This window comes from Chaetodon auriga, chromosome 19 (assembly GCF_051107435.1).
Source record: "Chaetodon auriga isolate fChaAug3 chromosome 19, fChaAug3.hap1, whole genome shotgun sequence".
NCBI classification, from domain to species: domain Eukaryota; kingdom Metazoa; phylum Chordata; class Actinopteri; order Chaetodontiformes; family Chaetodontidae; genus Chaetodon; species Chaetodon auriga.
Window position 1 is genome coordinate 12,944,053 of NC_135092.1, and position 121,839 is coordinate 13,065,891.

Here is a 121,839-nt window from a genome sequence, read left to right on the forward strand (position 1 = left end):
GATGGCAATCACTGTTACGATTGCAGGGTGTACAATGCACACAATGAAATTAATAGCAGGGTATTCATCAGGAATAACCCGTTAAATATGAGAAAGAAAGAAAGGTTTGTTTGTTTTATATGCACAAACAGTAATATATGCATGGAAACTCCTCTCAAGAACGAGCTTGAACCAGATCTGAGGACGTGAAATTGTTCGCTGATTTTGTCTTTGTTATATACTCACATCTTAATCAAATTATCTCCGAAATTAAACTGTTGTTTGTCTGCCAGTAGTTAAAGGGAAGTTGTATCCTACGAAATTTCACAACTATGACGGAGACACACAACTCATTATCGAGAGAATACACACTGAGACTGAAGTGTTGCATTAAATAAACAGATTTTATTTGGTTAATCCGAGGAGGCCTGACAATTCATGACAATATGGGGAGAGGGAGTTCTGTATATGACAGAAACTTTCAGGTGTATACAGGCTTGCCAAGACAGTGATTAATTGTAGAACGCCTAATGTCTTATTAGAGGAAAATGTTGAGTTTATATCCACCTTCAACACAGAGATGTGTGAAAATTATTCCTTTTCAGACAGTAGCTGTCAACTGCAACCAAAGACTATCATTTTGAAGCCTATGACTTGTTTTGGTAAGCAATGATTATGATGCCGCTTCCGCCCTGATCAAATTGTCCTGGAGTTGTGTCCGATCCTTAATGAGTGTGGAGTCGACAACTGGCACAGACGTAACGGGTCATGAAAAGCTTATTTCACTCTGTGTCAACTAGGGAGGCAGATTTTGATTCAGCCCAAATCTGCATACCCAATTTACATTTCAAAAGGAAGCAATCCTTTTAATTTCCATGAAATTGGGTGCCTATTAGAGGGTGACTTAGATACATGGAATGCACGGATCAGTCCAATAGGATTCTGACTCGGAGGACATCACACATGGGAAATAACCGTGCAGATTATTGATGTGTTAACCTCCTCATCAGCTCTTTTTTTCACGTAAAGGAACATTACCTTCCAAATCTTGATAATCGATATCTTATCGGACAAATAAATATTCAAATACCATGATCTTTAATATTGTCTTTTCGTAACATCGCAGCCGGGGCTCTCTGCACTAGACTTGAAAGAAAACTTTCATGTTTTATTAGGTCAGGATTTGTGAAAAATAATCATCTTTTTCTTATCAATCCTTCTCCAATTTGCACATTTTTGTATATCTAATAGTTTTTGCAAATGCCCTCAGTGGCTTGTGTGCAGTTTTAATGGTAACTGAAATGTTTAATGCAGCAATATGATATTGCCTTTTACTTCTGCTGCCCTGGGATCAGAGTCAAAATTATGTAACTTGGTATTCTGCTCAGATGGATCATCCTCTGATCTTTCCTGGCCAAGACAGAAGTATTTCGTGACCTAATTCTCCACTTACACAATTGAGTGCTTACATGGCGGATCTGGGAATGTAGGTCAACATGGCTCTTTATGGGTCAGTCCTGCTGGAGGACTGAAACGTAGGAGAGAATATAAGAAATATAACCCAGTAAATATGCTGTCTGTACCGACTACACATCATTTCTTTCTGAATAACATCACCCAAGTTGTTCAAACTCTATATACTCTGTGGTTCCGCTGAGGACTGAGACATATTCCTTCTGTAATATCTGTGATTCGGAGGCTGATATGAACACATTTGCTCCTGTATCAGCAGACATTCTCAAAGAAATCATTTCTCACATGAAATGACCTCTCATTTGAATTCCTCTGTCTTTCCTCGAGACACTGTCACCACACAGCTGCTCAAAGTGGCAACAAATTTAGGCGTGCCTCAGTATCTTGTCACTCATAAATAGCTCCTTCACCTCTGGCTGTGTTCCATCTGCACTTGTCTCGCCTTAAAAGAGTCTGTGCCCATCTCTGAACTCTTGTCCTTATCCAAGATGTTAGAGAAAGTGTCCAGCTTTTTGATGATTTGTCAACCAAAAGTTTCAGTGAGACATTTTGCCATGCTTAAGTGCTAAAATGTCCCTCACGATCCCTGCTTCATATGAGGCTCCTGTCTGTTTCTGATACAATCAATAAACAGCTTTAAAGAAATTAAATAAGAAATATGATTATTTGCCATCTTGATTGGAGTGAGATGAGAAAAGTGATATTGCTCTGATGCCTGCAGCAAGCTGGCGATTAGCTTAGCTTAGCATAAAAACTGGAAACGGGGAATCAGCTATCTTGACTTTGTCCAAAGTAGGGCTGTATGATATGTCAAATAAATTAAAGTACATTTCGTTTTTGCATGACGTGTAAGATGTCTATAACCACAGAAATGTAATTTTTATTCAAAATGAAACATAATTGCCATTAATAGCCATCTTCAGTGGTGTTAACTGCAGCATGAATGGAAAAATTAGATTATATGTGCACCTGCTGCAGTTCACAGGACTCTTGGGAATCAATGAGTCTCCCAGTTTCGGGGTAGCTCACAGGCCTGGTTGTCTTGAAGTAAATGTAACAGTTGCACACTGATCTGTGCTCTCGGTTTGTTGTTGACAAGACTTTATCTGAGGTCACAAGAAGTAAAGTCCTGGGAATCGGCTGAGCATTGTGTGGATTCTGCTTTGTTCAGTCTGTCCCTGCTGTGTAGCTAGTGCTAGCTAGCATCTCTCTGGAGATACAGGCTGATGCCAAGAAACACAAACAAATTAGTGTGCAGTGTTTTCTGCTCTGGCCGTGCTGAAACTGACAATTAAACTGCATGTCTGCTCTAAATTTCAGTTGAGGCATCCGCTACTGATAGCGCATAGCTGTGTTAGACTGCTTAGTCTAAAATATGCATCACATTTGTGCAGGTGTTTTATTAATTTTTCTCAACCGTCTTGCACATGAAGATTTATGAAAGTTGTTCCAGTAATTTTCTGGTCTTGCAGTTTTTGAGGGGAAAGACATTTTTTAATCATACCCAGGCCAGTTCAAAAGTAACAGAATCCACCTAACAGCAAGTAGAAATCCTACTAATAAACACCTTGACTGTTGGTTTAATCCATATAAATAAATAAAATGTGTAACTGACAGTTTGTGGTTTTACAGGGAGCAATGTCCTGGACTCTTTCTCGGCCAGGTGGTTTCAGTTTTTATTAAACAAACAAGATAGTAAATGTTAACTTCTGAGCTTTAGAGGTTATCTGTTTCCTCTCTCTTACAGAATTTATGCTAAGATAAGCGTCTGCCGGCTGTAGCTGCGGACATCTTTAGTGTACAGACTTGAGAGTGGTATCGATCTTCTCATCTAACTCCCCACAAGAAAGCAAATGAGCATATTTCCAGGATGTCAAGCTGTTTCTTTATGAATCCAGTTGGCATTTTGGACTCTGCCTCTAGTTAACTTGATGAAGTCAGAGGCTAAAACTGAAGAAAAAGGGCCAAGTTTGTTGGAGAACAGAAAGCCAAAGAGGGCGAGATAGAGGGGACAGATGAAGAGAGAGATGACAGCAGAGTTAACAGGATGGAAACATGAATTGGTCTTGCTTGAAGGGCAAGAGAGTACAGAAGATGGTGGGTAGAGATTGAACGCAGCCACAGCTGAAGCAGAACGCGCTCCGCTAAAGCAGAAAGAAGAGGTTAATCAAATGGTACAGTAACACACAATAACGTCTTTGTGCAGAATCCGGTGTTTGAATCTAAACAATGTTTCATTTTCCAATTAAATCTCTTTGACAAAGACGGCGAGTGTTGAAACAAGAGGACAGCTTTAGAAAAGCGAGATAAAAGAAACCCAAAGTACGCAATTACACGGCTAGTTAAAGAAAATTAATGGAAACAGTTAATTTGAGAGGTCATCTCTAACTCTGAAGCCATGACAAAGCGTTTTCTCTCTTGCTCTTAGAGTTTCTCTTCCTCAGACATATTTCAAGAGAAACCATCAAAAACAGGCCTGAGGACAGAGGAGGCACAGGTGTTTCTGCTAACATCAGTCAGAGATTTGGGGGAAAATAAAAGAGGAGCAGGGCTCAGAGATGCAGCAAAATCCACCAAAGATCACAGTTTACGTTTTGGCTCTTTGAAACAAAAACAGGTGGAATGTTGATGCTCTTACAACAAGAAAATTATTACTTTCATCCTGCTCATATAGACATTTCTGTATGTTCATTTTCACAGCCTGGTTTCCTTGATAATGTCTTTTCCAACAGATGGGTAAAATTGTTAAGTCATTGTCCTTCAAAGAGAGTTTTTGCTGTTTTGTCTCTGATGAGATCTGCATCAAGAGGACGTGATTGCTGACTATGATAAGAGGCAAAATTAAATATGGGAAATGTCCTTGTCAGGCCAAACAGCAAAGCAAACCGTGGTGCTAATAGCCAGAGGGATCCTTGCAATGTGAAAGGCAATTTAATGTTTTATGGCTCATTTCTGAGAAGACCATCATTTAAAGGCAATAACTCAAAGATGAAAATTAAACATGAACATTAAAAGTCATTTAATTGAACATATCCTGCAGCTGTCTTTGGTTCTTTTAGTTGTTCAAAACCAAGGAGATTTAATACACACAAACAGAAATGTTTTGAACTTGATGTCAGCACAAGATGATGTTTGATGATGTAAAATATGACTTTCACCACCCACCACTCATTCAGTTATACAGGTGTTTTTAATTATTTTGGCTGATTAAAGATTTGATGAAGACTCCAATGCTCTGAATTCCCCTTTCTTCAGGACTTCACTTTTTGCAGCTAGTACACAAGAGATCAATGCACTTTACTCTTTTGTTCTCACAGGAAATGATGATAAGCAAACCGCAACCTTGGAATGACACAGCCAATAACCGCAATGTGTCTCCAACCATTTAATGACATTTTTAATACATTTTTGTGTCACAGGGTTTCACCACCACCCCTAATTTATTTCAGTATTTTGCAGCTGTGAGAAGTGTTTTTATTCCATTTGTGCACCGTGGGGTCCATCAACAGCACACTAAAACATCAACTGTGTGTGCATTTGTCTTATTCGAGTAGAAATTATTTTCATTTAAGGATAATAATTTTTGTCCGGTGGGAACCACATGCATAAAGCCATCTTCTGTCTTTTAGTTGCAGCGTAGGACACAGCTGTATTTTGTACATGCACCTACTGTGCATGAAAGTAACTGAAACCACCGGTGTGGATGTGCAGAGCCTTTAAAAGTCTCCTGACACTGACACTGACACTGACACATCACATTAGGAAAAGCAAAGGTGTAAATCCTAAAATTAACGCTGGCTTGATTCTTTTTAGTTGCTTCAGTTTCCTGTTATTGTGCCTGCTGGCTCACTGCCCTGACTTAAAGGGACACTTGAATAGAACAGAGACTTCATTAATGTTATTAGTTACACCACTGCTCTTCCTGCACCAACTGGCTCATGTCAGCAGCTCTGTCCCAAATCCACACTACATACTAATTCTGCACACTAAAAAAGCTTGATTTTCAGGGTTGTGCCAATTAAAAGTAATGCATTACTGCGGTAAGTATCTTTCCAGTTGCTCTATAAATGTATACTTTGAATAGCTGCTGCTGGTAGTGTGCTCATAGCTTCCTTTCAGCTTTTGTTGTGGACAAACCAAATGTCTGCAGTGGTGGAGGTGTACTCCAGCCCCTCAAAGGATTTCTTTAGCCAATTTCCATTTTTGCATATCTATTATGTTTGCACATTTTATTTTTTTGGAGGAACATTAGTGTCTCTTTGTTATGCTTAATTAGCAGTGGCATTCTAAAGTTGCAGTTTGATTGACATTTGGCAAGTAACATATTATTTCCTGATGTCTAGCATACTGTAAAGATTAGTATACTGTATGCATCAACCCAGCTCCCCTAACAGTAATCCTTTAATCACGAGTTCAGTCCCTCTTCCAGCAGCTTTGTTCCACCTCGGCACCTTCTGTGTAGACATTAGCACTGTATGTCCTGCACGTCTCCTCAGCCCCCAGAGAGGGGATGTTCAGCATACCCAGAGCCAGCTTCTGGAGCTGCGGTGCAGTCGACCAACACTCCCTGCAGGTGATGAGCAACCCTGTCCTGGTGAGGTGGGACACTTTCTTCTTGTTTGTCTGGGAGCCCACCTGGGACGGGTTTGCCAACAGAGACTCTACAATGAGCTTGAAGGATCCAGACAACACAGTCCACAAAGGTCATGAAAACACACAAGCACATCTCTCCAACACGGTAATGTGTCAAGTCTGTGAAGCGTCTCATACAAAATCAAAATGGATATTCATTGTATTCAAAGTGTAATACAGACACACAAAAGACACCATCAAAAAGGTGTAGCTCAGCTATTTTTCTTTATTTTACTGTGTTTTTGATCATATCAATCTGAAAACAAACTAATGCTGTGTTAACAACCCTGTGTTGTGAATGAACCTTCTGCCTTGAAAGAGTTGATGTGGGTGCCATTAAGACTCTGTAAGCTTTTTAAAATGTCTTAAATTCTTCCTATTTGCTCACATCTTCAAGGCATTTATTTACAGCTCATAATTTCCCAGCAGCTTTTTTCACTTTCACCTGATTGCCACACCCATCTGCTCACCTGCTCCTCACTCCCCTTCATTAGCTCCTCCAGCAACTTCGTGCACACGTGTCCGTTTTCAGAAAACTTTTCGTTTACACTGCCCCGTGCATGTATGCCGTCGATGCTGGCGTTAACGTGGACTGGCTCTTCGTGTTATTGCAAAATTGCTGACCTCCGAGCGCTCATTCGTCTCTCTGCTCCTCCATATAATAGAGCAGCTGTGTTTGCAAATGCAAACATACGAAAAGGGTTTGCACCAACATAACTGCGACTGCTCCTCTGACTGCATCCATAATCACCATAGCCAAATGAAAATGTAAACATAGGTCGCACTTTTGGCGCAGGTGCAAGTTCTGGCGTGTGATGTGACGTCGGCAACCTACAACCGTTTTTCTCCGTTTTCCTCAGTTTACGCGCAGATGTGCAACCGACGTTTTCCAAAATCTCCACTCTGGCCGGAGTTTTTCGAGTGCATCATTTTCAGAGGCGAATGCTCCGTTTGCGTGTAAACGAAGGGAAATGTCTCCGTTTTTCAAAATAGTGTAAATAAGTGTACGCGTAAATGGGGCCTAAATCCTGTGCCTGCCCTTCATACCCAGAACTGTGTTGAGTTGTCTGTTGGGGTTTCTTGTCCAAGTGCTGCAGCCCTGTTTTTTATCCAGCCTGCAGGTCTAACTTAGTTTGGAGGCTTGCCTTCCTTTTAGATTTTTGTCTGCTGTCTTAGTCCCTTTAGACTTGTTTGGCTTGTCTGGCTGCTTGTCTGTTACACTAATGAATAAGGCTCTGACTATCTACTCAGTAAACTCTGCCTCGACTCAGCCTGCTCTGCCTGTGCGTTGAGCTGCAGACACCCCTGGTAACTTCTGTGGGGCTTGGTATCAATTACTTGCGAGGCTGCTCACACACACACACAGGAAATTTTTTTTAAAAAACCTTGAGACTTGAGAGACTTGAGAGATGAGACTCTCCACACATGGCAATGTAAATTAGCATGTTCACTTTTCACCATACTGTTGCAGAGCGTGTGATATGAAAACAAGCAGCAGAGATCAGTCCACTGACATATGTCCAGACTATTTGCTGCACGTGTGTGTGTGTGTTAGCTTGCATTTCTTGAGAAACATAACATTAGCTAAATATGTTTTGGTCCCAGAGATGGAAAAATAAAGAAAGAGGAACATGAAAAAGTTGCAAAACTGCCAATGTCAGAGAAATTACATCATTAGATCATCCTGTTGGTGGGAACGAGCAGCAAGAAGGAAGTTTCCAAAAGTGCTTACATCCCTAGAAATTCAATGACAGCTTTCAGATGTCTTTTTACTGGAGAGAGTAGTAGTGCTGATTTGTATGGCACGCTATCACATCCTATTAAAAAAAAACTGAAGTGCTTTTAGTCCATCTTATGCGGCAGGGAAAGGGCGTTAAAGGTATATTTAGGGTACCTGCTTGAAATCATCCTTCCTGCGATGTTCACACTGACGCTGCCTTGTCTGAAATCTCGGACAGACATGATGATTGATCATCAGGACAAATCTGTCAGTGTATAATGGAGTTATGTGGATAATTGTTTGTTTTGTTTCACAACCAAACTCATCATCCTGGAGAGACATCTTAGTAAGCTCTAACTGAATGACAATCCCGCAGTTATCTGCTTTATATTGGATATTCTGACAGGAGGAAGGCAGTTATCGCGGCTTCCTGGGTTCTAGAAACCCTTCAAATTGGATGAGAGCATCTGCCGCTTCATTAAGAAATCCAGCCGGAGGATGTTCATTCTCTGAAAATGAAGATGCAACAGACTTGAAGTTGCCCTGTGGAGTTTTCATTGTAAACAAAGATGGTTTTGTTTATGTCCAGTGTTTCCCACCAAAATGTATTGTGTGTGTCACAATGCCTTAAGGCCATTTGTAAAAGCCTTTTTCTAAAACCTCTGCATTGTTTACATCAGCCTGTGGTTTTCTTTTTCTCTTTTATTGGTTCACTGCTACATTTTTACAGCACATTAGCTGCACCAGCTGACAATATTACATCGCCGCCATGCTCGTGATGTGCATGTACGTCCTCATACTGGAGATGTGCTGGTACAACAAACATGAAGACAATGTGAGGCTCAAGAATTATTGCTCAACAGCGCAGCCAGGTTCAGTTTCTCAAAATCACAGTCATAAGTATTGCCACATCAGTTCAAGGACAACAATGTGATATCTGGTCTTTTGTGATTGGCTGTCAGCTGACTACATGCAGGATCTGGATGGCATGAGGACAAAGGGGAGGGCAGGAAGGACCACTACTGACCCTGTACAAATTCACCATCTGTTCAAAAAAAAACCCTTCTTTTGAGACACTGCTGACATATCAAGATTAAAATCAGGAGGTGGTACCTGACCCAACCAGCTATTGTGAAAGTCTCCTTAAGATCTGGATTTATCTTGTGGCATTTCTTCTAATCGTGGAAAACAAAGGCTCGGCCACACTATCAAAGACAGAAACTGTGAACCAAAAATTATCTTGCCATTCAACGTTCTTGTTGAATTTTCTGCACGTCTCCTAAAAGCCATCATGACCGCATTGATCAACTGCAGACCAGAAGAGGCTGACATGCTCACAGGATTATCAAATGTACTGCTTTTATATTGCCACCAGTGACTGAACAGCAAAGACTGAAGGATGTGTGGAGAAAACAGCTTTATTACTCCAGGGGCAACCGACCCGCAGAACTGTAAAATTGGTCACAGAAATGGTATTGATCTGGATTTTCGAAGCACTGTTGTGACTAGACTCATAATGCTCCTTTTGTAAAAGCTCATTTTCTGACCCAATCGACCAGCTACATGTGATATTATTATACAAAGTGTGAGACACGCTATTGTCACATCTAGACTGAACGGCAGAGATTTCATTAGCACCGTGTAATTCTGAAAAGAAAAATCAGCTTCAACCTGTACATGATAAAAAAAAAAAATCGTTTTTGGGGAGTTTATTCATCGAAACCTTGAGAAAATCACCCAGCTGAACAGCCTGTCAGTGACGGAGATCCCTCTGCAAAGATTAAAAGTTTCTGTAACTGATCCTGAGTCGTGCAATTGTAAATAAACATGGGACTGTCCATTCTCAGTGCAGGGTGACCTTGTCGGAAACAGGAATGGTCCTTACACAGATCCCCACCTGGGCTGCAGTGTAATGGAATGGGAGATGAGGGGATGAGCTAGTGCAACCAGCTTCAGCAGACAATGACTGATTGTCTGGGGAATGCTACCTAAGATAATGCATTAGCGCAACATAATTGACTTTAGTGCAAGACAAGATCCCCAAGGGCTAACAGTTTAGCCTCAAGGTCACAGTTTTGGGCAGATTTCGACGCAAGTATGAGATGGTGGACAAAGGGGTAAAATACACAAAGAGATCCATTATCCTTGACCTTGCTTATGGCAGCGTACATTCAAAAGCACGACTCTCTACACCTCACAGCAACTATGGACCCCATTTAATGGAATCCAAGACAATTTAAGAGCTTCTCCTGAATATTCTGCTCCAAGCTTTACAGGGCTGCTGAGCGTGTGTGTGTGTGAAATGCAGAACGCATACATACATCTTCCTGCCATACGATTATTCCATCAGGAAATGTGGCGGTGGAAGCCGCTTCTGTCATTTAACAAGGCTCGCTGACCGAGTCTGGCTTCAGTCTCTGGCTGAATGACAGCATATTTAGTGTCATCACCCATCAAGCAGCTGTCAGTCTGCTGTGCCTCTCGCCCTGATTGATGGTCACCCCCCGGTGTATAGTGAACACTGAGCCACCGACCACTGTGTCACTATCTGCGGCTAATGACCCGCTCGAAGGCTTCCATGACTGAACAGAGAGTGAAAGTTAGCTGCATGTCTGCGCCAACCAATGCACATATAACATATGCAAACAAATGGATAAACAACTTGATCTGATTATTGCAAGTCACTGTGGAAGCTGCTGATGGTTTTTATCTACATACGCATAGATTATTTATATTAATCACAACAGGTACCTGCAAAGGGAATGATAATTTACACTTTATAGTTTGTGTAAAACTTTTTAGCAGCAAGGTGTATCCTGGCATTTTATCCTGGGATTAGACTGTGGCACAATAAAGCTAGCAGGAGAATTCATGCATTTATTTATTTATGTTAAGTGAAAGTCATAGAGCTCCGTATGTGTATTCAGACTGTGTGATGAATGTGCACTTAATGCTCATTCTTGGTGAGAGATATTAACCGCTGTTAATGTTTCATTCCTAGATGCAGCGGGATATGAAGATGGACTCCAAATGCAACCACTCAGTCCAATAACTTGTCCTGGTGGTGAAATGTTCATTGATGAAACAATGTGTGCAGTGATTTGCTGTTGTGTGGCACAAAGACATTATGCTTCAGCAGCAGTCCGCAGTAAAAGAAGAGTGAGTTTTCAGTCAAACGTAACGTTTCAGTCGGTTTGTTACACTATAAAAGTGGAAAGAGAAGAAGTGAAAAGTTTTACCAGAAAATGGCGAAGAGAGATCTTTCTTCCATCATGTGTAAAATGAGGTAAAATCTTTAATCCCTAGTGGGTAAGCTCTGTATCTGCTCCAGGGATATAGAGGAGAAACTGACTGGATATTGGAATTAAAAGAAAAGGAAACGGTTTTATTGTGCGTGTACAGCAGCCCGTGATTTTCACTCACATAAAGTGGGAAATAAGTGGGTATTCATTGTTTCCACTCGATGTGGAGACAATATCCAAGCAGTGTGAAATGAGCCGAACAGCTTGATGACCAGTTTTATTTAATAATGAAAAGGTGTTACTGTGTACGTGACTGTGGAAAAGGGTAAAACTCAAATAAAAGAAATATAATGAAAGAGCAGCAGAGAGCTTTTATTTCCTGGGTATTCTCTCCAGATCTTTCCCAAGAGGCCTGTCTTCCACCAGGGCCTTGCTATTGAACATGAAGGTACCCTTAGAGCTGTTTTCCACCTGTCAGGATGTTTTTGTGTCTGCTGGGGGGGGGAGCAGCACCCATGTTTTCCTGATTGTAGGATTAAACGGACGAGGTAAGGATAGCAGGATAGAGATGGCATCAACAATCTGTCCTCCAGACAACATGAGAAAACAGCTGTGGTGATGTTGATGGTCTATTTAACATCATCTGGTGACAAATTTATTTATATCTGCCACCAAACTGAAACAGGGAACCACCACGTACGACAGACAGTTTGTATATTGACTGTTTATATTGTATTAAAGGATCTTATATAGTATTTATTAATTCCACGGTTGCATTGTTAGCATAAGAAACATGAGAATCCAGTTCTGTCAATGTATTAGCACAGTATATGCTTCTTTGCTGCTGAATGGGCAAAAAAAAAAAGGATTTCATACCACCAGAGTGGCTTTTTTATGTGTTGAAAAGAATGAACCAAACACTTTGCCTGAAGTAAAATAAAAATTTCATATTATTAAAGCTGCTGTGATGGATATCCTAATATTAACTATGGATGAAATGACTATGTATAATGTTGTTGGGGTTGCTTGTGCCGACAAACCCTGAGATAAGTCTCACCTGACTTGCAGGTTCCCACAGCCCAGTGGAGAGTTTCAGGAACTTAACTCATTTGTTTTCTTTTTGGTTCACTGTCGCGCTCTAATGGCGTTGTTTCAGGCCACAGTGGGCAGCTGGTTTCTGTGGAAAAGCTCTAAAAACCAACTGTACACTACCTGCCCAGCACCATACGGAAAGCAGACATAGTTTGTGATGTTCATTGTGAACATGGTGGAACATTTAGCAGCTAAATAGCCAGATATTTCACAAGGACTCGGTGGAGACAAAAACAGAGCTAAAAGACAGTGAATATTGACCTTCGTTCTCCAGATGGACAGAAACATGACTCCAAAAGAATGATACTGATGCTCCATGAATGCTGGATGTGTAAATAAGCAACTATTAAAAACTAACAATATACCAGTGTCATGTTTTTTCTACTTGTTTTTATAGGCCGTTTTCATATATAACATTTGATATTTGATACTTCTGCTGTAGATTAATTGCCATTGTTGACAATAATTGTCTCGATTTTCTTTAGTGTAACATTTAGGGGTTGCACCAGGAGTGGCCAATCAGATTTCTATGCCATTCGTCGTCAGTCCCAGGATATGCCCCCCGGCAGTCAAAGATATTCAAAAGGGTGCAGCAGTTACTGTTCTCATTATATTTTAATACATCACTTGAATACTTGATGATGTAAAAATTCAATAAGCACCTTTAGGTGCTCTTCTGGCCCTCATTTGGGCCTCACAGGGTGCGAGAAGAAATGAATTACATCGCTATTGGCCATGAAGATTCATGATGAATATTTCATCAGGATGCCAGGGAATTCTCACGATTGCTGTTAATGACAAAGCGTGCCATCTGCCACAGCAACAGGTAATTTAAGGAATCCATCATAATCTGCTGTCACAGATGTGAACAGAGAATGATACAGTAACACTGCAAACAGGCTGCAGACAATACCCAAATGTCGGGTTGTCTGTTCTAGAAAAACAAGCGATAAGTTTGCCTTCTGAGCTCGGTGTGCTGCGGTCTGGCCTGGCTGAAAGAGGTATTAAAAGCAATGCCTAAAACATTCAAGAAATGTCTGTTTTCATCACATTTTAACTGACAAGGTCGTACAGCATGATGACATCATAACCCTGTTTGAGGAGGGTCATGTATAAAGTGGTGGTACGGTCTGACCAGGCCAAGGACAAAGTGTCAGGGAGGCTGACGGAGCCAGAGCAAGTGCTCGTGGTGAATGTGAATTGTGATCATGCATTTTATTATCAAATATTCATGAATCACTGTGCATTACAGCCCATGTTGTACGCCAATGTCTAATTGCCAATTACACTTGCAGCTCACAGAGCATGATGGTGAAAACGATAGCGAGGCCAACAATGTAACAGAAATGGCTGAAATTCATGTGTCAGGTCATTTCTTAATGCATCTCTGACCCAAAACCGTAAAAATAATAATGAGCATGTTTTGAAGGACAGTTGAAGGACCTCTTTTCTTAATAGATAAGTGTAACAAGGTGACCTCAAGAAGAATTTAATAGAGAGCCGCACGTCCATCCAGAAAAAACACCATCAGTGGAGATTAAGACATGTGTCATCTACGCTGACATCTTAAGAGCCTGTTTTATGGTGGTGAATCATGAAAATCGCACATCCTTTCCTGTCAATACGTGCCTTTTTTATATGTGTATCACCCTGCACCCTATACTCTGAATACTCCTCTGCTAGAGGATACTTACATCATTATAATTTCCTCTTGTTTGTTGTAATGTATTGAGTGTGGAAATATTTCTCTTGAGCAAATATTCAGTGAGGTATTTTGCCCGAGCTTTCATCACATTTTCTGTATAAACAGTGAGAAAATATGTAGTTCATTTAACTGAGAGAGTGTATGTGTTTAAAAGGCAGAGGCAGGCGCTGTACTATAAAAACCATGTATCTCCGAAGATTTGTGAATATATATCAGACCATTTATATCATATACATGCTTTTTTCTACATATGCTAAAATACGCAATTTTCTGGATTCAAGAATAAAGATTCTCTTAATTATTTCATCATCTCCACATATTAATGTTGCCATTGTTGTTTTCCGTCCACTCTGCGTGACATCTGCATGTGCGTCCCACATCCTACAGGACCGACCGATCCCTCCTCTGTTGCTCCTCCTGACTCCCTTGGCTTAATCATATTTGTGATTTTGGGCTATATAAATGAAGCAGACTCGACTAAGCTCTCCACTGACTGGTAGCTCTGTCGCAGAGCTATTGCAGTGATAAGCCAAAGCACTCTCCATGCTAAACCTCAAACAAATTCGGAAAAAAAGTAAGAGACATATAGGTATCTGACACTTTTCTTTGTGGAGCTGTTACAATTCTGATCACATAAAGGCTGTCTGGTGCGGCCTCATAGTCTCTGAAACCAAGGGTTCTTTAGTCAATTACAAAAGCAATCAATAATCCCAAATGAATCTTTGACGGTAAGCTGTTTTGATGTAGGTGCCATTGATGAGATTTTGGAAACTTCTCTCTGCACTGTTAGTTTTATAGATTACATTTGCCATGGAGGGAAAACGCCGTTCCAGTTTGTTTATTTTAAAAATGACCCGTGTTTCCATAAGTTAAATATGAATCTCATTACAAGTAGATAGTTAGACATCTCCTCGGAGACACGCAACTGTCCATGAATAGCAAGTAATTGTGCCCGAAAAGTGCAAACAGTCCAGCAGATATTACTCCAAAGAGATGTCTGACCATGCGATTGTGGATCGTCCACCATGTTTAAGATCTGGGACATCAGACTTAAGTTCATCCGCTGCACAAAGTAAAGCAAATTACAGTTAAAAGACGATTCACGGGAGTACTTCAACGAAGGGTAACAATACAAAAAATGTCCAGTGGCATAAATTCTCGGTGCGGTGCCAAGCTGTAGCAGAGCTGGGATGCAGGTTTCTCTGGATGGTCAGTCAGGCTCAGGATGTCGTTTCTCCCTGGACAACAAAAAAACGACTGATGTCCTCATTGCTGTGTATTTCCAACAGGTTTCTGTGGTCTCTTTCTCCCTTCTCATTACTCGCTCCACAACCACAAATCATGAGCCGTGTTTTGCTCTTTTTTGTCATTTGGTGCCACTGGTCAGCAGGTGCCACCGATTGTTACCATGGAAACATGGCTCTTAGTTAGCCTGGGGGAAGGGTGGCTAACTTTTCAGCCTTGAAATACAGTAAACTGATCTTTATTTTTGTCAAACTGTCTAACTTTAGACTAATAAGTAAGAGCAAATTCTAGACACAGCCTAATATTACAGACCATATATTTACGTAACCAGACAACACACATTCAGGTTTGACTGTAAAATATGGATTTCTATGGATTTCTCCAAATTTTATCCAATCATGGCAGGAAAAAATGAAGATGGATTACATGTCTGCAGCCGTAGAGGTCCTGTGGTGGTTGGTGATCCTCATCCTTCCTGCTGTGCTTGTCTGGGCCCTCTGGACTGACTGCAGGAATCAGTTCTTGAATTTAGAAGAGATTTCCTCCATCCAGCGCTGAATATTTCCATCTTGACTCCCTGGATGTCAGCAGCTGTGGTTTTGATGTCTCTTACCTCCCTGCTTTCAGGTCTGTTGCCTCTGCAGACAAGCCTCAGCCCTCCCTAGAGGCTTAATTTGATGATGATAGGATGGATGGCAGGACTGAGGTGCTCCTGACCAGCGCCAGCCCTCAGGCGGGGATGATCCTCTCCCCATTGAATGACCACGGTGGCTCCCTTTTCACCCTGGGAGGCATGTATTTGCCTTCTACTTACAGCTGCAACTGTACAGCCTTCGATTGCAGTATGCAGCTGACGCTCCCAATTCATAAAATATTGGCAAGTTTGGGTGTGAGGAGTTTGAGAGTGACTGAGCTACTCACAGAGGCTTTCCTGGCTTCCCCAGAGGATAACAAACATCTGCGTTTGGCTGTCGTGCAAATTAAAGGACAGTCTTGTTTTGAATTTCTAGATTTTTTTTTAAGATTATCCTCACATTTGTGTTTATGCTGTTTTAATGAGTTTTTCAGTGATGGTTCAGTGATGTTCAACAAAAGCTTTCTAATATGGTTGCACATGTTGTGTGCTCATTTAAAGATTTGTGGTATTAAATACTCATGAATGCAGTGTGTTTGGATATTTTTGTGTTTGCTGCAAAGCACAAGCTTTAGATTTGACCAGTAAGTCGACATTTTCCAAAATCATTACCATCAACATCTTTTCAGAGCAGCAAATTATTGCCTCTGGTAAAAAATTACCTGATGTCTGTGCTACTATTCGCCATGTGCTTCCACAGTTTTAAAGACTGTGTGAAAATGATTAAAGCCTCCAAAGCTGAGCCATCACATATCCATCGTGTAGTGTAGGATCTGAGAGAGAACAAAGCCTGTTATTCCAGTTTTAAGAAGTTTGTCTGTCTGAGTACAGAGCCAGCGGGAGGCTCAGGTGCAGCAGAGAGAGACAATCCCTTCACGTTTAGAGGGGAATAGATCTGTCAGTCCTAAACCCTTGAAGAACCAACCAGTGGAACCACATGCAGCTCTCTCGGCATACGCCACCATTATCTCGTGTGAACCAGGGTGGAAAGATACTAACGCGGGGCGTCATCATGCAAGATGCAGACATTCTCAATGGGTGATGTTTGTTTGTGTTTTTGGTGGGTTTGCTGTTTTGGATGCATCACACTGAACATTGATCACATTTCAGTGACTCATACAGCTGATTCTGAACAAAAAATGAGGGTGTGTGCTGCTTTGTTTCAGGTTTGAATATACAAATGAGTGTGTTTCCCATAACCCTCTCTGTGGGCTTGCTCATTATCAGGAACAGGGTTTTTTTTTGTCATGTGCAAAGTCAGATTTCTCCTGCAATCTGTTGTCAGTTTTTATGTTTTTTATGTCTCCCATCAGTTCTTGGCCTTCATGAGATTCCAGGAAAAAACGTCTTTACATGGGAAACATGTTAATATTTGATGAAGCTGCTTTAATAAGTGAGTGAGGTGTGAAGAGTGTGAAGTTACTTTGCTTTGAGTTGTCTCTTGTGCAGTCACCTTTTTATATTGTAAATAAGCTGAAGTCATTTTGAGTCATTCTTCTAAATGCCAACTCAGTGTTTTAAAGAAACACTTCAACATTTTGGGAAATCAACTTTAGATTCAGATGAGAAGACAGATACAACTCTCACGTCTGTACGTTAAGTTTGAGTTAAGTATGAAGCTACAGCCAGCAGCTGGTTAGCTTATCTTAGCATAAAGACTGGAAACAGGGGGAAGAAACTAGCCTGGTTCCATCAAAAAGGAATAAAATCTGCCCACCAGCAGCACTAAAGACAACTACTTAACATGTTATATCTTGTTTATTTAATGAGGGTTACATGCTGGACTATTTCTTTCCTGGGAGCAGTGACTTACTGGAGTCTTGACGTTACCTTGAGATCAGGGTCGGTGTCTCAAAAAGGTTGTGTCCAGGGTGGGAGGGGTCGGCCACAGTCTTTCCTGCTCACCTCAGGGTATGAAAGGCAGATTGCAGCCAATCACCTCCTCGGCGGAGCGAATGATTCGCTGCAGTCTGCCCTTGTCCTTGGCAGTGGCAGCAGCGTACCAGATGGTGATGGAGCAAATGAGGATGGACTCAATTGATGGTGGTGTGGAAATACACCATTATTGATTTTGGCAGGTTGAACTTCTTCAGATGCCACAGAAAATACATCCTCAGCTGGGCTTCCATGATGAGGGAGCTGATGGTCCACCTGTGGGCGGGCTCATCCCCACCACAGATGAGTCCACTGTGGGTGGTGTCATTCAGGAACTTCAGGAGTTTGAAGGATTGATGACCGGAGGTGCAACTGTGGGTGTACAGGGAGAAGCACAGAGCAGACAGGGGGGATCCAGTGCTGATGGTCCGGGAGTCAGAGACATGTCTCCCCAGCTTCACGTGATGCCTCTTGTCAGACAGGAAGTCAGTAAGGCTGAAAGATCCTGGTGTAAGTTCCTGAGGAGTCCAGGTGCTCGAGGATGGAGTAGAGAGCTATTCTGACCTCATCATCTACAGACCTGTTGGATGATGGGACGGCACAAGGTGTTCGATTCTCTCCATGAGAAATTAGTGAATATTAGAGGTGCTGGAAGGCATGTTTTATTAACTATGGGCATGCCAGGCTAGCTGTTTCCACCCGCTTTCACCCTGTTCTAAGCTAAGCTAAGCTATGCTTCCATTGTAGCTTCACATTTACTGTACAGACATGAGAGTGGTAACAATCTCCTCGTGTAACACTTGACAAGAAAACAAATAAGTATATTTCCCAAAATGTTGAACTATTCTTTTAATGAATTTGGTTCCAGTTGGCCTTGTCTTTGATGGTGGTTCCCTTTGAAAAATAAGCCTCTCCAAACCACAGCTCAAATGTTAGATTTTACATTTCACTGAATTCATCTTTGGTTATGAACTGTTTATTTAATGCCTGAAATGTGCTTGGCACCAAGTAGCCTGAGGCTTAATTGAATTTTTTCAGGTTGCAGCTGCAATTTCCATTTAGCCCCCTGCTATAACAAATTTCTGACCCGAACACGAGGCGAGCTTGGATCTAAAACGTAAAAGAAATAAGTAGCAGGGCTCAAGAGCCTCACTTGTTGCTGGACTCTTTTTGATTGATTAAGCATGCAAACCTTTCTATTCACCCAAATGTATTTTGACTTGTGTTAACATTTAACACACAGACTGGTACAGAAAATGAAGATAATCACATTACAGGCAGACAGTTTGGGAACGGTCAACAGACTCTGCTGTAACAGGAGCAGCAGGATGGTGGAGGCTTATGTGCGTGCGTGTGTGTGTGTGTGTGTGTGTGTGTGTGTGTGTGTGTGTGTGTGTGTGTGTGTGTGCTGGTTTGTGAGAGTCCAAATGAGGCTGGAGCAGACAGCTGGAGAGAGAGGATCGCTGCCTCATACAGCGTGTCTGTATCAGATGAGAAGGGGGGTCACCCAGGATTCCCTTGAAGCTGCTCTCCAGGAAAAAGAAATGTCCCAAGATTTTGTTCGTACCTGCTGCACCGGATAGGATCAGCTCGTCACTGCTGCAGTTTCTTTTTTCTCGTGTCATCGATTCGTGTGTTTTTCTTTTTTGAGAAGATGCCGAAACGGGGAAGAAAAGTGAGGCAGACTATGTCGGGAACAGACAGTTTGAAAGAACAAGACGCGGTGTAGGAGTCAGTCAGATCAATAGCGGAAGGGTCGATTTAGATTGAATATTTTTCAATTAGTTTATCTCTTTTTTAATCATTTTTAATTGCTGGAATGCAGGAGCTCCGCGTGGAGAGAAGAAGAACAAACTAGCATGTTAATATTTGCATTGCAAGATTTTGATATGAGCTAATTAATACCTGGATGCTCATTTAAGGCTTCATCCAGCGAATGCCTGAAACAGTCCAGACAGGCTGCATCACCGCTCATCGGGCGATGAAGTAAAAGTTTTATATGTCATTTCTATGAAAAGGCATTGGCTGTTTGCTTCACATCTTGCTTACAGTAGGCTGCCACAGGCTATGCACTGAAACCAAAGGCGATTTCCAAGCTGCATTGTTGCTTAAACGCGCAGCCCAGTGGAAGGTGATTCTACTCATAATTCAGCGTTATCAAAAATATATTTTAAAAAAAAAAAAAAAAAAAAACGACGAGGGTTGAAGTTTGCGGAGGGGTTTCCCCTGTTTCATTGGCTTGAGGTTTTTGTTATAAGATATCAAGCAAAGGGTCTGTATCAAGAAAAAAAAAAAAAAAAAAAAACAACTCCGGAGAGCTTGGCTATATGAAGATCGCGACACAGTTGTTGGTTTTCCCTCGCAGAAATGCCAGTGCGTGCTGTGACCACCAGGTTCATGTACAAGGGACTTTGCACTATTCCAGATGTCCTCTCCTACCGGACCCCCGTTATCCTGCCCGAGGATGAGGTGGAAGGTGAGTCTCCGGATGTTATTGTGATGTTAAGAGTTGTGGTTGAGGTGCAGCGTCCACCTGGCAAACTAGTTCAGGACCCCGGAGAGCTCCAGTCGTGGTGCGCTTCTTTCCCTGATCCGCAAACCAGACTGCGCACTAAAACTGTAGGTTTGCTTGTAAAAAGGTTCAGTAGTGTCCATATTCTCCTTTAGGCTTTAAATGTGTCAGAGGTGCATTTTTATCTTGCTTTTTTGCATAATTTTGCTTCTGATTTTTGGAAAAAGACATAAAAATAACTGTCAAACTATCAAATTTCCACACCATCCTCTAGTTACTGCAGTAAGTTGCTAATACCCCCCACGCTCTCCCACCACACACAGCCCACAACACAAGTTCTGCATGTATAGCACATTGTGACAAACTTGTAAGTAAGCAACATCTGTATGCATAATGCCGTATCTCCTGGTTATATCTGCAGCACCTGTGAGACTAATTTCACTTGCTGCGAGTCATTTGTGCTTGAGAGAAAAGAAAAAGGGGCCCGAAATAGAGAAGAGTGATGATGAATGTGATGAATGGCAGATTTCAAACCATAAATATGTAGATTACAACACCATTTCTAGAAAATCTATGCCAGATAAAGTCCATTAATGGGATGGCAGATTGATTCATTTCAAGTCTTAAATTATGTCCTCTCATCTCTTTTGGGTTTGTTTGAGTGATTGCATTTAGTCTTTAATTAATAAAAATGACCATCAATAGCTCTGTGTTGTACTTGGGCCATCCAAAAGATTCATTGGAGTATTATTATGGTTCCTGCTGTAGTAAACGTAGAGCATAGCTGTTAAGAATGGAGGTTTTGTTTTGGCAAATGGTCCTCACAATGAGAAAGCACAGCTGGCAGTGATTTGGAGCCAAGCCAGGCAGACTACAATAAAGAGATAACTCAGATCAGATTTGATATCAGGAAGTCTTTTATGCGAAGGGAATTCCATTTCCCCTTCTTCTGTCTGTAGGTTGCCTATGCCCCACAAGTGGCTGCCTGCCCTTGCTTTGAGCCACTCGTTTGACATTGAAAATCCACTATCTGCAATGACAACATAAATTTAATTAAAAGGTTGGCTGTGGAAAAGCAAGAATCGGAACAACAGTAAAATGACGAGAGTGTTGTGTGTCACAAAGAGGCCGTGCGGACGATGGTGATACGGCTTTTAAGGTAATGGAGGGGTCTTTTCAAACTGTAGTTTACTAATTGAGAGCCATTAAATATTCAGAACGTCGTGATGCAGATCATTCAGCCGTGAATGTATTTACCCAGGGAAGATTCACCGAGCGCATAACGCACTGCTACGTCTACATGGCCTCACACCTCGGCAGTGCCTGGGGTAAACAGTGCTCTACCTTTTTGTCTCTGAAGCAGCTCCACCAGCAGATGAACTGTTATTGAAGGAGGTCACAGAGTTTCAGATTAACCTCAGGTGGACTAAGGGTTTGAATCAGCCACCTCCCACTCCCACCAGCTAGCCTTTACACAGCTGCTCCACCTTAACTCACAGTGTGGGAGCTGCTGTCGTTGGTGTGTGAACAGTGCTGCAGTACAGTGGTTCTGAATGAAAATTGCTCCTTTTTTCACAGAGGTCTGATATTCAGCCTATAAATATTGTTTCATCCACAAGATGTTTAATTACGGTGGGGCAGGAGTTCTCCGAATGCTCAACTCATGTAATTACTCTGCCTAATCATATTTATGATAATAGCTTCCTCCTAGCTAGGTGTGTATATATACACACCCAATGTAATTTGACATGTTTGGGATCATCTGAGAATTACAAACACGTCACTGAACTGCAATATATTAAGCTTCGGGAGATTAATTTACAATTGAAGCTAGAAATGAGCACAGTGATGCTGCTTCTTCATTTTGACTTTATGAAATGTCTAAAAATATGCTATGATGACACAAACCAAGTGCAGAGTACCTTCATTAACATGTTATTCAGCCTGTCCCTCTTGCTATGTGTTTAAATCATAGCTAACAAAAGTTAAAACCCAGATAAATTCGCAGACATTAGACCCAGATGACAATGTCAGATCATATATGGATCTATCATTATCGGGTCACTTTATATTTACTTTAACGTAAATCCTTCTGTATCATCTGCACAATGTCTTCCAGAAACCAATATGACAGCTCTACTATAACACCTGTACAAGTTCTAAACATGTTCACTTTAAAAAGTGACACCAACAAAGACATGTTTTCATTTTTGCAAGCACAGACCACAAAACAATGACTAAAAATGAGCATGGACCTCAGCGTGTTATCTGACTAAATCAATGGAGATTTCTCTTGCTGACAGTGTTGCAGAGACGTGCTGACTGACATTTTCAAGCACCCACTGACAAACACAACACACAAGGACACAAGGACCTCGCATCCTGTGCAAAGAGACAGCGCATGTCACGCCGTGGACAGTGCGTGACACCCACCGTCCTTTTTGAACAGATTAAAGAGTTCAGGTCAGTTACAGCTTCAGGTGAAACTGGGAGAAAGTTACACAGAACAAAATCTGATGCACAGAATAAGTTTTTAGTGCTGAAGGATTTGAAGTAAAGGGTATAAGTGGATATAAAACAGGTGAAAGTTTCTCAAATGGCCACAAGATGCTGAGTCAACACCTAGTTTAGACACGAGAGGCAAAACATGGCTTTTTCATGCTGTGCTCCATTTACACATTTTCAGGCTATTTTACTTTCATAACATGTCTTCTTTTAGACTTTAGGAGTTTACTTTAGTTCAGATTTCTGTTCGGGAAATGTATGCAAATTTAAGCACATTTGATTAGATAATGACTAATTTGCATATTTAAACAGAAAGCTCAAAGAAACTTGTCATACAAGAAATAATTGTCTCAATATAAGTACGCGACTGAGGTGTTCTTCACGTGTTGTCCTCTGCCTTAATTCAAAAATAAAGCTGAAAATTTGTACCTCATTAGCGCCTCAATGGATGACTTAATTTCCTTGGATGTGTCTCTTGGTAGCATTTTTAAAAATGCTCACATCATTTAAAAGTTGAGGAAGACAAATGAATTGTGGGATGGAAAATAATAGGAAGACGCTGTTCATCATTTAGAAATAGATTAATGAAGCAGAATTATGTATTCTCACATTTAATGAGGATTTTCTTACTTCACAACAAATACTTTTGTGAGTAGTTTCATTTGAATTTAATTGGAACAAATAACAAGATTTCATTTTAAATGCATCGACTAATATAATGATTCTGATTAACCAATAAAACGTGGATAATTACTCCGGTGGCACACTCAAGACTCCATGGAGATTATCTGTAAATCTGCCATCTCATAACCTTTGAGTTCTTTAATCTGACACTTCATTTGGATCATAATCATATCTGCAATATTTACTGCATGGGCCGTAACCAAAATAGACGGTGGCCACAGTAAAACTCTAGAAATTCTGGCATTAGCAGCAATACATTAGTAATAACAGTAGTGGGGATGACAGACATTCGCCCTGAATGGACAGATGATTGTTTATAGTGGGTGAGCTTCAGGGAGGCTGATTAAGCACTCACAGCTCTTAATGGATCTGCGGGTTCCTGGGAATGTTTTTCGAGCAGATGGTCGCCTGGGTGGGCAGGGTCAGTGGCAAGGCTTCCTGCCCTTTTCTTCGCCCTTGTGTCATGCACTTGTCACAAAGCCTGATATGTATTCAAACCATTACTACTGTGCCAGCAATTATACCACTGTCTCCTCTAAAACGGTGCATATGCTCAGGTTTATGTTTGAGCTTTTTAAACTCTCATCCAAAACCAGATTAGTTTGAGGTGTGACTGTGGGCATTGGGTTGTTCAGTCATCTACAACTATGCTGTTTAAGCTATTCAGACAAGTGGTATTACAGCAGTCACTATACTATTCATGAGCACATCCATTTAACATTTCTGTTTGTGTTTACCCTGTGTGACAGAGTTACACTCACTGAGCCCTTTTCTGTAAATGTCTGTGTGGACAAACTGTGCTGTGCCAAATGTCTCCCAATTTAATGAGCATTAAGTATTAAAACCAAGGTCCAGAGCCAAGGTCAGGCCATTATGCATGAACGACTGGGACACCTGAATGCATCTATGATACTTTGGCTAACATACATTAAAATGTCTCCGTTACATCCGTTACCGACAACAGTTTCACAAAGTGTTCCTGAGCCCATGCAGTAATATCCTTCATATAATCATGTGTTCACAAAGTGCTGAACCTCGCTCCATCCTTACTTGTGAACGACTAAGTTTTTCCAGGATGCCCCTTTCACTCCCAATCATGATACTATCACCTGTTACCAATGAACCTGTTTACCTGTGGAATGTTCCAAACAGGTGTTTTTAGAGCATTCCACAACTTTCCCAGTCTTCAGCTGCTCCTGTCCCAACTCCATTGAATTTGATGCCAGCAGCACGTTTCAGAGTAAGCATATGTTTATAAAAATTCATGAAGCTGTTGAGGTAAAACACTGAATATATATTTTTTGTAGTGTTTTCAAGTGAGTATATGTCAGAGAGGATTAACAAGTAATCTTAGTCTGTTTTATTTTTCGTCAGGTTCAGGGTCAAAGTATTCTCTAATCTTGTGATTATGTGTGTTGAACAATGTTTTGGCACATATCAAACAGAAATATTGTGTTATATTTGAGCGAGTAGGCTCAGAGTCGTAAATGAATATGATCAGACCTTTAAGACGGCGTACATAAACCTATTCTAATTACACTAAAACACACACCATAACTTAGCGTGAACTGGCAGACACTTTAACTGCACATGCACTGAGCCTGATAAGACTCTCGTTTTATGGCTGAACAGTCATGACTTCCCCAGCAGTTACACTCTTGGAGGTCTCTTCGAGCTTGTATCACTCCTCGGTGCATCACTGACAGAGGATGTGAACAGTATTTATAGATCACAGCCAGCAGGAGAATCCCCCAGACATCATGCATTGTAGTGGAGTGGAGACCGTCTTCCACTTTGTATGCAAAGCCGTCTTCTTTTGTGCTTACAAATGGAGTGTTTTCTGCACCAACAATGTAAACAAGTATAAGTGTGTGTGTTATTGTATCAGAGCTGTCAGGAATCTATAATGGCTATGTATACTGGGCACATACAGAGTAATATTTGCCAAACCAGTTTTACAGTGGTTGGACATTCTGCTCCTCCTCTGTTTGCTATTGAGAAACGATGAATATAAAGCATAAATGTTTGTGTTTCTGCACAACAACATGGTTAAAAAACACCTGACAGGCCACTTAATGCGCCATCATCCTCCCTGTTATTCTAAAAGTGGCTTCTTCCGCACTCAAAGACAAATGTCTGGTCATTACTGCTGTAGCTGTCCAGAAGGATTCACAGTTTCAAACAATATCGTTTAACGATATTACAGGATGTTAATCATGAGACTGTGTCCTTACACTCCCCTTGTCCCATTGTCAACAACAGCCATATTTCATTTACAGCATCACGCTGAATTGGGACACTTAACATGCAAAGCAGCTGTTAAATGATGAAACCTTTATTAAGATATGCAAAACTTAAAGCTACAGCGAATGTAGTAAATGGAAGGGTTAACATACCAAAAGTCTTACAGGTCTGTCTCTAATCTCACACAGCCACGCCTCTGTCTCATTGTAGGAGATCTGGGAAATATTCTCAACAGAAAACATCCATTAACAAGACCTTGTGCTGCCAAAAACAGTATATTAATCACTCTGTTTCTTTGTTTTTAACCCTTACTATGTCAAGAAAACCTTGAGAGATCTGACCATGAAAAGCATTTTTAGAAAGGCCTGACAAAACATCAAATTCATAACAAGTAATATCACTTTAAGTCAATTCTGGAGTGTCTATATTAGCAATAAGTCGCTGGACTCGGTCATGAAAAACAGCAGCACCTGCTTGTGAAGCCAAGCTCTTATTCTTAATAATTCGTCTTTTCCTTCAGGTCACGTAATTTCGACTCAGCCTGCCAAGAGCTGCAGGTAGTGGGAGTATTTCAAGTACTTTTTGACAGCGGGAGTTGTTTCAGCTGCAGGGCTCGTGCAGCACGTCTTCGCCGTCTCTTGTGACTGAGTGTGTTGTGTTTGTTTATGTAAATGTAATAACGTGAAGACGCTTTAAATCTGTAGCAGCAAATAAAGGGGAAGTGTAAATGTGCGGGACCTGCAAGGATGGAGTGATTTATGTTTTTCACAACGTGCATGTGATGCTGTTAGCCTCTCCTCAGCAGCGACAGTATAATGAATCACGTCTTGTCGCATCATGGTTTATCATGTTGTCCAGATTCAATCAAGGTGTTTGTGAATGAGGTATTCAGCACTTTAGTGGTGTGTAGGACAGTGGATCAACTTGTAGAGCAGCCGAGCAAGGTAAGCCACAGGCCTGAGGCTACTGCAATTAGTTAATAAATCACAAATCTAGCATGACACAAATTTAGAAATCACCTCTTAGACTATTATAGATTATAAATTTTTGCTTATCTATTTTGGGGGTTGTAGTCAGGCCGAAATATTAGATGTACTTAGCATCAAGATAATAATGCTCTAAGGCAGAGCTGCACAATTTAGTGACATCTTCACAGCTCTTTGTGTTATTATGTATTTGTAAACTTGCATCATTTTGACAGTATTTTCATGTGTGTGCAGGTCTATTTTTGTTTTGCTGGGAGGGCCTTCCTGGAGCTCTCTTGACTGTACAGCATTTTTTTTTTTTTTTTTACTTTTGTATCCTCTGGTTAATATGAATCACGTTTTCCCCCTTTCATTATCAGAAAAAAGATGCCCTGGGTGTCATCATACCGTTATTGGTGCAACCACCTGGGAGGTGGTTATTTAATGAAAAGGGTCTGATTCATCTCCCAGGGAATATTTTTATCCTCCAACCAATTTTCTGTAACTACCTCAATAAGCAGCCATTTGATAAGAAAACTACGTTCTTGATTTAAGGAACACACAAAGCTGCACAATTAAGTAGAGCATGTCAATTAGGCGACTCTTGATAATATTTTGTTACCTTTGGACGTGAAATCTGAAGTCGCTGTTGAAATCTACCTAATTTTACGGAGTCTCTGATCTGTCAAATGATGGACTCAAGGAAACGTAACAACTGACCTGGATTACAAACAGCTGGAGTAACTGAATCGAGTAACTTTGCAGACTGAAGACTGTCTGGTGTTATTCTCTTCAGTTCCTGTGGTGTGAGAGAGCTCTTCATCTACCTCCTGCTGTATTAACTCTATTACCATTTCCTGTGCAATGTCACGATCATTCACCAAAGGTTAAGAGGGATTTTTGCGGTGGACTGGACAGTCACTGTAGGGTTCTCCCAGCGGTGGTACAAGGTGGATGCTTTTCCTCAATCATTCCCTGTTTAAAAGGCAATATCTGAACACCTAATGGCTGTAGGGATGGTGGGTTCTCTCAATAGAGCCATGAACCAGTGATACTGAATAGAAAAGGAAAACCGATTTGGCTGTAAAGACTATCACTTGCAAAACCTTCAAAACAGCTGGTCAGCTTGCTGTGGTATCAGCAACAAAGATGGATGGCTAATATTAGCTGCATTGTTCTTTACATGTTATTTTCTCATGTTTTCTTCACACAGTACTCTAACACACACCATTTCTGTCACATTTCAGTTCATTCACGGTTAAAGATTTCACAGCTAATTCAAAGTAAGCATTTTTGATTTGCATCGATCACCCCGTTGTGGTATCTTTTAATTACAACTTGGCCACTTGAATCAAACATAAAGTAGAATAAAATCTTTTAAAAGTTTTTTTTTTTTTAATGGATATTACTTGTGTCATGAATGTCTGGTTAGCTTAAATACCACTGGCATGTTTAGGATATCCAGATGATGCACAACAGCATCGTCTTTCTCCAAATGCCATGTTGGTCTCCCACGCTCTTCTTCTTCTGGCCCAAAGCCATTATTTGGGATTTCCCCAATTATTTAGGTGAAAGAGCTTCAATGGCCTTTCTGCCTCTGCCAGTGGCACTGACACTCTGCCAACATGCAGCAGTGGGCTTCTTGGCATCAGCCTTCATCATGGACCATTTTCATGGGTGTTTTTTTTTTAGCTGCACAAACAAACAGCATGAATCACTCTGCTGTTTGGTCAGAAAGGTCAGTAGGATCTGTAGGTCCTCATGTTCTGTTTTAGCTCACTTGGAAGGTCAGCAGACTTTTAAGTCCTCGGTTTAGATCTCAGGGTTGGCAAAAGTGGTGGTCTTTGATGTTTGGGACAAATTGTTTCTTTATACAGGCTCCTAAAAGTACATCTTGAAAGCTTCCAAGGGCAGGTCATTTCTTGGGATCGGGCCAAGAAGTAAACTGTGAGCTGAGAAGGATGAGAAGCACCTCTTTCACTCAGACGATGATTGAGAGATGGAGGTGATGATCTAACAGCAGGTCAAATAACCTTAAACAAATAAGTTGAATAGATAAATATCAACAAGCCTGTTTGCGCACCAGGAAACAATCAACATCATGATTCTGTCTGCAGCTGTTGGACTAACCTGCCATGAAATTGTCGGTCAATATTTCATTTTGTTCTTGCATGGCAAAATGTAATGAATAAGCCATATCATTTCTGTTTCAGTTAACTAAAAGGCGACTTAAAGTAAAATAATTCTGTTCCCCTTCTTACCTCAAGTGGCCCAACCCTCCGACATTTGTAAAATAGGATGCACTGGAGGGAATCAAAGATTTTCAAAGATATTCAGCAAAGTAAAAAGCAGCAAAAACAAATATTTCTTCTGCAGTCCCCAGATCCATTTTCAAGATAAGGCAGCAGCTGTGGCCACGATGTAACGAATGCACATTATCAGAAATAAGAAGAGATTATTCAAGGATTTAGAAAAAAGGTAGCTACACTCACCACACCTGCACAAGTGTTTGGACCATCCATAAACCAGCGTTCAACAGACAACGCGGCCTTCAGATCTGTATCTGACAGGACACTGTAGCTGCACCCAGATTAACTTTGCCGCGGGAATTGTTTGTGTTAATAAATGCAAACTGATCACTTGGTTGATGACGGTTACATCATGTGGCTAACGTTGAATAGGCGTGTCGTGTATGCCAGCTAAAGGGATTTTGCACATTTGTTCGTAGTTGGGACTTCAATCCATTAATGGCCAGTTCTTTTTAATTGTTAACAGTTGCACAATATGATCGTTCTTGTTTGTCATTTTGAGTTTGTTTCCAATTAGCTCACCCTGGCATGCTGTATTTGTCATTGCAGACACGCCCGTGACCACGTTCTTACCCTTGACTTGACTCTGAGCGCTGATGACGTGTTGTGTTTGACTCAGTGTTACCGTCAATGCCATTAACTCAAAGACTACAGACACCCTCATATCTTTTCAATGACTCAGCACAAAAAATATATTGTGACACATTGGTCATATGTCAGAATATTATAGTCATCTTCATATTTTACAGCATCTTTACAGTCATTGACTTGAGCAATAACTTAGCTCACACCACTTTTAAAGATTGGATTAATGGTGTTAAAGTGAGTTGGGATTTCAGTACATGCTCTGAGATCGTCATCCTGTCGGCAGAGTGAACACAAAAAGACCTTGCTTTCTTGTTGTTGCAGGGGTAATATGCTGATATTTTTTTTGCTGTAATTACCTACAGTACAGGGACTTTTATGGCCTGACCCTGACTTTGGATAGCCGAGCTTTTGCACCCTGAGAGCTGTGCAAGGTTACTTCGATTCTCTGATCAAGCACCCGCTGTAGAGCAAAAGCTGAATGCTGTCCAAAAGATCACTTTTACCACTTCACTTTTTAATGATGGTGGCAGTTTGGTACTGTTATGTGTTCACTCTGCCCTGTGTGTGCCCTGCATCGATGTGAAAATGCATTTGCCTCATACTGTTTGCAGGCATGTGCAATATGCATTGTCATTGTCCTCAAAACAATTTATAGTGATGTGTTTAAAATGGTTTACTCATACTCACTGCGTCACACACAAGCTGATCGGATTCTACTGAGACTGTATCAGAGATGTATTTCCAAGGCTGTACTTGTACTGTATTGCACCATATGGAGTTCAGATTGTCTGACTACTTTCTACATCCTGATATAAATTAATTCAAATTAGGGCACATTCATCATGAAAATGTCTATGTTGCTTCTCTAAAATCTCAGAAAATTAATATTCAATCTCAGCTTTTAGAATCGTGTCCTATATCACAATTAAATCTCATTTTTCATTTATGTAAATAAGATAAACCAAATGGAAAACTGTGATGGAGAAAAGTGGAAAATAGGGCCATGTTTTTGTGTGTGGTGTGTCAAAACAGTGTCTTGAAACAAAAAAGGCATTTAACACATCATCTATGTGTTTTTCAAAAGCAGGCGACAGATTAAATGTGAGATTGTAAAGAATTCTGCCTCCTCAGAGAAGTCAACACAGAGCTGTGTCTCTTGTGTTTACATCTTTACATTTTTTAAATATTCACTCCTCATGGTGTGAAACAATCAGTAGTCCAGCCACTGCTCAGCTGGCTCAGTGAATTCATTATTTGTCACTGGCACCAGGGGTCGTGACATTGAATCTAGGGTGGCGCTGAAGGAAGATAACAAAACTCAAGCAGCACTGCTGGCTGTAATTTAGACAAATATGTTGTGTCTGATATGTCAAGGTTTTGTACAGACAGTGTCACTTGTTCAGAAGGACCTCATTGAATGTGCCAAAGACCCGTCTGTTGCAGCAGTTTCTTCTGTTTTCCCACAAGGCTGTAGAGTGCCACTGTGGGCTATATGACTTGTAAACTGCAGTCTCTCAGTCATTCATGTACACAAGATGGATGGTTAGTGCTTGTCCTCTCATGGGTTTGCATGCAAATTACAGATGGTGCTAACCCAATCATATACTTGCATGCAAATGAGTTTTCTCTGAGGTAGAAGCACTGAGTATAATTGCATGATTTCAGTCCAAATGAAGTTAAGATAAAGTTCTATGGCTGAGCCTAAAGAGGATCAAGTGCAGGTGGAACTGGGCAGTTTTGTAACTGTCAGTTATATTAATGTTCACTTGCAGCACTTGCAGCCAGGCTATCATCGCTCATGTATATGCTCATATCCTACAGGTTAAATTTTTTTTGATTGCATTTCTTGTTTTATCAAATGGCACGTGAGTACTGGCAAGCACTGAGGAGTCTTGTATATTTGAGGATCTACATCAAAAAGAGCCGCAGAGGTTCTGTGCCTTTGATGTGCAACTGCTCTTTTTACCACTTCAAACAGAATAGTGTGATGCAGGGTGAGGACAGGAGCCAAATGGCAATGTTTATGGATTATTTACCAAAAGTTGTAGTTAATTATAAACATATGAACCAGCTCACTGCCTTCTGTCACAGCCAATTGTGCTTTGGCCATAGTAACAGGTGTCGGCCCTGAAGGTGTCTGTTAGTATGCATGTATAGCAAACAAGGAATTTGTGCAATATAGTCTCAGTGGAAACAAACAAAACAAAAAACATTTCAGAAAAGACCATGTAACATGAGACCAGAGCAATACTATTTGATTATTTATGAACTCGCCTACCTTTGCGTTGAATAAAAACCTGAAACAGAATAGAATAAATCCTAATTCAAATCTATCTATTCATTCCATTTATCCATTTTAATGCGCCTCAGGAAAATACTACTTCACCGGCACTGAGCTGCACTGTGCATGTACATATATATACATTATAAATATTCAACTACAGTCTCTATGACACTATTTACACCTCGTATTAAGATGCAGTCTGTATGTGGACAGATACGGAAAAACACATGTCGATACATTGGGGGTTACATCAGAATGTAATCAGATCTGCCTGACCACATCTGGATGTAGTCTGGCATGCATTGTGTTTGGATCTTAGATAGGTGTAAATACAATCCATCCAATGTGCTGTCATCTGTAGACTACACAGCATACAGATATTTCTTTTTAGTTAGTTACTTTAGCTAAAAACAAAATGCCAGTTTAATGTGAGGCAGAAAGAGACAGGCCTCTAATTACTGATTATACGTTTATTCTGTGCCATGAACGATGCATTATTCAACAGAACTGCATGAAAAATGAAAGCAATATGGGAGGGAAACGAATTACATACATTAATGTAATGCATTTGCCAAATTTACATGAGGGGACAAATAATGAAGAATTTGCCATGGATAGTGTTTCACAAAGTTTATGAAGTTTTTCCTTGACTCAGCAACTCAACAACAGAACAGCATGATTTTTTTAAGGCAGTCTGGGGCTGATTTGCCGCCACCTCACATTACTCAGGCGCAGGTTTTGTTCTGGAGGGCGGTGATCAGATCTCAGTGAGGATAACAAGACCGCATTAGATATACCAGTTGTAAACACAAAGGCAAAATCAGATTGTGTACCATCCAGATAACATGTCTGGATACAGATCACATTTTCATACCAGGTGGAAATGGGGTGAATGTCTCTCTCTGTGGTGATGGGAACACTCGACTGCAGCCTCTTTGTCTCTCTCCGTGGTGCTGAAACATTCAACAACAGCCTTTCCACCTCTGGCAATGCTTAGGAAGATTCGCCTCCAGTCTGTCTATCTCTATCCACGGCACTGAAGTGGTTTCTGTCAGTCTGCATGGTGCTGAAACATTCGACTACAGCCTCTTTATCTCTGTCTATGGTGCTGAAGAATTCAACTACAGCCTCTCTGCTTCTATCTACAATTTGGGGGCATTCAATTACCATCTCTACAGTTCTATGCATGCAACTGAAATGGTTTCTGTCACTCTCCATGGTGCTGAAATATTCAATTACGCCCTCCCTGCCTCTGTCCATGGTGCTGAAGCATTCAACTGCAGTGTCTCTGTCTGTGTCTCCATCCATGATTTGGAAGCATTTAACTACTGTCTCTCTATTTCTAGCCATGGTGCTGAAATGGTCTCTGTCACTGTCCATGGCTGAAGCATTGAAATGCAGTGTCTCTCTGTGTCCGTCCATTGTGCTGAAGTGATCAAACCCTGTCCTGGCTCTTGATGATGATTGGTGCTCGCAGCCCCAGGCCCAGTTGTTCCTACAAAAGACCTAAATCTCTAAAAATCCAACTCAAACAGGAGTAAACTGTGCATTTGTTTGGGACTGTTTTCAGCAAAAAGCACAGAGTATGTGGGATTTACTCACAATAATCCACCATTTTCATTATAATAAAGGAACACGGCTAATTGATTTGTTTTTCATAGTTTCTGGACAACAATGGAGCTCTATGGTACAGGGAAATAAGCTACAATATATCAGGATTTGGCTACACAGATAACACTTGTTGGTAGGATCATTGTTGGTTTGGGTCTTTTCATGGGAATAATTGTCAGTAAGAAAATATCACCAGACTTACACTTGAGTGCAGTATTTGTCTGCAGTATTTGTAACAAGAAAAAAGTTTCAAACTGCTCCCACTTCTGCAGTTTTCACTCTTCAGACTCTAAACATTCAGGTATGCCTCTCTTTTCTCCAAACATAAATGACCAAGAAAGGAGGATTATACTTTTTAAGCTACAACCATGGTATTCTCTCACACATATACACCATTTCAAATGGCTTTAAACTGCACGCACTTTTTTCATATCAGCATTCAGCTGAGCGAGTCTGCTGTTGCTCGTCATGTAAGATAAATCTATATGACCATGCCTCTTGTGCTAAGCCTCCTTCCTCTCCACTCTTTTCCAACAGAGATTCGTGAGGCGTTCAAAGTGTTTGACCGAGATGGGAATGGCTTCATCTCAAAGCAGGAGTTGGGGATGGCCATGCGCTCACTGGGCTACATGCCCAATGAGGTGGAGCTGGAGGTTATCATCCAAAGACTTGATATAGATGGTACGTTTCTCTCTCTCTCTCTCTCTCTCTCTCTCTCTCTCTCTCTCTCTCTCTCTCTGGGTTATCAAGTTCAAAAGGGCAGGAGCTCTGCTGCATTAATCTAACTCCTGAGTGATGCAGTGACATGTTTGTATTTCTGTCCATTTCGTCAGGTGATGGTCAAGTCGGCTTTGAGGAATTTGTCACATTGCTTGGTCCTAAACTCTCTTCTGCTGGAATGCCTGATAAGTTCCACGGAGCAGACTTTGATTCGGTGTTTTGGAAGGTACGTGTTGTCATCAGTATCATCAATCAAGTCTATACCTTTTCTTTTACCAGTATTCATTAATCCATTCTCCTTCTTCATTTGAGTAAGTTTTCCCTCCGGCTATTCTGATGTTATATGATAAAGAGCCATCTGTTTCAATTAAAATTACAATGCAAAACTTACTGATGTATAATCAAGCCATTTAAACTGCTAATTCTCAATCGGGTGTCCTTTCTAGACTGCTGTGCTCCAAGTCGGGTACCACTTATTCCTAACATTACAGTATCTTACAGTGTCTTACATTCCTGCATTTATATGTCTTACACACAACACAGCAGAGTGACATCATACAATTATTACATAAAGCTTCCACACTTTTTCTTCCTCAAAATAGAATAAGCCTCAAAAATTACGCTACATACATATGAAAACAATGCACATTCAAAAATACTCATCAAACACGCACTTTGAAATACGGTCCAGCCCTCACTGGGCAGATAGCCAATCATAATTTAGAATAATTCAGGGATAGCCAGTGACACCACAGGCCACCCCCTGGACACACCCTGCTAATTCTAGCATTATTATGATATTATATATCATATTCACATGTGCCTCTCTGACTTTTGCCTGAAGTTTTTTCAAATGACCCTCACATACGACACCACTACAGTGCATCACATGCAGTGTCTTCATTCCTTGCCTTTACTGTAGTTGCATAGCCCAGTGAATATTCTCATAGCTGCTAGCGATCACAGGCAGGGGCTTCCCTGCACTACCAATGTTTATTGCTGGCCTGCAGGTCATTGAGACAGAAGTTCTTCCTCTTCTAATTAGACCTTTCTTGCTGTTTCCTGTCTTCCCAGTGTGACATGCAGAAACTGACTGTGGATGAGCTGAAGAGACTGCTTTACGATACTTTCCGTGACCACCTCACCATGAAAGACATTGAGAACATCATCATGACTGAGGAGAGCCACCTGAACAGTCCAGAGTCCCACGTGGACATTGACAGTATGTCTATTACAGATGCTATTTTACGCATAGGCATTTTTAAAGCTCTGTTAAGACACTCATGTGTGCTAATAGTTTTTCTTCTCTCAATCTTTCCACAGCAAGCCCAACACAACAGGAAAAACACACATGTGTGCGTAAAAGCCTGATTTGTGCCTTCGCCATTGCATTTATCATCAGCGTTATGCTCATTGCAGCAAATCAAATGCTCCGCAGGGGAATGAAATAAATGCTTGTTTCCAGCTGGTCACAAAGAGAAGGATGGACAATGAAAAGGCAAGCATTAACCAAAACACTTGACTGTTTTTGGTTTTGTTCAGTGTTTTCAATACCCACGATGATGCTATCACAGCTTCTCTCTATAAAAGATGAAATGATGTCATGCAATGGTTTTGTGTGGCCACCAATCACAGCATACCATGGTAAAAAAAAGACAGGATGGAAGAAAGACATTTCAAGGGCTGATTAGAATCCTAAAAACAGTAGTACCACATTGTTTCCAATTTCTGATGTTTTCTAAGAAATTAGGTAAGAAAGATGTCAGTAGAAGACTTCAGTTTTTCAGTGTACAGGATGTGCTGTAGTAATAGCGACTGTGCTGTGTCCACTATATTAAAACAATTGATATTGTTGAGGAGAACTCTGCCATTTGGAATAATGATCGTACTGATGATGATAATTAAGCAATACAAAAGTGCTGATGGGCTACATATTAACAAGTTTTACTCACTAAAGCATACGGATACATGACTGGATACTGCATACTGTGTCTCCTTTAAGTCTCTGTTTATGTTAGTGACAAGATTTCCAGTCCAGAAGTCCGGCTCACATCCAGTTTAACATACTTTGCTAAACTGGCATCATGTGTGATCTAAGTCTTAACAAGCTACAAGCTGTGCAAATCTTTTCAACTGAATATTTGAAGTATTTTGGCAACTTTACAGCCATGCTAGCGTGGCTCTGGGGATGGTAATGACGGTCTGTTGGTCCAGTAGGATTCCCTGACTTTTCCTGTAATGCCCCCAGCAGATCACATGTTTAATTTATCCTGTGACATATCTCAACATCTACTCAATGGATTGGCCCAAAATTTGGTTACACACATTTGTGGTTCCCAAAGGATGAAGATGGCCGTTCACCCAGAGCCTGGTTCTGCCTGAGGTTTCCGCCTGTTAGAAGGAAGTTTTTCCTCGCCACCGTCGCCAAGTGCTTGCTCATGAGGGAATTGTTGTGTCTCTGTAGATAAAAAGTTTGGTACCAGCTCTATGTGGAAAGTGTCTGGAGACAACTTCTTAATTGTGAATTGAGTGAGAATTGAGTGAAATGGGCAGACTGTTGGCAGATGAAATTTGGTACATACATTCATGTTACCCTCAGAAATTTTCTAATAACTTTGGTGATCTCTTAAATTTTCATCTAATGCCGTGAGGTCAACTTTTTATTATAACACTTTGGCTTATAACCAAATTCCTGTAAAACGAATGACGTTCAAATCAACCTCAGCTGCACTTTGTGTTTAGTGCTACTTTGCAAATGTTAGCATGCTCATACAACATCAGCATGTTGGTATTTTCACTGTGAGCAAGCTGCCATGCTAGCGTTAGCCTTTAGCTCAAAGCACTGTTTTGTCAAAGTGCAGCCGCACAGAGCCACTAGCATGGCTGTAGACTCTTGGTCTTGTTAAAATGTTGTGAAGCTGCACACAGCTTTACAACTGCATGCAGTTGGTGTCATGAAATCAAGTCTGTCAGGGGCTTTGTTACCTTCATTAAATGCTACAAACATCAACCATTTCATAGTTTGTAAAGCGTTGTTTCCAACAAGACCCAGCTCATCTTAAAACTGAAGTAAAGGCACATGATATTTAAAAAAAAAAAGAGAAAAGACAATTTCCCAATTTTTTCCACCGTAACAGTGAGAAGTACAAAGAACCCAAAAAATTGGAATAAACTGAATAAGCACAGGAACACACTGGATAGCACTGCCAAAAAGGAAGGATGGAACTGAGAGGGATTAAAATAACATGTGGACACAGGCTGTGACCCTCAGCCACATACGGCGGACTGTCAGCTGATCCGCAGAGAAATCCCACAGTCCATTTCTAAAGATGTCACGGTTTTCTAAAAATTAATGGGTTTGTTTTAAAGCTCAGAGTGAGCCTTCTTGGCTGAGCAGCTTGGGATTGATTTGTAAATCAAACAGCTGTTTTCCCAGCTGAAAGCGTGAATTAAGCTGGAGTGAACAGTAAAGTCCAAATAAAAGGCAGGACACAGAAGGAAATCACAAAATCCCTCCAAGAAATACCAGAGTGGATGCATGGGTGTTTATACAAAAAGCCCAAACTTTAGGACAAATACTGATCTCCTGCCCACCACACAACTGGTTAACTACGTGTTTCATTCTCTCGGCGTGATAAATACACGACGTTGCTGCATATTTCAAATCTGTTTATCTCCAACCGGCACCAAAATGAGTCATAATGAGTCACGGTGAAAGACGACTGAGTCGCTGTGTGACCTGAGCAAGCAGCTGCGAACGAACTCAACCACGACAAGTTTAAGTTTCGACAAAACTAGGTGTTAACTATTCACACGACACACTTGCATGTACATTCAACTAGAAATAAATGTGTGTTCTATGTGTGTGAGATCCAATTTTGAATTCTGATGTATGTATTCAAATAATTATGCAATTTGTAAAGTGATCATTGCAAAAAAAAAAAAAATCTCAGTATTTGACATTTTCCTGTAAATGTCGAATTTTTGTGGATGTGCACACAGTATCAAAACACTAAATACTTTGCAGTATGCTGTGAACAATAATTTAACATATCATGAAAAATGTTGTTTTCTGGCTTTTACATGGACCACCAAAACAACATATTGTTTAAAGTATAACATGGTTATATTTTCTTACTTGAAAGTGATACATTAAATCTATGTGATTTTATTATGAATGTAAGCATAATGTTTTGTATAAAAGAAACAATCCAAAAAATATACCAAAAAAAAATCAGGTTTCTGATGTATAATTTCCAGGCTGCCTGGACATATTCAGATACAAGTTCTTGTGTGTATTAAGGCCATGCACTTACATTAACTTTTCTGATTTGTTAAGATTCATTTTTCAGAATGTTTTCTTTAACAGATATTTGTCAAATTTGACAAGTTTTACAAAATGCTATATATTTTTTCTTGCTCTTTTTATCTTAGAGTTTATCAAAGCTATATCACAAGAGGGAAAGTGTGAACCAGTGAGAATCATTCTGGCAATAAAACTGATATTTTATCTCATATATAGTAGCCGTTTATGTATGAACTACTTATATGACATCGCATTACCTCTCCATGTGAACATATCATGTAAGGTTTGGGTTTTGTGTGAATGTAAAGTATAGTTATTGTGTCGAATCTTGTCTTAAGACATATAAGCAAATATTGTGTCCTATTCTGTATGTTACAGTGTTTTAATGAGCAGATTTATGTACACTTTGTCTTAATCGTTGTTCTACATTTGATTTGGACTGTAGATGTCTTTCTTCTGTTCTGTGCCTTTGTCATTTGGAGTAAGAACTGCACTCTCATGCCTTGACTTAAAGTAGCTTTAGACGGACGTTTTAGAGAGATGGGAAATCCATTTCACAAAATCATCACCTCTGACAGAAATCAATCTGATGCTAAATGTATTTTTGAATTGAAATGACTCCTCAGTAATCCGAGTACCAATAAGTATTCATGTACTATCTTTCTGTCTCCTCTGTTCTTGATAAAAGTTTCTCTAACTTTCCAGTTAATATTTGTAGAACCATCCTACTGTGTGACATTACTAGTAATTTTAATGTCTAGATTGAGAATATCCAGCGCTGTTTTATTTCTGTAACCGTTACCGCACATGTAGAGGTTACTGCATCAGTTATACACTAATGTTAGTGGTGTCTAGATGCATGTAGGCCAATAAAAGCAAAGGCATTAAAGATGAACCTGTTGTTTATCATTTTCTGTTTACACTGCTTACATTTACTGTGTACATTCACACCAAAAAATGTTGCTGAAGAGCAGATCTGAATGGGGATGCTTTTCAGGGAAATGGAGTGAAATCCTGAATGCATCCCTCGTTCAGCTATTTGAGATCAGAAGGGGAGAACAGTCAGGATCCGTTGGTGTGATGGCCCTGACGGTGCAGCATCCGGCATGTATTAGTAACAGAGCAGAGCACACAGCCTGCCAAGAAGGAAAGACCTTTTCCTCATAGTTATATAATGGTGGTAGTTGTGGCATGCACACAAGCAGCAGCTCAGTCGGTACAGAGCACAGCAGCAGTGGACATGAAGTGGTTAAGATGTAAGAGGATTATTTCTGTTATGAGGAGGTTTAGTGTCATTTTCTTTAATGTTTAAATGAATGATGAGAGAAGACAATATGATAATAGTACATGTATTGAAAAATAATCAATAGGTAATAATCAGGGAAGAAAGAAAATAACTAAGAATGGAGATTTTGAAATGTCAGTTCTTGCCATTCTGGGATCCTGGTTTGGCTTCAGAGCTTTCCATTCCACAGTTCAACCATGGGGACGTGGCTTCCCCGTTGTCACTGAGATTTAATAGATATAAATTACTGCTACTGAGGGGGGGTGGGTACGAAGGGGGATGACAGAGTGATTGCATTTGCGAAGCTGATTTTAGTTTCTTGTTTAATCACTCTTTCTCCTCACTGTCTTTGTTGGCCAGCGCTGGGAAGGCAGGACGTGCACGTGTCCCCATGAGCGATGCAAACAAAACTGCCTGATATCAGACAGAGCTGTCAACTCGTCACACTCCGCTGCCATCTCCACTCTGACATTGTCCACGATGGGGGAGGGGGTTTCATTTTTTTCTATCCAATCACAAGGTATCTGCCTTGCCTGGGTCCAGACCTTTGAATCTGCCAACTTCACCAAGTTGACAATTCTATAGCGACAGCAGCATCTATGTTGTCTATAGCGGTCATCACTGTCATGACTCCTCCTTTCTGTGGAGTGGGCTGATTCAAAGGTTTGGAACCAGAAAAACCAAGACTCATTAACGCTCATAAAAAACATTTCCATTGCACCACAAGTGGACAGCAGAATAAGAGACAAAATGATACGAAACAGAAAAAAATTTAATGAGGATTCTGCTGTACACACTGCATTAGGTACACAACAGATGTAGAAACAGTTCAAAGTACACACATCTCAGTATAACCCCAGTTGAGAGGGATAATTTAATTGAGGATTATAAAAGGCAAAGACAATTATGAACACATTAGTCACAAATCCAGGGGATGTGCATGAGGCTCGTTGATACAAATGCATTAAACTTTCCAACTATGAAACTTTAATTATGAATTTTATTCAGATCATTAGTTTGCCATCTTTGCCATTTAGGAAGTAAAATGGTGTTTTCTAGCAGCTGGGTTAGAAATAAAATAAAGTCCGATCAGTGTTTCTCTTAGTGGCGCATCACAGGATTAAACTAAAACAAAAAATCATTTCCATCTGCTCATTTTTATAGCCATTTTAAAATGACAAATGGCAACAAACAGATTTTTAGTATTAACTGAAAACCTCATTTCAAACTGACAAACTGAAGGCGACACCATCTCTTAATAACACAGGTATTCTGTATCATCCCTCCTATCAGTGTCACATATCCTCTTAACGGTGACTTGAAGCACAAAGTGAATTTCTTTCAACCCCATTCTGTGTTCACTTTGACTTTCCATCCACCTGGGGGTGGCGGTAATAGAGAGGGTGGAAGGTCGGGAATGGAGAGGAGCTGTTCAGGCACGTCACTTTCTGCTCGGCCCTCTTCGCCGTCTTCCTCAGTTTTTAGATCTCTGCAGAGATAAATAATTGAGCAGTTGAACTTCAAATCAACCGGAATAACCATTAGCCATGCAAACCATGTATGACTAAGTGTCATACACAAAAATGAACGTGCATACTCTTTGGTGCTGAGGGCAGTCTTCTTCATTTCCCTTCTAGAGAGCCAGTCTTCTACACTTCGCTCAGGCATGAGTCTGTCTACAGAGTCCTCTCTGAGCTGCCTTTCATCTGAAAGAAAGGAAATCTCACTCCTATCAACATACAGCAACTCAGCACTCATCTCATTACATATATTGTACAGTTTACTTGTATGCTATTCCATGACAATCCAGTTTTTGAACGTTTACCTTACCTTCCACCTGTCTTTTTAAACGAAACAGGTCCTCTTCTGACATGTGAGAAAACCTGCAGTTAGGGCCAAAATCACAAATTCCTAAAAAACAACAACAACAACAAAAAGCAGAAAAAAGACGATTATAAAAAGGCATTTAATATGAAATCCTGGTTACTGTTATTGGATAAATGTAGGGTTGAACAGTTTCGTTACCTTTTTGGAGAAACTTCCTGCAGGGTTTTTTTGTTTGCTCGTCACACAGAATCGCTGAAGAGTCTGTAAAAAGGGATTAGAGAGTGCGTCCATGGTTGTTTATATAATCTTCCATCGTAAAGTGAACAGGTGGGCAGCCAAGATGGAATAAAGAACTGTAGGCATGCGTAACTGTCCAATCAGAATCTCATAAATCTACTGTATGACTTGTAAACTGTAATGCAGTCATCATAAACACCTTATGTCATAAAATATAGCACATAGTTTGATTTTTACTCCGAAAACATCTCAGAGGTCTAAGGACCAGCTGCAAATCTCACCTCTAAAATGGTCGAACCAGGCCTTTTTAGCTCTGTGATGCTGAACACCATTCAGATGCTTCTTCCTGTTGTGCATGTTGTCCTGAAAGGACCGATCACAGTAGTCACAGTAGTACCGCTTTCCCATGGTGCAGGTTATGTGCTCAAACCAGCAAGATGTCACCTCTGAAATCTCTGAAACAGCAGAAAATGAATACATTTAATGTAACTGCTCTGTCAACACATGGTGAGTGAATAGCTGTGCTAATTGAAATGGTTTCTGTATGATGCAACATCAACTGAGTGAGTGTCACCATGTCATGCATCATTACGCACAAGCAGATTCATTAACAAACCAAGACAAAGTCTATGCTATTAAGAAGACAGGAGTGTAGCCAAAGCAGACTTTATATGTACAATCATCAATAAATTTGCAGATTATTTCTGTCTTACCAGCAGTCAAAAATCCAAATCCATTTAATTGACTATGATTTAAAAACACAGAATGTCAGAGTAAGCTCATATGTTAAAAAAAAAAAAAAAAAAGCTGCACCCAAACTGTTTTTTTTCTAAATTGTTTGTGATTTCTGTCGTTTCACAAATTCATTATTCAAATAACTTTTTAGCACCAGCAAACAAACAAACAGTACACACAGTATAAAGTACATAACAGACCTGATGTATGCCTAGTCGTGGTGCTAGTGTTGATCTGTTTTGACATTTGAGACTTAGGCATCAACAAAAGTTTGTCTACATTTACATTAAGTAATCATGGTTTCATTTGCTTGTTTACTTATGCATTCATGTATAAGTCACACGCGTAAATACAAATTTGGACTTAGACTAAAAATGACTTGCATGAGAAACAAACTGGAACCAGCCTATATCAACAATATATCAGCAATATCATGAGGAAGGGCGACCGGTATTAGTAGCGTTCTTTTACTGCCATCTACTGGTGGACTAATGGAGGTGCCAAATTTAACAAAAATATATATATATATATTTTGAATATGCCTTGCTAAGACTTCCTGGAGGTACAGCGCTGTTGAGAAATGTACAGAGCATGTAAACCAGTAGTTTTATGCTAGCAGCAAACATTAACATCTCTAGCTAAATATATTGTCCATGGCAAATTTAGATAGTTAACCTAACGTTAGCTAGCTAGCTGACTAGCTCACGTTTGTTGTCACACCGTTTGCGTTTACCCTGTGTACAAAAAAAGCTCATACCATTGGCGAAAAAGTGCTGTCCTCCACCGTGATGTGTGCTTTGAAAAAACACGGACAGTTTGAAGTTAACCGGTTTGAAAAAGGCGACACAAAACAATAATATACTGCAAACACTGCTTCCTGTGGTACAAGTACGGTGTCTGTGCAGGGTCTTTAAGCTTTCGACCCGTCCCTCGAGGGGAAGCAGTTTTCCTCACATCCGTTCCTGCGCACTATTCCACAGACATGGCGCTGGCGAAGTCGGTCTACAACCTGCTCTTCAGGAGAACGTCAACTTTCGCTATAACCATCATGGTTGGAGCGGTCTTCTTTGAACGATTATTCGACCAAGGTGGCGATGCCATTTTTGAGCAGATGAATCGCGGGGTAAGAATGTCCTTCGGTGTTTGTAATGCTTGTTTTATACTGACCTTGTAAACAGAGGGCGAAGCGGAGCTAACGTTAGCTAAGCTAGCTCGCCCGCTAAGCCGAGCAATAGCGTCCTATTCGATCTCTGTTTGCTGTTACAGCCTGTCTGTTCATCATGAAACTAACTTTGCCCAATCTGTTAATCACTGCAGAAACTGTGGAAACACATTCAACACAACTATGAGAACAAAGACGAGGAATAGGATGCGGACCTGCGGTTATCTAAGGCCGAAGTGCAACTGTTGTCACACTTCCTTCATCCATCCTCCCTGGTCTCCATACCTGAAACAAGCATCAGTCAACATGGACAATGTGCTCAATGTCACGCCAGGCTGGCAGCGACTCCCAGAGGACCTGTAGGAACGGACCACCTTGAAGATGGAGCAATGGTTCCTTGTCCCCCCCTACCTGTTGTTAATTGTTATGCCTTCATTGTCCTAGCAGATTGTAAATGGTTAAATTAAACATGTGTTAATGTGTTACAGATGTTGCAGTGTTTTGATTTATCATATAGTTAACGCGGCGTGCATGTATCAGTATTGTCAATGCATATGTTAGATTCTACTCTCACATTTTTACTTCCTTTTAATGGACTTTTCATATAGAGACATACACCCCAACGACATTATGTCAAAGTGTGTCAAAAGCTTCACGTACAAGCCAAAATTGGTCTTCATGTTTGCAAAGTTTTTCAAAACATGGATGCATATTTGTGTCCTGTTCATTAGCAAGCAGTTGTTTTAATAGGGTTTGATGTATATCTTTTATGTCATTTCAAAGACAAATTTTATTAACACATAAGAGAAAAGCTCAGAAGGAACCCAAGAGTCAAAGTGGGAAGAGAGAAGTCTGTATTTCAATTACACTACCTGTGAATGTTGTTTCAGTGGAACTGCGCTTTATTTGGTAACTCAAACTGGAAAGACAGACAAGATGGTGGTGAGGAACATGGTACAAACAGTAAAAGCTCTGGGCTGATTTTGAGACCAAAATACCGCACAACCATGTAAGGAGCACAGACAACTGCTCATTGTCTGCTCACCACAACAAAAACATGAGTAAGTCCATATTTAACGTGTAAAAAAAAATACAATAATAATAACTTATGTTTACATGGTATATTCTAAAGACTTGACAAAGAGCATCATATTTACAAAATATGCAGAGCAGCTGGGCTGTCAGATTTCATAATTATACCAGTTATCAGTTTTGCTGTAGTGTTTTATCATTTATGTGCTAGCCTTCACAAAAATGATGAGGTCATTCACACAGATGTGTTCATACGGTCTCTGCAATTGGCTGCCTTTTCCCTGCCGCCTACATTAGAAATTCAACATCATAGATTCAATTTTGTGCCAAAAAGTAAGTGACGAAAACAGAATTAAATGATTAAACTCAGCATTTCTGTTGACGTAAGAAAACATTTGCTTTTCATACCATGTGAAACCATTATTATTGTCAATGATGAAGGCATGTTATGTAAACAATTATAACAAGGTCAGTCCAGGCCATGAGTTGCATGCAGCTGCACCTGAGCCTCTGGCCTGTAGGGGACACACTGACATTGCATAAAGAGCACCAGGTCTCATGACAACTATGTTTTGCAAGACCCCCTGAAACATACATTTAACTTTGCCATGTAATCTATCACAGAGGTGAGTATCAACTGCAGAATAGGCACAGCAACATAGAGGAGTGTGGCTATATTTTAGATGTAAGTGTTTTAATCAAAGTTAAATGATAAAAACTGCATCTTTTAACCAACCCCATAGTCTAGTAAGCCACAAGCTTACGCCCATGTCTGATAAGTACTGTATCTCAGGTGTGAGCATCTTTTCACAGACTGTCCTGAATTTGGGATGAATATTCTTCTTCATGTTGTACCCCAGGATGGAAGACTCTCCAACTGGCTGCCAGGGCAGGAACCGCGTGTCCTGAATTTTTTGTGCTTCGACTGCGCCTCCATCCTGGATACAGATGGCCTTCATCTCAGCATTTCTTCTCCTCAGCTCTTTCACCTCCTCTTTCATTCTTTCTCTCCCGAATGCCTCTACTCTGGCCCAGAAAGTAGCATTAAAGTGCTGATAGAGTCTCCAGTCTGCCCCGTTCCATTGTCGAGCTTTGGCTCTCAACTCAGGAGTCAGCTGAGATACAGACGAGCGCTTGCGAGCATTGAGTTTAAAATAGAGGATGTCCTCCATGGTCCAACACAATGTGTCCTTAAGCAGGATAAGAGACTCCTCAAAATATTCTGCTATGAGAACCAGATCAAGTTGCTTCGCTAAGTTATGAATGTCCCTCATTACGCGAGGATCATCAGCCTCCAGGTTGTTATCAAAACCAAAGTCAAAAAAGAGCAGATTCTTAAGATAGAATGAGTTGAAAGACTCTGGGCTGTAGAAGGACTGAGGATCGTCGAGAAACTCTGCCAGTTTGTCCTCTCCACTGATCCTCCATGTGAGAGGAACTGCTCTGTGGTAATAACGGAAGGACGACTCAAAGAGATCCACCGGCTCACGGAGGATGGTGATGTACACAGCATCTGGAGGCAGGAGCTTGGCTACTTCTTGACGGTCAAAGCGCATGTGGTTGCAAACAATGTTGAAACACTCTCCGGGCCTGTAGTCCTTCACCTGGGAGCACAGGAAAGGCGAAGGGTAGAAGAAGTCATTGCGGCCATCAGGGAAGGCGAATTTAAGCTTGTGCTTTTCACCAAATCTGAAGAGGATGTTGAGGACGGTGCTGCTAGCAGTTTTATGGGTCTTCATGAACATGATGTCCACTGTCGGGGAGCACTGATCTGACTGGGAGGTTGTGCTTTGAGCAGGGGTGGTTCCATTTTGCTTCATTAATTTTGCCACACTGAGAGGACACGTGTCCTCTTGGGAGCCCCTACGAATAAAACACATCGATAAGCAAACAGATCAACTGACTTAGCTCGATAAAATAATGCTTTCCTTGTAAAGTTGTACCTAATCTTCTCTTGAGTTGGGTTCGTCAAGCAGTACAGCACCACCATGACGTTGGTCAGTAGCACCCAGAGAATCAGGCCTCTTATTACAAGTGTGCACTTACTTCCTTTGATGCCAAACATCATTAAAACCCAAACAGGAACCTGAAAATGAAATTAGAGAGCACATGTACAGAGACAAACATTACAAGGAATTTATTGGCTAACTAATTACCCCCCAGTAGACAATATGAGGGGGGGGATGTCATCCTCCTTGTTAGCAACATGACTAAAATGAACAAGCCATGAACACCCTCAGACAAAGCCACCTCAGTGCTAAATATTTTAGGGGACACATGACTAAGGAGGATTAGTAGTTAGGATTAGGGCCACCCCCATGTTAAGAATACAAATCACCTACTGATTACACCCTTACTTCACATCATCCCTCAATTCACTAGAGTAATTATTATGTATTTATAAAGAGCTTGGACCCATTTTAATTAAATGAACTCCAGTATTTATTGCTGCTGAGAAGAAGAGATTATATGGCAAAATGCAGAATAAGAAAAGGGGAGATAGAGAAGAATGACAAAGACAAACAAGGCAACTGCTGCATCATTCTCTCTGTCAAATAAAACACGAAGCCCCCATGTGTACACTATAAACATGTTTATGGTGCTAAAATTGCCTTTACAATAACGACAGAAATGGGAGGAGAAAAGAGCCACAAACACAAAAACACAGTTTCGGTATAAGCACATTGTAACAGCACAGGGAAATGGTTAAAATATTGAAACAGGTTTCTACTATTGACACTGGACAGATGCTTACTCTTGATAGAAGAATTATTTCAGATAAATTCTAGGAAGTGGTGACATGTTGAAAGGTGTGTCTCTTTGCATACCAGCTTTACTTCTTATCTCTGATACTGATAGTCTTCTTTGTAGCCCATTGCTACATTTGAAGAGAATAGCTTTCACATGTGTGTCTCATAGAGTAGCTGAATTAGTGATGAAAGAATTTGACTAAACCCTAAACACGTGTGCAAGATGTCTTAGTTTGAAATTATTCTGCAGATCCATTATCCTAAAAAAAAGAAATCAAAACTTGTTTAAATGGTCAAATCAGCAAGATTAGAGCGTAAAGAAGGATACAACACGTGGAAGTATGTGCGGGAGAAATGCCAGAGCTGTATTTACCTGCAGATGACAGCGTGAGAAGTGCCGGGCTGAAGATTTTCTACTAGGTGAAAGAAAACCCTCCACTGTTTTTGATGGTGTCTACACTCCCTGAAGTCAGATCTCATTGGCTGTGAGGGCTGAAAGAAGTCAGATGTAAATTCTCCTCCCACGGGGGCTGACTCTCTCCAGACCTGCTCGACTCTGAGATCCACTTCTTGATCTCTCTGCTTGACTCGGCCACACCTCACATCCCATTCCTTTTGCCTTACAAAAAATGACCTCAAATCTCTGACCTGACTCTGTGCGTACACCTTAGTCCGCTTGCTTGGCCTCTTAAGAACACCTCAACAGTAAGTTCAATCCGAACAGTTACGTAGCGTGACAGCCTTGAAAAAATCAAGCCTGAATACTTCTGAAAGTTTACTGTAGCATGTAGTGATTAGACTGCTTTATGTATTCAGATTTGAGAGTGTGTTAAATTGACCCCAGTGCATTCAAAGCTGTTGTAAGATATGCTCAAACATTTAGGCTAAAAGCAAACACTGGTCCACCCATAGAGCCGTTTTTGTGACTGTTGCATTGTTCTATCACTGAGCGAGATGGCTGGACGGTTGCATACATGTCTGAGATAGACAGACAAAACAATGAGATAGCAAAAGTCAAGGAGTGGCTTAAAACATAGTTGTACGAATCTAGCTGTATAGGCAGACAGACAGACAGACAGACAGACAGATAGCAGGATCTGCTTGGTCTCAACCCAACTGTGTCTTGTGTTGTGGGGCTGACTGATTGTTGAACTGCCTCAGCTGCTGTTGACTTTGGCTGCCAGTCATCTCTGATTCAGTAGGTCACATCGATTTAGCCTCCAAGCTTCTGCGTGGCACACATGATGATGTCACTGCAAAACAGCCAATCAGCAAGGACAATCAGATCTGTGACACTACAAGATAAGGTCAGGGTTGGTTCTGTCTACTCTGCAGTGCTTGTGTAAGGCAAAAATATTTTAGTCATGATGTGTAACCCTTCAGGTTTTAAACTCCGATATGCTCACCTGCAACAAGAGTAAACACAATTCTGGTTTCTTTTTATGTTAACTGTATTTTATTGTGTCAATTTATGATCAAATATATTATACAACTGTACAAAATGTGATATATACTGATACAGCAACGCTGAGGAAACTAAACACAAAAGAATGAAAACCATCAATGGAAACACACTCAAACAAAATCAAACTCTAACTCAAATACTCAAAATGTGCCAGTGTTGCTGTAGGTCAACAGACGTCATAATACATGAGTTCCAGGTGAGACACTGAAACCAAAAGCTTACAACAGAAGTTTGCATATTCATGTTATTGTGCTGAAACTACGACATTGAGACTGGTATAAAAATTAACTTGAATGAGTGAATTTCTCTAAAAAACAACAAAAGTAATCTCTCTCAACCATCACCTAGGTCGCCGTGTGTGTGCAGCGTGTGTATGTTCAGAGACCCTGCCCTCTGGCCACATTTCCTTATTTTGCTGTGTTCAGAACCTCTCTGGGTGTCAGCCTTGAGCAGTGGGTGTGTAGCCCCCAGCCAATAACGGCCCACAGGGTGAGAGGGCGGCACTGAGCCGTGATCTGGAAACCGTGGTCAGGGACAGCTTCCAATGTTGAGTTTAAATACCACAACTGACAAATTCCACTCATTCTGCCAATAAATGACTTTAGATTTTATGACTCTATGTCAGATCCATGGCTAGAAAATAATACAGTATTCATTTCTGGTCCTAAAAAGCATTTCAATTTAAATAGGGCACCGCTGAAACCAGAGAAACTGGCATGACCACTCTTTAAAATCTTCTCTGCAAGAACAAATTGAACTCACAGGCAGTTTCTCCTCCCCTGTAGCTTATGCAACGGAGCAGGTGTCAAAAAGAAAAAATCACAGCAGTAACCATGGCATGTTTTTGGAAGATTCTGTTACATGGGACACATGGCGGTTCCATGTTTTCTGCTGTGAACATCTGTTCCCAGAATACACTCTGAGTCACTCTTCAGCCTCGTACTGCTCAGCAGACAGTAAGAGGAGTTTGTTTTGTCAGAGGCAAAATGAAGGTTAGCAAGAGCAAAAAGTCACTTCCAAATTAACAGTTCGTTGTCTTAAAAATACCCACAGGACATAAACCAGGACACTTTACATTTAGAAACTGTGCCTTGGGGACAGCATTGTGCGACGGTCGTCATAGATCAAAAAGACGATCATCTGTCATTTGTGACGCTGCATTTACTGTTTATGCTTTGATGGATAACATATTATAACTTAAAGCCAAGAATAGAATCTAGATCTTTACAAATCGCAGTCATTTTATGTAATCAAAATCATGAACGACTGATTAACTACTTTGCTTATTATGCAGCATTGTGCTATTCATACAATAGATTAATACAATGACAAATATCTTCTGCAATAATCATGCGAACATACAGTAATTTACAATCCCCTTAAAGGAGTGTCCAGTGACGGAAACCAAACTAGTAGCTTCCAGTTAATCTTGTGAAAGCAATCATAAGGCACTTTGAGTGACAGCTTCAAAACACTGGACAAAACATGCAAAGAATGCCTTTCACCATTAAAAAAAATGCAAGACAGCATTTATATAGGCCACCTTTAGTAACATACATACTCAGTATACTTTTCTTCACCTCCGCTGAATAATTCCATCCTGTACATCAGGAAGGATTGATATCTAGAGGCACTGACATTTGCAAAAGTCTGTTATTTGCTGAGTTGATTGTGAGGATTGACCATGGTCAGTTTTAGAGTTAAACAAACTCATTGTGATTTGTGAGACAAATATCAATCACCACTTGTCAATCATCCTCGATCTGCTAAAATAAACCTCTGCCACAGACCATATCACAGTTAAACTGCAAAACTCTCCTCCACAGTGTGCAGCTAACAAGCCAAGGAAGGACATTAGTGCTCCCCTAGTCTCCAAGGCGCAGCTAGTAGGTAGTGGTACAGTAGAGACGTGGAATGCTTAGACTGCAGTTAGTATGTTGTGGTCCTGCGACTTAGTAGACCGGCTTGTAGAAAATCTGACCACCCAGCACCCTCCGTTTCAGCTCCATCCACAACAGGTGGCGCTCCCTCTGGGATCCCTTCATGAAGCCACGGTTCTCTTGAGCACGGCGGGACAGATAAGGAATGACCTCGTTGACGGGGCCATACGGGACATACTTATAGACTGGGAAACCTGCTTGACCTGTTTCCAAAGCAAAGCAAGGAGACAAGTTTTAAACCAATGTCCACTACCTCCACCATGTGAGCATGCCATGTCAGCACATTGTGTGTTATGTTCAACGGCTGAATTCAAATATGGACGTAGCACAGAAATAGCCATTAAAAAAGTAATATAAGAGTAAAATATATTAATTAAACCTGGCAATAGCTTATAAAGTTAACAAGGTAGACTCAGAGTTTATAATGGTACAGTAGATTAAAACGTTGTGTTTTTTCTAAAGAACTAAATTTAATGTGAATCAATATTGGAATAAGATTACATTGTTATGTGGTATGGCAAGGTCAAACCAGCCTTAATGTCTCACAGGGCTGCTACAGCATTAACCACCACTATTCATCTGCAATAAAACATATCACTTGAAAAGCTAATCTGCAGATTATTGCACCATTGTTTAAACAAAACATGATTAAAAATTGAAGCCCTTCATTTTGGCCCTTCAGGTTGAAGATAATGTGAGGTTTCTTTTAGACAGAGAACTCACAAATCTATCACGTACAGTCATGTACTGACTGTTCACAGACAGACATAACAGAAAAAAACAGACCAGATCAGAAACATCAAGGACGGACGTTAAAGTCTCACGAACTGTATCCGGGGGGAAAAACGGGTTAGCAAACTGGTTTCACCTCAAAGAAAAACGACCGTTTGTGAGGTCAGTGGCTGTATGAGTGACCAAAAGCTGACGTGTGTAGGGACCATGTTTCAGTGGAACCTCTACAGCCACATGACCGCGTGACGTAAGCCTCCGTGACTCTCTAAGTTACTGTTTACTTTTAGTATCTGAGCAGAGTGTTAACAGACCTAGTGGGAAGCTGATCTGGTCACACATTCCCAGCAGCTGTCCAAAGTAAACCTTATTCTCAGTGGGTGAAAGGCCCATCTCATTCATCCTGAAAAAAACAGAAAGAAAACACACATCACAGAGCTGTTACATAATAAGAGCGGGAGCATGGTATTCCACCATTGATGTGGCAAGGTCATTCTGCAAATCCTAGAAATGCTTAGGGAAGTTGACAAAGAATCTGTTTCACTTAGCGTTATGTGGAAGGCATTCGTTAAACCATTAGGACTGATCCTTTATGAATGAGAAGCATGTGGCTTTTGTGTATGTTCAAACTCAGTACGTGCCAAACGCTCCGCAGGCATACATACTTTTGAAGGGTAAATTTCACCGTGTCCTCGTTGTGAGTTGCAACCATGATATTTGCTTTCCTGCTGTGTTCGATCTCCTCCAGCACGTACTCCAAGCACCTGCACAAACAACAAGACATATGGTAAGGATTGAGACATTTTCTAGCTGAGCCACGAAGGGCTTTGACGGTAATTCAGCACTTACTTGTGATACATCCTGTTCGTGGCCTCATAGTCTGGGTTTATTGGGTCTTCGTAGCCAATCTCTTTGGCCCTGTCTCTCTCTTGGTACATGTAAGCTCCACGAACCAGCTTGGCACCAAAGTACCAGCCCTCTCGTCGTGACAGCTCAATATCCACAGTTACATTGTCATAAGCTTCCTAAAGTATTAAAAAATACGAAAAAGACGATATGACTACATTCATGAGATTTAAATGGAAAACATTACTGAAGGAGATATTGTAGATTCTGCGGCCTCACCTTCAGGTAACACTGGTAAGTGTTGAAAATGATCGGCTTCTCCCTGTTGAATTTCCTCTGCATTTCCAGGGTCAGTCGACTAATAGCCGGTTGGAAGTACGTCTGCTCGGCGTCCACCATTAGCCTTACCCCATTCTCAAGGGCATGCTGGAGCGCACAGAGGAAGAGGATTTACAGTTTATATGGCTCAGCAAACAGGAAACACAAGTCAATTTTGATTTCTTTGAATTTCTTGAGCCAGGTCTTCTTTGCATTTCTGCATTGGCTCTTATGATAATTCACTGACTGTGCATGTGTTTGTGTTGGTAGCCCTACCTTGGCCAGAACGTCCACCCTCTGTAACATTCTCTTCATCTGCCTCTCCTCCTCAGCTGTGAACTTGTTCAACAAAGGTTCCAGCTGGCCTGTCTGCCAAACCAAAACACACGAAACACTGAATTGTTTGGCATTTCCTTCCTTTTGCAGGATAAACTGTATCAGTGTGTGACAGGCAGGGCGGGGCAGGGGTTGGGTGGGAGTGGGTGAAGCTGCAGTAGTGCCTCTGCCATTTTGTCCCTTTTTAAACTAATAGAGTTTGTCAACTGCCCTCAATAGCACTGCAGACATCAGCTTGTGCTCTGACTCAACTCTTATCAGCAGTGCAGAGATGTACAAAGCACTAGACAATGTACAAATAACAGTATGTTTTACCTCATCTGAGCAAATGTTTATTTGTGGGGATTAGATATAATATTGTGCCAGAGAGTTACTATCTTGTGGAAAGAACATCAGTTTCTTATACCAATACGACTTGTTGCCACAATGTGGTGCAGAAGTTCTGATGGGGAAACAAAAACTGTTGTCCTTCCCACATCATAGTTACATCACTACTGATTTATGAAACCATTAACTGCATTTATCTGTAAGATTTAGAGGTCTGAAATGTTCTGTTCTGGAGTATAATGCACCCCTTATCCCCCGTTAAAATTGGAAAATAATGACCTAAAAAATGGTTTCTGCTGTCAAATGCTGTATCGCTTTCGGAGACATGCCTCTTTGAGGATCATATTAATGCTTTCTGCGTTTATTGGAAGACACACGATTTAAGCCAGGGAGCACTTCCATGGCTAACATTTAACTGAACTACCATACACGGTCTGTTCATGCCAGCACTAAACACTTCCATGACAATGACTCACCTCAAGGTTTGGCACCATAAGCAGGTTGGAGATTGTTGTCGTATCGTTAATTAAACTGTTCCAGTCCAGCAGATCTATTGTTCTGGAAATATGATGTCAGAAATTGTATATTAACGTATGTGAAATTCGAGTAAAAAATACTTTAATTTCATTTAGTGTTGTGAGCTACAAGGACTGAACCACAGGTCTTTTGACACTTGTCAGAGCCTCTAGTGTATTGATGTATGCAGCATAAAAGTATTAAATGGGAAGACTGTGTTGGTGAGCGACTCTCTTACCCTGACAAACCCAGCTTCTCACCAGTTAACCAGTTCTCAATGTCCTTCTTGGCTCCAACACCCAGCATAGCCAAACTTTCCTACAAAGGAATATTTCAATGACTTCAAATAAATAGTGCAGCTGATTATTGTTTTAACAAGTGTTGAAGTCATGAAAGCTTGAACACAAGTACAAAACATTTGGGGACACCAGTCAGTGTGAGCATGCATGGACCTGCATTAGACATGCTGAAGGCAAGACACACCTTGAGCTGTTCCAGCTCCAGTTTTTGTTCCAAAACCATCATTTCAGATTTCCCCTGCTGGGCTGCGAGGAACTTGAAGAACTGCCTCCATTTCACCAGGACTTCTGAAAACTGGAGCTGCTCAAACACAGAACAATTCATCACTAATCAAATACTCATATTTGAATCATACAGTGACTGAGTTAGCTGGAAGCTAATACAGAAGATATGAACTTACAAGGAACTGTGGGCGTCCCAGAGCAGTCATTTTGATGGCAGAAAATCCATCTGCAGAGGCTCCACCTGCAATTGATAACATTTTATGTCACTCGATGGTGTAATTTAACTCTATCATTCATATTGTGAATGTACAAACATACTGTGTTTCTCAATCCCTTCCTCAGAAATATTACTACTTACCAGAGGCTTTAATGCAGTTTATGAATGTCTCCATTTGGTTGTCACATTTGGACTCATCTGCATAGAAGTAGGTACGAGCACTGATAACCCCCCCACGCCTGTCCCCGAACTGCCGATGGGCCTTGTACTTCTTCTCTCGGTGGTCAGCGTCTGCAGTGAAACAAAGGCAACCTAACATTAGCTGCTTGACGTGGAAAATAGTTTTCATCGCAAACGTTTGTTTTTTCATGTATTTATTCCACAACAAATGTCTCACAAGCAAAAAAGTTTCACGGTAACTTTGGCAGTTTACTAATTATTCCTTTAGTTTGAAATGAACAGCCAACTGATCATCCAATCTGAATTTTTTGTCTCAATGAAACTAATGACACTAAGAAAAAGTATTAAGGAGTTCCTGTTTCTTACTGATAAATTAACATTCATTCTCATATCAGATTTTAAAATAAAACCTGACAAAGCACTAGTAGATGATTGATATATTTGACTTTCAAACACCAACCCCGTAACATGAACCAAGCTTCTTCTCACTCTCCCCACTAAATCCAGATATAACCAGTACTCTCCAGGCTAGACTACATGACTGCACGACTGTACATACCGGCTGTGACATTTGTGTGGCATTCAGGCCAAGCTGAAACAGCTGAATATCAAAGCAAAGCAGCAGTCTTGCAGTTTGCTGACCTTGCCTGCAAAGCTTATACGTGCACTGTTTACATTTGCATACTTTCCTATAGAGTTTAATCTTATCTTAGCCAACGGTGCATGCAGTAGCTAATAATACAACACATTTAGGAATTGTTACACTACATTACATACAATAAATCAAAGGTTATTTTCAACTGATATACAAACCTGGACTTTCTTTCTCTGCTTCAGAGACACATGAACTGAAAAAGAAAGAGGAAGTGGCATCAGAATAGAACAACAAAAAACTGCTAAAACAGTTGTTTTATTTATCAGGGTCTCTATATTTCCTTTCAGTTTTATTACGTCTTAAGTCACATTGTTTCACAGCAGTTAATCAAGCAGACACTATAAGAAGGTCTTTTGCTTTTTCTGCTACAAGTAGACAAAAAAAAAGTTTGTATGTTGAGGAAAGGCAAATGTTTTTGTTTCTCAAGTCATTTTAACCAGTCTTTTAGAGCAGTTATGAGGATGACCTGCTCTTCAAGGCATGTCATGACAAGCAAGATGCATCAAGAAACAAACACTCTGTTGTTTTCCTCATGGAGTCACGAGACTCTTGATAAAGATAACTGGCTCCTGATCAAAACATATGGATAAGAAATGTGGGAAATATGGATTTAGATCAGCAGGTGGGTGTTAGTGCTGAGTGAGATAATCCTCAGTTAAAGAACAAGCCTATTTCCTCCTCAGAACATTGCATAACTCCTCCCTGTGTGTGTGTGTGTGCTTGCGTGACCCATGATGGGATCCAGGACATTACTCTAAAAGGCTGGTAGCCTTTTCAAGAGGGCACATCCCCCAGCTGAATAGCAAGCTCAACCAATCAGAGGAGAGAGGTTTGTCCTAACCGCCCAATTCAGGACAGGCACTGTTGTGCTACTAGAGAAGAAATGAAAACATATGAGGTTTCAATTACAGTCTATTTATGTGGAGGAAACACACTGTGGATAACGTGACTCATGGATTTGATAACAGAAGACAGACCTGAAGTGTTCAAAATGAACTGGTATCAAACTACAGCTCATTTAAATGTTTTAGAGATTGTGTTCTGCATGTAAATAAAGGGGGCGAAAGATAATTTTCAGAGGCACATATTATGAAGACATGGGTGAGAGAAATCAGTCTTAACTTGGACTTATCATAACAATAGTGCTGTAAATCTATTATTATTGAAAATCTACCCATTGCAATTGCAATTTTCTTTTACTCCTGTAATTGCTCTCTTCAAACAGCCTCTTCAGGTTTCTTCCAGTTTCCCAGGTTTGTTAAGCTCAGGGCCTGATTAGCTGTGGAACATGAATCCTGCTATGCAAACTTGACTCGACAGGACCTCAGTTCGGTATGTTATGTAACTCATACATAGCTGCTCATCCAGAGCACACGGCATATATTAAGGTCAAAACACTGATTAACTGTGTCTGGCTTAAAGCTTCAGTTTAACATCCCATACTATGTGAATCACAGCCTCTAATGAGAAAGCAACATGCATTCAGTGTCAGACGTAAACAGCACAGTACTTACTCCATTTCCTTCTTCTCAGCCTCCTCTTGTGTCAAGTCCTCTTCAACACTATAGTCCAAAACTGCCCCGACACCGAAGGCTTGATTCTTCTGTATTAAAGGTTTGATGGAGTTGTGGTCTTCCCCTGCCACAAACTGACCGTAGAAGGTCATCTTCATCAGCTTCTCAAACATCCTCTGACCAAACAGCTTCTTACTCAGCTCCATCAGCTGAAAACAAAACAATGACAGGAAGATATTGACAAGAGTTTAATGTTTTTTTAAAACCATTATCAGAGCCTCCACCCTTCAGTGTGTCAGACGGTATGAATGATAATTACACAGTTATACACACACACACTTGAAAAACTCACCTCTTTGTTCTTCTCGACGAGGAGGTCAATGGTACAAAGCTTGAAGACCAGCAGGCTCCTCAGCAGCTCAATGTTACCCTTACTTCTGTAGGCTTCCTGTGTGTTGTCGAAGTCAATGTGGATTTTGTTTAAATGCGTATTTGGGACATTCTTGGTCTGGCTGATGAGTTCAACCGGCACAGTTTCCACCACGGTGCAGTCATCCAACTGTTGCTCTTTGTCTTCTTGGCTCTTGGTGGATGCCACTGTTGACCGACATCTTCCAGGGGAAACGCGTATTTTGTTGACATTGCCCGACTTTGCCCTCACAAGGGCCGCGACGAACTTGTACGACATGTCTTGTTCTTCTATCTGAACTCAAACCACGACTTCCCAGCAGCCTCACTTCAGTCTGCGGTCGCTAAGGTGCTTTCTTTTAAAGACATCTCGCGCCGGGGGGCGGTGCCTCACGTGTTACATCACGCTGCCTGGCATCTCGTGCCTGCACACATTAGTGCGCGTCCTCGTGCTTGACCACAAAGCCTTGCAAACCACAATGAAATTTAATTAATTTTCTGCCTTTACGGCTCATTGTCCTCCAGTGTTCACAAAAAAAAAAAAAGTTTAACTCTGAGTTTAACTTCTTAACGCACAGATTTTCCCATAAATTGACGGATTGGCTGGTTGTAATAATCGTCTTATTCCACATAGCCCAGGCGTAAACAACCAAGCAAGGAAGTAAAATTTCATTTAAATGCCACATTTTCATCTACATAGACTTGATATTTCACCTATTTGAAGATATATATCAAATCCTACATTTAATCCTCGGACACGCTAATGTAGAAAGTAGCCCATATGATGTTTATAGATAGATGATGAGTTTCATATAGCTGACAGTTCCATATTTTTTTTGTTTGTTTTTATCACGAGGCGCTAATTGAAGTGACACTTCCCTGCCTTTACACAGTTACACATTTATATTGACAGCATTAGAAATCTTGTTTTCATGCAAATGTTTTTGCATCGGATTAGTTTATTGCATTGCTAGGCTTGTTACATCAATATAGCAATGGGATAATTACAATATGATATTACTGTAAGTTTTTAGCAATTGCTATCATATTATAATTTGTGTGTTTTCTTAATGAGTGGATTCCCATCAGAGCATGTTTGCTAGTCACAGATGGCAACAGCTTAAAAGAACTGTTATATAATTGGTTGTGTAACAACCCATTCTGAGACCTCATCCGTGAAACTTCCAAAGAGGACCAACCAGGACTGGATGGGGCCGACACAGAGGTGAAGGGAATGATGAGAGAATCTTTGGGGTGCAAGAGAAAAAAAGTATTGAGCATCATGTGACTTAAGTGGACAAGCATCTGGTTATTACATGGAGTCATGAATGCCAAGCTACATTGATTGATGGAGACACTGCCACTCCAGATACACTGCAGAGTCGAAGGGGACATCAGTGTTCCGCTTTTTACCAAACTGAGTTGCTGTGGGTGCTGTGGTGGGTGATAAGTTTGCCCCCTCTGTTATTTCAGCAGCTCCTCTAGTGGCTCAGAGAAAGGAGGGAGGTATAACATGCTGAACAGTCTCCGGTGTCCAGGCTAGTCCACAACAGTCAGAAAGAATTAAGATCATGTTGGATGTGGCCAGGAGATTCCTGAATGTGGTGGATATACGGTATCTGGGTAAGATGTTGAGGCTACACCGACAGAAGGATTTACACCAATACACACAATTGAGTCTGGGGTATAGAGTGGGCAATGTCATGAATGGGATCACTGTGGGTGGACACTGAAGCTGCCACCATCAAGTGGGAGGCGGTAAAGGAACACATACGGTTGTCAACTGCCAGAAAACTCCGTGGAGGCAATAATACAGCCAGGAGCATGTTTCTTTTCTTTCCGACAGGAGGCAGCAGTGCAGTAGCCCTCAATAGTGTCTACCGGAAATGCGGACGAGAAGAAGCTACAGAGGCGCTTGCTAACGTTGCTAACTAACACGGAAGCAACACAGCGTGCAATCTGGTAGCATTAAGTCTACAAAAGAAGGCGCCCTTACTTGTCTTGAAAGGTAATTACTCGTGCTTTTTTGATAATTTTAGTTTTATTTTTTGCATGCATCTAATGAGCACTGCACAATTATTTTCTTTGTCGTCGACTTGAGTAAAATATTGTTGCATTTTAGCCGTAACAGACGCACGGTAGCCCGACTAGCTGACCTTCCGTTATCAACAAAGAAATTGATCCATTATTGTAATTGCAGGAGTATATAGCATGTCTTAAGATGGCGTTCACATTCAAGCCACAAATGTCAAGTTGAAACGTCCGTCGGTTAAGCAGTTTTACGTAGCATGGTCGCTTACAAAAACTGTGACATTAGTTGCAGAAACCGCTTGAAAGGCAAGACAGCCATTGTATATACCGATGCTAACGGTGTTAGCGAGGCAGCTGCGGGCTAACTTAGCCGTAGCCTCAACACTTTTGAAAACCGTATGTGTAAACCAGGCGCTGTCAGGATATTAGCTAACGTTAACTGAAATCAATTATCAACCTGTCAACATCGATGTATAGCTGGGAGGCAGCGAACTGGTTTGGTCGGTTCAAAAAATCTTGTAGCAACTGCACGCGAGTTTCAAGGCCCGGTAACGTATTGAAATCCATATTGTTAATTTAACATGATGTTAGGACTGTCCCTGTGAATGCAAGTGAAATTCTATTGCGTTTTCAGCACGAATAACGTTGTTACTAATCCCTAGTACCAATCTAACCTACTAATCCCGTTATTTTTTCTATAATACGAGTGTTCAGGAAAATGACAGCACCTGTAACCTGTAATCCAATTCGGTCAATGCTGTAAATGCACCATTTGTGCAGTCTAACATGTTTATTTGCTGGGCACGTTATCAGAGATGTAATGTTTAAAATCTATGGTATTGCATGAGGCCATAGCTTGGTGCTGCATTGTGCGTTTAATGGGGTGTGCAAGATAAAAAAAAATGTAGGTCCTTCATTTTATAACACAAGTGGGTTTGTACTTAATTTGCCTTACCCGAATAACCGTAAATTACATGTTTAAGTAATTACACACAGGTAGCAAATTAGAGGAAAAACACAACACTACAAAAGGCAGAACAAGTCAAAGACTGTTTAATGAGGATCATGAATCCTTTGCTAAGGCCTTCACAGCCCCCAGATCTCAACCATACTGCACACCAATGGGAGATTTTGGAGGGGTATCTGTACATGTCAATGTCTTCACACACACTGAAGAATGCAATGTGTATTTAAGAAGGTGAAAGTGTATTACTCGGGGTGCTCGTAATTTCATGCAATATAATTCTCCTTGTATTAACGTTGTTGGACATTCATTACCCTGTGTTTTAAAGCTTTCAGGCTTGGATCCAAGGTCCTGTACCATTTTTTTGAACCCATCATTTACTACTATCACGGCTGCATCCCTGGTTTAGAGTTTTATTTTTGTCTAAATTAAGGAATTGGAGGCGGATGGACTAAGTTTTGGATTGGGACTAGGATTAGGATAAGGACCCCTTCCACAGCTATTTCTGAAAGCAAGAAGTGATCTTAAAGTCTGCAGGTGCCCCCATTCTGTGTCAGCAGTGCCACTCACTCAACTGCCATGTCGGACGGCCGGATCTATGTGGGGAATCTTCCCATGGATGTCCAGGAGAGAGACATTGAGGATCTCTTCTACAAATATGGAAAAATCCGTGATATTGAATTGAAGAACAATAGAGGCACTATCCCCTTTGCCTTCATCCGATTTGAAGACCCACGGTGAGTTTTAGGGATGCTCTCTGGCAAGTCGAATCACTTTCCCCTTGTTGGATACCGTAAGTTTTGTGGTATAATATCATCTCCAGTGACTGACAGCAGGGAATGGATGGAGGCGGCATGTCCAGGTCTATGTCCGCTAGTGAAACAGGCGTACTTTGGTAAGGGGTTCTTTGCTCTCTTCTCTTAGGGATGCAGATGATGCTGTCTATGGAAGGAATGGATATGGATATGGAGACTCCAAGCTGCGTGTTGAGTATCCTCGATCCACTGGCACTAAATTTGGTGCTATGGGAGGTGGTGGTGGTGGTGGTGGAGGAGGAGGAGGATCTAGGGGAAGGTTTGGACCCCCAACTCGAAGATCTGAATTCCGGGTCATAGTGACTGGTAGGTGGACATCATGAGTCATAGCCAGTTAACATTTTTCTCTCTTTCACACCATCCTGGAGGTCAAGGGGATTGGTAGGATGGTGGACGTAAGAGTCGTAGGCAGATATGTTTCTCTCTCTCTCTCATGGCGGATTGGAGGACAAGGGGACTTAGTAAGTGGACATCATGAGTCATAGGCAGATTTGTTCCCCTCTCTCGGTCATGGCGGACTGGAGGACCAGGGGACTAGTAGATGGACGTCATGAGTCGTAGCAGAAGTGTTTCTCTCTCTCTCTCTCTCATGGCGGACCGAAGGACAAGGGGACTAGTAGATGGACATTATGAGTCGTAGGCAGATGTTTCTCTCTCTCTCATGGCGGACTGGAGGACACAGAGACTAGTAGCTGGACGTCATGAGTCGTAGGCAGATATGTTTCTCTCTCTCATGGCGGACTGGAGGTCAAGGGGACTAAGTGGATGAGGTCAAGTCAGCTCCTTAAGTCATGAAAAACAAATCAGAGTAAACTGAAACCGGTCATGTTGGCTGCATAATCCCAAACACCGACTATAGTGACTGGTAGGTGTAATTTTGTCATTGTATCATTAATTATTTGTTGTGTGCTACATTTATCTCATGTATATACAAGCATGTGTACTCAAGCTGTTAGAATTGGACTGCTTATATAAAACCAACCCCTTAAAGTTTAAGGTTTGTACACTTGCCTGGCTTGACCAGTCATACTAGAGCAGATTGCCGCAAGTAAAACACTGGTCTGAAAATTTTGCGGTTCTCTGAAACATGAAACATTCACCCAGTAATTTAATATTAATTGTCTTATCTGCACCTGCATCTGCATCTTCTTTTGTCTGTAAAGGTTAAATTTTAATTAGCTCAGACTTACGTCAAAAGATGAAACTTGTCCCTGCAGTGATTTTAGGTTTTAGGTGTCAGGTAGTGTAAAACAAATATGTTATGGCCCCATCAAATTAATCTTTTTCCTGTTCCAGGGTTACCACCATCTGGGAGCTGGCAGGATCTGAAGGATCATATGCGTGAGGCAGGAGACGTTTGTTTTGCAGATGTGCAGCGTGATGGCGAGGGCGTGGTGGAGTTTCTTCGTAGAGAGGACATGGAGTATGCATTGCGCAGACTGGATCGGACGGAGTTCCGTTCACATCAGGTGAGTTCCCGTGCTGATGAGGTTTAATTGTCCTTATAATCGACGGTTATAGAAATAAATGGCTTCTTTTTTCCTTTTGTGTAGGGCGAGACTGCTTACATCCGCGTCTATGAGGAGAGGGGCACTCCCAACTGGGGCCGGTCACGTTCCCGCTCCAGATCCAGGGGTCGCTATTCACCTCCCTACCATAACAGAGGATCTCCCCCTCCACGCTACCAGTCACCTCCACGCCATGCTATGTCGCGCCATAGTCCACCCCCCAGGAGGCACCCTCCACAGCACCATAGCCCACCGCCACGTCATTACCGGTAGAAAGGTCCATCATTTATAGAGGAATTGAGGAGAAGATTTTGTAATTCAACTTTTTATTTTATTTCGATTTTTTTTTTTTTAACCCCAGGCCTCCTTGTAGGATCCATCACTGTCATTTCTTGTTACAATACATTCCATGGTCATGATCACCGAAACACACCCTGCTCCTTCCCACAACCTGAAAGGTTTTCTTCTTGAAGTACTCACCCGTGTTATCTGAAAGTGGAATTGTTGTTTTGTTTTTTCAAGGTAAAAGCATCTAATCATCGAATGACATATTGGAGGTTTCTTTTATAAAGAAATCCTGGGTTGTGATGTGAAACCTTGACAGGAACCAGGACGCATTTAATGTTGTATAGTCAAAAACAAATGACACAGTTCTGCAGTTATCAGGCTTAAAGGTCATACTGCTGTTTAAATTCTTGATTAAAGTTTCCTTTTTGTGTCATATTTCTGTGGCTTTAAGTACATTAATTGTTATGCCAATCTTAAGAACCTGTGAAGCAAACCAGTATCCTCCTCTGATTCAAAATGTGTAAAATCAGTGAACCTTTTAGGGTAAGTGACTCATGCTGACTGTGAGCCTCACCTGTCAGATCATTTTTTTAATGTGTGAACCTCTGACAGAGGTGGCCTGTGGGTGAACTATCATTTGTATGCATCTCGAATGTTTTTTTTTTTGTTTGTTTTACCAATAAAATGCAAACTTTTACTGTGACTGTTTCATTCATTGCCATAAAGTATGTTTTATGAGGCCATTACTATATTCAGTGAAGTGAATGTCCCAAAACGAGCAGATATTGTTAATGTTATCGTTTACACCTGAGTGACTACAGCTGCATGTCAAAACACTCTCTGTGGTAAAAGCTTATTTGCATTTTAAGATGAGCAAACTTGAAGACAGATGCATTACTTGAGCAAAAAGCTGTTAAATATCCCACATGAATAATTTGTGAACATGCAGTTTATCCTGAAATGAAGCCTATTCAAGCTTGGTCTACAGTAAGATACTGTGAAGTGTGGTTGGAATGGAATCCACTTGTGTGAGTAAAGATATGAAGCATTGCTGGCTACTGACCGGCACAGTGGACGGTGAAACATCAGTGATTCAAGCTCTCAGTTCAAATGAAAGAGTAGGTTCACATTCTTTCATATTGGTCTTTAAACATCACTCTGACATGTCCACATCTCCCACTGTGTTCTGCAAATCAATGAGCTGTGATGGAGGAATAAAGAGGGAATCTTGTACTGAAAAGACTACAACATTTTGGAAAATACCCCGTAGCTTCTGCTGAACTTTGCATTGAGGACTGAATTTTGTCCTCTGTCTCTTACATTGAAATCACATTTGGAAGCAATCTCTTCAAAAGCATAGAGAGAGGAAACAAATAAAGACCAGAAACCTTTATAATGTAATTCAGTGTGTTTGCCTTACTTACTTGTGTGGATGTAACGTCCCTATATGGTTACAAAGATCACTTATATTAGATTGTTTAAAGGTACATGTGAAGCTGCATATTTAATAACATTTCTGAAGGTAGTCTGGAAAAACACAAAAGGCACATGGATGCAAAATATAATATTTTTAATACGCAATAAATTAATACCAGGTGACAATTTGAGAAGACACAGAAAAAAATAAAAATATATTTATTTCCAATGGCATATTTTTACCTTTCTGTTCATTATAATCAGATAAAGCCCATATACAGACATTGTATTGCATTTAATAAATATGTACTAGCTTAGTTATACAATAAGTCAGTTTCTTTTTAACACATTGTTTACAGTAAATCTTTTGACAACAAACACAGCAATACACAAACACCAATACTCAGGCATGTTTTAGAAGATCATAGGGAGACACATCAGCAGTGATATCAAAACACTGAAATTTAAGCCACGGTGGACCAAACATGGGTGTGTTTTGGCTCTTCTGCAACTGTGAGCGGCACCACTAAATCATATTTTCTGACATACGTATGCTAATATCTAGCCATGTACATTGGTTTGTATTAATGCACTCAGATTTTAGGGTATCAACCTGAAGTTCCTGTGACTTACACTGGAATTAGTTCCACCAAGAAATGACACCAGGACAAAGTTTCTAGACAGACGTATTGTCCTTAAATGTTCGTTTTCAGCTGAATGGGTGAAATTCCATTCACCACCACTGCACTGGATTAGCAGCAGATGATTCATGGCTGCATGTCAATGACTGGCTACCATTGAACCAACCCTTAAATGTACTAAGTTGGTTTTCTGGACTGAAAAGCTGATGACGGCTTCAAAAAGGTCAACTTCATAAGTAGCGGAAATCATGGCAGTCCGAGCAGAACTGTAATACAGTACAATGAACAGACACTCTTGAGCTAAGAGGTGTGCAGTATAAATCTGGTGACCATTACAGTCTGGTCAAAAAGATGGACTTGGAGCACAAGTTAGCTGCTTTTTCAAATGAATAAATGAAACAGGAACCAGCACAGGAGACTAAGCACAATGGAGGAAAGCTGTCGAATGAGAAATGAGACAAACCAAAGTGAATCTGTGAATGTGATACTGGCCTAAGTGCCAAATGAGAGGTTAAGTCATTAGCAAGCGGCACTCCTTTTCAACAGGTATGAACATGGGGATCTTGAGGTAATAATGGAGAGAAATGCACAGATTCCTCAGGAAATATCAATTATGGTAAGACTTATTTGGGTATACAGAGTGACCAAGATGGGAGATGCAAGACAGAGGAAAAAAAATACGAAACTGATTTGAAGGTGAAGGCGAAAGAGGGAAGTGCAGAATGCAAAGGAGGCATGTTGCCTTCACTGCACACCCCTTTGGGGTCAAGTGAACCATCACAGCAGCTCACGCGATGCTGAAAGGAAGCAGAATCTGTTATCCATGTACTGTCTGGATGTTGTGAGAACCGGCAGCTGAATTCTTCAGCCTGAGCAGCATTGTGTTACTTAAGGTAAGATGAATGCACTGCATTAACCATTTAAACAGGTTGATTCCAGAGAAGCATTCATCTGCACAGATATAGAAGCTAAGAGAGGGGCCAAATGGGTGAAATGACGCATGGTGAATCACACCATAATGGATGCATCAAAGAGGTCAGAGATAGAAGGAGCACACAGTATGAGGACTTGGTTGGGTACCAGAGGAAAGGGGGATACTGTATACTGTATGCAAACTACGTGCAATCATGCACAGAGTTCACAGGTTTGGTCTGGGTATCCTGCAAGTTTGTGTGCATCCGAGGCAAACACAGGAAGAGGACCATCAAACCTCAGAGAAGCCCGCAAGTAGTCCTCAAAATGGCTATTGAGAAGCGAAGCACACATGCTACTTGGACACAACCTGCTCCTCTAATGTTTACAAAACCAAATCATCTTATAATGCCAGATATTATTACTCAAAATATATTAAAGTGCATCACAAGATGTTTCATCATGGTAGCTACAGTTTCATCAAAATCATACTAATACTGAAAATATATCCAAGGGTACCACAACATGTATGGCAGGTAGAACTGAAGAAAATGAACCTCGTAGAATATTTAACAATACAGTGAAGAATTTGGTTGCTGTATCCCTGAAAAAATAGCTAAATTTAAGGCAAAATAAATAACATCCTGAAGCAGTTTCAACAAGGGTACATTCACTAGGTGAACAATTACACTTCAAAAATAAATTTACTGGCAATAGTTGCATCTCCTGACTATAGAGAGGAGCAACTGGAAAGACGTTGTTACACAACAATCTTACTTCATTAACACTGACTCCTTTCCTCTTGAACACATGACTATTACGCGGTCGTGTCGGCATCTTGAAACAATTTAGCACAAAGAAACGTGGGAGCAGCAGAGCAGTGGCGTCCTGCATCACTTGTTCTCTATGAGTGTCTGCACTTTGTGGACCAAGTCTCGAGCCATCATCAGGACCTGCGGGACGTTGTGTCGCTCTGCCATTTCTGAGAAGAGAACGTGAAAATCATTGTGACTTACAAGTAAATCATTAATTAATACTGATCGTATTGTTTTTCTGTCAACATCTAAATCTTAAAAATTTCCTGTTGAAGCAATTTTTGTAGCGATTTTGATTATTATTCAGTTCAGGTCAACACTGTTTCCACCATATCACAGCATTTGTGTTTCTCTTATTTCATCTCACCATTAAAGAACTTGATGATGTCTGTGAAGTCCATGTTATTTTCTAGGATGATGTCTCTATACATCTCCACAAGCGCCAGAGCAATGAAGAGCACAAAGTGCTCAGAGGAGGTGTACTTGGCTGCCCAGATTGTTTCCCACAGGGAGAACACGTCATCATACACCATCTCTGTGCACCAAAACAGAAAGAAATCAGATCACATTCAGTATCATGTTATGCAAAATTTAAAAGTTTAATTTGGCAGTTCAAGCAAATGTCACGATGCCTGCGTTCCCACATCACCTCTTTTGAAGTCAAGCAGAAACCAACGATAACAGAAGTAGAAGTGAGTGTAGTCTCCATTCTGTTGCATCAGTTCAAACAGCTCAGAGTCCAGGATCTGTTCGAAAAAGACAAAACGTCATCATTACACAATAGCCTTTGTGTACCTGCATGCATACATGTGTTTGTGCACATATAGGCACATACCTGTATAAGAGAACGCATGTTGGCAAAGTGAGAGTCCATGGCACCTCCATGGGGAAAATTCTGGTTCATCCTCTTCATCAGTTCTGTGAAGCAGCTAAATGCCATAACCTCTGGGGAGCACAGACAAACATGTAAGAAATTAACCATTTAGATATTTATGTGCATTCAGACACAAAGTAGATGCTCTTAAGTTTCACTGACCATCATCCAAAATAACCAGTAGTGGAGCCAACAGATCACACATGCCCTGGACGTAACCTGTATCCAGATGCTGCCACACGTAACTATAAAGACAAGCAGATATGTCAGATGTAATATTTTGGGTTGAGACAAACATAGATATTCAACATGGTGACACACTCGCCTGCACATGATGTTACGCAGCTTGTCCAGGTTCTCAGGGGTGAAGTACCAATAGGCTCTATCACAACGTCTGACATCTTTGTCAATGCGATGTAGGTTGATCAAGTACATGTCCAGTGTTTCTTGCTGCAAAAATAATAGTGAATTCTGTGAGAGCACGCTCATGATTAAAAGAAGGAGAATGTCTGCATGTCACGTGCCACGCTTACAGAATAGGTTTGCTCTTCTGAGGATTCATCATGCTTGGCGTCTCCTCCCACCTCTGCAGACTCTGGTTCAGCGAGCACATTTTCCATCTCTGGCTCCTCTTCAGAAAGGCCCAGGTCAGTGCCTTCAGGACTGGTGTTACAGGCTGTGTCCAGATGGTGATCTAGGACAAGGTCCGCTGATGCCATTTTCTCTCTCTGTGCAAAGGAGATGGGGGGTGCGGCGAGACCTGCCAAAGGCCTGGCCTTGATATCCTCAGAGGTCACACATGTTATCCCTGCAGGAATGTCCTCCATTTCCAGGGCAGAAGGAGAGTCATCGGAGTCTGCCGTGTCCGGAGACTGCCGAGAGTGGGACGATAATGAAAGGCTCCCCCTTGACGCTGACTGAAGAGCGTTCAGTACTTGTCTGACAGGTGAATTTGAACCAGGCTTCTCAAATGGAATTTCTGCCACTTTTCTGGTTTCAACCAAATCGCAAACTGTTGCTCCAACATCCTTTCGTTCTGCCTCTGCGGTGCAGGCCTTTGACATTTGAGAGGGTGTTTTTTCAGAAGCTGTTTCGGGCTTTTCAGAAATCTCTGGCTTTATTTCACTTGGTGGATTAGCATCTTTTTCTGCTGTAGGCGAACACAATGGCTCAAATTCCGGATCAGATTTGCTCTTGTGTGTTTGAAAAGTCAAGGTCTGCCCGAGTGGAGGTGCCTGGAAATATTCGTTACGAATCTCTGTTTCTAGCTTGAGAACATTCGTTTTCTCTGGAGCAGATCTTAAATTTGTATTTGTGTTGACTGCTTTTAAATCTTCAGATTGCTCATTTGTTGTTATATTCTTTCCTTCTGCTTCGGGTTTTTCTTCAGTTTCAGACATCTCTTGTGACATACTGACTCCACAGTCCTTAACCAGCTCACTTTCTGAAACTGTCTCCATATTTGCCTCTGAAACCTTGTCCTTGGCTACTGGGTCTATTACATCCTCCCCTCCTGGCTGTGATCCAGTTGTTTGTTTCTCCTTTAAGACTTTGGATGTTTCTGCTGACTGCTGAGAGCCTGGAGAACCAACGGCCAACTCTGTCACAAGAGGGCTGTTTTCTGACCCTGGATGCTGATTTGACAGATCTGGGGATGAGGGGGTGCAGGAGGGAAGTTGTGAATTGTCTGCAGTGGCACCTGTGATGTCTTTCAGTGGACTGTCGTGCTGCACTTCTCCTTCATCAGCCCTGGGCTCAGTCTCAATCTGATCCACTGCCTCGACAGAGCCAAATACCTGGTAGCCAAAGGAAAGCAGTGAGCAGGTAATAAATGTTATATCCCGTAGCAATGAAATGGGCAAATGTTGAAGGATTGCGCCAGTGTTTTTGCATGTGTTAGCCCATTACCTACAAATCAGATATACATGTATATAAATGTTCCAAGGTATACTGTGATTTCCAACCTTCCATGAAGCCTTTGGTTCCCATTTATTTCATGAGTGCATGAAAATCTATTTGATTTCAAACATCCATAACATATAATATGTAATCCATCACAATGAACATTCTGAAATTCCAACAAGTTTTGCATTCCCGCCTCCTTTTATTGAAGGATGAATGTAACTGGTGACTTTTCATCTAGCACCATCATCTGGTCACAAAAAAAGTTGTTTGTCCAACACTTTGATTTATGGCTGAATACCTGCAGAACTGATGCCAGCACAGCCTAAGCACAGGCTGACAGGGCCACATGGCTGTAGACTCCATGTTTGCATAAAATGTAACTTTTCTGCATAACTTTCTGACACCACAGCTCATCAATGAAATGCATGTTTCTTGTCAGTGACCTGTCGGAGTTTGGTATGGCCTTGAAGGCGCCACCATTTTGTTTTTGGCTATATTATACAAAGAATAATAACAATAATAACAATTTTATGGTAGGCCTTGGAAAATTTTAGTAAACTATATATATGTTGTAATAAGAGGGCTAAAACATGAAAGCAACACTGTTGCAACATTGTTGTGAGAAACTACCTGTGCGCTACTGCTGGAATCACTCTGTGAGGGGGCATTCTGTTGATCTGAGCTGCTACTTAGGGACGACTGCAGTGGGGAAAAGAATCACACAGGAGACAAAAAGCAAACTGTCAGCCAACTTGCTTAGAAATTCCATCATAATACAAAAAAAAAACCAGTCCTCTTTCATGTTTTCTCTGTTGCGGTAATGATTACATAATGCTGCACATTTCATGGTAAAAGGTCAAACTTGCATCTGTACTGATGGTGGAGTCCCGCTGCACTGGTCCTCTTTCCACGCTGGCTCCAGACGAACATCTGGCAAGAGCCTCAGCATGTTTCTCTCGCTCCCTCTGACGGACAATGGCCTCACAGCCCTGCCACTCCTTCATAGTCTGCTCATACATGATCCGCATCTGCTCATCAATCTGAAACAAAAACCTTGTGTAAACAAAGGATTGTCACATAGCCCATGGTGTATATCTGCACCTTACAATGTCACAATAAGTCTGATAGTACACAGAAATACCTCTACTCTGCATTTCTCAGTCATGGTGAACTGGTAGTGTCCCAACAGGAAGGGCCAGACCTCTTTGCGTAGAGAAGGAGCCACTCCACCAAAATACACAAGTCTGTGTATTTCCTTTTCCTCATAGGCCTGAACAACATTAAGTCTGGTCATACACAACTTAAAATAACAATACTACTACTTCTACAGCAGCCTCACATGATTTCTTGTGGGACACAGAAGGAACTTCTAAAGAACCATTCAGTACAGTAATAAATAAAGCTAAAATCTGTGACAATCTTACAGAGCTGTCCTTGAGGAACCTGGCCCAGACCTCCACAGAGAGGCCCCCTCGGGCACCACAGGGCACATCAGGGTCAACTATAGTGGTGTTGACCAGAGCAGAAAGGTGGGTACGAACAGTGGACAGGTGGCGGCAGTATGCAAGCCCTGGAGAAGAAAGACAAAAGTTTTCAAAGTGAGCAGGACCACTGAAATCATTCAGCAAATGAACAGTTGTTTGTACTCACATCCATAGAAAGCACGGGAGATTATCTGGTACTTCATGGTATCACAGAGGAGCTTTAAGGGAGCCCTGAGAGAAGAGGAAAATGGCTAAATTAGTCAACTGGATTAATTTGAATTTAGATTTGAGTATGTCCCTAGGAAATACTTACCTTTCCTGATTACAGCCATTAGGCAGAGAGCCATCAGAAGAGCCGTTCTGTGAGCAGGAGGAGCACGAGGACTTTCTGGGTGTTGGTTGCCACATGTTCACACCCTGATCCATCAGCTCCAGGGCTACTGCACAGCATAATATCCCTTATCACTACCATTGCTACCATCATCATTGTGAGAAAGTGAAATCAAATGAAATTTCAATAGATTTGAGCATGTGCAAGTGCATGTCTGCAAATAATAAGAAAACACTGACAAAAAACACAACAAACAAACCAAGTGAGAGGATGGAGATGGAGACGTGGCAGGCAAACTACTGCATGCCCATGCAAAGTCTCCTTATTGTCGATGGGACTATAATGTGAAATGGACACACGGGGCACTAAATAGGCAGGGAAGATATGAAATGAAGCAGGTTAACATTAGAGAGAAATTAATTAGAAAAATGTACACTGAGTATATGCCTATGGGGAAAACAGATTTATCTAAAGTGAAATTGTCTAAACTGTAAATCAGTATTAAGGGAATAATGTAATCATAGATGGAATCTGTGATGCTTTATTAGATTAGCTCAGGGAGGCAGAACCGGAAGATTAAAGACACTTACTGAACTCCATCTGATTGCCAGGAAAGAGGATTCGAAACACATAATCGGTTGCTTCATCATCTTCTTTATCTGATACAGAATCACATGAGCCGTGTGGACTCCTCTTTCGCAGTTTGGGGAAAACCTTTCCCTGTGAATGAAAGGCAACGTACTCATTTACGCTAACATTGAATAGTATATGAATGAGGTGAATTGTTACAACAGGTCATAGTTGTCGGCAAATGTAGCACAATTGCCTCAATTAGTGGAAAAATGTGAGGCTACAGAGGTATTTGCACTGACCTTTCCTCTCTGATTCCAGAGTGGTGGGTCCAGCTGTCCATGAGGTAGCAGGCCGGTCTCCAGGCAGGTGAGAAACTGGAGGAGGTGGCCTCCTTTGGGGAAATGTAGAGGAGGTCTCTGGATCCCATCTTGGCTTACCAAAACTACTGTCCCACCGCTGTTGACTGGAGAAATGGTCACAATAAATAACAAGATAAATAAACTCTTAAAGCTCCTACTTTGGGTACAATTATGATCACTGTACCTTGCTGATGACAGTGGAGATACACAATCTCCTCCAAACGAATAGTCATGGCATAATCCCAATACACACTGCAAAAAAGATGAGAGAATAGGAGCCATTCAGTCATCTGTGTAAAACCAGTAATTTAGTCTTATCAGATTGGGTTCTGTCGGTCTAACCTTTTCTCAGAATCCAGCTCCCCCACATTTCCGTTCATCAGCTGATTGGGTGTCCATTTCAGGGTCATGAGGTCTGCGGTTTGATGTAGAGAAAGGTAGCCTGGGATGGCCTCCACATCATCTCTCTGCACACACAAGGAGAGCTTTCAAAGTCCGATTGCAATACTAGAAGCTGAGTATAACTCAAATAACAGATGTGCCAAATTCCCCGAAGAGCAAATGAGCATCTCTTAATATTCCCTCTGTACAGCAGGTGCTTGTATTGTTGTTTTACTGATACTGAAAACACGTACCGGCTGGACCAGGACATTGTTCTTTCCAAACAGAAGTGTGGCTCTGGAGTTTTGGTGGAGTGATTCAACATAGTCCTTCACCCACATGAGAGGGCGATCATCCATGCTGCCACTGGACTGTCTCTTCTGGATCTGAAACGGGTTAAGAAAACAGTATTACCCATCTGATTTCACATACAGTAGTTTGTAGCTTATTAGCTGGTTAAAATCGAGTATTTGGCTGTCTAACCAGGGCAGGCCGTCTGGAGGGTGAATCCTGCCGACAATGACCGCTGTGGATGCGATGCCGCTGTACGAGCTCGTCAGCAGATGGATCCGTCCAGAAATGGTCTGCAGTCTTAACTTTGGTGTACTCCAAAGCACAAGGGCCAACTGCAATAAAACAAGGTTAAACAGGAAATTCTGAATAATTGATTGTATGAAGTGAAGGTTAAAGGAGAATTAAGGGTTTGACTATTTTTAAATACCCAACAGAGAGGCAAGAATTGGGCCATCCACAGGATCCATCAGCATGGCTTCTTTCTCATAGAAGGCACTGCAAGAAATAAAACGTAGAAGATTTGCCAAAGCTGTTGACTAGATCTTTATAATGACCATATAACATGAGATGTTGACAGTGAGTGCAATAGCACAACATTTGGAAGAATAAAATGTTTTGCATCAAATTCTTACGGTAAAACAATGGCATTGAATGGAGGAGATGCTCCTCTATAGGTAGCTTATAATTACAGTGAATAATGTATAACAATACCTGCTGTTCTCCACCAAGTACAGGACAATCTTGTCCAGGAGCTTCTCCATCAGCGCCGTCCGGATCCACAGGTGTTTCAGTGCCTGAGGAGGGAGGTTGGCCAACTTGGATTGCCGACTGCGCTCATTACTCAGTGAGGAATTGTTCTGTTTGCTGAAAAGAAACCCAACAGATGAGATGTCTGTATTGGTCGTTAAGATGCAACAGACATATAGGACAGCACGAGGCACTGGGATGATGCGCGGGTCCAGACCTTTGAATCTGCCACCTCTGCTGAGTTGACAGTTCGTCTGATATAAGGCAAATTAGGATGCATCATAGCACCTTCAAGTAGAGTACAAAGGGAAAAGATTTATAAGACTAGGAAACAGGCAGACGTTGACTTTTCACCTGTTTTCGATAAGCTGCTCCAGCTCCTGGACCTTGTGGCAGAGTTCCTCAGCAGGCGAAAAGCTTTTTGCCGCCTTCATAAAGAGCGCTGCAACCTTGTTACTGCACAGCAGGCCTGCAATACGACGCTTCAGCCCATGCAGGACGCAGGCCTCCACTACAGCTACACACACACAGAAACACACAGAGTATTAGTCGAACATAGAATAGAATTTGATTTAGACTTTTTTTTTTGTAAAATTTTAATTCATGTTTTTGTTTCCATCTGGTGGAATCTTTGCATTTGCCCTTGAGTTTTGTTTTTATCTCATATGTCGCACATACACATCTTTGTCAAAGCCTCAAGCCTTAATACCGTTTAGAGAGGAACAGGTGAAAGGCAGGCACAGGTGGCACAAGTAGAAATAGACCGTTGCTAGGATATGAGGGATGTGAATCACACACGCCTCACTAATGGTTAGTATCAACACCTTTGAAGGGTGATAGTCTACTTTAATACATATCCATCCATTTACTTTATTAAATATAAATAGACATGACTAATCGCGTGATGAAAATAAATCGTTAGGGTTTACATGACTCGAACAGACTGTAAAGGACCGTTTTGAACTGTGAGGATGAACCCGTAGGAGGTGACGGCTTGACACAAGCCGACGCCAACCAACATTCTGCACTGTGCATGTTAATGTGGTTGTAACCAATACTGTGACTTTTAGACACAACGGGCTGAACTAATTTAGGAAAACACATTTTTCTGCGATACGCTGAAGAAAATGACGACACAAAATTACTCTATCTCTCTTATTTACTTCATCTGGTGTCTCTCTCTTTATGGCCGCTCTTGTGCAGCCTGTGAAACCCATTCTTAAGCTAATGTTAAACATTAAGGCTGATGGAAAAGGCCTTGAGCATGTCCCCTGAATTTTGGAACACTCTGCCCAAGAAAGATGGTTAAGTGTACAACGCAATAACAATAATCAAAGAAAAAAAAAATTACCACAGAAGGAAATGATGTGGCTGCTGTCTGCGTGCACAAATTTCCTCGTTACTGCCTCCTCCATAATTTGTTTCACCTAGGAGATAAAGATACACGGTGAGACAAGACACATACAGTCTTACATAAGGTGACAGGGAGTCAAAACAAGTAGCACTAGAGGAAGCAACAGGGGAATATCATATAAGAGGTAATGATGAGCTGCAAAGGAGCAGCGTGGTCCCACAACACATGCATGAGGATAACAAACACACCAAATTATTTACTGCATAAACTCATCTGTTTGGCTCACTAGTTGATTTCTGCCTCAAGTCTCAAATGTTTTGGGGTTTTTTTTTTTTTTTTTTTTTTAGATATTCTTGAGGAATTAAGTTCTCACCACCTATGATGGATCCTTGGGGAATGTCACAGTTGAGATGCAGAGGCCAGATTTTTATTCTTGGAGACTTTAAGAGATGCTCCAGACATTTAATATTGCCCTTCCATAAAGATGGAGAACTTGAAACAGATTTTTAAAAAAATGGTCCAAAATAGAGCTGTAGAGCCCTAAATATCCTGACTTTTAGGCCCTTATTGGTCAAACCTCAAAAACAGTACATTTGCCATGATGCAACTCGGCCATGTCCCAGTGTAAGATTCTCCCTGTCAGGTAAATACAAACATCTTAATGCCATGTTTATAAGGCAGGCTTTCTTTTCTAAATTTGAAGTCTCAAGACTTAACAAAGCTCCTCCTGAGACACAGAAGACATAATACAACAAACTAGGAAACTGATCTTGATGTGTAGAATTTGTGGATTGTCCCTTTAAGTTAATGTAGGACGAACAGATTGACTTGGCCTCTGTTTCACTTTATAAAATGTCATTGTTTTTAGCTTGTTGCTTCTCCTGTCATCATCATCATCATCATCATCACCATGAAAGAATACAGTTTTCAAGGCTGACATTTTACTGAAATGGGCACTGCTTGTTGGATCAGTGTATTTACTTACTTTTAAACCCTGATATTTTGAAAAAAGTCATGTTCAACAAAATGTGTTGATGAGCAATGCAACACTTACCTGCAAAATCAACTGAATTTAATGTGAAGTTCTGTACTGTATGTCCACAGACTGAGAGAATATATTACAGTGATACTTTTCTGCCATTTTTATGCACCTATTCGAATTGTATTGTACAAAAGCATGTCCAGAACCACAAAACCGCTGTTGTGATGTCTGTAGATTACAAAATTGTGTGCATCCCTGTTCTTCATATGAATACACAACCTGCAAAGTCTGCTTTGTAGTAAACAAACATCTATATCAACTTGAACTAAAAATGAAAATGCAACAAAAAATGAAACAAAAAAAAAAAAATTATTTCACTCATATGCTGTCTTTTCTTTTAGAAGAGATATATATGAGAGCTAAGCCCCTCCTTGCTGCAGGATGGAGGATCTAGCACCAGAGTCATGGATGTTTGAGAGGCAATGAGTCACAGGTGAGGGGGAGCACGGACACTAAGCCTGGAAGTACCCGGCTTTCTCAACAATGAATAAAACATCCTGTTTTCACTCCCTGGCGAGAGTCCCTGAGCAGTTTGGAAGCTTTCTGCGGTGTGCTCCCTTTAATTTCCATGTAGATTCATATTCAAATGGCTCACAATTCAGCAACAAATCACCCAGCTTGAATTGCACTTTTTTGCATTTAATGATTGCAAGACGGCATGAGCACATGATGATCATGAAACAGATGCCAAGGTCACACCTTTAAGTTCTGGACCATAAGATGGTGTGTTACAGGAATGTCAGTTTAACAGAGAGAGAGAGAGAGAGAGAGAGAGAGAGAGAGAGAGAGAGAGAGACTACTCTAAGATATGGAGAAAACAGGTTTTGCATAGAAAAACAAATGAATCTGTACGCGATTTCTTCTTCTTCTTCTTCAATGTGTAGCCCCCCTCATATTAAACCATCATCATCATCTGTATCATTATCGTCATCATCATCATCATCACCACCACCGTCATCATCATCATCATCATCTTTACGCCAGTGTAACAGCAGTATACAATTTTACTGGCAGCCGCCTTATTGCATCCACCCTTATAATGTAAAATAAAGGCTCAGATTCATGATAAACAGGCCTGTGGCGTAGTCGTGGCTCATACCCGATGGACGATGTCCACACACACACACACACACACACACACACACACACACACACACGTTGTCTAAGCGGGCAGCGCCAGTAAACAAACTGTGATGAGCGACTAAGAAATAAAATGCAACGAACCTCTTTCTTCACATTGCGCAGCAGTTTCTGGCGCGTCTCGGCCTCTGTCACGGGAAAAAACATGATCAATGCGCCGATCAGACTGCTGTATCGGAAAGACACGATGATGGGCTCACGACAGGAAAATAATAATAGCGGCGGCTGTACCTCCCATCGCTCCGGGTGCGGGTGTAGCGGCTGACACGCACAGCTTTTTGGAGAAGGTGTTGAAAGCAACGTAGACAGCGCTGGAGAAAAGGCAAAGAGGCTCCGAGGTGCGCGATGTGTCCCTGACGACTAAATTAAACCTATCTGTTACCTCTCAGGGAACCAACACCCCTTTAAAGTCACAGCAGCCTATACATTAAGCCTGCATCTACACACACGTTGTCCACTCCTTACAACGCACACACAGGAGAAAAAGAATTGAACGTGTCTGAAAAAGTTTCTCGGTCACAGCATCTGTAAAATCTGCAGAACCTGATTCTTTTCCCACCACATGATGATTAAAGTTAATGAGCCCCAGGACAAATCAACACGTCATTCAGTTAATTATCTCAACTGCAGACAGTGAAGAGAGTAACAGGAACACTTCAGTATAATACATTCATATGTAAATCACCATTAACATCAAACATTTAACTGTTAAACCATATCTGTCTTTTTACATATATTATTACTGTTTAGTGAGTTGCAGTTGTGTAGTACGCAGTGACAGTGGTGGACGCAGACTATGTGAGGGCCAGGGGCCAAAAAATTAAAGGGCACCAGCCTATGACTACATGGGAACCAAACCCCAGCCTCCAGTGTGAAAGTCCTGTCCTTGACCCACCCATCCACCCTGGCCAGTTCTCAATGAGTATTCATGACACTGATACTAGCCGCAGCCTGAAATTAAAAGAGAAGACAGCCTTGTTCATAGATTACAGACATCAGCCAAGATCATTTCCTCATTCAACTCATATAAACACCACCATGAATGAACACAGAGACCGCAGCACACACAATCTCAATTCCCCATCAACAAGGAAATGATAAGCCTGGCTTGAGTAAAAGGTTTTCAGATTGTAGTTGGGCTGGATGCACTTAGCCTCTTTCACCGCAGAGTGGTCCAGTCTACCTTGATTGGATCTTGTGATTTGAGATACCATGGCAGTATATGAGGCAGTGCAATTCCATGTTATATGTTTGGATCATCTTGAAGCAAGATTTGACATGAATGGGCAGTGAGCTTTAGGATAAGCAGGATGTATTTTGTACCTGCAGAGGTATACGCTAAAAGTGAGGTAGGTAAACCAGAGAAGAGGAGAAGAGGATTTTAAATAGATAGTATTAAATACAATGAGTAGAAATAAAGTTGGTACATGGGCATGAATTAGATGCCTTTTTGGTGAAGTGGCACATTAATTGGAGAGCAGTTGTTTAAGTATTCAAATCCTAAATGATCGGTATTAATCAGCAAAGCATTTCAGAGTTAAATTCTTATTACATGACTATTACTAATACTAATGTGCAAGCAGCATTTTGAAGTCATAGCTGGTCATTGGGGACTAATTTTCACACAGCTATTTAATATATTATTGGGTGCTTTCATATTTGATAACGTCTCATACTTTATAAGATCATCATAGAGTGTAAAATCTACAAAGTGACCATCATCACTAGCAGTCAGATAACTGCAGTGGAGTAAAATTACAATGACTCCCTTATAAATCTGGCACTGTAGAATTTTAAAGTTGCATAATGTACAAATACTCAAAGATAGTAGGACTACCTTACTGTTGCACTTGAGATATGCTGGTAAAAGTTTATTTTGTGAAACACCAAACAGCAGATTTTCATGTTTATAAGCTAAAATTGTATTGAACTTGTGGGCTATAGACCACAGGTTGACCAACATACTATCAACATATAATACACATTGCACACACATCACATACGCCCTTCTTAGTGGTTAGCTGGTCGATATATTGTCGCATAGGGTAAGCAGCTAGTTCCCTTGATGAGGAAGGAAGGAAGGAAGGAAGCGGACAAGGAGGCACCGAGGAGGCAGTGTGAGTGTTGGAATGGGACACGGCTTTGTTCAACAGGGAGGGCAGACGAGCACAGTTGCTCTGCCTGCTAGAATCGCTAAATCCTATCTGCTAGGGCGGACTGTGCTGCCTTATCTTTGTCGAGCTGAGCTGGAGCGTATTTTACACTTATTTGTCCTTTTCTGGACTCGACGGTTTTCTGTTGAGGGATGTCAAAGCGCGTACGAAGCAGAGAGGTCTGCGCTGATTGCAGTGCTCTGGGTAATGATGTCAAACAAGCTAGCTTTAGCTGCCTAGCTAGCCAGCTAGCCCTTACTACAGTATACGTCCAGTTAGCTAACCCGGTTAACCTTTCCAACCGCTGGTAACTAGCTGTAAATTAGGTAGATAGCCACCGTAAATTGTAATGATTGTAAATTTTCTTCCTGTTGGAATATTCGTTAAAATATGCCGTGTGTGTGTTACCACATTAACTTGTCTGATACTGGAACTCTTGGTTTGAATTGCCCTCGGTTGTTGTTTAGAGTCAAACGTTAACGTTTGGTTAACTCAATCAGAGGAATTAGCTTCTTTCGTTAGCCAGACAACAAGTTGCTAATGTTGCTGCACAACAGACCCACGCCTGACTGCATTAGTGATTGTGATTTTGGATGTGTCGAAACATTAGGAAGCAACTATCCTGTAGGTATATATTTTATTTGTCGCTAGCAGTTAGCGAATAACACGCCTGTTTAGAATCGTTCATTTATCATAAAAGCTTCAGTTAAAGGTTTTGTGTAAGTTAACCTTATTGATCACCTGACGTTGGACTGTTAGGTTAACTCACATTTGCATCTTATTCTAGAGCCACGCTGGGCCTCTGTCAACAGGGGTGTGTTGATCTGCGATGAGTGCTGCAGCATCCATCGAGGTCTGGGGCGACACAGCTCCCAAGTCAGACATCTGACTCATTCTTCATGGCCATCCTCCCAGTTGCAGGTGAGGAGACAGGGACGTATATCCCATAATACACCAAACATCCAGATGCAAATGGGTAGAATCTATGTATCAGAAGTGTGATAGATGATACAGTGGTAATCAATTGACTAGACTAGAGCAACCTTTCATATAATGGAAATGGGTGGTGGTGTGGTTTCATGTTTTAGATGGTCCAGACGCTGTACGGCAATGGAGCTAACTCCATATGGGAGCATAGCCTTCTGGACCCTTCCTCTTCAGTGAGTGGAAAGCGCAAAGCCAACCCCCAGGACAGAGTTCAGTAAGTGCTTTTAAGGATTTTCATGTGTCACTGCTGATTTTGGTATGCTTGTTTGCACTTTGATATAAAGCTCTATTGGCTAAATTGATTTTCATAGTTAAGGTCAGTGAACATGCACAATTGGCCCTCTGTACCACGAGCATGACTCAGGGCCCGTCAGCCTCAAGTAACTTTAAGAAATGACGTGATTTGATTGTGCAGATAGGAAAATTTGCAACAAAATGAATGTTCAGTTAAATGCAAGTTGCAACATCCAAATTTTTTTAGCTATCCGGGTTTGATTTGACAAATGTGTCGATTAACTGAGTGATTGTATGCGCCGTAACCCAACAACAAAAAAACAAAATGAGAGATGTGATGCAGTCGCCCACATCCACTGCCAGGTGTAAACACAGTGTCCGTCTGGTGTCTGGCTGGTGGAGTAAAGATAAACAGCCAGCCACATATAAACACAGCCATGTTGAGTCCGACCCTCACAGTCAGAGCAAACACATTCAATCACCAGACAACGGAGAGAAACAGTTGGAGAGCATGCATGGCACCGAACACGAGGCATCTATCCTTGATCCCAAATAAAAGTTTCAAGATGAATGCTCTCTTATTGTGTATTTCCACCGCAGGGGACGAAGAAACTTTTGATGAACTCTGCAACTAAACCTGCGTTTCAAATCGGAGGAGACAGGACTAAATTGAGTCCCTCTTGGATAGCTCTAGGTGTCGAAAAAGGTCCCTTTGTGGGGATTGTATTTCTGATGGTTCAGGAACTATTTGCAGCAACGGTCAGACATGGACAATGCAGCTGTGTCAACTTCCTTTATTAACAAAACAAGGAAGTATTCGAGCATTGACATCAGGACAAAGGGTGGCATTTTCTTGTTGTTTATTAACGTAAAAAAACAAAGTTAGGCTTTGTTTTTGGCTTCTCCATTAACGTATACTGTGCTGTACTCTATCAGAGATCAACAGAGTTAAAGCTGGTCATATGACAGAGAGGAAGGACAGATATAGTCAGAGTGTGGGTGTGAATGTCTTCCACATTTTGTAACACTTCTAGCAAGAGAGGGGAGTTTCTGGCAAAAGCTTTTTTTTCCTGTGTTGTGGTATAGTGTATTATTTTATTGAGGAATGTGAAAATTTTGTGTCTGATTTCAATATTAGACATCAAAAGATCCCCAGTTGAGCTCTGAATGCTGTGTGTCTTAAACAAACATATATAGTTGATTATGGCACGTGGGAGATGCTTGAAAATAGCAATGGTGGTTCAGATTTTCATGGTTTTAAATGTGAGCATCTTTCATTGTTTCCAGTCCAAACAAGACAGAGTTCATCAAGGCCAAATATCAGATGCTGGCGTACGTCCATCGGATGCCTTGTCGTGAGGATGACAGCGTAACAGCAAAAGACCTCAGCAAGGTGAGAAAGGCTCTGTTTTTGGGTCTTGTGTGGTTTTTGAACTTCTCTGCATTCTTCCTTTTCCAGCATTTTCATGCATAGGAATAACCCAACCTTGTCCCATGCAATAAGCTTCTTGTAGTGAAGCCGATGGCAATGTGGTGAGATAAAGTCAGACATGTGTCCTCTGAATACCACAATTTACACTGGCTTGGTTTGCCATTTTTGGTTTTTAACTTTGATTAGCTGACCACTTCCTTCTAAGTTGAGAAATGTTTGGCCTGTTTCTACATCGATATTTATTGTTCAGTGGAACTTTGTGCAATGCCTATTGTGCATCCCTTATGTGCAGTAATCTCAATTTCTAGCAGAATAATGCATTATGTCCATCAGTTCTGGGCAAGTCTGTCTTCACAATCAGATTAAAACAAACTGCTTGTTGGTCTCCTTTCAGCAACTCCATTCCAGTGTACGGACTGGCAATCTGGAGACCTGCCTAAGACTCTTATCTTTAGGAGCACAGGCCAACTTCTTCCATCCAGTAAGTGTAGTGGAATTAGCAAAAAATAAATAGAACATTTGTGGAGTTTACATTAAGATAATTCTAATAAACGGTGTTGTTTTTTGGGACAACAGGAGAAAGGAAACACCCCACTACACATAGCAGCAAAAGCGGGACAAATGTTACAAGCAGAACTGTTGGCAGTTTATGGAGCTGATCCCGGGGCTCTGGACTCCAGTGGAAAGACCCCCATTGATTATGCAAGGTAAAACAGGGCCTATGCTTGAATTGATCCTTTTATTTGTTTCACTTAAGTCTGTACCAACATGGTTACTAACACATTGTGATTTTAGAGATGCAACAATATGGAAAATATCATTTCGAAGCGTTGAAGTCTCAACGCAAGTTCATAGGCCACCGCTGTCACACATGATCTCTGGTGAGCGCTGTGGTTTAATCACACCGTGTGGGCTGTATAGAACACATAGCAGACTGCCAACAGTTTTTACTATTGTTGTGGTTCACGTAGCCTGCAGTGTGTCTGCAAGTGTTGCCTTAACAGGCACAGCCCAGCTCACTGGTGCCTGTGCTACAGGAAATGATACACATCCTTTGGAGATTTAAGCGTGTACACAGAAAAAAACTGTCAAAAATGTGTACCATTTATATGTTGGGGTGTTAATGAGGAAATGTTGCAGGTTATGACTGAAAACGAAAGTGGCAGAAACGGGTAGAAATGGGAAGATAAAGCAACTTAGAAACTGGAAAAAAAAAGTCTCCTGCTCAAATGGCTAAGATATTTAGCATGCCTCACACCACAATGAACAGTAGACACAGGCCCATTGCATTTATCAGTCTGACCAGCACAATAAGAGTATGACTAAGTGAGGTAGGAGAGTAAGGAAAAACTCAGTGTGCTAGCTGACTCAGCTCGACTAGTTTAGCAAACGTGGGAATGAAGACCTAGAAATAAAAAATAGAAACTATCTGCATTGAAGAGACATGTGAGCTAAAGAATCGCTGCCTTGTTTAACTTAGAGAAATCCATCTATTTCATGGTGTTTATGGCGTAACCGAGGCTCAGTGGTGTGTAAGCATGACTGGCCAGCTAACACCCACAGAGCTTCAACTAAACCAAACCAGCTTTGCACTCTTAATAAGAAATGTATTGTTTTTGTGAACTTTTGCCAGAGGTTTGATTTAAAGGTATTCTACCTGAGGCAGTCTTTAGCTTTAGTCCTGGGCCATCTTTCTGAAACATGACCTTTTATTCCTAATCTGTGCAGACAAGCTGGACATCAGGAGCTGGCAGAGAGGCTAGTGGAGATACAGTATGAACTCACTGACCGGTTAACATTTTACCTTTGTGGTAGACGACCAGGTAAGTCGGCACATCAAGCGTAGCTGCTGCATGGCATTTTAGAGCTCATGTTCTTTCTTTTTCTCTGTGGTCGTTGCTCTCTCTCATGTCCTCGTTGTGTTGTAGATCACAGAAACGGACAACACTTCATCATCCCACAGATGGCAGACAGGTAAAAGTTATGCTTTAAGTCGTAGGAGGGATTTTGTTTTCTATCTGTTAGTAACAAAAGTTGAGCTCTTGTCATGCACAGAAATAAAGCGGCATTATCAGTTCTCCAGGCTGCTAGCCAATGCTGCATTTTTACTTTTGCTCTTTGTTCACAAAATAATTCCAATCTTATTCTTCCTATGCCGCATTCTTTTGATGGATAAGAAATAAGTAAGTCTTTTTGTTTTGCCTTCGTGTGTGCCTCTCTGTTTGTTCATGATTTTTTCAGCAGAAAAATAATCAATTTGAATTTTTCGTTCAAAGCAGCTTGGATTTGTCAGAGTTTGCAAAAGCTGCAAAGAAGAAGCTGCAGTCGGTGAGACATTTCTACATGTTGTTTGAGGTCCAAAGTTCCTTCTCTTATTAAGCCACTGTTCAATTGTTATAAAGTGAATCAGTAATTCTGTGTCATTTTGTTGCAGCTAAGTAACCACCAGTTTGAAGAACTTGCCATGGATGTCTATGATGAAGTTGACAGACGAGAAACAGATGCAGGTGAAACTCTAAGATTAGTAAATACATGATAAATATAATGCTGTTCATGTCTGCATTTTCATTTCTATCCTCTGTTATATAAATGTTATTCTGTGTTTCTTCCAGTGTGGTTGGCCACTCAGAACCACAGCACACTTGTCACAGACACCACAGTTGTGCCTTTTCTGCCCGTCAATCCAGAGTACTCATCTACCAGAAACCAGGCAAGTGACTGCACCACTGTTGACCCCTGTGTACTCTTCAATTTGTTGTGTGACTACTGGATTTAACAGTGCTGCCGTACTTTTTCGTGTTTTGATGCATCTGTTTTCTCAGGGTCGTCAAAAATTGGCAAGGTTTAGCGCTCATGAATTTGCCACCCTGGTCATCGATATTCTAACTGATGCGAAACGACGGCAGTGGGGTAATTCCTGCGAAAGTCCCAAAGGTGCAGTATGTCTTTCAGTTTTTGTTTCTAACGGACCTTGAATTTCCTTGTGAATGTACTTTTTGCACTTAAACGTGGACCATGTGGCTCAGCTACATAGGCCACAGTTAGAATATGGACCACATGTACTGATGTTAGAGCAGAAATGTAGCCAAACACAGATTGGAGATTTTACCATGAAAACTGTAAAGCTATAAATTACAGCAAACCACATCACAGCTTGTTTTCTTCTTTGTGCATACTAAAGGAAGATTGTTAGGACTAATGAGGAAGAGCAAGTCCTGACTTTTTGGATTCAGTAAAAGCAAAATAAAATGTGTGCCTAAGCTATTTGATTTATGCCGCTGCCTGTAGCCAGCAGGCCCTGTTTGATCTCTAATGCTTTGATCTGGTGGTCTGCCTGCAGACAATGTGGAGCTCATCCTTCAGGGAATAGACAGTTGCCATAACAGTGAGAGCCAGGACAACGACCAGCCGGATTATGACAGTGTGGCATCAGATGAGGATCCAGTGCAAGAGGCCACCTGTGGGGACAGCTGCAATGATAGACGGACCAAGGTACATTTTTTTTAAATATTTAAATACATCTTGCTTTACTTTTTAAACCAATGAAATGAATCCTGCTCTACGTAACGTGTTCTGCCACAGAGCTCGGAGTCTTCTGACCTGTCCGACGGACCAATCACAGTGCAGGAGTTTATGGAGGTGAAGAGCGCTCTCACTGCATCAGAAGCCAAAATACAACAGCTTCTTAAAGTCAACTGTCACCTTAGTGAAGAGCTGCGGCTGATGCAGGGCAAGGTTAGTAAATTCACATAAAACTGATGAGCAAAGTGGGAATAGCACTGCAGATTGATTTCCATCTCTTTAATTAGATGGTAGATACACATTAATATTTCAAGATCCATAGTTAGAGGTCACTTTATTCTGGATGACTGGTATTTACATCCTCTCTGATACTCGCCATGTTTGTATCTTTTCTTTCCTCTTGGCTCCAGAACACAGTTTGTGCTAAAATATTAAAATTGTGTGTGCAAGACTTGATCCCTCTCCATGTTACCAGAGACATTTAGAAATGTGGTTTCACCCAGGGACATTAGTAATTTATGTTCAGGTCATGCCAGTTTGAGTGTGTCAGACACTCAGCCTCTTCCCTCCTTGAAATTATACTGTGTGTGAATTATACAGTGCTGAAGACCAGATTTTGACATATAAATGGATGAAAATACCGCAGAAGGCCATTACCCAATACTTCTTGTAATTTCATTTTTCAAATTCTTCCCTACGAGTGCTGCAGCAGAGAAAATGGCTGCTGTGTTTCTGGATGGGGTAAAATTCCTGTGGTAATAATTAACAAATCACCAGACTTCCTCTGTTATGCAGCTCAGCGAAACGGCTAAACTGGATCAGATGTTCCAGCGCTTCGCGGTTAAAACAGAGCGAGGATTCACGGAGTCCTGAGTCAGATGCCAAAAGAACAAAGTACTAATCAGCAAATGGTAACCACTGAGGACATTATGATCCTTCATCGCATATCTACAGAACCATAAAACCGCCACATCCAGTCACAAACCACTTAAATGCTGCAATGGGAAGAGTTTGAGTGTGTGTGAGTCACCACAGTAATCAACGCTGTGCTCACCATTACAAAAATGTCATTAAATTAGATCAGCGACGCCTCCAGAAGGCATGTAGCAAGCAACCAATCTTTATTTTTATCGATCCACGCATATCACGACATTCAGTTCCTTATTTCTTATTAGCACTAACAAGTCCCACTTAGCCCCAGTGGTATTTAGACATGCAAGATTTTTCAGTTTCACTTGGGGTTTTTTTTTTCTGATACTGTGGTGACACCTGAAAAAACTCAACAGCAGTGCCCGATTTCATTATTCTAATAAGTTTCTTTGATCAAATCTGTTTCTACCTTTTCAACACTCGATAAACTCATCTCAATCCGTCTCAAATGTGTGTCGACTGTATAACTGTCCGTTTCGTTCGGGACACATGAAGTGATGGAAATGGAGTCATAGTCCCTCACAGGCAGCTCCAGGATCATTCCTCTGGCGATCTGATGAATTTAGTTGAAGTTTGCCTGTCCTCAGTTGCTAATAATGTTGCCAAATGCATCATCTTATGGACAGACCCAATTTGCAAGCTTAGAAAACGTGCGTCTAAAAAAGACAAGAAGGTTTGTCACCCACGCTTCCATTTTGGGAGATGGCAGCATTTCATTTGGTTTTTGCTCATATGCCTCAAAGTACTCCACAGCCCACTTTCTGTTTCTCTTCAGTTGGCCGAGAGACAGTGTTAACACAATGTGCTGCCTCCTCCTGCTGGTTTATTTACTTCTTAACCATACTGATGTTTTTTTCCGAACAAAAGTGGCCATTCCAGTCCCTTATCGTCCTCACCCTTCTTCCACCCACCAAAGCCTCAATTGCTGACGCGGTGGAACTCCGAGACAATAACAAGCTGACGATCCTTAAAATCTCTGCTTTAAATATTCATGTTTTGTATATTGTCACAGCCAGACACATTAACTGAAGAGAAGGAGCCCGTTGTGAACAGCACTGCTTTTGTGTCAGCCTGTTAACCCCTCTATGCCCTCGATGGCACTACCCTCTACCTTATGTCCCAAAAGTTTGTTGACTCTATGATTATTTACACCGTAGTACGGAGTCTGATTGTGAGACAAAAAGCTGAAAGTCACATTTCCCATCACTCTCTTCAGTTTCTAAGTGTAATGTAAATAAGGGCAACCTGTGACGTGGCAGTTTCTCAAGGGGTCGTACTTCAGGAGTTGGTGTCAACAAGCAGTGTCAGTGTTTCATTTGTCAAAGCAGCAAAGCTTTTGTTGTCAGAAAAACTTTGAAGAGAAACCAAAAACAAAAGAGTGGGTGACAGTGAAATGGGTGTAGAGGAATGGCTTTCCTCCTGCAGGCTGAGCTGCGTTCTCTATTATTGATGTTTGGCCGGGCCTTTGTAAGGAGATCGTCCCCCGGCTGCAGTTGAACTGAAAGATGTTTTGTTCTCCTCAGCTGAACTCCCTGCAGACTGAAAACACAACACTGCGATGGCAGACCCCCAGCGGACAACAACAGCTCCAGGGTCCCTTCGCTCGACACCCACCCCGCGGAGGCCGCGCCATGTCCATGTATGAGACGGGCTCTAGTCCGAGGCCGTACCCCCACCGAGCGGAAACGGCCCGGCACGAGGATGGAGTCATTTTACAACCCTTCCCAACCAATGTAAGCACGGAGGCACGACTGTTCCTGCTGTATTGTCCTCACAAGACAATATACTGATGCCTGGCTTGGGGCTGGTGTTGGTTTTTCATTCGTTCATTCAATCATTTCATTCGTTGCATCTCCATATGAGTATGCTCAACTTGGTTTGACCCCTTTCTAGATTGGGAGGGGTCCTTTGGGAACGGCTGCTTCCTCCCTCCCTACCTTCCCCTCTCCCCTGTCCTGGTCGTGGGATGAGAGATCTCGAAGGGTTAAGTACTGAAGTTCCCCTCGGTTCAGAGGCAGCCCCCGGGGGACGGTGAAAACCCTTCCCCCTGCTTGACCCCACAGTCTTCTCTCTCCTGACCTGTGTCTTTTAAACTGCTTTTTTTATTTTTTTTTTACTAGTATGGCCTGCCTTCCTGCCTGCATGCACCACCGTGCCTCTGCTTCAGTTCAGTGATCTGAACAACTCCAGCTTTTTGTCTCAGAGAACCTTTAACCAGAGCTGCTTTGGCTCAAGTCCGCATCAGAGGTGATGCTAAAATGTTTTACCAGAGAAAGCTGTTCTAATGATCAGACAGCAGAGTCCAATACCCGGGAAAGGTAGATGAAATGGCTCATCACAATGTGCTTATTAGTTCTAGCGGCTGATAAGTGCACCCACAGTTTACCTTCGCATCTACTAATCGCACCTGGTTGTACATTTCCTGTCTTTTTCTCTTCATCTGCTTTAAAATCACGTCTGATGTTGTGACCTTGATTTCAGAAATGCATGATTCTGATTTGTATGTGCCCATCGTTGCTCTGGTGATATGTTTGTGCTCATCATGCACAGTATGTACTGTGTTTGATTGTAATTCAGTGATGTCTCTATAGGGCTGTAGCCTGGAAGGACAGAGCATCATGCTGGAGAACGATTACGACACTACGCCCAACCACTCTGAGCTGGAGGAGACTGGGTAAGAAGAAGTTAAATAAATGGGAAGTTTTTTCTTCTTGTTTCTGGTCCTGCCGATGATAACATCATCATAGCAGCTTACAGGGTTCAAAGTCACATGAAGGGAGAGGAGGAAGCTAGACTCATATTGGGTCTGACAGATGTTCAGAAAGAGGCCCTGATTGGAACAGCAGGGCTGCACAGGACTAAATTAACATATAAGGACTTTCAGATGGCGTAAGCTGCCAGTTGCAAAAGAAATCAACTTATGAGCAAGAGCCAGTAGCCTTGCACATGTCCTCTACATTTTAGAATTTGTAGCTTCTTTGCAGGAACAACCATATTTGATAGATGTAAGCTGCAGCTTGACTGGTTGGTGGAGGCATACAACCGCGAGGCTGTAATTCTAGTTTCATCAAGATCTGGTTTAAATAGAACCAAACAGCCACTGAATTGAGATTCTCAGCCTTTAACTGCTGCAATGTTGTAAACACAAAGTACAAACCAGGCTGCATTTGTTTTACCACAGGGACTCGTATTTCACTTAATTCCGTCAATGTACTGTAAACCAGGGGAAAAATCCATATTTAAAATGGAACCTCACTTGTTATGGACGAACAACACCTGTAATTTTCTCCTCTTTTTTTTTTTTTTTTTTAAAAGCTCTGTTTAATAGTTGAGATACAGTACATAAGCATGTATCTTCATGAGTTGCAATGCACACAGCTGTAAGTCATTTTCTTTTCATTTGTAGCAGCCCTGTTCCAGCCTCAGATGCAGTGGAGCCGGGGGAGGAGGGGGAGGAAGATGCCACCCTGCCATGCACTGAGGATGTCATCTGTAAGACAGAGCAGATCACTAAGAACATACAGGAGCTTCTGAGAGCTGCCCAAGAGACCAAACACGAAAGGTAGTTCATGATTCATAGATAATTAACTCATATTAGAAATAGTCTAGTCAAATTTTGTCATTATTTGATGTGCTGTAAGCCACAGCTTGAACTCTGTATACTGCAGCCATGGCTGTATCTCTGTCATCCTTTTGAAGAGGGTAAATGAGGTTTCATCCTCTGTCTGAGCTACTTCTAGGTCAGTGGTTTTCAGTAGCTATCCTCAGGGCCCAGGACCCTGCTGGTTTTCATTCAGTCTCAGCCAGCTAGCCAGTGACTGATTTACACCTGAGTTGCAAGGCGATTGCAGTAATTTAGTTAACCAGCAGCACTCGGGGGCCAGCATTGAGAGCCCCTGATTCTGACTGGCCTCTGTCCTTAGATGCTGTGCTGGGTGTCTGCTGGGGGTAGGCCTTCAGCCTTTAAGTGCAGCTGACAGGAAACACACATGTTCCCCTGTGAAAAGCCAAATCCACAGAGCTAGTTTAGCCACTGAGGTTTCTTGTGTGAACTAGATTTTAATTTCCTGTTTTGGAAAATCATGACTTTATTTTCTGTTTAATTTTGTGAGAAATATTGTAGCTGACTTGGCTTGGTATGTTTGTTGGCTTGCTTGGTGCACAAATGTTGTAGTATTAATATGAAACTATAGATAGCACTTCTTTCCAAGGTATCACTGGTGTAATGCAGGCTTTCACAGCGTGATTTTTGGCTTCCTCTGTTAGGATCTTGGTCTTTTCAGCCAAAAAAACCCCCTTGTCTCTGTTTGAGTGTAAGTCATGATGTATTTCTGGTTTCATCGGGTGTCACTGAAATTAACGCTGTTTATTTTGAAGCTTGAACAACCGCGCTGTCTGCTAGCCAGTGCTGTGTTTGCTCATCTTTGGCAGTTTTGTGACACATTTCACCCTGGCTGGTTATCTCTGGGTTCTTCTGGAAAGTTGCCCCACTGCTATGCATATGTTTAGCTACATAATCAAATACAGTAGACAGACAGTGGCTCCGGCTTGTTAATGCTCTATTTAGACATGCTGAAGTTGTGAAAACAGCAGTAATATTTGTAGACACTTTGTCTATGATTGAAAAGCCGTGCTATTGAGGAAAGCATCATAATTTAACATGTCAGAAATGTAATGTGATCTTTTTTTAGTTTAATGATAAAGAATGTGTGAGACAGTCGTTTGACCACCCAGTGAGCCTGTTGTCTCCCTCTCCCGCAGCTTCCTGCCTTGTTCAGAAAAGATCTGCAATGCTGTGACAGAGATGGCCGCCCTGTTTCCCAAGGTAAGACGACACCCTCCAACAGCTTGGTGTCCCTCCCCCAAGCAATTAAGGGATTTGTTGTTTGTTTGAGCAGCCAAAGGGAAACTAAAGAGACGGGTTAATACTGAGTAGGCTGTGTTTATTGCATTACTTGGCTTCATGTTTACCATTTATTGGATTACTTTGTTTTACGTTTACTCACACACACACAGCCTACTGACCACAATGAGGGTTTATTTATGGACGCTGCCATGTCAGTCCCTTATCAAGTCTCCATCATCTCCCCCCCTTTCCCTCACAGAGGCCGTCCTCAGAGACAGTGCGAGGGTCTCTGTGTCTGCTCACTTCGAGTGCTAGCCGGCTCCATGGAGAGTGCCAGAAGGCGGCAGAGCACAACCCCTGCCCGTCGGACATCCAGCTGGTCACGCAGCAGGTCATCCAGTGCGCCTATGACATTGCCAAAGCTGCCAAGCAACTTGTCACTGTGACAACCAAAGAAAACAACAACTAACTAAAACCCAAAGACATTCCTGAAACACTCAAAATACAGTTCATCAATGATGTTGCTAATTCCGTCAGTGTTAACACCCCCCCCACCCCCCATTTTAATTAGTGTAAGCGCTCACACACATTCCTTGACGTGGGAAAATCTTGAACAAAAAAAGATGCACCATGCAAAATTATGGATAAATCAAAACATTTATTTATTTAGTTGTTTTATTATGGTAGTAACGGAGGAGACATAGGACAGATCTGTTACCATTCTTTACCTCAGAAAGAGAACAGTTCAATCCAGTTTCCAAAAGTGCAATGTTGTGTGTGTGTATATATATATATAAAGCAATTAGAACAACAAGCAGTTGAGCCTTCTACATCGTACTTTCCTCCATAGAGGTTATCAGCTGTGGTCCTTGATTTCAGGTGTCAGGCATGGCTGCCCTGCCACAGACCAGAAGTCTGCACCGACACCTGACATCAAGGACCAGAGCAGATGAACTCTCATCTCCACCAGTGACATCAGTATATTTTCCTTAAATGTTTTTAAGATGCAGCAACAGTATTTTAATCTTGAGTCATTGTGATGCCACTTGCTTAGAGTTCAAATGTTTGTTTAGCAAGCAAACTGTGATTCATAAAAAGAAATAGCTTCAGTGCATCGAGCACCGTGTAAGGCCAGCAGTACCAAGAGTGTGCGAACGTTCATTCCATCCAGCAGCTCCAGCTGCTCATTTCACTGTTCAGTCGCTCCGCTCTGGTTGAAGATGTGTTTATAAGTAAAGTATCAGTAGTTTTTGGAGTTATAATGTTACAGCCATACTTCTGATTGTGTGTTTGTGTGTGTGAGTGTGTGTGTCTGTGTGTGTGAGAGAGAGAGAGATGGCCTCGATGGCCCGTGTGAAATCCATTTTGAATCAATTTTAATAGCATTATGCAAATATATAAGATGTATGTATCCATGTATTTCTTTATCAAAATAATCCAAATGCTATTCTATTTATAAACTGTATGTCATACCTCTAAGAAAATATCAATGTTTATTTTCATAAGCTTTGGTTTAACATGATGCTCCTCACAGACTAACTTTTTGTTCTGAGGTTTGGGACGTCTCAGCTGGCAGGAAGTTAGAGGCAACTTGTGATCTCTGTTTATTTGTTGTGGTGCTGTAACTCCAGTGTGTTAGATGCTGCCTGTGGTCATATGCGTACAGCTACGGTTTACAATCACTGATTAAGTAAATGTACCCTCAAAGTTTAGAGCACCTGTTGGGTCTAATGTCTCACTTATTGTTGTAAGCCAGATCCGTTTAACCAGGGTTGGAAAGAGAACTAGAATAGGTTGCACAAGTGGAGTGCAGATAATTCAATATTACTCAAGTCGAGGTAATATTGCCTGTGTTTGAATGTAGCCTGTGAAAAGCAGAAAGTATCTCTCTTGAAGACAGCTACAAATTACTTGGTTACATCTGCTCAGCATTAACAAAGCCAATGCAACTGTAACCATTTCAATACGAATATGCAACCTGTCCCCTGAGCAGATAATGTCTAAAATAGTGAACATCTTTTCTTTGTATGAGAGCTTTCTCAGAAGGCTGCCTACTGTATAAGATAAGTATTAAAATGTCCTTAAATCGTCTTCAGTGCATATTGTTGCACCATTAATGTCCTGTTAATTTCAAAAGGCTTAAAAGTTTCTCACTCGCTTTTTTCGTGACTTTTCATCTACGTCTCATGGTCTAGCAGTTTGCATTTGTCGCTGATGATTTGATCTTTTTACCTATTTTTCTCCAAATCGTTTCTTAGAATTTGATTTTATCTTCTTGACAACCAATGAGACTCTCTTATGATTAGCCACTAATTACTTTCATTTTCCTTTTAGCTGATGCAAACTTGTTGTAAACTAACTTCTGCAATCAACAACAGCGACTGTAGCTCAGCAGTAAATGCCAAAATGTAGTGTAACAGCAGCTCAAGTAAAGAACGGTCACCATGTCCACTGTACTGCATTATTAAAGTTTGCTAGCATTAGCCACTATAAGCTAACTGGTCATACCAGACCAAGTTAGGCTGTTTTGGCAAAACCCCTGAATGTCATGAATTCAGCAGCAGTGCAGTGTTAAAATTTTTATTTGTAAGAGGAAGAATGTGTTATTTATTTTTTCAAAACCTACATGGTGGCTCTTTAAATCTTTACATTGAACCAAATATCCTGATTGGGCCATGACAGCATTACATATCCAAACCTAATTAAGTAACCTAAAATGCAACCTTTAAAAAAATCTTAGAAATGTAAGTAAGTACAGATTTTAAGATTGTGGATCCTTCTGAAAAGTGCATGAACGGGTTCCATGAACAAAAGTGTGTGTACTCAGTTACTTTCCACCCCTGGTCTCAACCCTGACATTGAACTCCCTGTAACTTCTAGCCTCCCACTGCCTCTGTGGTTGAAAACAATCCCTGCCTTAGCTATAATAAAGTATAATTCATACCTCGACCAGCTCACTGTCGTGTTCCTGTGCATGTATTGCGGACACACGGCGGTTTTCAACACGCCCATGCATAATTTCCCACCTGTTGGAGAAGGACGAAAGTGATAGGGGCTGGTGGCGCTTCCCCACCCAGCTGACAAGAAAAGAGTTCCGGGTTCTTTTCAGCCCAGAGCTGCTCGCTGCCGCCGCCGCTGCTGACGCCGCCGCCGCTTCGACACGGCGGGACCATGTCTCTTTTACTGGAGAACCAATTCAGAGAGCTGCCTCCCGACAAGTCGGTGGACACAAAGTTGTTCCTGGAGGCTGTCTCGCATCTGCCTTCGTTTTTCGGTGAGTACTCCTCCACCTGAGCTCGATGAAAGTGGATGAGGCGCTGTTGGCGCGGAGCTGGCGCTGTCACGGTTCAGACTTGGCTGACTTGTTTCTCACTTGTTTCTCATGACATGTTCCTTGACACTTGTCTGATAGCAGGACGTGGCGGTTTCACACGAAGCAGAAGTGAGGCTGCTGGGTCACGGTGTGGATGTGAACCAGCTGCGGCCATGAAACCTATAGAGAAACTCTTTGTTTACTCATTGAACAGAGCACACATTGACCCCATTGTGCCTTTACGGTGCATTCACTGACCCCCCTCCCTCATGTATGCAGTATGTAAAGGCTGATTTGTATTCATCCCTTCTGGGCCAGGACGTGTGATGAAGTCGTTCATATTTTATTGCTGTGCTCTCAAATGTCTGTTTCTCTTTCAGACTGCTTGGGATCAACCGTATTTTCAGTCATTAAATCAGACATTAATGGCAATATAACGGTAAGATACCAATCTGTCATCTTTTATGCTTCTACTTAGTGCACTGGTGCTTTTTAAACCCACTTTTAGGGGTTTAAATGTGAGCTGAGTGGTGCAGTTCCCTCATGTAAACCCAAATGTGCATGTTTTTTTTTTTTTTCCCAGAAAATTAAAGGAGTATATCTTAAGGACCCTGCCAAGTATGTCACCCTGCAGGACATTGTGGTGGCAGAGCGAGAAGCCCATGCTGCCGAGTGGCCTAAAGTTGGAGCAACATTGGCTCTGATGTGGCTGAAAAGGTGAGCGCTCCCTGAATGTTATGTCATACTGGACGTTGAACTTTGAGCTACTGAACTGCAGTAGGCAGTCTTTTTTTTTTTTTTTTTTTTTTTTAAATTTTTCATACTGGATCTCTCCTGCAGGGGTCTCCGTTTCATACAGATCCTGCTGCAGAGTTTGGCAGATGGAGACAGGGATGAGAACAACCCCAACCTCATTCGGGTTAATATCATCAAAGCCTACGAACAAGCGCTCAAGAAATACCATGGCTGGATTGTTCAAAAGATTTTCCATGTGAGGACAATTAGTCCTCTCCTGTTATTCTTAGTAACGCATTTTGATATAATTGTGGACAAAGTCTTGTATATTAGCCCATTTGAAGCTGTAGTTTGTGTTGCATATATAATTTGCTTTTGTATTACATTTTACGTGTTAATCTTGTGCCTTTTTATCCTGTATTTACTCTATATTTTACATTTTTGTCCATTTGCAGGCAGCGTTACTGGCAGCTCCCTACAGATCAAACTTCCTCAAGGCTCTGTCAAAAGGAGAGGAAGTGAAAGAGGAGGACTGTCTGGCGAATGTGCGTCAGTTCCTGGTTAATTACACTACCACTGTGGACGCCATCTACGAGATGTACACAAATCTGAACGCAGAGCTGGACTACACTGTTTGACATCCCAGTACGCGGCCAGACTGAAGTGTCCCACGGCATTATGCTCAGGTGTCAGCAAGGTCCAGTTTTCCAAGGTGTTTTTAATGAGAGTTTGTATTTCCCTTATTTCGGTGTGATATTTATTGCTTTCATTATGCTTTGCTAAATATTAACATATGTGGTCTTAAAATTATGCTCCAAATTTTAACAAGCATCATAGGGGAAGATCGTGTTTTTGTTGTCATACTTTGGAGTAATTGCAGGATTGTTGCGGCAACAGTGCAGCTGTCACTCTTAAGCAGAATCAGGCCATTGTGTGGGTGGCTGCAATCGTTATAGCATTAACAGGTGGCTTTCACCTCTTCCATCAGGAGAAGAATACATGACTGTAAACACTGTTATTACAGGAAACCATTTATGCTAATGCCTCACATTCAGGCGTTCTCTGCCTCCTGATCCCTGGACTTACCTCCACTGTTAGTCTGGGACCAGTGGCCCCACTAGTAATTTTAACAACAGATATATATTAATAGCTTTTAGTGCCTTGGTGTTGCTCAATGAATACATAAGATCAGAATTAACATATTTGTAATTCTATTTCACCTACAAAAGTTAGCCAGAAGTTTTCTGAGGGCTTTACCTGTGTGCAGTGGGTGGGATTTCTGTGTTGAATAAGAGGGTGTGGTTGATTGTCCTGTTTGCTTTTTGCTGTCTTATTTGTTACTATTAATTTCTCAACTGACCAAACGTCTCTTACACAAACATTATAATGTCAAACATTAGCTTTTATTTCAGGAGACAGCACATCATGTGCAGGTTGGTTAATAACTTATTAATTGAATCCACATTTAATGTGTCTATGCTTTTAGATATGCTGTTTCTGGACCATCAACTCTGATCAAATTTGTTTTTAATCCCAAGATTTTCATGTATAACCTCAAAAAAGTGTCACCACAGATGAATGACAAACCAATAAAAACTTGCAAAATTACAGTTCATAGATTGCACTCTAGGTGGCGATATTTGCTTATTTTTGTCTCTTTAATCACGTTTGTAATGCAGCTGCTGCATATGTTCAGTGATAAAAAAATGTAGATACAGTTCATCTTTGCTAGCTGAAAACTTAAATGATTCTAAAAAAAAAAAACCTGTTTATAATTTTACAAGAGCAGATTTGTGCGACTCCAAAAGCTGCTTCGGTGGCCCTCGGTTTGATTTGCTCTCAGCAGAAATATTTGAAGTTAATTGCAGAAAATAATGTTCATACAGTTGATTTTGAACATAATTTTCAGCATTAAATCAGAGGAAAATCCCCTCTTCTTCATGTCTCCTAATCCCCCAGATCAACCGCCTCTTTCTGTGCCCAGTATTACTTATCTGAAGTGTGTCCCAGAGGTTGGAGTAGCTCTGGTTCCTCTCCCAGAGGAGCCGAGCCTGAGCTAATCGTCTCTGAGCGAGAGCAAGGGGACCGTGTCTGTAATCCTGTAGGTTTATCAGCAGAGCGGCCTGGCCTGTCCTTACTGATAGATAGGATGGAAAAGCTCCAAGCAAAGCCAGGACACAATAGGCTAAAAGACAGGAAATCATTTACAACAAAGCCTCAATGACAAAGCCACTGACCTTTAGCTCTGCAATATTCAATTGATTACCTCATTCCAGATAAAAAAAAAATCTTTCAGTTTTATTCCCAACAGTGCATCCAATGCCATTATTCACGCCATCTAGGTTATTTGTTTTGTAATAGACTACTTAAAATGGATGTGCGTATTATGTCTGTGGTGACCTAAACCACATTACTGCTATAGCATCCAATTTAGGAGGACAAATGACGCAAAATAAGAGGCACAGGCAGGCACACCATCTAGGATTAGCAATTCAATAGCCGGGTAACGGCAAGCCCATTTCTACATAATGTGAACAGTAATATTTTTGTGGATCCGTCTTCCAGAGAGCATGTATTTTTCATACAGAAATGTAATATAAGAGAGGCGGAAGGCCTGTTCATTTTTATTTACATATGTATTTTGAAGTATTTAATGGCTTCTGCCTCAAGCGCCGGCCATCCGTCTAGACTCACATAATTCACTATGATAACAAAATTAGCACTTTCAGCTTGCATCATTTATAGAGGAAGCAGTCCAATATATTTAAGATGAGGATTGACTTACATATCACAAACCTCCGGTGGAAAGATAGATTTTAATAAAATGAGATCTATAGAATTGCCCGGTGGTTCAGCCTTAAATCTCTTTGCAATAAAACCAGACAAATGTCTCATCCTTCCACAACTAGTTTATCATTCATGAATATAATAAAACTGTCCTCTCAGCTTGGCTGCACGTCTGGCAGATAATAAGTAATGATACATAATAACACAAACTATTTGCTGGGTTTAGAAAATTTCATTTACTTGACAATCCTTATTAAGAAGAGGCAAAAAACAGGGTGAGGGATTCGGGTCATACATTGCAAAATGTAGTTATTTCAACGACATACTTCATGGAGAGTGCTCACATGTTCATATATAATAATTGCACTTTATAATTATAGAGACAGTTTGCCATATAACTCAACAGGCTGACAAATAAATAGTATTACAGAACCAGTGCAGACACACAAAGAACTACTCAGTCATACATCTCACACCATCAGAGATAATATAGCCCTACAAAGAAGATACTGTAAATGATTCAGGTGGCACTCCATTATACCCAGTTGTTGTGTCACAACCTTCCTGACGAAAAACCAAACATTGTTTCATTTAAGAAAAATGTCCACACAACCTCTTAAAATTTAAAAATGCTAACAAAAATACAACCAAAGGGCACATCTTACTTGGCCTGAATTGCCACAGTGTTGATTTGGATATGCAACAGTCCTAATACATTGTGCTGAGCATGACTACATTAAATCAATTAAAATGTCAAATAACTTGAATGTCTGCATAACAAAAAATATATTCACATTTGTATGCAAATGATCACAATGTTTCCCCCTTTCAGTGGCCAGGAAATTTGCATCGTATGGCAGAAGCTGGGACGCCGCGCATGTCACTGAAAAGTGGCCAAAACAAAGTCCACAACAAAGCAGCAGACAAATAGAAGTTCAGTTAATAATTAAGGAATGTTCTCTCTGAAATAAGGAGCCATTTATGTAAAAATATACAATATATTCACAAAAACCATTTCCCAGATTCAAGTCAATGTTTTTTTTAAGGGTACCAATGATTATTTCAGTTCAGTGAGTCGATTTCTGCAAAGGCCGACGGAGGAATTACCTGCAAAACATACAGTTCATGTTCAAATGGTAATGGGAAATTCTGATTAGGTGCTCAGCATCAGTATTAAACGAGGAACAGCAGGCATATTCGATGGCCATTTAAGATATAAAAATAAAACGTGAAATGTCCATAAGATAAGCCTGTATCTTAAGTCATGATTATCATTTTCCTTTTCAGGCTTATACCACAAAGCCTTCCACAAATACAGTACATGCACAAACTAAAAAGGCATGTCTCATCCTCACAGACGTCTAAACTGTCACACTTCCATTGTCTATAAAAGGTTTGTCACTGCTGCGTCCCGTCGTGTGGCAGCGCCGCGTCTTATCTGTAGACGGGGAGTTGGATGTGGGTGTGCTGGTGGTGCTCCAGCAGCTGAGGCATCCCCACGGCTTCGTACCCACGGCCCAGCATGCGCTCTTTGATGCAGGGAGGGTGAATCTCACTGATGAGGCACTCCAGAGACTGCAAGCTGCTGCTAAGTACTGCAGCGTGGCACAGGCTAGAACTAGGCAGCCCACAACAGAGGTTTTGGTCTGTGCTGTAGGCCTGGGTATGAGGAGGGAGAGGAGGGTGGAGCTGTGGGTGCTGGTGGTGTTGGTGGCGGTTTGGGTGGAGATGGGGATGGGAGAGCCCCAGGTCTCTAGGCCTGGCTGCGCATGTACCCGTTGCCAGCACCTGAGAAGTGTAACAGTCGCTATTAGGGGTTGCCACAACACCGTCCCAGAGTGGGGCAAAGTACTGTCCGACGGAGAACTCCCCCTGCATGGCAGCGCGGCTCACAGAGGAGCTGCTTACTCGCTCCTGCCCTGCGCCAACGCTGGCAGGATGCGGTCTATACGACAGCTGCGAGGAGCACCTCAAAGGGAGGCAGGTTTCAGGAGGCTGGCCAGCCTCTGCTGCTCTGTGCCCCTGAGCGCCGTTACTCACGCTGTACATCCTCACTGCTCCCTGCTGATAGGGCTGCTGAATTTCATGTTTATGCTGCCACACTGCGTAGTCTCCTTTGTCCAAGTACCCAGCTTTGGCTATGTCTGCACTCTGTGTAGGTATCACTGCTCCTGTGAATGCCAGACTGCTCTGGGGCGGCACTCCCAGGACGAAGTCTGAGTCTGAATGTGCCACCGCAGCCACGGCCTGCAGAGAGGGGCTGGCTCGAGCCTCTCCCCCCAGCTGCAGGGCCTGGCTGTGGGGAACTCTGCTCATCTGCCTCATCAGGCTTTGAACCTCTGCCAGCTCAGACTGGGGGGCCCGGGTTTGATCTCCAGAGGCCATCCCTGTGCTAGAACAAAGTGTCTCAATGGGAACATCAGGGGGCTTACATGAACTTATATGATAGGCCTTATGCCCATGTCTGACTGTGTAGCCATTGTTAAGAGGATTATTATACGGTGCCACAGAAGTCTGGGTGTTTGCATGTTTAGTCCTCCTGCCCTCAGAGTTTTTCACCACACCTTTGACCACCACAGAGGCTTTGACGATGGCCAACAAACCCTGGTAGCCTCCTGAATACGGGTGCGAATAGGGGCTATAGCGCTGGCCTGTGGTGTCTAAGCCGTTCACTGTTTTGTTAAGCTGTTTATGTTGTGGCACCCGGACGTCAGACGGAAAGATTTTGATGGACAGTGGGCTGTTGGCGGTCTTCTGGGCAAAAGCATCCAACTCTGCGGGAGAAGGGTACCGAGAAATCATGGAGGCTGACTTGCCTGAGAAGGAAGCAAACAGAAAAAGGAGATTAGTCTAGAAGCAGCCCAGAGAAACCTCGTAAGTTGTCTTTTCCGTTGTCTTTTTCTCCGTCCCATCTCAAGCCTGTTTTAGGGAATAATGGCAGACATCAACATGTTGTCTAAACTGATTTCAAGCAGGGAAACACCTCCAGCACTGTTTGATCAGTGCTTAATAAAATGAATTCAGACTTAGCTCAACCCAATATTAGCTTACCCTGGGAAATCAAATGGCAGGAAGTGGCACCAGCAGAGGAGAGAGAACCTAATTTTACTGAAATGGCTCCAATGAGATTCATTTGATGACATTTAGCAGCTAAACCACAGCAGGAGCAGCCAAGTGGAAGCTGATTGTGGTAACTGTAGGATTTCAAAAAGGCACTTTAAAGACTAAAATCTTTCAGAGCTTTCTTTAAAAAGAAAAAAAATCATTGATTAGAACGCACCTTAGCATAAGCACAGTTAATAATTTCTGATGAACACTTTGGCAATTTGCCAAAAAGCTAACGTTCTTCCCAGCTCACCCTCACCTCATTTTTGTTTGTTTCCTCAATAACCCTGTAATCGTTGGAGCGTCACCAGTTTGCCTATGAAATTGTGTTCCACTTTATGCTTTTATGAACCTGAACTGATTCTACTGTAAAAGCTCGGAGCCTAAACTGTCAAAGGAAAAGTTGATGCAGATGGAAAAAGAGAAATCACCAAGCGCCGGCGATTGAAATGTGTGCGGGGAAAGCTGACGGGACAAACTAAGATTGGATTTAAACACTATTATTCAGGCAATTTCATGCCTGCTTAACTCCCAGCGACTAAAGGAAAGGTGGGAAAGGCGCCCCATTTAAAAACAATAAATCACCTGGTAGAAATTACCACCACCTTTCAGAGTGGCACTTTTATGGAATTCCTGACATAAAAAGAGGCACTGAAATTAACCCAGATCAGGCTTTAAGTCGGTGGAAATCGTAGCAGGGAAAAGAACAAGGCTGTAATCTGCAATAAAAAGGACGAAAAATAAAAACACAACACTTCATTTCATTTTCAATAACAAAACCAATTCCAGCTATGCAGGGGAGAGCTCACTTGTTGTTCCCATTTGAAATTGATTTGGGAGTTCATTTCATTTCAGGCCTACAGTGAGCCTCCCGACTGTGAAAATGATTCAATCTACAAGATCCATCTCATGAAAGAAATAAATTGGGTGTTTAAAATGGAGGAAAGAGGTAAGGTGGAGTGTTCAATCCATCCAGCAATCTCCCAGTGGAGCAGAAGGAACAGCACACCATGGTGCCAGGAGCATGAATGAATTCTACAGAGAAATACAACAAAGCAAAACACTGCTTATTATGTATCACAGTGTAGCGCTGCTATAGAAAAGCATGACATCTGGGATGTTGGAGAGGTATTTAAACTGTATACAACATCAAGATGTGAGCTCTCGTCTCTGGTTTCCCACAATCCTACTTGTGGAAAAAGAGGTAGCAGGAAAAAAAAACCACAGCTACATGAACAATTGCTGGCCTTTGGGCTAAAAGCTGAATATTCATGACCATAAATGATGAGACCAAGTGGTTCATATCCACCTGAAAGGAGCTTAGATGATGAGAAGCAATGACATGTTTAAAAATATAATAAATCCTCATGTAAACACACACCGGCATTGACACAAAACTTGTCTATTTTCTGCCTTGGACAATGTTGCCCAATTACCAAATATAGATAATTTAGCGAAACAAGCTTTTTTTTTTAATCGTTCGGTAAAATGTCAGTGTCAAACCCCGCGTGCTGCAACTGGCTTGCTGTTCCACAAACACTTCAAACACTTTGAATGCTAACACGTCTTCACAGGGTGTCTGATATTGTTAGTCCAGAGATTACAGCCCTGTCAGAGCCATGGAGACACAACACAGCTGCACTTCCCACTGCGGCTGCCTTAATGTGGCACTATGGAAACCTCATTAGCAAACAGGCCTTCCCCACTCTGCATTCACAAATTTATCATCTGAAGACCACTACTGTGTGACATATGCATTGAAAATGGGGATAATTGTAGCTGATCCTAAACTGCTGGATAACGTGGAGTTAAAGCTGAGATCAGAAACACCATGACCACCATTAAAACTGCTCTAAATTCCAACCAGAGGCAGCTGTTTCAATCTTGAGGACTTTAATGCCAATCAGTGGTGTTAAATGGTGGTAAAGTGAGCCCAGCACATCACATTTCCCAGTCAGCAGTGGCTTTCTCAGAGCACGCGGTAGCAGTAATAAAAGTATATCTTGAGGTCATTCTTCTCAATATTCGCTCATTTCACTGGATCTTCCTGCAAAACACACCCAAACCAAACAGTACCTAAATGTGTGGTCCATTAATTACAATCTGGCACTATGAGAGCTGAAGTTTCCCTCTGAAGGTGCCAAGAAGGCAAGAGCACACTGCGTAGAGGCTGCTGTCTCACCCAAACTCTCAACATGTGGTCCCATGCAGACTGGTGAAAGTGATAATTGACGATGTGCATGAAGTATTACTGCTACGGTACTCTGCAGGTGACCGCAGAGGTCATTTGCACCCTCCAAAATCGGGACAAGCTTGAATTGCAAAGCTTTCGCTGTGCATTTTGAAGCATGTGCATCAATCGCTTCCAGCTCATTTTGGCCTTTATCCCGAAAACAAGCAAACAAACAAGTAAAAATGTGCAAATGAAGCCAGCGCCTTTCCTTATCCTTCTTACTTGTTATTCGGCTCCAATAATTACATTCAGCTATTTGGCTCTTTTAAATCCCCAGCATTTGAACTGCGGCACAAAAATGTATGAGCCGGTAAATTAGTAAATATTTTCACCTAACAGATGAAAATGTCTGAGCTACAAAACAGCTGTGCGCTTTTATCTTGAGAAATGTGTGATTCCTTTAATCAGCCTATGTTGCCTTTAGGAGATGAGATTATCCAGTGGGTTTGCATTAACACAGGGTTAATTTTTAGCACATAATCAGCTCATAGGCCAGAAGAAAAAAAAAAAAAAAAAGGAGGAGAAGGGAACTGTTCACAGCTCATAGAAGTTAACGTATTTCTGTCTATTACAAATCCAAATAAAGGACATTAATAAGTCATCTTTTGTGAATGAGCACAGTCAGCTCCGCGTGTCTTTGTGCCGTGGCTTCCTGCCTCTCTTCACTGAGAGGCTCCACAGTCAGTCACATAACAAAATTCAGCGGTGTAAAATAAAGATGAGAAATGAAAACAAATATGAGGCTGTTCACATGACAACGGGGAACAGCGAGCTGCGTGTTGTCAGGTAAGGAATGGCGGAGGGATAATTAGCGGTCTGACCTTAAGCACTTAATCACCCTGAACCTGCAGACTGCACGCTGGTTCACTCTGCAGCCCTGACAGAGAGCACAGGCGCAGAGGCAGGCGAAAAGCAGCACAGAAAATAACATCAGCCACTTTTCGTAAGCAACCTTGGCTGAGAGCATCATGCAGTGCTTACAAATTTAAATTCTCTGACCCTTAACATTCCCCCCACCCCACTTCCATTTAGACAGGCGTGATTGAAGTAGGTTATGTAGGACTGAAAAGCTTGTTTGTGTTTTTCTTTTCCTCAAAAATCGGCATAATGACACTGATGTGCGATGCATCTACAGGCCTAGATTGATAGATTTAATGGTCCCACTAGCCAGGCTCGAATGTTTTCTCGGTTGGAAGGGGCTCCCAACATTAAACATGCTGCTCAACTGTTGTGGCACCACGCTGAGTGAAACTGGCACACTTTCACAGGAAACACCTAATCCTGATTTCCTCTTTCCATGCAGGGGACATGCATGGAAGGAAACAGTCGGGGGCGGGGGTCCAATTATAAAGTCTCAATCACCACCAGGCCTAATTTATTATGTGTGTGTTTGTGATTTAAAGATTTTATAAATATTAGCATAAAAATATTCTGGAGGGGTATTTATCATACTGTGGTGTATATATGGTCTTTCATAACCCTGGTTCCACCCCCATACAATCCCACTCAGAGCTTTCTGCCACTTTTAACTGGCTAATCTTTTTCCCGTGGTCACACTTGAAGCCATTTCCCCCCAGATTAGAGCAGAGACCTCATTGTTTTGGAGCGGTTTGAGTTAATCACTAATTTATGGGCAAAACAAGCCCCAGAGGCAGGGCTGAAAACGGCAGTTGGAAAAGCTCATTGCGTTTCCGAAACCACGGCTTCCAACCGTCACATACCCAGAGGGCCAACATAAGGAAATGATTACAATGACCACTGCATATGATTCCCACGAGATAAAACGAAACGTTCATAAATTATTCCTTGTTGATATCCATACATGTAGGCAGAGCTGCCAGGCAAAAATCCCACAGGCCTTTGATGTTATGCTGAAGAGTTATACACTTTTGTGAGATAGCATGTTTACGAGCCTCAAACCCTCAGCAGGAACATGCCACTGACAACTGGCAGTTAATAACAGAACAGTGCTTCTCAGCGAGCATAAATACTTGTTTACCACACCAATAATCCTGATATGTAAAGTACTCCGGTACTACCTTAATAGCCGGGGACTGAGCTCAGCACATTCAAAATGCATTTAAAACCTATGTCTCTGTTACCATGACAACCCCCTCTACGCACCCAGTTGGCCCAATAAGCCCAGTCATTAGAACCATGTAATTAATTGGCCCTGACTTTATTCATCTCTCAGAGTCGAGCCTCTGCAATTGACTGCTGAGACAGAGCAATAACAACAAGCTGCCAAGTTCTGCCTCTGAATTCAGGCCACGCATTGAAAATAAAATCACGTTTATTTATTTGCCGTCACTTATATCACTATATGCAAATTGTATTCAGCAGTGATGGATTATTTTGGTCAATTTCCAACTTTCAATCACGTTCCAAACGTTGGGTCAATTCAGTTTAAAGCTGAAGTAATCCATTTTGGCCACTGGGGGGCACATAAAAAAGGGGATGGGGGCAGATAAAATGTAAGGTGTGAAGTGAACCACAACTCCCAAGAAGCTAAATTTCTGTTGTGTGTGCTTTTCATGTGCAATATTCACTTTTCCTTTAGCTCTGGTCTGATCTATATATCAACTCCTCAAACAAATATCTGGGTCTTTAATGTTTAAATGTCTGACATTTATCGCCAGCTCGTAATGCTTCCTAATTTTATGTGTCTGCTGTCTGGTGCTGGGCAGGTAGCATGTATTGGTTTATGGGGCTGTTTGCTGAAAATGGCTGCCTGCTGTTTGACACAGAGATGACGTGATGGTTGCATGAACCGTTGTAGATGTGCCATAAGACCAAAACATTATGCTGAAAGAAGCTAAAAAGCTCAGAGGTGCATGCTAATCCACCGGGTTTGTCACTGAGCACCACCTTTCACATTAGAGTCATTGACTCAGTGTAAACCAAAAATATAGACTAATACGGGTTCAATAAGTTCCACAACCATGGTGCAGTATAGCAGCTTTTCCAACGTCAAGGTAATTATAGAAAGAGGCATTAATATTTATCTCCTATGGGGTTAAAAGAAGGCTGCCAGTTAATGCCTCCATTTGGTTTATTCAACCTAGCAACCAAGAGGACCATTAGATAAAGATGGGTGAAGTGGAAAAAGTAGAAACGGGACGCGCTGACACCAGAACATATGCTCTTAAATCTCACTCACACTAACCTCTCGAGTCACGGCCTTCTTCTGCAAACACACAAAAATAAAAATACAGACACTCATTCACCCCATTTTCACAAGCCTCCCTCTTTCCATGTCAGTAATTTCTATGTGAAGGGTGCTCACAGAACAGAGTAACCTCAGGATAGAACACTTAGTTGTGTGTGCTTGAAGAGGCTCCGGCAAATACTCCTTTGCGCCAGTGTCACTCCTCATTTGTTTCTGTGCCGCTTGGCCCAGCTTGGGCAAAGTTTCCCCTCTCAAAGCTGACCCGAGCACAGGCCGGCAGCGTGGGAAAAAGCATTTCCAGCCCCTGCTTTCAAGCGCAGATAGCAGAGAAGAGAACAGCTCTCATTCACTCCCGTCACATAATTCCTAACACTCAGAAATCTTTCACATGGGTTTGTGTGGCTGAGAGCTTTCATGTCCTGTGCCTTCCATTTATTGATAGCTAAAAATGGAAATGGCTTTCAAAAGCGCGGCAGCGACTAAAGGCGGTCCCTATTTAACTCAATCCAACAACGACTCATTTAATGAAGGAGCCTGGGCCACACAGACTGAGCTCCCATCAGCAGTCTATTCCCTGTGCTTGTGCTTGAAATGTCAGGCTAGAGCTGGAGGGTGCTGCACTACGCACAGTCGCAGTACATAAAACTGAAGGGGGAGGAAAAGGCCCTGCAGGTAAACAGGATGAGAAACGCACCCCTGGTTCTGCCTGAGGCAAACTAGGCCCTTCTGTTCCAGCGTTTAGCAGACAAGTGCACCATTGATTCCCAATTAATATTTAATGGCAAAAAAGACAAAGAGGGAGAAAGATGGGAGACGGGAGCTTAAGAGGGAGATTTTTTTTTCCAGCATTTCAAATATGCGCACAGTTAGTTACACACTATTTAGCTACGAGTAAAGGGAGAAATAATAATGCAAAACAGTATCCACTCTTTTTATCAATTAACTACACAGCCTGTCTCACTTATTCTGGCTGATTAGACCTCATCTCAGGATTGTGAGGGTATTTATACACTGCACTTGCTGACATCTCCCTCTCTTAAGTCTGTTTGCACCTGTTAGATCAAAAAAACCTTTATGGTTCTTTTAAGTATGTGGAGTTTAGTGACCTCAGAAAACTCCAAGCCTGGTTCTGCCCAACTTCAACCTGAGAAGAGGTCTAATTATCCAGATTAAGTGAAAACACCTGTGTGTGTGTATGCAGGTGTTAGGTTAACCTGTCACTGAATTCTAGTGCCATTAAATCTGAGAATAATGTCAGGCCCTGTCTGCTCTTTATTTCTATATTTACTATGTAATGCATACTCTTTGGAAGATTAGACTTTGTATAGCAGGACATTTCACAATCACTGAACAAAGGTAATCCTTTATGAGAGTGCACAGGCTCATACAAATGAACTGGAAACACAATCAGTGTTTTCCTCTGCAGACAAAGGTGCACATATGTCTGATAAGCTAACGCTAATTGTGGTGATTCTGTCCCAGAATTCTGTCCCTCTTGCTTTCTATGAGAACGCGGTCTTAACTGTGCTATTTCATTCCATATAAAACCATCCCTTTTAGCTTCTGCATTGCGGCAGCAAACACATTAAATATATGACAACACAGGCTTAAAACATTAACCAAACAACACAACGCAACACCTATTCCATAAAGAAAACTAAAACATCTTTAAAGGACCAAATAATTTTAGATGTTTTATGGTTTAATTGCTAAGTACTGACTGCAACACACATCCAGCGGAACCATTAAACTGTAAGTAGTTATAGATCTTCAATATAGCTTCAAACCAGACCCAGCAAAGAAATATAAGGCATCAGCAAATTTTTAAAGCAATCGTGAAAAGGAAACCACAGCAGAATAACTTCATTTGTGGTACTATGATCTCATTATGTGAATCTAGCTGTCCAGGAAGAAAAAGACTGCGCAATTGGGACTGCTGCACAAATAATATGGATGTCGAGTAACCTATATAAAGGAAAGCGGCATCAGACCAGGAGCTAAATCTGCAAACACGCCGCATTCAATCAATTAGCTGAAAGAAATCTAATCAGGAATGTCAGTCCAGGTTAGTCCCAAAGACACCCACTCAACCTTTCAATGAATGCAGTATAATCAGTCAAGATGAAGGTCAAACAACACTGACATGGAGCACTTTCTGCAAAAAATGTGAACATCATTAGTAACCCTGTATGAGAGAGTTGATTAACTCTGTAATTTCAGAGTCCACTTTGACCTGCACACGTTTGCACAGCAGAAGCACGCTGATTAGAAGCCCAATTAACAGGCCTCATCATCATCATGAAGCCCATTATTTTAATTCGGCAGAAATCTCAGCTCACCGCTAAAACCATGCATGATCTTTATGTGCACTTTGAGGCGACAAGGTCAAGTTGATTAAAAAATAATTCAGAAACATGACCGAGAGCCCACTCGTCACCAGCATTTTCTGTTTCAAACTATCTGTATCGTACTTCTTGCCTGTCCTCTCTGGCAAAATGGCTCCACCTGCGTGACATAAACTCACCTTTGTGGGTGCACGGCTGCAGGGGTGGTACTGACAGCAGTAATGGCGGTGGTGGAACATCGAGGCTTTTGGGTGTGCAGGCCAGACGCTGCGACGAGAGATTCTGCCGTCTCTGGATACAGGCCAGCATGATAGTTCACTGGGGCTGCACACAGCCTGAGTAAACCTGCTACAAATAAGAAGAAAAAAACTGGTTTGTACTCTATAGCCAACATCAAGAACTACAGCAAAACTACAGTTTACAGCCATGCCAGCAGCTCTGTGAGGCTCAACTTGAGTGGTGCTTTGAGCTAAATGCTAACTTTAGCTTGCTAACATGCCCACAGTGGCATGAGATTAACTGATCCCCCACCAGTTTTGCTCTCATGTGTGTTGATTTTTCAAGTTTTTGTGACTGCACAGGCCACACAATTTCGAGGACCACTTGAAAGAAAGTATATGCCAAGTTTAAGTTTGGGGGAAAAACCTGAAATTGTACGCACTACATTCAAACTCTTGGATCAAACATCAGTTTTGATGGTGGAAGAAAAGTGCAAGCTTGCTGGTAGAGAATACTAAAACCCCACAGGAGGCTCTCCTCTTTCAAAAACATATTTCCCACATCACTTCAGTAGCTCACATATCTAAAACTCTGCAACCACATGGGTTCTTTTACCATATTACAATTCAGGAGCCCGTCTCGCTGAAATTGCGCATTGAAAAAAGTAATATCACTAAATGACGGCTCCATCTTCCCCTTCTTCCTGGTCGTTATGATGGCTCTTTCCCGTTATCAACCTTGTTCTGTCGGTTGCAGTCGCACAGATCATTTACAAGGCCTCCTGTAGCCTCAGGCTGCGTGTTTCAATTTGTAACCATCCCTGTGACCTGCGTTTATTCTTCTATAAATTTACGGCCGTATTGATCAGCAGAGAAAGCCAAATGCAACTCACTCACTAAAACAGGCTGTGCTGTTTGCAGAGTTAAGTATTGTCAGAGGAAATGAGAGGCTGCGCCTGAAAAAGAAAGCGCCTCTCCACAGCTGTGCTGATTGAAGCAATCACTGTGAAGATAAAGACAGGCACTGAGGGCATATTTCAGTGATAATCGCATCTGACATTCTCTTGATTATCTGAAAGAGTCACCAAATCTGAATGCTAGCACTGCAAAACTCAAAAACCCCGGGGCAGCCATGAAACACTTCGCTTTACTGTATGTGAGTCAGGTACTTTGTAGGCAGACAACTGCAAAACAACAAAACAAAAACATCTCTAAGTCAGTGATATTTATGTATCACTGACTTATAGATTATCAATAGTTAATCAATGCAAATGGAAAGAGAAGCAGTGCTTTCATTACAATGCAGTAGTTCCCTACAAGCCTGCAGCATACAGCCGTCAGAGTGCCTCTCTTTCTTTTTCAGGTTTTACGGTTCTTTTGGATTTTTGCTTTCATTTCTCCCTCAGGGTCCAGAGGGCAACTAAAGCGAGTCAACCACAGAACAGAGTGTTCAGTGACGAGCTGCAGAAACATGATTACCTTCGCCTCCAAAAGAAGAGACAGAGTGGCTTTCATTTTACTCAGGTGCCAACAAAAAAAGAAAAAGATTCCCTCACTCTCTCCTTTCTCGTGCACCCGCTCCCCTCCTCCGCTCAACATCTGTCCCTCGGTGACAAGCCCACTTCAATCCGCTCAGTGCAACCTGTCTCATCTGAGCACACACATATGAAGAGCTAAAAGCCTCAGCATGGTCAGATTCCATTTGGAAAATAATGGCAATTTCACAACAACCCTTCCCATTACCACACATTTGTCAAGAGGGAGGTGCTGAAAACGCAAAGGAACACATGGGGGGAAAAGGTATCTCCAGGGAAATCCCGTCACTAGCAGAAAATGAGACATGAATTGGAATACCTTCCATTACTCCCATAATTTGCAGCTGAAATAAAATATATCAAGGAAGGCACTATAATTCAAAGAGAGGCCAGCAGCGGTTTAAAGAAAAAAAAAAAGTTTGCTGAAAGCAGAAAAGGGAGCCAGAAATGGTGCATTAAGTGCAAGTAATGATGGTTTCTTTCATCCTGCTATCTAAATTTTAAATTTAAAGAGATTTTATGAAAACTTGCGCTTAAAATTGCCTCCTCACTCTTGAGTGGAATTGCTGGAAAAAGGGGGATGAGAGATATGAGATCAAAGGGATCCCAGAAAGCACGATACTATCTGGGCTAAGTTCTCCAGCAATATCAATTCTCCAGCCCTTCACAGAATGTTTTGCTCGACAAAAAAGTTTTATGTCTGGCACTTTCTTACAATGTCATATCAAGACTCTCCCTATCTATAGTGTAGTGAGTGGCTGAAATAATACAGAAAGGGTTATTATCAGCGATCTTAAAAATGGCCGACGCAGCATAGTTCACAAATAAGGTCAAGGATCTTTTTCCATTAACATAACGGTCAGTGTTGCTCCCTTCCAAGCCAGTTTTCATTACTTTATGACAGAGGTTAGAAACCAGATGTCTTGCTTCTCACATGTCCTCCTCAGCCTACACTTTGGCACTTCCCGTGTTTTACAGTGTTCAAGGACTTTTCAAACATGCATAATAAGAAAAAGAGCAAAAAGTTTAAGCTGCAAAGGACGTCTAATCCTCACTGCTCTCAGGCGACATCCATGCAGCTGATAAGCAGCATGATGTGGACCACCGAGGGCCTGCCAGGGAGATAAAGACCTTGTGCTTTGCCGTCCATCAAATTGCCCCCCCACCCCACCCCCCACCCTCTGATAAGAATGTCTTGGCAAATAAATCTATTTTTCAAGCCTCTTCCCTCATCATTGACAGGGTGCACAATGCTTCATTTTCTATAGAGTCATTTGTCCTGAGATCAGGACAAGGAACCTTGTGAGAAGATAAGGTCAGTAGATGAGCCGTGAGGGAAGTGATGGAGAGACATCTTCTAATGGCTGCTTCACTTTGACGGGTAAATCCAGGCTGTGTGGATCACATTTCTTCAGATAATAAAGCGGATCATGCATGATTACCCAGAAATAACCCTCCTATGTTTAAACCAAAATCTGAAATGTGCCATGGATTACTTTTAACCTGTTTGGCTGTGATGCATTGGAAGCAGAAGAATATCCATTAAAGCAGGAAAAAGCCTTAAATTATACAGGGGCTCCGGCAAGAGCATCTGTCTGACCTTCTGGAGTCTTTTATGACTTCGTGCAGCATCAAGGGTAAGAGCAAAGACAGAAGCAAATTGCAAAAAAAGCCTCCTGCTTGACAAACATGAAACACACAGAAGAAAAAAGGTACACAGTGGCTAGACACACACACACACACACACACACACACACACACACACACACACACACACACACAGCCCTCCCTACCCAAGCCATTCTCTCCCGTTAGCAGTTCTCCGAATCCTCAGTTAATAATTAGATGACAATGAAAAAGGTTTAAGACGAGCACCCTTTTCACTCTCTGGGTGGATTAGCATGTGAGTGCTATTCTAATGTTTTTCCTTCCACTCAGAAAATGCAGACAAGCAGAAGGGAAAGAGCACAACAGCAAAAAAAAAAAAAAAAAAAAAAAAAGGGGGGGGGGTTAATTTCTAAAGAAATAAATGATTAACAAAGAGAAACTGGTCATTAGAGAGAAGAGAAAGCAGAGTCTCTCTCTGAATGAACGTGACGTGGCCCTTGGATAACCATTCACTCATTGGGTAATTAATTGTATATTAGCTATGGCTTTCATGCCGTCTTCAAGGTAGGCACTGCAGGAACCTGTCTAAGTAATGGAGACCAGACAAGCAGTCTGACATACAGACCGAATTAGACAGCAGTGTTGCTGCAGCTGCTGGATTCATCTCCACACACGCGCGCACACACACACACGCACACACACACCCCCAACCCCCTCATACATTTTTAATAGAATCTATTACTTCTGGATTAGCCGATAAGAGCTGGCCTGGTTAAATTCTATAATAGTTTGCATAATTGGTATCAGAGCAGCACATAAGAGAGACCCAGATTTCTCTCTTCGCTTTCTCTGTAGGAAAAGAAAAAGAGGATACAAAGGTTCACATACAGGATAACCAAACAACCCGGAGCCACTCTGCTCTACGCTGCAAGAACACTCGAGGCCTGCGGCTGATAACAATGAGCCTCATTTCCATTGAGATTAGCTCCTGTAAAAGGTATTACAACAGTGTTAAAAAGCGTTTCCTATACAATTCATGCGCAAGCACAAAATTTATGCAAATACAATCGCTGGGCAATATTCAGACAGATGTCCGGAGCATTCGGCTGGGTGTAAATCATAAAGCCTTAATGGCTAGGTGTCTGGGAGAAACATCAACATTTCAGTTTCTCTCGGGCAAAATTTCATGTCGCCATCACAAGACGGGTGTGTTAGCATAAAGCGAAGGGCAAAGGTTTGAGAATGCTAAAAAAAAACGCAGGTCATCAACTGTCTAACAACAAACATTCACTGACAATCCTTCACAGACTCTCAACTACATATTTTCTTCACAACTGCAAAGCCACATATGATTGGGCAAAGACTAACGTATACACACTACATGTGTGTTTATATATGTAACGTCCCATGCGGTCTTTCACTGTAAACCATGCTATTGTTCTGATATTTCACTATATTTAAATGGCATTTCCCGCCTGCATGTTCAACCTACATATCTATAACCAAAAGCATTATATACATAAGCTGCTAGAATTTGTCCATAGCAATTAATCCGATTGCTGGTGCCTTTCTTTTTTTAAATATATATGAAGTCTACATCAATCGGCATTTCGTTGCCCACTACTTATTTTAGCCCCTATGTTGCATCTAACTAGAATTATTTGGAAATCACACATAAAGCTTGTGACTCTTCATTCATATATTCTCAGAAAATCTTTTCAGTGGAATTTCACACGTTAACACGGCAGCGACAAATGGCCTGAAATGAAAGACGGTCAAACTCGTTGGGATCAGAGCTTGCGCCACTGATTCCAGCCACAGCTACAGCCAGTGTGACGTGTTTGTCTGTGAGGTTTGCAGTTTTGACAAACATCTAATCATTTACTTTGGAGTTAAAATAGGCCACTTCTGCGAGTCTGTCTTTCAGAGCAGCACTGGATGGACGATTGTTGAATTTCTGGCATTTTTGTGTGCACATTTTTCTCTGCCCAGCTTTCATTTGTGCAAAATGTCCCAGAATACCAAGAGGAAAGGGCTGGTACAGATACACATTGTATAGTTCAGCTCCGCAGATGCAAGAGGTTTTCCTCTAGAGTTTGAACATAGATTGTTTTTTTCAGAAAAATTGCATTTCTGACTTTTTATGTCTACAGATGCTGAGAACAAATTTAGCCACTAATCCAAAGCTGCACAATTAAGTCTTATCTTGGCGAACAGCTTTGGTAGAGAGTAGAAAGCCTTGGACTGACCCAAATCTGCCCTTGCCCACAGATGGTGCCAAGGTAAAAGAAACACACTGCATGGGGTAAAGTCTGGCCAATGCCAAGGTAGCATTAGAGGGTAAACAGAGCCTTATCTTATCCTTATCCCAGTATGCACACTGAGACACGCTGTCAAAGAGCTATGGGTATGCTGTCCAGCCTTTACAAAAGCTTGACTTCAAAGATAACAGATGGTGAAAGAGGGAGCAGAGAGGTTCTGTGGAAAGAGAAGTTCTTTTTCAAAACAATAAAACTATGGTTTAAACTCAATGTAGACATCTGCCTGTCGTCTGTCAGCTCGGGCATGGATGGAACCAGTTTTACATCTCCCATTCTCCTCAACTGTTGTTAATACGACGGAAGAAGACAAAAATTTGAGAAAAAAAATGACTGTTACACAAACACTCCTCCCACCCCCCCCCCCCCCCCACCCCCCCCACCCCCCCAAGCCCTGTCATCTGGCTGTTTACTTTACTGTTCGACTGTTAAGGGTCACTGATTCCGTCATGTCATTAAAATCTTGAAACAAACATGAAACTCATTAGAAACTGCAGAGAAAATGCTGCCCGTATGGCTCTAATGTGGGAGATAACCTAATGATACGCTCTCTACCATGCATCACAGAAACATCAAGATGTTCTCAGGGAAAAAAAAAAAGAAAGTCTTTGATCTCTGGACCAACTGAAAATGTCATCATCTCACAGCATTTCTATTTAGGGCAAACGATGATGCATCAATTGCAATTTGGCAGTTTTAATCATTAATTGAAGTAATGACTAGGCCCGATCATGTAGACAAAATAAAGACTACGGGAGCTCCAAAAATCCCTGGCAGTCCTGTCCCCCCTCCCCAGTGACCTCGGAGGCCCAGTCCTTAACCTTCCACCCCTAACCCCCGTCTCACTACCCCCTTCATCCTATTAGAATGAAAAGACCAATTAGACAGATTTCAAAAGATAGCAGGCTGCCTGTAATTACACATGACATCCCTTTGCAGATAAAAAGGTGATTACAAAGGGTGCCCAAGAGAAACCGCTAAGCAACCACGCCACTGACATTCTTATAAGACAGGCAGAGACGCATATACATTTTCCAAGTCGTTTTGCATCATCTTAACATTCAGTCTCCTCACCATAAAACCCACTGTACCCTCGACGAGCCCTGCATGTGAAGCTGTGGATGACACGGCAGAAAAAGACATGACCTTAATCAGTCCTTGTACTGGCCCGGGTAATAGCCATCCAAGAAAAGGTCATTCTCGTGGTGAGCCGTTTCCTCCATTCAGTAATTCGGTAGGCATGGAGATTGAGCGAGCCTGGGGAAACTTCACAATAAATCAGAGCTCAGCTTCGCTCCTGAGAAAGCAAAGGGAAGCAGGCAGCCAAATGACAAATCCCCTCTCTTCATGGAGTTGGAATTACTGCTGGGGTGTGATGTGAGATCAGAGGGAAACCCCCATGGGATACCTGCACATTGACTGCTCATAATACGACGCAATTTACAAGGCTCTCAAACAAGTTTGGGCCCAGGCAAAGCACGATTCAAATAAACAGCCGAGATATGGATATGTCATTAAGACCGGTTCCATTTAACAGACTGTAATTGAAGAACACAGCAGTGTCTAGTTTATGTGACATGAAAACCATGCATGAAACACTCACTGGCTGAGCAAAAGTATTCAAACTGAGGATTTTAGTGTGACTGAAGGCAACTGATGTACTTTAATGAAAGGGGTTTGAGGTGCTAAAATTTGTCCAATGACGCTGTGGTAAATCAAAGACCGCAATGTCATGATTTTCATTTTTATAGCAAATCATAAGAAAGGGAGCTTGTTCCTGATAGCCACGTGCCTCAGAATTAGGGTAAAGGCTTGACATGTTTTTCTCTTTTGGTCAGAAAACAGCCCGGAAAAAAAAGGAAGACAATAAAACACCAAATTGCAGGCTTTCCCCCCTCTCTCTGCCTCTGGTGGGAAGCTGTAACATCCCATGTCTCTGGGTAATAAAGGATCTGGCACAAGCAGGAAAAGCATGCGGGGTAGAATTTCACACCTGGCCAATAATCTATAGGCCCCTCTGCTGCGGCTAACCTTCAACCTCGGCTGCCACCGGTGCAGTGAGGTGCGATGATCCCACCTCCGGCTTCTAGACAATAGAAATGGAAACCTTCATAGGCGGCCCGGAATGACCGATAATACACTTCAAAGCACTTCGCGTCTCCACTGAGATGCTGACATACAAAGCGCCTTTCACTGCGCGCAGAGCCATCACTCAAACAAAGATGCCATCTGAGGATGAGAGAGATGAGAACAGTTTTGAGAGGGGGAGGCAAAAAAAAAAAAAAAGACATTTAGAAACTACAAATGTTTGTTATGCAAATGTTTCACGTCTTTAAGTCGTACTAAAATAACCGTCTATTACCTATATTTACCTGTTAAAGACATTTTTATAGAATAATCTATTAATAAATGAATTATTCTACACACTGAATATAAATCACAAACCTCAGTTGGACTCGGCCCACATAAATACACATTAACCAATAGCAGGACAGTGATATATAGTAAGGGCGAGACGCTCCTATCCATTAGTGCGCACTGGGCATCTTTCACCACTTTAGCGCTGTCGACCCAAAATCAATGCAGGGATCCTTACATCATGCACTGAAGCATCTTCACAACCCTAAATATTTTTCTTACTCTCTTACTGCCATGTAGTTACACAGCTTAGAAATAAGCCCCCACGACGGTGCAACTGCAGAGCAAACTCAACATTTCACGCACGGAGAAACATCTTCCACGAGCCCGCACTGTGTTCCCTAAAGACTCAGATGGGAATAAAGAACATCATGAATGTCTTACAGAGTTTTGTCTTATCATAAGGCTTGTTTATCTTTGGTTCGCCACGGCTGATTGGTTGTTCTCTTGCTCGGAAGGCGTATTTCCTCTGCAAAAGCGATTTCGCCACTGATTTCCCGATGCGCACTGGAAACCTCCGGACATATATCCATGGATGAAGCCGGCTCCATTAACTGTACTTCCTCGACATATTCAACACCCGTATTTAAGATAATTTCACCGATTGTGTTTTCCGTGCAGCCGCTTGGATCTCATCTCGGCAGCCTACTAAGCAGTGTGTGCCACAGAGGGTGATGTCGGAATGGAAATGAGTCCCTTGCACTGTTGAAACCGGCTCTGGGCCAATCAATCAAGCCTATATTTGAATATTCCCACGGCTCGGCCAATCACATGAAGGAGAAGGCGGCCGCTGCCGTGATGCCAAACCTGTCAAAGTAAGCACGTTGCTGTTTCGCGGAAAAATTTAAAGGAGAAGAAGGTCTGATTTATTTGCTCCTCACAAATGCACGTTTTTGGCCCATCTTGCCTCCTGCACGACTGATCGATTAAGAAAGCTACACATCCGCTCCGTGCAGGACATGCGTTTCCAGCTCTCAGCCAATCAGCGGTGCTTAAATTAACTAAATTGGATCAAGTGTGCAGGGGCAGGAAGATGCTTCACTTTGGGCTGGAGGGGTAGAAGATGTGAGGTGGATTTGAAGCCGTGATGGAGGAAGTATTCAGATCAATTGGTTAAAAGCAGTAATACCACATTGTAAAAAAAATAAAGACATACTCATTTTAAAGTAAATGTTCTTCAAAATTCATACTTCAAGTAAAAGCACTGCTTATAGATAATGTGTTACATTATCATAAACATTATTGTTATTTTTTATGTAGGTATTATTTTAATGTTGTTGTTCAAGGGTGAAAGTAGACTAAAAAGTATTATAATAACCTAATAATAGAAGTGTAGTGAAGTAGGCTATGAAGTAGCACAAAATGGAAAAACTCAAGTAGTACAAGAAGTACCTCAAATTTGAACTTAAATACAGCACTTGAGTAAGTGCACTTAATTACACTGCACCACTCTTGGGACACACAATAATAGCTACACCTCAAAATACAACACAAGCCAGAACCACAAACTGTTGCCTCATAAATTACTAAAGGAATCATGGGTAATACTGACGCCCCTGTCTTCTCTACAGAAGCTCGTTGAGCCTAAAAACTCCCCCAAATCAACCACCTGTGGCAAGAACAGGTTCCTCTCATGGGGCCACGGCATCACAGGCAAAACCTAAACCTTTTCCATGCAAATGATCATTTCATGACTAACGTGGCCTGACAGCAAACAGAGAACAAATTTTACTATGAATCCTGTCTTTCAGCTTAGATGTATCCCGGGATAAGAGCTTGATGATGTCTGTCTGCCATTTTCATAGCAGCATTAATGTTATTAGCAACACGTGCGCTTCTCCTGTGACAAGTCAAAATGTCGACTGTGACGAAGGCCCCAGTCCCACCACATCTGTCTGATGAGCCAGCACGGCTGCACTCACCTCTGCAGGAACATATAGACACACTTAAAGCTGGTTAGCTTACTGCTTAGCATAAATTGGAAATGAGGGAGAAACCGGCTGCTGACTGTAGTCTTATGGTTAGCGGACAGACACAAGGGCGCTGCCACTCTTCTCATCTAATGCTCGACAAGAAAGCAAAGTGTATAATAAACACAATAAAAACTGGGTTGGGATAATTTTTCGACTGTCTTAACAAAAGGCCATTGGATCAAGCTGTTTCCTGTCTTTACGCTAAAGTAAGCTTGCCTCCTGGTGGCTGTAGCTTTATATTTCGTGTCCTACATGAGACTGGTATTGATCGTCTCATCTAACTCTCAATATGAAAGCAAACAAGAGTACTTCCAAACATGTCTTTGTGCTTATAGCTGACTACAGTCAACCTGAAATGTATTATCTGTGACTTAACATCCGTAATACCAAACTAAATAGAAACACAGCAGCACACATTTTTCAGCATTTTTCATCCTTTAATGTTGAATTAGACTTTGATCACCCATTTGTCAATATCTAACCCACAATGCTGCACCCAGCCCTTCATACACTAATATATCTCCCCAACAAACATGACGATGGAAACCAGCAGACATACTCTGACCCACTGTTGCTGTGAGAAAGAATATTGAATTGTTTCTTTACAGCTTCCCGGGTGTTATTTTTCAGTATGAAAGAGGCCCGCAGATGGCAAATGAGGTTACCATGCCAACTAATGTTCCTATATTGAACACTGAAGATGTAGAGGGGTTATAGTCCTCTAGTTAATTGCTCGCTGTTATAATGACTAGACAGTTTAAAAGGAAGTAAAAGGAGTCCACTATTAGCATGTGCTCGAGGAGTGTTATGCAAACATTGTACCAATCCTCTGCGGTCAAACACATGATAAAATCTCTAAAATCTACATGTAGTAATTGTTCAGCTTGCAAGAGGATCATGCCGCAAATCCTTACCCAACCACCGCCTTCTGTGCAGGCATGCCATGTTGGGAGAGCAGGCCCCATTCAAACAAATGGTAATTGAGGAGTAGTTACAGAGTAGACCTCCATTCTCCTAGTGTTGGATGATTTAGGGACATCCTTCAGTCTTAACCTGCTTGTGTGTTATGATCCGTGATTAAGAAGTGGAGATTTGTGTGGAAACACTGTTTGTTTCCATTAACAAATTTTCAGATAATTTAATTATTTTTTGTTCTGTCAGTGAAAGGGGGGCAAATTTAAATCAAAACAGCATTAATTTCAGACATGAAATGAAAGCTAGTGTTCAGAGTACTTTTACATTTACTGACTTAACAAATGCAAACACTTTGGACGCTGGTTCATAAGCTTTTGCATTGCGTGTTCTTGCCATGTGTTCCTAATTCATGCCACATTTGGCTGTGTAAAGACCTTTTACAATGAAATGTTATTCATTTACATAAACAGATGCAGAGGGACTAAAATATCTCAACAATAGGCTAATACTTTGTAAGAGGAACATGTATATATGCACAATTGCAAACATTTCAAAACATGCGCAAAGACATACACGTAAATACAAACACACAGCTACTGGGGTATAAAAAACTTATTGAGGAATGGTCCAAGGAATGCAATTGAATCCCCAGGGCCAGCTAGATTTTTCCAAACAATAAGCCCGTAAGCATGACAATAACATTATGGTAGTCCGCCTCTATTGAAACAACAAAGTGGGATGGAAGAGCTCATGTTATGAATGCACAAAGTCTGTATAGGGTTGCAATTGTTTGTTTCTTGATCTCCTCCCATCCTGATTATCATTCTGTTTTGGCCATGTCATCGTGTCCTGATATGATGTCAAGCTCTCCCTCTTAAGACAGTTCTCATCAGTCCAGAATGAACCTGGCAGTGACAGTAATAAAGAGCTCCATCTGCGCCTGGCAGGCAGAGGCAAATGAACCAATTAAGGCCTGGTGAAGTCTCCTCTTTCACCTATTGGCAATGGCTGCCGTCATCTCCATCATGATGAAAAGGAGAGAGTGCAAGGGTAATTAAATACCAGCAGGGGCCGGGGGGCAAACCTAATAACTCTCTGTAACAAGCCAATAAGGGACCCTATTGCCTAAGAGTTCACACAACTGAAAGCATGTTAATAGTGAAGAAGACCACTTACTGCACACAAACATTCACATAGTTAATAGGCCTGCATGTTCCTCAGAGAAAATTGACCTTGCAGAGAGATATCTGCAAAAGCTCAGAGACTAAGTACAAAAAGCCTCTTCCGCCACCGTTTATCTGCCACAGGGATCTCCTCTGCTCTAGTCAGGACTGGCTTTCATGTGAACTCACAACACTTTGCTGTGCTGGATACACATGCCTAGCAGTAGGTTCTGGTGCCATCTGCTGGCCAATGCACACTAGTGCAGCAATATTCTGAAGCATAAATGTTAAGTGCGGTACGCACTGCATAGATATATATCCAAATTCGTTACTTAAAATGTAGGTTATCTTTATATCCGTTATTTTTTGTGTTTCTGTACCCCATCCCGAAACTCTCTGTGGGCTGATTTTTCCCCTCTGATTCCTGCCCACCATTAGCTTAAATTAAAAAACAAAACAAAACACATACCTTTTCAGCACAGATGCTGTAGGAAATCATTAAGTCCTTTAAGCGTATAAAGAAATTTAGGACGACCATGGCGATATAAGGAAACGCTGGGAAACAAAGCAGTAACGTTCGCCAAATCAAGTGGCTCTGAAGAGTCGACAACATCAACTTTCAATAATTAGGCTACAAGCATAATATAATTAGCACGGTAACAAAAATTCTGTTATCCCCAATGAAGGTGCAACGTAAA

At 41.6% G+C, this 121,839-nt stretch overlaps 10 protein-coding genes across 22 annotated transcripts; 5 read left to right on the forward strand and 5 right to left on the reverse strand.

Annotated features, from left to right (window-relative positions):
- Positions 1–19,037: 19,037 nt before the first annotated feature.
- cabp7b (calcium binding protein 7b) lies at positions 19,038–37,952 on the forward strand. 2 transcript variants are annotated; one of them, XM_076757298.1, is made up of 6 exons: positions 19,222–19,272; positions 19,963–20,073; positions 33,837–33,980; positions 34,133–34,245; positions 35,094–35,241; positions 35,343–37,952. In XM_076757298.1, exons 2-6 carry the CDS (start codon positions 19,965–19,967, stop codon positions 35,468–35,470), a joined length of 642 nt encoding a protein of 213 aa, XP_076613413.1. In that variant the 5' UTR covers positions 19,222–19,272; positions 19,963–19,964; the 3' UTR covers positions 35,471–37,952. The 2 variants fall into 2 exon arrangements, with proteins under 2 accessions (XP_076613412.1, XP_076613413.1); XM_076757297.1 differs by having other exon boundaries at positions 19,038–20,073.
- A 2,503-nt stretch (positions 37,953–40,455) lies between these two features.
- Positions 40,456–43,330, reverse strand: zmat5 (zinc finger, matrin-type 5). Its single transcript, XM_076759002.1, has 6 exons — positions 43,167–43,330; positions 41,956–42,129; positions 41,636–41,698; positions 41,441–41,521; positions 41,208–41,316; positions 40,456–41,099 (listed from the first exon to the last, which is right to left on the reverse strand). Exons 2-6 carry the CDS (start codon positions 42,080–42,082, stop codon positions 40,952–40,954), a joined length of 528 nt encoding a protein of 175 aa, XP_076615117.1. The 5' UTR covers positions 42,083–42,129; positions 43,167–43,330; the 3' UTR covers positions 40,456–40,951.
- A 32-nt stretch (positions 43,331–43,362) lies between these two features.
- On the forward strand, positions 43,363–44,056 carry uqcr10 (ubiquinol-cytochrome c reductase, complex III subunit X). Its single transcript, XM_076759003.1, has 2 exons — positions 43,363–43,532; positions 43,727–44,056. The coding sequence occupies exons 1-2, from the start codon at positions 43,392–43,394 to the stop codon at positions 43,775–43,777; spliced, it is 192 nt and encodes a 63-aa protein (XP_076615118.1). The 5' UTR covers positions 43,363–43,391; the 3' UTR covers positions 43,778–44,056.
- A 499-nt stretch (positions 44,057–44,555) lies between these two features.
- gal3st1b (galactose-3-O-sulfotransferase 1b) lies at positions 44,556–47,793 on the reverse strand. Its single transcript, XM_076758542.1, has 3 exons — positions 47,727–47,793; positions 46,547–46,689; positions 44,556–46,466 (listed from the first exon to the last, which is right to left on the reverse strand). Exons 2-3 carry the CDS (start codon positions 46,669–46,671, stop codon positions 45,308–45,310), a joined length of 1,284 nt encoding a protein of 427 aa, XP_076614657.1. The 5' UTR covers positions 46,672–46,689; positions 47,727–47,793; the 3' UTR covers positions 44,556–45,307.
- Positions 47,794–48,786: 993 nt separating this feature from the next.
- prodha (proline dehydrogenase (oxidase) 1a) lies at positions 48,787–57,783 on the reverse strand. Its single transcript, XM_076758568.1, has 14 exons — positions 57,273–57,783; positions 56,921–57,129; positions 55,565–55,599; positions 54,713–54,862; positions 54,531–54,595; positions 54,314–54,430; positions 54,069–54,148; positions 53,791–53,872; positions 52,928–53,020; positions 52,613–52,759; positions 52,337–52,512; positions 52,153–52,251; positions 51,802–51,890; positions 48,787–50,961 (listed from the first exon to the last, which is right to left on the reverse strand). The coding sequence occupies exons 1-14, from the start codon at positions 57,606–57,608 to the stop codon at positions 50,771–50,773; spliced, it is 1,869 nt and encodes a 622-aa protein (XP_076614683.1). The 5' UTR covers positions 57,609–57,783; the 3' UTR covers positions 48,787–50,770.
- Positions 57,784–59,174: 1,391 nt separating this feature from the next.
- Positions 59,175–63,637, forward strand: srsf9 (serine and arginine rich splicing factor 9). 4 transcript variants are annotated; one of them, XM_076758383.1, is made up of 5 exons: positions 59,175–59,336; positions 60,881–61,060; positions 61,248–61,444; positions 62,435–62,607; positions 62,692–63,637. In XM_076758383.1, exons 2-5 carry the CDS (start codon positions 60,903–60,905, stop codon positions 62,917–62,919), a joined length of 756 nt encoding a protein of 251 aa, XP_076614498.1. In that variant the 5' UTR covers positions 59,175–59,336; positions 60,881–60,902; the 3' UTR covers positions 62,920–63,637. The 4 variants fall into 4 exon arrangements, with proteins under 4 accessions (XP_076614498.1, XP_076614497.1, XP_076614495.1 ...); XM_076758382.1 differs by having other exon boundaries at positions 59,217–59,336; positions 60,861–61,060; XM_076758380.1 differs by having other exon boundaries at positions 59,223–59,336; positions 60,652–61,060.
- An 850-nt stretch (positions 63,638–64,487) lies between these two features.
- Positions 64,488–77,573, reverse strand: sgsm1b (small G protein signaling modulator 1b). 3 transcript variants are annotated; one of them, XM_076758111.1, is made up of 25 exons: positions 77,434–77,573; positions 77,287–77,330; positions 75,018–75,093; positions 74,021–74,183; positions 73,631–73,783; positions 73,347–73,414; positions 73,109–73,251; positions 72,880–73,011; positions 72,587–72,711; positions 72,429–72,496; positions 72,185–72,348; positions 71,903–72,032; positions 71,295–71,421; positions 71,148–71,212; positions 70,922–71,067; positions 70,639–70,767; positions 70,364–70,537; positions 70,128–70,196; positions 68,126–69,388; positions 67,918–68,042; positions 67,755–67,837; positions 67,554–67,663; positions 67,368–67,464; positions 67,086–67,253; positions 64,488–66,885 (listed from the first exon to the last, which is right to left on the reverse strand). In XM_076758111.1, exons 1-25 carry the CDS (start codon positions 77,438–77,440, stop codon positions 66,797–66,799), a joined length of 3,918 nt encoding a protein of 1,305 aa, XP_076614226.1. In that variant the 5' UTR covers positions 77,441–77,573; the 3' UTR covers positions 64,488–66,796. The 3 variants fall into 3 exon arrangements, with proteins under 3 accessions (XP_076614226.1, XP_076614225.1, XP_076614224.1); XM_076758110.1 differs by having other exon boundaries at positions 71,295–71,418; positions 77,287–77,493; XM_076758109.1 differs by having other exon boundaries at positions 77,287–77,493.
- Positions 77,574–79,331: 1,758 nt separating this feature from the next.
- Positions 79,332–94,255, forward strand: git2b (G protein-coupled receptor kinase interacting ArfGAP 2b). 3 transcript variants are annotated; one of them, XM_076757937.1, is made up of 20 exons: positions 79,332–79,559; positions 80,143–80,276; positions 80,444–80,556; positions 81,864–81,969; positions 82,403–82,489; positions 82,585–82,715; positions 83,737–83,831; positions 83,937–83,982; positions 84,285–84,336; positions 84,443–84,515; positions 84,621–84,718; positions 84,831–84,942; positions 85,349–85,500; positions 85,591–85,743; positions 87,984–88,193; positions 88,354–88,443; positions 89,052–89,134; positions 89,867–90,022; positions 91,222–91,285; positions 91,566–94,255. In XM_076757937.1, exons 1-20 carry the CDS (start codon positions 79,508–79,510, stop codon positions 91,773–91,775), a joined length of 2,217 nt encoding a protein of 738 aa, XP_076614052.1. In that variant the 5' UTR covers positions 79,332–79,507; the 3' UTR covers positions 91,776–94,255. The 3 variants fall into 3 exon arrangements, with proteins under 3 accessions (XP_076614052.1, XP_076614053.1, XP_076614054.1); XM_076757938.1 differs by having other exon boundaries at positions 84,288–84,336; XM_076757939.1 differs by lacking the exon at positions 88,354–88,443.
- A 104-nt stretch (positions 94,256–94,359) lies between these two features.
- On the forward strand, positions 94,360–96,967 carry LOC143337925 (glycolipid transfer protein-like). Its single transcript, XM_076757940.1, has 5 exons — positions 94,360–94,580; positions 95,000–95,058; positions 95,203–95,336; positions 95,460–95,610; positions 95,810–96,967. Exons 1-5 carry the CDS (start codon positions 94,478–94,480, stop codon positions 95,990–95,992), a joined length of 630 nt encoding a protein of 209 aa, XP_076614055.1. The 5' UTR covers positions 94,360–94,477; the 3' UTR covers positions 95,993–96,967.
- A 1,256-nt stretch (positions 96,968–98,223) lies between these two features.
- On the reverse strand, positions 98,224–117,769 carry LOC143338491 (protein FAM222A-like). 5 transcript variants are annotated; one of them, XM_076758927.1, is made up of 3 exons: positions 117,475–117,769; positions 109,173–109,341; positions 98,224–100,957 (listed from the first exon to the last, which is right to left on the reverse strand). In XM_076758927.1, exons 2-3 carry the CDS (start codon positions 109,300–109,302, stop codon positions 99,576–99,578), a joined length of 1,512 nt encoding a protein of 503 aa, XP_076615042.1. In that variant the 5' UTR covers positions 109,303–109,341; positions 117,475–117,769; the 3' UTR covers positions 98,224–99,575. The 5 variants fall into 5 exon arrangements, with proteins under 5 accessions (XP_076615042.1, XP_076615043.1, XP_076615047.1 ...); XM_076758928.1 differs by having other exon boundaries at positions 109,173–109,338; positions 117,475–117,744; XM_076758932.1 differs by lacking the exon at positions 117,475–117,769 and adding an exon at positions 117,118–117,128 and having other exon boundaries at positions 109,173–109,338.
- Positions 117,770–121,839: the final 4,070 nt, after the last annotated feature.

Excerpts from the sequence above, each read along its gene's own strand:
- cabp7b (XM_076757297.1), top strand. The coding sequence starts at position 19,965 with ATGCCAGTGCGTGCTGTGACCACCAGGTTCATGTACAAGGGACTTTGC. Across the intron at positions 33,981-34,132 it reads CCAAAGACTTGATATAGATG|GTGATGGTCAAGTCGGCTTT; the intron begins GTACGTTTCTCT and ends CCATTTCGTCAG. Across the intron at positions 34,246-35,093 it reads TTGATTCGGTGTTTTGGAAG|TGTGACATGCAGAAACTGAC; the intron begins GTACGTGTTGTC and ends CTGTCTTCCCAG.
- zmat5 (XM_076759002.1), bottom strand. The coding sequence starts at position 42,082 with ATGGGAAAGCGGTACTACTGTGACTACTGTGATCGGTCCTTTCAGGAC. Across the intron at positions 41,699-41,955 it reads CTGGTTCGACCATTTTAGAG|ACTCTTCAGCGATTCTGTGT; the intron begins GTGAGATTTGCA and ends CCCTTTTTACAG. Across the intron at positions 41,100-41,207 it reads ACTGCCCTCAGCACCAAAGA|AGATCTAAAAACTGAGGAAG; the intron begins GTATGCACGTTC and ends TTATCTCTGCAG.
- uqcr10 (XM_076759003.1), top strand. The coding sequence starts at position 43,392 with ATGGCGCTGGCGAAGTCGGTCTACAACCTGCTCTTCAGGAGAACGTCA. Across the intron at positions 43,533-43,726 it reads TTGAGCAGATGAATCGCGGG|AAACTGTGGAAACACATTCA; the intron begins GTAAGAATGTCC and ends TAATCACTGCAG.
- gal3st1b (XM_076758542.1), bottom strand. The coding sequence starts at position 46,671 with ATGATGTTTGGCATCAAAGGAAGTAAGTGCACACTTGTAATAAGAGGC. Across the intron at positions 46,467-46,546 it reads CCAACTCAAGAGAAGATTAG|GGGCTCCCAAGAGGACACGT; the intron begins GTACAACTTTAC and ends TTTTATTCGTAG.
- prodha (XM_076758568.1), bottom strand. The coding sequence starts at position 57,608 with ATGTCGTACAAGTTCGTCGCGGCCCTTGTGAGGGCAAAGTCGGGCAAT. Across the intron at positions 52,760-52,927 it reads GGGTGGACGTTCTGGCCAAG|CATGCCCTTGAGAATGGGGT; the intron begins GTAGGGCTACCA and ends TGTGCGCTCCAG. Across the intron at positions 52,513-52,612 it reads CTTACCAGTGTTACCTGAAG|GAAGCTTATGACAATGTAAC; the intron begins GTGAGGCCGCAG and ends TTAATACTTTAG.
- srsf9 (XM_076758383.1), top strand. The coding sequence starts at position 60,903 with ATGTCGGACGGCCGGATCTATGTGGGGAATCTTCCCATGGATGTCCAG. Across the intron at positions 61,445-62,434 it reads ATTCCGGGTCATAGTGACTG|GGTTACCACCATCTGGGAGC; the intron begins GTAGGTGGACAT and ends TTCCTGTTCCAG. Across the intron at positions 62,608-62,691 it reads CGGAGTTCCGTTCACATCAG|GGCGAGACTGCTTACATCCG; the intron begins GTGAGTTCCCGT and ends CCTTTTGTGTAG.
- sgsm1b (XM_076758109.1), bottom strand. The coding sequence starts at position 77,349 with ATGTTTTTTCCCGTGACAGAGGCCGAGACGCGCCAGAAACTGCTGCGC. Across the intron at positions 75,094-77,286 it reads TGCGCAATGTGAAGAAAGAG|GTGAAACAAATTATGGAGGA; the intron begins GTTCGTTGCATT and ends TTTATCTCCTAG. Across the intron at positions 67,838-67,917 it reads CTGCGTAACATCATGTGCAG|TTACGTGTGGCAGCATCTGG; the intron begins GCGAGTGTGTCA and ends TTGTCTTTATAG.
- git2b (XM_076757937.1), top strand. The coding sequence starts at position 79,508 with ATGTCAAAGCGCGTACGAAGCAGAGAGGTCTGCGCTGATTGCAGTGCT. Across the intron at positions 83,983-84,284 it reads ATCCCACAGATGGCAGACAG|CAGCTTGGATTTGTCAGAGT; the intron begins GTAAAAGTTATG and ends TTTCGTTCAAAG. Across the intron at positions 85,744-87,983 it reads TGCGGCTGATGCAGGGCAAG|CTGAACTCCCTGCAGACTGA; the intron begins GTTAGTAAATTC and ends TGTTCTCCTCAG.
- LOC143337925 (XM_076757940.1), top strand. The coding sequence starts at position 94,478 with ATGTCTCTTTTACTGGAGAACCAATTCAGAGAGCTGCCTCCCGACAAG. Across the intron at positions 95,059-95,202 it reads ACATTAATGGCAATATAACG|AAAATTAAAGGAGTATATCT; the intron begins GTAAGATACCAA and ends TTTTTTTCCCAG. Across the intron at positions 95,337-95,459 it reads GCTCTGATGTGGCTGAAAAG|GGGTCTCCGTTTCATACAGA; the intron begins GTGAGCGCTCCC and ends TCTCTCCTGCAG.
- LOC143338491 (XM_076758927.1), bottom strand. The coding sequence starts at position 109,302 with ATGCTGGCCTGTATCCAGAGACGGCAGAATCTCTCGTCGCAGCGTCTG. Across the intron at positions 100,958-109,172 it reads GCAGCCGTGCACCCACAAAG|GCAAGTCAGCCTCCATGATT; the intron begins GTGAGTTTATGT and ends CTTCCTTCTCAG.